Source organism: Astyanax mexicanus, chromosome 17, assembly GCF_023375975.1.
Source record: "Astyanax mexicanus isolate ESR-SI-001 chromosome 17, AstMex3_surface, whole genome shotgun sequence".
Classification (NCBI taxonomy): domain Eukaryota; kingdom Metazoa; phylum Chordata; class Actinopteri; order Characiformes; family Acestrorhamphidae; genus Astyanax; species Astyanax mexicanus.
This window is the reverse complement of record NC_064424.1, coordinates 9,790,034-9,931,027: the sequence shown is the minus strand read 5'-3', so window position 1 is coordinate 9,931,027 and position 140,994 is coordinate 9,790,034. Positions and strand designations below refer to the sequence as shown.

At 36.7% G+C, this 140,994-nt stretch overlaps 12 protein-coding genes, 1 long non-coding RNA gene and 1 other non-coding gene across 17 annotated transcripts; 9 read left to right on the top strand and 5 right to left on the bottom strand.

Moving 5' to 3' along the window:
- The first annotated feature begins 6,593 nt into the window (after positions 1 to 6,593).
- On the top strand, positions 6,594 to 13,371 carry cldn3c (claudin 3c). 2 transcript variants are annotated; one of them, XM_049466716.1, is made up of 2 exons: positions 6,594 to 7,084; positions 11,218 to 13,371. In XM_049466716.1, the coding sequence occupies exons 1-2, from the start codon at positions 6,594 to 6,596 to the stop codon at positions 11,861 to 11,863; spliced, it is 1,137 nt and encodes a 378-aa protein (XP_049322673.1). In that variant the 3' UTR covers positions 11,864 to 13,371. The 2 variants fall into 2 exon arrangements, with proteins under 2 accessions (XP_049322673.1, XP_007254238.1); XM_007254176.4 differs by lacking the exon at positions 6,594 to 7,084 and adding an exon at positions 10,989 to 11,094 and having other exon boundaries at positions 11,193 to 13,371.
- Positions 13,372 to 15,695: 2,324 nt separating this feature from the next.
- LOC111193877 (uncharacterized) lies at positions 15,696 to 21,454 on the bottom strand. The gene is made up of 3 exons (XR_002650762.2): positions 20,933 to 21,454; positions 20,742 to 20,799; positions 15,696 to 16,217 (listed from the first exon to the last, which is right to left on the bottom strand). It is a non-coding gene; the product is annotated as an uncharacterized LOC111193877 (long non-coding RNA).
- A 661-nt stretch (positions 21,455 to 22,115) lies between these two features.
- Positions 22,116 to 29,055, top strand: abhd11 (abhydrolase domain containing 11). Its single transcript, XM_007254182.4, has 6 exons — positions 22,116 to 22,397; positions 23,600 to 23,735; positions 25,228 to 25,401; positions 25,567 to 25,737; positions 26,081 to 26,262; positions 26,459 to 29,055. Exons 1-6 carry the CDS (start codon positions 22,249 to 22,251, stop codon positions 26,592 to 26,594), a joined length of 948 nt encoding a protein of 315 aa, XP_007254244.2. The 5' UTR covers positions 22,116 to 22,248; the 3' UTR covers positions 26,595 to 29,055.
- Positions 29,056 to 29,516: 461 nt separating this feature from the next.
- On the bottom strand, positions 29,517 to 37,447 carry bicdl2l (bicaudal-D-related protein 2-like). Its single transcript, XM_007254183.4, has 6 exons — positions 36,870 to 37,447; positions 34,866 to 34,988; positions 34,618 to 34,770; positions 33,733 to 33,815; positions 33,324 to 33,444; positions 29,517 to 30,740 (listed from the first exon to the last, which is right to left on the bottom strand). The coding sequence occupies exons 1-6, from the start codon at positions 37,296 to 37,298 to the stop codon at positions 30,402 to 30,404; spliced, it is 1,248 nt and encodes a 415-aa protein (XP_007254245.3). The 5' UTR covers positions 37,299 to 37,447; the 3' UTR covers positions 29,517 to 30,401.
- Positions 37,448 to 38,229: 782 nt separating this feature from the next.
- Positions 38,230 to 51,688, top strand: phkg1b (phosphorylase kinase, gamma 1b (muscle)). The gene is made up of 10 exons (XM_007254184.4): positions 38,230 to 39,523; positions 42,205 to 42,321; positions 42,449 to 42,627; positions 42,772 to 42,826; positions 44,814 to 44,879; positions 46,900 to 47,063; positions 47,168 to 47,258; positions 48,394 to 48,547; positions 48,687 to 48,812; positions 49,890 to 51,688. Exons 2-10 carry the CDS (start codon positions 42,239 to 42,241, stop codon positions 50,154 to 50,156), a joined length of 1,185 nt encoding a protein of 394 aa, XP_007254246.3. The 5' UTR covers positions 38,230 to 39,523; positions 42,205 to 42,238; the 3' UTR covers positions 50,157 to 51,688.
- On the top strand, positions 41,014 to 41,132 carry LOC125782513 (5S ribosomal RNA). The gene has a single exon (XR_007425220.1). It is a non-coding gene; the product is annotated as a 5S ribosomal RNA (ribosomal RNA).
- A 1,503-nt stretch (positions 51,689 to 53,191) lies between the features above and the next one.
- On the bottom strand, positions 53,192 to 62,153 carry sumf2 (sulfatase modifying factor 2). 2 transcript variants are annotated; one of them, XM_022676067.2, is made up of 9 exons: positions 62,029 to 62,153; positions 57,033 to 57,180; positions 56,346 to 56,460; positions 56,148 to 56,192; positions 55,633 to 55,783; positions 55,494 to 55,549; positions 54,614 to 54,698; positions 53,578 to 53,719; positions 53,192 to 53,436 (listed from the first exon to the last, which is right to left on the bottom strand). In XM_022676067.2, exons 2-9 carry the CDS (start codon positions 57,167 to 57,169, stop codon positions 53,334 to 53,336), a joined length of 834 nt encoding a protein of 277 aa, XP_022531788.1. In that variant the 5' UTR covers positions 57,170 to 57,180; positions 62,029 to 62,153; the 3' UTR covers positions 53,192 to 53,333. The 2 variants fall into 2 exon arrangements, with proteins under 2 accessions (XP_022531788.1, XP_007254248.3); XM_007254186.4 differs by lacking the exon at positions 62,029 to 62,153 and adding an exon at positions 58,031 to 58,357.
- Positions 60,094 to 65,976, top strand: tmem179bb (transmembrane protein 179Bb). Its single transcript, XM_007254185.4, has 5 exons — positions 60,094 to 60,623; positions 62,031 to 62,227; positions 63,080 to 63,217; positions 63,393 to 63,471; positions 64,528 to 65,976. The coding sequence occupies exons 1-5, from the start codon at positions 60,519 to 60,521 to the stop codon at positions 64,669 to 64,671; spliced, it is 663 nt and encodes a 220-aa protein (XP_007254247.3). The 5' UTR covers positions 60,094 to 60,518; the 3' UTR covers positions 64,672 to 65,976.
- A 5,651-nt stretch (positions 65,977 to 71,627) lies between these two features.
- LOC103025100 (transmembrane protein 151A) lies at positions 71,628 to 84,825 on the bottom strand. The gene is made up of 2 exons (XM_007254187.4): positions 84,691 to 84,825; positions 71,628 to 76,150 (listed from the first exon to the last, which is right to left on the bottom strand). The coding sequence occupies exons 1-2, from the start codon at positions 84,748 to 84,750 to the stop codon at positions 74,522 to 74,524; spliced, it is 1,689 nt and encodes a 562-aa protein (XP_007254249.2). The 5' UTR covers positions 84,751 to 84,825; the 3' UTR covers positions 71,628 to 74,521.
- Positions 84,826 to 89,003: 4,178 nt separating this feature from the next.
- Positions 89,004 to 93,210, bottom strand: ovol1b (ovo-like zinc finger 1b). Its single transcript, XM_015607098.3, has 4 exons — positions 92,294 to 93,210; positions 90,475 to 90,680; positions 89,439 to 89,679; positions 89,004 to 89,343 (listed from the first exon to the last, which is right to left on the bottom strand). Exons 1-4 carry the CDS (start codon positions 92,382 to 92,384, stop codon positions 89,024 to 89,026), a joined length of 858 nt encoding a protein of 285 aa, XP_015462584.2. The 5' UTR covers positions 92,385 to 93,210; the 3' UTR covers positions 89,004 to 89,023.
- A 777-nt stretch (positions 93,211 to 93,987) lies between these two features.
- Positions 93,988 to 96,275, top strand: tmem223 (transmembrane protein 223). The gene is made up of 2 exons (XM_007254188.4): positions 93,988 to 94,602; positions 95,909 to 96,275. Exons 1-2 carry the CDS (start codon positions 94,113 to 94,115, stop codon positions 96,205 to 96,207), a joined length of 789 nt encoding a protein of 262 aa, XP_007254250.2. The 5' UTR covers positions 93,988 to 94,112; the 3' UTR covers positions 96,208 to 96,275.
- A 2,328-nt stretch (positions 96,276 to 98,603) lies between these two features.
- fosl1b (FOS like 1, AP-1 transcription factor subunit b) lies at positions 98,604 to 103,646 on the top strand. Its single transcript, XM_015607101.3, has 4 exons — positions 98,604 to 99,992; positions 101,337 to 101,582; positions 102,084 to 102,191; positions 103,258 to 103,646. The coding sequence occupies exons 1-4, from the start codon at positions 99,909 to 99,911 to the stop codon at positions 103,393 to 103,395; spliced, it is 576 nt and encodes a 191-aa protein (XP_015462587.1). The 5' UTR covers positions 98,604 to 99,908; the 3' UTR covers positions 103,396 to 103,646.
- Positions 103,647 to 104,503: 857 nt separating this feature from the next.
- Positions 104,504 to 116,842, top strand: LOC103025715 (acidic fibroblast growth factor intracellular-binding protein B). Its single transcript, XM_007254189.4, has 11 exons — positions 104,504 to 104,818; positions 106,251 to 106,338; positions 106,455 to 106,653; positions 108,104 to 108,230; positions 108,570 to 108,670; positions 108,910 to 109,043; positions 111,177 to 111,285; positions 112,677 to 112,740; positions 114,711 to 114,797; positions 114,983 to 115,080; positions 115,905 to 116,842. The coding sequence occupies exons 2-11, from the start codon at positions 106,254 to 106,256 to the stop codon at positions 115,972 to 115,974; spliced, it is 1,074 nt and encodes a 357-aa protein (XP_007254251.3). The 5' UTR covers positions 104,504 to 104,818; positions 106,251 to 106,253; the 3' UTR covers positions 115,975 to 116,842.
- A 2,476-nt stretch (positions 116,843 to 119,318) lies between these two features.
- LOC103034398 (EGF-containing fibulin-like extracellular matrix protein 2) lies at positions 119,319 to 133,817 on the top strand. 2 transcript variants are annotated; one of them, XM_022676064.2, is made up of 11 exons: positions 119,320 to 119,553; positions 122,578 to 122,791; positions 123,710 to 123,758; positions 123,923 to 124,135; positions 126,040 to 126,162; positions 126,273 to 126,389; positions 127,724 to 127,843; positions 129,778 to 129,897; positions 130,110 to 130,236; positions 132,010 to 132,205; positions 132,889 to 133,817. In XM_022676064.2, exons 2-11 carry the CDS (start codon positions 122,699 to 122,701, stop codon positions 133,048 to 133,050), a joined length of 1,320 nt encoding a protein of 439 aa, XP_022531785.1. In that variant the 5' UTR covers positions 119,320 to 119,553; positions 122,578 to 122,698; the 3' UTR covers positions 133,051 to 133,817. The 2 variants fall into 2 exon arrangements, with proteins under 2 accessions (XP_049322482.1, XP_022531785.1); XM_049466525.1 differs by lacking the exons at positions 127,724 to 127,843; positions 129,778 to 129,897 and having other exon boundaries at positions 119,319 to 119,553.
- The last annotated feature ends 7,177 nt before the right edge of the window (positions 133,818 to 140,994 follow it).

Sequence of the window (140,994 nt, the reverse complement as noted above, 5' to 3'; positions counted from 1 at the left end):
ATAGTCACAGTTTTTATGTGTGTGCTTTATATAAATATATTCTCCATTATTCACTTCACCTCTCAGTGCATTTAACATTATACAACTATTTATCTAAACTATTTTGGCAGAATTATTGGTACACTACCTTATTTATGTTCTCGTATCAAGGATGTTTTGTTGAAGTAACTGTCTGTACTGTCTACTAGATTTTGAAGCATTGCCGTAAGGATCTGATTGCATTATTTATGTATTTATTTACTTATTTATTTATTGGGTTTGAGAAATATTTGATCACAATTTATATTTATTCTCTGGCTAAATAAGGCTTGTGCCAAATATATATATATTTGATTTTTCCAAATTGGAAACGTTTGGAATATAATTAAGAGGAAGATGGATGATCACAAGCCATCAAACCAAGCTGAACTGCTTGACTTTTTGCACCAGGAGTGGCATAAAGTTATTCAAAAGCAGTGTGTAAGACTGGTGGAGCAGTTTTCATGCAGCCCAGATGAAAACTGTGATATTTCACCAAATATTGATTTCTGAAAACTATTTGAATATGAACTTATTTCTTTGCATTATTTGAGGTCTGAAAGCTCTGCATTTGTTTTGTTATTTCAGCCATTTCTGATCTTCTGCAAATAAATGCACGGAATGAAATGAGAAATGTTGTCCATAGTTTATAAAATAAAACAACAATGTTCATTTTACTCAAACATAAACCTATAAAAAGCAGATTCAGAGAAACTGATTCAGAAACTGAATTTGTCTCTTAAATGTTCCAGAGCTGTATATAATTTATTTACATAATAAAATCTATTATATTTATTCTCTAATTTTTTATATCAGGTTTTACCAAACCACACCCAAACCCAAAAGATTGCTGCACTGTAGTAGTGAGATATCACAGAATCTTTTTCGCTCTGTCATTCAATGCCCCATAAAATTTATTGGGATTTACTGTAATGAAGGACTGATTAGATTAACTAGGTTAACTAGAACGGGAAAGGAAACTGTAAACACTTAGATAAGGAGAGCTCGGAAATTAAACTGTCACACACTTACATATATAAAATGTATTTCATTGCAGTGTTTTTAACAGATTTACATATCATTGTCTTTGATACCTACGATTTTTATACAGTGTGGTGCATAAAAAAATTATCTGAGGAAAATATTAAACTTAAAAGTGGAAGTAGGACAAAAAAATAATACTTCAGTAGATACAGATACAGTATTTTAGTCCTTAAGTACAATAGTGAAGTAGTTCTACTTCATTACTATAACATCTTTTTATATTATTTATAATTTATGTGAAAAACTAGTCAAACGTTTGGACACACCTCTTCTCATTCAATGTGTTTTCGTACATTGTAGATTTAATACTGAATACTATATTAAAGCTGTACAGGATCACATGAAGAATTATTCTGTAAAAAAATTGTTAAACAAACCAGAATATGTTACTTATGTTATACTTTAGAGACTACATTCATCTTAAGTACTACATTTTTCTTTGAGGACAGATCTGCACACTCTTGGTATTTTAATCTCAGTGTCTTTATGAGGCTTCATTAGGCTTCATGAGCATCTTAAAGGAGTTCCTGGAGGTGCAGAACTACAGAATAAAGTTTTTGTTAGAACTTTATTTTTGCCTGATTTGTGTGAGAGGCTAATTTTTCATAACATACATTCATAGAGATTGAATAGTGTTTGTGTCATCTAGCCTCAAAATAAAGTTTAAAAGTGCTATAAAGTTGTAGATGTGAAAGGAAAAAAATCACTTGGGATATTTTTTAAATAAATTGTTTTGTATTGAAGCACACCCTGTATAGTAACCGTAAAGCAAAAAAAAAATGTCTTTTTAAAATTTTATCTCATTATCACCTGATATGTTTAAGTATTATGTTGTTTCTATAATCAACCAGAATAAAGTATAAAGTTTTTGTTCGAACTTATTTTTGCCTGATTTGTTTGAGAGGCAAATAGCATACATTCAGAGAGATTTAATAGTGTTTGTGATATTTAGCCTCTGAGAACAGTTCAAAAGTGCTATGAAGTTGTCGATATGTTTTTATGAAAAGGAAAAAAACATTTTTGATATATTTTTTTTAAATAAATTGCTTTATAATGAAAAAAAAATGTATTTTTGATATTTTATCTTATAATCACCTGATATGTTTAAGTTTTATGTTGTTTCTATAATCTCCCAGAATTAAGAATAAAGTTTATTAGAACTTTATGTTTGCCTGATTTGTTTAAGAGGCAAATTTTTAATAGCATACATTCATAGAGATTTAATAGTGTTTGTGTCATCTAACCTCTGAGAACAGTTCAAAAGTGCTATAAAGTTGTCGATATATTTTTATGAAAGGGAAAAAACACTTAGGAAAAATATTTTTATATATATTTTAATAAATTGCTTAATATTGATGTACCCTGTATAGTAACAGTAAAACAAAAAATAAAAATGTCTTTTTGATATTTTATCTCATCACCTGACGTTTTATTTTGTTTCTACAATCTCCCCTAGTTTGTTGAAGGGTGGATTAGTACTGAAGGAAGGAGGTGGAACTGTTTGATTCGCATTTTCTGTATTGGAGCGCCAACTTGTGACTACAGGTGATCACAGACACACACCTCCAATTAAAATAAACCCTGAGGACAGACATATAGTCTAACATACTGTCATACTGTCGCCTTCCTGCACACACACACACGCGCGCCCTTCCTGAACCAGTATTGTGACAGATACCTGGTTCCGTGTAAAATCCGTGTGCTGCCTATTTGCGCTGCTGCGCACGCACGCACGCAGGTGAGTATCGAGCGGGTGCGCATGCGCAGAGTGACAAATGAGAATACCGTCTGTCCAAACAGAAACTCTGCGGCTCTGCTGGTCGCAATAGAAACTGAACACAAACATTCAGATCCAGAGAGAAGTGCCTCTATCAGAGGCTGATCTGAAGTTATTAGACAACGCCCAGTCAGTCTGTAGGTCTTCACTGACGGCAAACACCAACACTGGACCATGAAAACCCTACTGAAATAAAAGTAGATTAAAGTATTCTAAGCATTATTATGCTAAAGTGCACTGAAGTGTTCTTGTAGCCACATTATTAATCAGTATATTTAAACAGTGCTAAAATGGAACAACTTTTTGTTGTACTTATTATACTTTAAGTGTACAAAAATAGTACAATAGTACAAGTATTGCTTAAATTGTGTTAAGTGTGCATAACTGTACTAAAATGGAACTATTTTAAATATACTTAAGCAACACTTTATGTATGAAACCCCATATTTTAAATATGCTTACAGTAAAATTATAATACATATAATGAGTATTACAACTGTATCACTATTATACACAGAGTATGTTAAAAATGTATTAAAAATTGATGTTAAATATATTTTTACCTAAGAGTACAAATATGTTTCTTGTTCCACTTGTTGCACTTCTAGTATACTTCTTTGGGTATAAAAATATATATTTTATTATACTCTACTACAATGTTTAGCGTGTTACCAATTTACTTTACATTTTTTAAATGCAGTAATTTAATTTACTAATTAACTTTCTAAAAAGTTACATGATACATTGTACTTTAAGTGAACTACTGGAACAATTGTTTTTAACATGCTTTGCTAAAAATGAACAGAAATATATTTTTGTTAATAAGTATATTGAATTACATTAAGCAGTCTATTTTTTTAAATACACTATACTTTACTTTAAAAAAGTATACAAATGTAAACATTTGATGATAGCATAATATTAATTTCATTTTAATATATGTTAAAATAAAAGTACATACATCTGTTAGTATATTTACAGCATAAATTAAGAACAATTAAGTACAATTAAGCATATATTTTTTTCTCCAGGGAAGGCTAATTAATAGCTTCTTACTTGTTGTAAGATTGTGTGATTTAAAACAAACACAAATAGATTTACAATTTATTGTGCCCTGTGTATAAATTTATTTGTATATTTTGTATATTTTCGTTATGTATACATTGCTCCCATCCTGGAGCAACATGACAACACCGGTTATTTCTTTCAAACGGCCCGTTGTTATAATCCTGCTCTCAGTTTCCTTGAGTTCTGTGTAATCTATATTTACATTGGTACAATGAAAATTAATGGTACTCAATGAACAATACAAACAAATGATTTGATTACAATGACAATTGTATCAGGTCTCCAAGCAATTTAAACATGTTTGTACCCCATATAATCAGACTGTTATCAGGTTTTGTACATGTTTATTTGGTGCATAAGGAAGTGGCTACATTACAGATAAGATAATAAATAAGAAAGGAGAATTGCTCTTGTGTTTCTTCTTGAGTTCTTTCTTCAAAACTAAACAGAAGCAAAATGCCTGGGCTTCATTATGATGTTCTTGTGTAGGTTTGACTAAGGCTCAACTATACCAAATTCTGCTGTTTCATTATTAATCATCTTACCACTGTAACAGGAAGTTTTTGCCTGTACTTTGGTCAGTGCCACTCGTAAATTGTGGGCGTGTATCTTAATAAATTGACAGTGACAGTAATATCAGTAATTCCAAGAGGAAGCAACAGGTGGTTTCTACAAAACTTATGTATAATTGTTTCTTGGGTTTTTACAATTGTCAGCATATGCCAGAATATATGGATTTGTGAAGCTGGCCTTTTAAAGATTTGAGACCAGTTCTAATAGTGAAAATATTTATATTACTACATACACTTGTATTGTATTTCACAGTGTCTGTTACTGAAGAGACCACTTCAGTTTCTGAATCAGTTTCTCTGATTTTGCTATAGGTATAAGTTTGAGTAAAATGAACATTGTTGTTTTATTCTATAAACTGCAGACAACATTCCTCCCAAATTCCAAATAAAAATATTGTCATTTAGAGCATTTATTTGCATTTAAATAATGCAAAGAAAACAATTTCATATTCATAAAGTTTTAATAGTTCAGAAATAAATATTTGGTGGAATAACTCTGGTTTTTAATCACAGTTTTCATACATCTTGGCATGTTCTCCTCCACTAGTCTTACACACTGCTTTTGAATAACTTTATGCCACCCCTGGTGCAAAACTTCAAGCAGTTCAGTTTGATTGATTATATTCCAGGGGTTTTCAATTTAATCAGTTGATTAAATTGTCTGCTGAGGATCTTTCTGTGCCTGATTTTTACGTAGTTAAAAAGAATGTTCTTTATTAAGCAAAATACAAAGCAGCTTTAAAATAAACACAATGCACTCAGTCAGTCAGGAACATTCACTGGGAACTCAGATATATTCACACTCATTCACCAGGGCTATTTTTAAAGTAACCAATTCACTTATTCTCAATATTTTGGACATTCAGATCTAGATAGGGACTTGAACTCAAGAACATATGTTGCAGAGGGATAAACATGGTATCCACCAACCACCTTGTCACCATAACTATGAAAACATTTACTTGAGAATCCAAATTACAAAGTTGTGTTTAAAACTGTTAAAAAGGCCAGTGAAATGAAATGGGGAAAAAATGTCAGGTTTGTAAACAATTTTGAACCTGTGTAAATGATGGGACTATATATTTTAATCATAAATGGTTAATGCACTACTTTTTACACCAATTCATTTAAAGCTAAAAGCCTATATTTGAATTTTTATGTGGATTTCCTCATATCAGATCCATTGTGGTCGTGTGTACAAAAGCTAAATTATGAAAAATGCAAAAAACATGACAAATAAACACTAAATATAAAAATGCTTACCACTAACATGCTCAGTCCATTTCAAACCATGACTCAACCTATTCACTTAAAATAAGACTAACTTATAGAAACCTGTTCATTATATTGCTAGTTTCTATGATATATTATTAAATATTTACTTTCATTTCATTTCACTATTCTTCACAGTAGATTTATGGTCAGGTGTGGCTGTCCTCTTATTCATGCTGATTTACACATAAATGTAAAATGAAAACCTTGATCTAGATACTCAATCAAAACACAAACATGAAACTGTTATATGTCATAAAAGGATCTGTGTCATTGAAGTTGCACGCTAAACAACCTGGGATGGTCTCTCAGTGTTTATCCACTGTTAGAGTAGCTGCCAGTTATATCTCATATGCCCTGCATTTCAATACTATCGCCACCCCTTCAGCTGGGTAACCATTAACATCAAGTAACAAGCCCAGCCTTAGCTATTCATTATCCTTCAGCGAGTTTCAATAAACAAGTCATGTTGAAACTGTTCTATGGGCAAGAAAGTAAATGGGAGCCCAACGTTGTGTTTATGAGGAGGGCCAGCCAATGCTGAGATAGCTCCTTATCATCTGGTGTCAGATCATAGGTAGGTCAGCCTTCATTTCTCTGATATTATAAAGATTACGGAGGGCAGTTCCACTGAGCCAGAACACACTGCCTTCGCTTTGAATGCGACATGCATTGCGCTTCACTGCCTACCTCACGTACGGACCAGATCTACATTTGAGACTTGACATTTGAGATTGGATTCCAAGGTCTAGAACTTCTCAACATTGTGAAAAGATCTCAGGAGTGTTTTTGTTTTTGTATATTCTACGATTACCAATAACCAGGACACTACTAGGAAAGCTATGGCTGCAGCAGGTCTCGAAATTGTTGGGATAACGCTCGCAGTTCTCGGATGGCTCCTAACCATTGTGTGCTGTGTTCTTCCTATGTGGAGGGTCACTGCATTCATTGGAACCAACATCATCACAGCTCAGGTGTACTGGGAGGGCATCTGGATGAGCTGCGTGGTGCAGAGCACTGGACAGATGCAGTGCAAGGTGTACGATTCCTTGCTGGCCCTTCCTCAGGATCTCCAGGCAGCCCGGGCTTTGACAGTAATTGCCATTGTCTTGGGTATCCTGGCACTTCTGATCTCCATGGTGGGGGCCAAGTGCACCAATTGCATCGAGGACGAGGGGGCGAAAGCCCGTGTGATGATTGGTTCTGGTGTCACCTTCATTATCGCCTCCCTCACACAACTGATCCCAGTGTCTTGGTCAGCCAACACCATAGTTGTGGAATTCTACAGCGTACTGGTTCCCGAGTCCCAGAAGATGGAAATCGGAGCTTCGCTGTATCTGGGCTGGGCTGCTGCAGCCTTGCTGCTGGTAGGAGGCTCCATTTTGTGCTGCAGCTGTCCGCCAAGAGAGAGCGAACTGAAGTACATGCCACCGAATCGTGTGGCGTATTCAACCAACCGTTCAGTAGCCCCCAGCTCTTACAACAGGAGAGACTATGTCTGAGGACTATGATGAATGTATGTAACTGCATTTTTCAGGTTCTTTTTTCTTGAGTTTGCTGCTTTGGAGGATGAAGAACGTATCCACATGAGCTCAGGTGAACCAAAGTGCCGGGACTATTTCACCTGGACTATTACACACACTCATTCAGGCCAAAACAGTCCAATGCACAGACATTCTGAAGGACGCTCTGAAGTGAATATTTATTCCTGTTCTGTTCTGGACTTTCCTTTTGTTTTATACATAAACAAATCAAATCAGATGTTGCTACCACTCCAGTCTTTACGGAATGTTTCCGAGATCAATACCGAGATTTATACTGTTTAAGATGCAACCTCTGTGTGTAAATCGGCAAACACAGCAGGTCAGAGTAAAAAATCAAAACTGACCTTTTTGGATGGGTTTAGGTTTGTTCATGTTTGGGTGTTACTTTGCACAACTGTGCCCTTCAAACAAATCATATATCTATAAACCAAACCATACTATTTCTCACCTTTGAGAGAAATCAGTTATCAAGTGTTTAAACATAAAAAAAACTAAACTGCAATTTATTTAGGGTTTATTTATTTATTTAGAATAGATACTTCTTCCTTCATTTTTTAATTCACTTAACCCCTAAATAATAGTAAAGGAAATAACCAATTTCTCCCAAAAAGGAGAAATGTTTGATATATAGTGATTTGTTGGAAGGAAGGGCTGATAATCGAGTACCATGTTTTCACTCCAAATTGTTTGATCTGATAGTTGTATCATTGCTAATGTGATCTATTTTTTAAAAATAGTATCTTTTGATATTCGTTTTTGAATGTATTCATTATTTTGTTATACGTTGATGTTAGAAATGAAATATTCTGTTATATATACTAGCTGGTTTGTTTTGATTACTGAATAATCAATGTCCATATTTAAATTTTTATATTGTGCAAATAAAAAATATTTTTCAGAACATTCTGCAAAGTATTCTATCATGATGTCAATATCACAAGTTCTATCATGATTTCTATCAAAACTTCTCCATATTTATACTATTAATGCATGGGCAATGAAACACAGTCTAGTTCCAAATGTGTTTTTCATTTGTATTAGTTTGTTAGTGTGTGATATTATCGTCCGTCCCAAAACCAAACCGCAGTCTATTTCAGAGTAAACACAGGCTGATCAAAACATTTTACATTTAAGGGCGTTGTCCAACCTTTGTTCTAAGCCTCTGAAATTATTTTTTTATTATTTGACTCATTTTTCCTAACCACTGGTGAATTAATTACAGAACTGAACATATTTTTTGTACTAAATTAAAATATTAAAGTATTACAAATAAATGGGAGACATTTTACTTTAATTTAATTTTAAATTCACTGTATTATGCTGAATATATTATTTATGTGAACATAAAAAAAAAAGTTAAATATTCAAAGAGAAAGAAGCACAAAGGATACAGTACATGCCTAGTTTGGACATATAGTTCAATATTAGTGCATTTACAGTTTTTGGGGGTTTTATGGCTGCACAAATTGATGAAATTTATAGAATGTATTGGCACAGTAAAGTAAAGCAAAACTCATTAGTGAACCTAAGTTTAAAGTAAGTTTATTAAAACTTACTTTAAAGTTAAGTTTACTATAAACTTAAACCTGTAATTTGCAAGTTGCAAATAAATCTTAAAGCAAATTTATTTGTTTTCCTTCAGTGTTTTGTGTTTATGAACATTTTAATAGACATCGATATCTGACTAATTAATGATATTCTATTAAAGGATTGTTAAAACAAGAGTGACACTAAAAGTAACAGTCTTGTTGCAAAAAATAAAAATAGGACAGTAAAGCCATATAAAAAAAATCACAGTACTTTTACTTTCGATAGTTAAGTACATTCAGGGCAAATTCTTTGTACTTTTAGTTAAAGGTCTAAATGGAAGACTTCTACTTTTTCTAGGGGAATATTTTGACATATTTCTTTAACTCAAGTACATTGTTGGCATACTTCATCCACCACTGTTTCTAACTCTAAAATCAAGAGTTTAAAGAAATTAAAGTATGTGATAAATGTGATAAAATACTCTTTCAGACGCTTCCAAAAAAGAATGTGATTGATCAAAAGCTAATCTGTTTTATAATATCAAGGTATTTAACATCACATGTGCTACACGTGTCTCTCAGCATCGTCACCCACACTTTAGTCATTAACTTTGCAAATGAATTACTGCAAACAAAATCAATCAATTTGCTGATGTTTCAGTAAAAAGGTAAATGGGAAAGTTAACACAAGTGATCTATTGTGGGGATTACTTCACACGTTTTTCCCCAAATCTTTATCTCTGACTAGTTTAACAGAAAGAATGCCAGATAAGAGAAGAGAGTGTTATGGAAACAGGTGGTGACTACAGAAAAACCTGTCCCCCATGTGTGTGTGTGTGTGTACGTTGGGGGTTGGGGAGTGGGGGGTTGTAAGGGTGGGCTTGTTTTCCTTTGTTTAGATATCCCACAGAATGACAGTTGGAAACGTATGTATTGTCGTTAGACATCAAAACCCCCTTTTCTTTCAGTTTAAATGTGTAAATATTTCATGACCATGGTAAAAACTGGGATGATATAAAACAACTTTTTCAATTAATAAGTTAAATTTATCTACATTAAAATGTTACTGTCTTATGTAGACTTTTCATTTTGACAACAGTTTAGTTACAACAGCAACAGTGTCATGATTGTACAGAGTAAAATAATAATTAATTGTCACATACTTGCAAAGCAATGTAAACTGGTAATTACACAAAAATTACTTTTGTTATGCTGATAAATCTCTGTCAAATAAAATATACAAGAACATGAATGTAAAAAATAAAATCTGGCTGTAATTTTATTCTGTATTGTTCTTGGAGATGTTTTAATGAGATTGGCTGAATGCTTTAGGGTAGTTTTGAGTAAAGTCTTTTTGAACACACCTCCATTTAGAGCCCTTAATGAGAACAACCTGTTCTTTCAGTAAATGATCTGTTTTGTTTGGATCTTTGCTTTTATAAATCTTTGTAGTTAAGTAAATGTCTTTCTGAAATAAAATGTATTTATTTCTCTATTTATCTTTACTGTTAACATTGTTTAGAAGGCAAAATTGTGCTAATTTAATCTGATGAAAGTATTTTACTCTAATATTTTAGAGACATTAGTTTTTTTTTTTTTTTTTTAGTTTTTATGGCCAAAGAGCTCTATTTTGACTTCATCAGTTCACTGCACTTGTTTCCAAAACAGACCTGGCTCTTCTAGATGTTCCTAAGCAAACATTAAAAAAACATTAAAAAAAGTTTTCAGATAAAGTTGCAGGTTAAAATACAGTGAGACTAGTATCTCCTATCTATTATCTGTACATTGTCCAAACTTTTGTTATAGCTTTTCATTACTCTTACATGTTCCCTTCTCTGCACTGCACTGCAACATTACACGTCAGAACTGTTGAAGTATTCATTTCCATTTAAACAAATATTTGGGTATGGTTTTATCCAGTTCCTGGAATGTCTCTTTCCTTCAGGTCTGTGAGAAGCAGCTGATTCAGTTTGTCTTCATTCGGGGCACGAAGGACTAGTTAAGGTGAGCAATGTTTCCTCATTGTGTTTTTCGCTTTTAACAGAGAGTAGACAGGTGGTGCTTTATGGTGTATAGGAAATCTTTTCCAGCCTCCAGCTCTGCAGTGCTTCATGATGACAATGACATCACATATAGACCTCCCACTCCTGTGCTGTTGGGAATATAAAGCAAGGTTTCCAAGGCCACATCACCACATCACACGGCTACAGAAAGAGTGAAGATAATCTCCTGGTTCAAAAGACAAACCAAGAAAAGGAAGAAATATTCTGGTATAACGAAAAAAGAACGCTTCAGAGTCTTCAGAGAAACATCCCACTCTTTTAGGATTGGTTTCATAACTTTCATAACTTTGCTTTTGTATTTCCAGGGCCAGAACCACCAAAAGAAGACAGCACCATGTCGATGGGAATGGAGATTGGGGGCATCGCCCTGGGTCTCTTAGGGTGGATCATGGCTATCGTCGCCTGTGCCCTGCCAATGTGGAGGGTCTCTGCTTTTGTTGGGGCCAACATTGTCACAGCTCAAGTGGTGTGGGAGGGCATCTGGATGAACTGCGTGACGCAGAGTACTGGGCAGATGCAGTGCAAGATCTACGACTCCATGCTGGCTCTTTCTCAGGACCTGCAGGCCGCCCGAGCCATGACCGTCATCTCCATCATCCTGGGAGTGCTGGCTGTGTTGATTTCCATCATGGGCGCAAAGTGCACCAACTGCATCGAAGATGAAGCCTCCAAGGCCAAAGTCATGATCATCTCCGGGATCATCTTAATCATCTCCGGTGTGCTGCAGCTCATCCCCATGTCCTGGACCACCAACACCATTATTCAGGAGTTCTACAGCCCCATAACCATCTCATCACAGCGCAGAGAGATTGGAGCATCACTGTACTTAGGCTTCGCTGCCGCCGCCCTGCTTATCATTGGAGGAGCCCTGCTGTGCTGCACCTGCCCCCCGAAGGAGACGAGGTACAAGCCAGCCAAAATGGGCTACTCTGCTCCACGCTCCATCAGCGGCTACGATAAGAAGGACTATGTTTAAAACTGCATGGAAACAAGAATGTGGAGTTTGTGGTTACATTTGAAATGTGTGTGTGTGTGTGTGGTTGTATGATTTCAACAAATTTAAAGAAAGATGCTTCTGAGAAGACTCCGAGATGAAGGGCCTTGTTATGCTGTCAATATTTGCTTTGCGCTCTGTTTGCTGGGTGTGTTTGTGTTCAAGTTTGCCTTTAAGGGGGTTTGCTATTGGATTAGCAACGTGGAATGCAGAACTTGTTATGCATCTTTTAAAGATTTCTTTAAACAACTAGTGTATGTTTAAACATCTAAGGTAATCTAATGTTTTCTTATTATTACTATTACTAATATTATGCTGACTCAATGAAACATTCATTAGAATTTTCTGCACTTTTTCATACATTGTTAACATGTTATATGTACAAGTAGGAAGTGTAATTTTTGATCACTATCACTACATGTTTAGAGACATTAATTCATGAATTTGCTGTACAGGCATACATTAAATGCTGAACAATAATTGAATCTCTGATAAATGATATAGAATCAATAGTTTTGTTACTCTAGCTATGAAGCTTGTATAATATTTTACACTTCCTTTAACTTATGTTTTGGCTCATTGTGTAGTGTGACACATACAAAGAGCTTAAAGGAAGACGTCTCTTCTCTTTACATACATTTGGTTATGAAAATCTGAGCAGGGACAAAACTATGGATGAGCTAATCTGAACCACACTTTCCTCTTCCTCTCTATTTGTTTGAATGTCTCTATATAAGAGTGTGTGGGCTTGTGTTTCTATGTAGGGTAAATTAACTGTGATTGACAATTGAGGTTTTAAGATTTATTGTCATTAATGGGAAAACATAGCCAAATTATTTTATTATATATTTATTATTTATATTTCTGTGATACTAAATATGTGATTTTAAAGCTAGGGTAAGGATTGTATGGCTAAATTGTGCTGTTAGAGCCTATGTCCCAATTACTGTTAATTCACCCTATTTTATGTACTTTTTTCATTAGAATGTATTTGTATATTAGTGTCTGCAAATGTATGTATGTGTAACATTTTAAAACTTTTTTTTATTATTTAGTTCAGGTCTTCGTCCATTCTTTATTCTAAATTGGTGGCTTTAGCAGAAGTGGTTGAACTGTATGTTGAATTATAGTCTTTTATGTCTATATATTTCAAAAAGCTGAAATGCAAGAACTGTTGTAATTGCCAGTTTCACTGACTCTGTCCTTTTTAACAACAAAGAAGACAAAACGCTTGGTGGCAAACTGAACTAAACACATACAGGCCTGTTTAGTATACAGAGTTTCAAAAAGAAGGACTGTTTGCCATAGGTGGCGGCTGGCAAATTAGAGCAGGGCTCAGAAAAAGAGAGAGAGAGAAGCCAGTGTATCCTCAGGTCAACATCATATTCTATTGTAAATCCTTTGTTTTATGTATACTATTGCTGTATAATAGTACTTTACTGTATCGCTTTCATTTTTTTCTCATTTTTAATAAACTGTCAATTTTACAACTTTTGTATGTTTGTGTCTGCTGCATGTAATGTAACCTGTAATATCTGGATGTGTAATATCACATTCAGGCTTTATTTTCACATAATAAGTTGTGGCCAGTGAGTTAATGATGCAGGATGTGATGGACAGCTTGTGTTTGGTTGTACGTTAATGTAGGCTTTGTTCCTGTTGAGCATAGAAACAGAGGACACGCCTTCCTTAAGCAGAGTCACCATAGAGACAGTACACCTGGGACAGACACCTGTTTTTCCATTTCTTAAAGAGGGAAGACACACTCTACAGGTCTTGTGTATCTGTATGGTTTCATCTACAATATCTTCATAATTAATAGAGATCACATTAAACTGAATTCTTAATTTTAAAAGGACCTCAAATTTTCAATTAAGATATTTTGTAATGGAAAGCTACTCCCATTTGTTCCATCGTCAGTCAAATGCAATAATAAATACAGTGTAGGTCAGTATGGCTGTGGATTAGAGCCTAGATACTTGCTCTGATGGAGGACAAGAAGTTTAGTGGCTGTTGAGACACAGAGGGTCCTATTTTACATAGTACACAAAGTACGTCACAATGCTCATTACTATCTTACACCCTGTCAGTGACCTTGCACCTGCACTGTTAAAACAGCATCAGAGTTTTCGAATACATTTTTGCCGATGCCCATGGTGGTCTGGAAGTGAGGTGTGTTCAGGTAAATTTCTGGCATGTTGCTATCTTGACAATGAAAAACACAGGTGCACCACTGACTGATTAAATTCCTGACAACTGTCAACCATCAGACTTCCAGTACACAAGGCATACTTTTTCCGTCATTATGATAGCAAATGCACGTATATTTATACCCTAAATCAAGCTGCGCAGTGCAGTATAGGTGGCTCACCTACAGTTCGCTAATACAGGGCCCAAAAAGTCTATGATTTGATTATATGATTCTACTAAATACAATACTTAACACAATTTTTTTTAGTATAGTTGTATATGCTAATACCTGATTTTACCTTTTACCTTATTTATTTCGTATTACTGTTATTTTATATTGCTCCTATTTACAGTCAGGTTACCTTCATGCTTTGTATGTTTTTTTTTTTTTTTTTTTGTTTGTATTTATATATTCTTGTATATATCTTATAATAGTTTTAATTTTCTTACTGCACCCTTGCTTGCTTCTTTTTGATTATACTGCATCACCCCTATTATTGTTGTTTGTGCTTCTGTGTTGTATTCTGTAACTGCTGCTGGCTGCTAAATTTCCTGCGGGATCAATAAAGTATCTATCTATCTATCTAGATGAGCGTGGCTCAGTATGACTGGATTAGAGGTTGAGAACCTGTCCTGAATGAGAACATGCAGTTTGATGGCTGTTAAAACAGACCCTAGGCTGCTCAACAAGCTTAACCAGTTTTTTTCAGCAGGGCAGTCTGACCAAATAGGATTAAGCCACCTTTAACACATTATTTTCGTCAAAGTGAGAAAAGCCAAGGAGTGCTTCTCAGAAGCTAAATCTTAGAAACGTGAGAAAACTGTGCAACTCTGGAACTGATCTCTAACAGAACTGTGTCAGGGAGAGCTGAGTGAGATTAAGAGGAGAGCTGACAGCTGTGGTGGTGTGATGGTTTTAAATGAGTCAGGACAATAGGAAGAGAGTTCCTGAGGAAGAGAAGAAAAGGTCAGCTCTAGTCAGAGGAAGCAAGAAGAATACAAAAGCAGCATCATGAGTCAGTCTGCATCAGAACTGATACTATTATTTAGTTCCTGTCAGGCTCCAGTGTCATCAAAAGTGACATTTTGACTTCTTATTTATTTATTTATTTATTTATTTATTTTAGATACATTTTCTTCATGAAGAAACTGTAGTTTGTAGGTTTCCAGCCAAAGGGCAGGTAAATTAGAATTAAACTAGAATCTGACTTACTGTCAGAGTGGAACCTCAATTTTAAAATAATTTAAAACACCATTAAATAAAATAAACTGTGTGCAAATCACAGAGCATTGTGAGTACAAGGTACAGGACTTAAAACTATAATAACAGCATAATGTATGGCCACAGAAGTTTGTAGAGCTTAAAATGAATAAATATAAAGGGAAATCTCTAATTATCTACATCCAAAAATGTCAAAAATTTGATTTTTCATTTCATTAATCATTTCAGGACAGTGGATTTCAACTAATTCTAAATTAAATAAATAATCTCTTTAGATAAGATACAAGTATTGTAGATTAAACTGCTGTCTCTGTTTGCCTCTGTAATATTACTCAACACAAAAAAACTGCTCTTATATGAGACTGGACAGCTTACCTCCAGTACAGCTACGAGGCATTTGAAGGTGTCTACGTGTCTTTTCAGACCTGCTCACACTAGATTCTGTAAATAGGGCAATTAATGTCTTATCTTAAGATGAGCGCTGTAAAGCTTTAGTAGTGAATGGTGTAAGTCTAAACAATGATAACAATAATCTTCTGCTTCCCTCCTAGATTCTTGAAGATTAGATTATATAAATCTCGTCAAGGGTTACTCTGTAGTAATTTCAGAGGTAACTCATGTGCAAACTTATGTGGTGTTCAACAGGATTCTCGTTTTATGAGGTCTTTATTTGTAATTTGGTAATTTATGAGACTGTAAATGACCACCTAAAATGACAGCCCCCCATTAGAGACCCTTATCCACCCTGTAAACCAACAAAACAAAGGTGAAAAACACTCCCCCCATAAAACTGCTTATTTAAACCAACTTAAAAAAACATGATTTCTTCAAACAACACCCTCAAATAACCTCAACAGGCAGAAATGGGTGATGACCAAACTTGATGGGAGCTTACCTGTGAGCTCCTAAGCTGCCTCCTTATACCTACAAACAGAACAAATCTTTTATTTCATTAAATAAATAATATGTAATATGTATTTTCAGCTGCAGTAACTGGTTAAAAAGATGTTAGCCTAAAGTTCATAACTTCTTCCGAACCCACATCAAAACAAACTTACAAACAAATAGGATTAGGATGTACATAATGCAGGCTGACAAAAACAAAGTCAGCTGCTTCTCATTACCTGAATACAATCAACACTGACCTAAATTTTTTTCTACCTCACATTTCCGCCTGGTATTTTATAAGCCCAGATGACATTTTATAACCAACTAACTATTTTCCTTTTAGCCAAGCATTACAGAATACATTATTTTTTTATTTAGTGCAGAGACTTGATTATTAAACACAGTATAAAAAAACACCAAATTTGACTTGTCATCTTCTCATCTACCAAGAATTCACCTAATGCAACCATTAAGGTTATTTGTGTTTCCACTGTTTGTCATTATGATGTACAAATAATACTGTAGTGAACTAATTTGTGTCCTATATGATGACCTCACTGATAACATTTCACTTTAAGAAATGGTTAAAATCTTGTTCAGATTTATTCATAATGATAGTAAGTAGACATAGCAGAAGAACTACTGGATTACAAACACTTAGATTAACAACAATTGATAATAAAGGATAGTTTAGGGTCTTTGAGCCAGTCAAGGATCCTGGAACATGCCAGAATAGTTAGATTTTTGAGTATGATTTTATTATGGAACACATATTATAGATAGATTATAGATTAGGTACATTGGGCTGGCTTCTGACTGTAGTTAGATCAATTTAGGGATGACTAATAAAAAATTGTATTTTAGCCAGAGGTTTATTAATCTCTATCATTAATCAAGATACTTTAGTCCCGATTCGGGTGTAACTGCCTCACATGTCTTCATACAGATTTACTCCGTTTCTGCTGAAATGAGCAAAATGCATACCTCCTTGGCAATGTGCAACTAGTTAAGATGACTGCTAATAATTTTAAGAGTTTAACACCTACAAAAGTGGTACAAATAAATAATTACCTTACATACACTCAGGTCCTGTGTTATGTTTAGGTTTAATAAGTTTAAAAAATCTCTTGAATTTATTGTTTTGAATCATTTTTATGATGAGAATTTAGATGTGTATAGATCAAAGGCAGATTGAACATTATTACTTAACTGTAGCTTTAATTTATACCTGTTTTATGGGTTTGTATGGAGTACAAACTTTTTTTTTATTGTGATTACATCAGAAAATCTTTATGGGTATGGTTTCTTTCTGCTCCTCCAGGTTAAATACTGATGTTACAGTAAATATGTTAATGAATAATGCCCTGCTGATTATTAATCTCGTCAAGCCAAATGTCACATTACTTAATGTTTTTAATTGGAACAGTGACCACGAAAGCAACAAGACAAAGCACCAATAGCTTGCATTAAACCAAATCTGTGTTATTAAATACTGCATTCTGTACTTGTACTGTTCGTGTTATGCTGGTTTTATATTGTAAAAAATAGGATTTAAAGTTAATCTTATTTAATCTGTAATGTTAGTGCTATTTTTGCCGCTTTTGGAAAAGTCTTGAAACTATGTGTGGCTTTCTTTGAAATATGATAAAGAAAGTATGTTAATGCTGTAAATGAAGTGCTGTTCGTGTCCATTGTATTTGTTATGCCCTTATGCCCTTGGCCTGCATTTCACAAAGCATGATTTTTGGTAATCTGTTCTGTTGTTTTATCTTCAAAATCCTGGTTCCTGTTTATGAATTTTAACATGCTATTATTGTGATTTTCTATTTCTAAATTATGAAATTGGCATTGCTTCCAGTCAACTTGATAGGTTATTTTGACTTTAAGTGACTTTATACACTGAAATTCCTGAGATCATCACAGGACAGTGTGTGAATGTGTGATCATGTGACCTTATTTACAGAATGTAGGTGTGCTGGGTTTCTGCTGGAGAAAAAAAATAGCTTCTTTTAAAAGTGTATTACTAGCTTCTACAGTTCTTTCCAAACCATTTAACCATTAAAAACATAATGGATTTTACATTCCATATAAGCAGTTTACAAACAATACTTATAGTCATGTCCCTTCCTTTTGTTTTGTCTCTCTTTGTAAAACAAATAAAACTTTTACGTGCATTAAATGAAGAGGCCTGAATGAAACTCACATCATGTGACCGATACCACACTGCTGCCTCATTTGCCTAGTGAATTTTATGATGCCACAAGCTAGCTATCTGATAAAAAGCACTGTGCAACACAACATGGGTTTCCAATCAGAGAACACCATATTCCATCATTATGTAGGATACAGTAGAGGTAAAACACCTTAAATAACACACAACAGCACTTGTTGTAGTTTAGTGTTTCTTTAGTAGCTATTTTAAAAGCTGATAAAATAATTTAATAATCATAAATTAAATAGTAATTTTCCAGCTCAGTATAGTCTGAATAAAGTTATATAATTCAACATGTTTCATTCTATGCATATGACAGACACATTCTGTGTGAGTGATGGAAATTACACCTGTGCTTGAAAGAGCTTACATAATAAGCAGTGCTAAGTTCAGCTGGGAAAAGATGAGTCAGTAGTGATAAACCTGCCCTGATAGTGACAAGAAGACCACAGGTCTTAACTAGGTTACTGTGTCAGTTTGTGACACAGTTTTGGTAATAAACTGGATTGGCTTTTAAAAGTTATGTAAAATAAATTGCATGAGGGGCAGTGAATTTATTGTCTCTACAATTATATTATATTAGTAGCATGTGATGTTTTCATCCAGAACAGGTGAATGAAGTGTTCAGAGGCTTGCCCAATGACTACTGATACATCATTAACCCTTTTCCAGATATGTTCTGGATACTTCTGGCACATTTGGTCACCGTGAATTTTTAATATTTAAAGCTCAGCCAATTAAAACCGACCCAGTCATTAGTTCTCTCCCTCTATCACTTGCAATGCTTTCAGCACTCTGAGGGTAAATACAAGTGCATGCCTCCTCTGATACTTGTGATATCAGCCACCATCCCTTTTCACCTGTCGCCAATGCAGCATTAATAGGTAATCAACACACTGTGAGGAAAGTGCCAGATCCCAGCTCTAATATGTCAGCCAACAGAGACCTGTCCCAGATAGCATGGCAACAATGCCATCTACCCATTTAGAGAGACCTTGGCCAGTTGCTCCATCCAATACTGTAGATAAGTGGATCAGTGAGATGTCTGACAAGAATACTGATCAGATATGCATCAGAGCAGGGAATTTATATTTACTGACAATCAGTGAGTGCCTGTACTCAGAAGAATAAATAACCAATTTAAGGTGACAGAAGCAGAATACCATGTAAGGACATATTCCAGGAGTTGTGTAAGGTTATTGAGTTTACATAGAGTGCATAAAAAAAGACACTCTTTTAATTGCCCGTATGCATCGTGCGAATTTGAGAACTGTTGGTGCCTTGAAGGAGGTGCGCCAATCTATAGAGGCTTTACAAAGCTTTTGCTAGGATTTTTAGGTAGTATTATTTGCATGCTTTATTTTTAAATGGATCACCAAATGAAGATATATACAGTTATATAACGGCATTCAAGAGTAGTTTACAATCAGCTATACACAACCACACTCACACAGTACATTCAGCACTCAACCAACACACACCCAGGCTGCATTGAACCAGTATTAGCATGAACCTAGTTCATGCTAATACTGCCCAGTCAATTACAGCTGCTGCAAGCAGCCATACCTTTAATTGTGTTAACTGTGAATGTTTAAACCCCTGCCAGATAAACGCGGAAGGTGTGTGTTAATTATTTTATTTTACTTTTTTTCTACTTGCTTATAAGAAGTAATTATATATGTTCTACTCTCGTGAAAGTTGGGTTTTTCAAAAGTTGTATTAGGTCCACAAAATGTATTACAAAATTCAGTAATTATGTAAATGAATAAATAATTAATAATAATAAATTAATTAAATAACATGCTTGTGTGCTCTGTGGATGGAGTGCCCAAAGTAATAACACTTTAAAATCCCTAAAAGACTTCCTGGATAGAATACTTGAATGTCTCATCTGCTGAAAGAAGCTTCAGGCGTATTTTAGGTAGCTTCTTTGCAAAGCTTCTCCATTTAATGATGCCATTTAACAGTTTGTTAAATGGCATCACTGAATCCGTTTCTGAGCTAATGAGAAGATGAGGAGGATTGTTTAGAAAAATATTTTTGAACACAGCCCCAAGACAAATAAGGTGAAGGTGCAAACCACCAACCCATCGTGCTGTACACTTTTGTTTTTCCATATTTTTCTATATTTTTTAAATGAAAATGTGCACTAATATAATGTCCTTGTGTTTCTGTAGTAAGTACACATATAAATATAACTGGGGTTGTTCCAAACTTAATACAAATTACTTAATATTACAAAACATGATTACAGCTTACACAAAACATATTACATTGACAGAATGTTATTCTAGAGTTAAATCAGTGTGATACTATAGAAATGTGGAACAGATTTTTTTTTTTTTTACCTAGATACCTGAAGGACTCTCGATGCGTCTCGGTGGTCTGTGGCGCCGCTGTGTGGTGCTGTGAAGAGAGTATGAATGTGGGAAAATGTGTTTGTGAGAGAATATACGATTTATAATATCTTTCTTTATATATTTATATCTTTATATATTTCTAAAGTGTTGTTTGTGTCAATCACTGGTGTTTACGTTACCTTTTAGAGCAGTCTGCTGTGGTTTGGGTTTATTGTGTACTGTGTATAAGGAAAAATAATGTTTTTGGTCAACAGGCTGAATAACGTTAGCTGAAGCAGAGCTGTTTTATGGAGAGCCTGCCCACTTCCTATCTCCCCCGAAATATCAGAAAATGACTGCAAACCACTGGGAGGAGTCCGTGAGCGAGTCCAAAATGAATGAGGGAGAATGTAGCTAAACAGCTAAAACTCAAATAAAAATAGGAACAAACTACAGTGAGCCAACCGTGTAGTATGTGTGGTATTCAGCTAGCTAGAAAGCTAACAGTTTAGTCTGTGTGATATATAGCTAGCTATCTAGTTAGTGAGCTAACAGTGTAGTTGGTGTGAAATTTAGCTAGCTAGTTAGCTAACAGTGTAGACTGTGTGAAATATAGTTAGCTAGTGAGCTAACAGTGTGGTCTATATTTAGCTAGCTAGTGAGCTAACAGTGTAGCATGTGTGATATTTAGCTAGTGAGCTAACAGTGTCGTATGTGTAATGTTTAGCTAGTGAGTTAACAGTGGTTAGCCTGTGTGGAATTATTTTAGCTAACCTACCTAACTAGCTAGTGAGCTAACAATTTAGCCTGTGTGAAATTTAGTTAGTTAGCCTAACTACCTAGCTCGTGAGCTAACAGTTTAGCCTGTGTGAAATTTAGTTAGCTAGTATGCTAGTATGTAGTCTGTGTGATATTTAGCTAGCTAGTATGCTAACAGTGTAGTATGTGTGATATTTAGTTAGATGACTACCTAGCCAATGAACTAACAGTGTAACTGTTAGTCTGTATATTTAGCCAGCTATTTAGTTGCCAGTATCTACAGCATCAGCTTAACAACTAGCCAGCACACAGTAAGTTAGCAGTAATGCTAGCTCCTTTACTGCATTAGACCCCCCTTTTGTAGAACAGTGGAAATGCCAATGAGAGTTTTCTTTGCCTTTTTAGTAAAATACTTCATTATACTTTTAAGAATTCTAGGAATATTCTGGATAAGTATGCAGACGCTACTTTAAATTAGAGTTTTAGCCGTTTAGCTCCATTCGCTTTCATTCATTGAGTACTCCCTCGCGGGCTCCCCCTTGCGGGGTGCAGTCATTTCTGATATAACCAAAAAGTGTAGAAGCCTCTTTTTGTTGAAGCTGTTTTTACGCACGACGTCCTGACGTAGAGAGCAGCTGGACCTTAGCGTCGCCTCCTGTGTGTTAGCCGAGTATCTCTCGCGACCTCTGGAGCTGAACGCTGGGGCTCAGGTGAATGGTTCTCTGTAGCTTCGCTGCTCCATGTTTGTTGGGCCGCGATGAGTGTGCTGTGCCGCGTGTTTCTCAGGGGGCTGCTGGGCGGCCAGCCGCCGCAGTGGTGGTTTGCTGCGGGCGGGTCTCAGTGTTTCTGTAGCGGAGTGTCCAGACTCGACTCTGCTCGAACTGACAGCGCCGCTAACTCCACCAGGTACTGACCTCTCTGCTGCTACTACTGTTTATATAGCTAAATTCTGTATGATTTTTAATGTAATAGCTACATTTAAGATGACTAGCATGAGATAAGACTGTATCCATCTTATTTTACCGGGCTAATTCTGGTTTAGTAGCTGACTAGCTGTATGACAGCACGTCCAGCAGCATGTATTAGCTATAGGTGAGCTAGTTAGCTTACTAGCTAAGCTAGTGGGCTAACAGTGTTCGTAGTATGTGTATTTTTAGTTAACCAGCCAGCTAGCTGTTTAACAGGTTAATGCTACATCTAACCTAGGTTAGCTATATTGTAATAAGTTCCAGTATTAAAATGTTGGCTTGTCAACACCCTAATTCTGAGCTTATACTAGTGCAAATCATTAAAAATTACTTTTATTTCAGTAATTCAGTTAAAAACATGAAACTCATATATTATAAAGATGTATTACACACAAAGTGATTATTTAATGCGTGTATTATATATTTTTTATTGTTGATGATTATGGCTTACACCCAAAGCCCTGCTGGAAAATGAAATCCGCATCTTCATAAAAGTTGTCAGCAGAGGGAAGCATGAAGTGCTGTAAAATTTTCCAGCAAAACACTGCACTGTTTTTGGACTTGATATAACACAGTGTATCAACACCAGCTGATGATATGGCTCTCCAAACCATCACTGATCATCAGTAAATTTTGTCTAATGTGAAGTTTCCACAGCCAGTTATGGTTTAGAGAGTCATTTCATCTGCTGGTGTTGGTCCACTGTGTTATATCAAGTCCAAGGTCAGTGCAGTGTTTTCCCAGAAAATCTTAAAGCACTTCATGGTTTCCTCTGCTGACAACTTTTATGGAGATGTGGATTTCATTTTCCAGCAGGACTTGACACACTGCCCACACTGCCAAAAGTACCAGTTGGTCTTATATAATTTCAATTTTCTGAGATACTGATTTTTGGGTTTTCAAATTCACATTTTGTACTGAATTACTGAAATAAAGTAACCTTTCAATGATATTACTTTTTTGAGATGCACAAGTACATTTTACACATTTTAACATTAATCATACAGCTAATTTTAATTGAATAGTGTTTGTTACAGTCTTCCGTTCTGAAATAATCTATGTCAGTTTCAAATGTATGCAGAGCTGGTTTAATCCTCACACATTTAATCACGATACTGATGAGTGTTTATTCTCCCGCAGCCCTGTAAACCTGACATATGACGTGTTTGACGGGAAAGGGGACAGCACTCCTCTTGTATTTCTACATGGTTTATTTGGGAGCAAATCCAACTTCCACTCTATAGCCAAGTCTCTGGTACAGCGGACAGGCCGGAAGGTATGCAAGATTTGTGTACAGTACTGGTCTAAAGTTTGGACAAACCTCTTCTCATTTAATGTGTTTTCTTTCTTTTTAAGATTTTTTACATTGTAAATTTGATATTAAAAACATTACTATAAGCTATACAGGAACACATGCAGAATTGTTCCTTAAACAAAATGTGTTAAACAAACCAAAATATATTTTATACTTTAGAATTTACTAAGTACCACATTTAGCTTTGAGGACAGATATGCACACGCTTGATGTTTTATTCTTTGTGTCTTCATGAGGTAGAATCACCTGGAATAGTTTTCTCAGCATCTTAAAGGAGTTCATGAAGGTGCTGAACAATAGATGCTGCTTATTCCTTCACACTGTGAAGCTCCAGCTCATCACAAATCAAAATCTCAGCAGGGTTTAGGTCAGGTGATTGTGGAGGACACATTTTATGCTGTTTACCAAAAAAGTCCATATGTGTCGTTTAATTTTTTAAATGTATTTAATATTAATCTACAATTTTGAAAATAAAGAAAAACAATAAATGAGAAGGTGTGTCTTTTTAAAACTCTTTTACTTTTCCTGACTTACATGTGCTGCTCTTGAAGTTGGCACTGATAGATGTCATATTAACCAATATATACATAGTTACAGTATATATTGCGAGGGGCACTTAACACCCAGTTTTCAGATACGCTCAAACTGTCCTCTCAAATATGCTGATGTAAAAGTTCTAAATCAGATTATTCCACTCACTAGCTTTGCACAATGTTATGATTGGCCAGTGTTCTCCTTTGATGTTAATGGGGCACTTATTGTTGTAACACAATACCACAAAACTAGAACTCCACTTCAGCAAAGGCTGTAGCTAGAAAACCTCACTTACTTGCATAAAAAGTTAGGGTTATGCCAATAAATAATTTTGAATATGAAATAAACAATATTTGGTAAAAAAACGTAGTATGTGTAAGCGTAAAGGGGAGTTAAATATTTAGTGAACTCAGTGTACATGTTCTGTATCTTATGTTTTTAATGTAATCCAATTATTTCTAATAATTTTGAAAAGTTGCAAAATTGGCCTAGTCCATTTCTGGAATGTGGAAGGATATCATATTTTACAGTTTTCCCTCTGTTTTTTCTGTTATTCCAATGTGAGAAAAGTTATCTACTCTATGGCTGTATAATAAGTAATAGGAATAAGAAGTTAGCCTGTAAGTTATCCCCTCTCAACCCTTTTCCGGTTAATTTGGTACCAGCAAATGTTGAATTACTGGCTAGAAGTTTTATATTAACTAAAGGTTCAGCTGTTGATTTAACATGATTTTTTTATATAACACACATTACCAATCTCTCTACCATTTCAGAAGTTAACACTAAGATTTTTGTATTTATTTTATTAAATCGTTTAATTCTGTCATTTAATAATTATTAAGAAACGCAGAGTGGTTTCAGTTCAGTACAGCTCAGTTTGTATCTGTGCTAGTGTCCTAACTGTACTTTGTCTAGTCAGGTGCTGACAGTAGATGCTCGTAACCATGGCAAGAGCACACACAGTCCGGTTCTGACGTATGAAGCAATGACCACTGATCTGAAGCATCTGCTTAGCCAGCTACGCATTGGAAAGTGTATCCTAATTGGGCACAGCATGGGAGGGAAAGTCGCCATGGCCACAGCTTTGTCACAGGTATTGTTGTGCGTTTTATTAGGATTTTTTTCCACTATAATTCAGTGTAATTTTTCTGGGTTACATGGGCTTATGTGTTTATTTTTTATCTAAAAATAAAAGTTTGTGGGGGGACAAGAACTAGCTTGCATTCTCTGTTTAATTATAGTATTCTGTTAATGGCAGCCTAGTTTGGTGGAGCGTCTCATCGTGGTCGACATCAGCCCTGCACCTACGTCAGTCCGCACCAATTTCCGCTCCTATATTGAGGCTATGAAGGAGGTGAACGTAACCAGTGACATCCCACGCTCTACAGCACGCAGACTGGCTGAAGATCAGCTCCGAAAGCTAGTCAAGGTAAGCATCCTACACTGGGTTTGTTTTCGACACTTTTCTTAATATGTGTGTCTGCTAAATATGCAAAATTTAAGCACTAAATTTAGCACTAATGGGTGGCCTTTTGCATTCACACCTTTTCTTTAAAGTACAAAGTACATGCTTATACTTATACACCTATGTTTAAATGTAATTACCATGTCTGTAATCTATAACTGGTATAATTTGTGTTCTCAGTACAGTATGTATAATCTATATTCTCTATAACCTGTAATCATACTGCAGAGTTAGCCTCTGTGTGGATTATGTTTTAGAAAAATGAATAATTGCTAAACTTTGTGTCTTTCTCTGCATTTGCACACAGGAGCATTCAGTCCGGCAGTTCCTACTTACTAACCTTGTGGAGCAGAATGGACATTATGCATGGAGAGTGAATTTAGAAGCCATTTCAAATCACCTGGAAGACTTGATGGGTTTCCCTGAGTTTAACACCACATTCGATGGCCCCACCCTCTTCCTGGGCGGTAGTAGCTCAGCTTACATTAGGTAATAACAGCAGCACCATTCCACATAAAAGTTAATGTAATTAGTAAAATATATATATATAATGTTTATTTGCTAGATTGATTTAAATATTTAAAAATAACAGTTAAATAAAATGTCCTTGTGTTTATTTTTAGCATAACCCAGATATGTATTTTTTTTATGTTTTTGTACAACATCTTTCCTTCTTTCCCCACAGCTCTGAAGATTACCCTGAGATTCAGCGACTCTTTCCAAATGCAGATATTCAGTATATCCCTGATGCCAGTCACTGGATCCACGCTGACAAGCCTCTGGACTTCATCAGCTCTGTTATCACGTTCCTGCAGTCCTAGTAGCCTGAGCTTACTCGTACAGGTGGGCTAAGCACTGCACTATACAGACACTGGGGAGGTTCGAGGGCATGGACCAAACTAACCTTGTTTTTTATAATTAAGCCTTGTCCTTGACCTTCTAATGCACAACTTGACCTTTATATGGTTGTTTATAGTTACATATATGTTTTAATGATTTTTTTTTGCTGTTCAGTATGCACTGACTCAACATTCATTGACACTGAATAGTTTGATTTCACTCTAAAACAGTTCTCAGCCTAATGCATACATACAGATAGATCTTTGCTTTTAAGGGAATTTAAGAAACTAGATGACTTAAGTGATCCTCTATTTTTTCCCTTCTGTATTAGAATGAGTACTTGCATATTAGCATTTTCTCCAGAAGACATTCTTTCTCTAATCCTATAAAATGTCCAAAGATGCCTATACAATATGGGCCTGGGTTTTTGGCACTTTTTTCTTGAGCTTATGTGTTCTTTTTGTAGGATCAGGACATATTCACCACCCTGCAATAGACCAACATTTCCCATAATTATTACTGTTTTTATTTAGACACTAATGGTTCTCTTGTTCTTTGCCATCTGTATTTCAGCTCTAGAAGGGATCAAGGGATTTTTGTTGCCAGTGTTTCTAGATAGTATTTATTAATATTTATTCACATTTTAACTGCTGTCCTTAAAGTAGATATATACCACTTATATCCCAAATAATTGTGAGTAGCTTTTACAAAGATTTTATTGAGGATTTATGGAGGTGTTAGTTTTCTGTGTGTTTTCTTTGTTTATTTGTATACTCATGTAAACGGCATGTAATTGTAGTGTGGTAGGTGTTTAAACAAAACTGACATGTACAGTATAACTATAATACCTTATATGCTAAAAGCTATGCTGCCAGGTATTAAACTCTGAGAAACCTCTGTGCATCAGGTTAAATAGCCTTGTCTTTTATGTGGCCTCCTTTGTCAATCGTAGAAGTGTCTGTCTGTATTTTGTGACTGAATGGTATTTTGTATTATGTACTATATTGAACATATTCACAAATTACTATTATTGGATAATAAGAAGAGGAAATATTTATATTTTATGACTGTGGTGTCAATGTTCATAATGAATTTTAGGATGGTGATATATGCTGCAGAATTAAACTTCAATGCAAGTGATTTAACCAACTAAAGTGCTGCCCACTTGCATACTAACTGTATATTGTAGAACAAGCTGTGTGTATATGTTGGTGTAGATGTACTGCTATATTTATAGTGGTCTTTGTTGTAACAGCGTGGCTGGATTATTGATTATGAACGCGTGTTGGTATATGTGTGTTTATGTGTAAAAGCACAGGTAAATATTTTTCCTGAAAAGTTTCTTTTTTTTAAATGGAAGTTTACTTGTAAAATGATGCGAGAGCATTGTATATTGCCAGATACTTCTATCAGAAGGGTTTAATGACTTTGAGAAGCTCTAGATAAATGTACCGTATGAACAATCTTAATGGTTCTTTGGAAAAAGCAAATAGTTTGCCTTGGAGTCTGTGGACTTTTTCCACAAAGCAGGTTTAATGGAATGTATTCGTATGTCCTTTTACAATCTAATATCCAATCATATGTTTTCATTTCATAGTGATGTATAACATATGGGATAATTATTCAATAATTCTAGGACTGGTTTGTGAACTTTGTGAACTCTAATTAAAGCTAATGTTGGAATATACTGCCATTAAACTCTACTTCATGGTAGGTTTAGGGTTAATCTGGGTAAAAGAAGGGAAGTGGCCTTTCATTTTTGTGGGAAAAATAGAGCACAGTTTTTGCAGAGATTGATTGTTAAGGATTGGAACTTCCAATTTCCCCAGAATGGTGTCCCAGTGTAATTGCTTTTAATGTGTGGTAGTCAGTGTTATTAGTTTGATCTAGTTGGCTTATGTAGTTTTGTTGCTTTTTATTAGTAGTCTTGTAGGCATCAAATAATAAACAGGCAAAAACTTAGTACTTACTTAAAGTGTGTTTAGAACTTAATGGCATATCTATAAAAATGAAAAGTACATTAATACAAATTTGCACAAAAGTTATTTTCCTTATGACTGAGTGTAGCGAACACAGAATGTAAACTGATGCTATAGGATCAGTTTAACTTAAATAAGACCATAGACTTTTAACAACACCTGCTTTCTGGTTTTTGATACTTACGTACACAGTCAAACCAGCGTAGCTATTAGGTGGGATGTGATACGATGTGATTGCACAGAGAAAATACTGTTGCTGCAGAAACGGCAATACGTGGGGCCAAGCTCTAAACATGCACCAGTGCTCCTTCCAGTGGCTGAAGCATATCTGTTAGGGTTCCATGTGTTTCAAGTGTTCAAGCTCTTAAAACCTGACCAGTTTGTGTGGATGTATTCACAGTGCATGCCAGACCCTTTCTGTGTACACTTGTCCTACTAAATAAATGTACAAGTTTTCAGATCATTCAGGGTGTCGCTTCATTTGTACTTCATATAAGCATTGGAGAATGTCTATTTACACTTCATTATGGATTGTTGTGAGTATTTAAAAACAAATAAATCGTCCTGTTCTGATCCAAAAAGGAAAGTATACTACATTTTACAGAAAAGTATTTTTACATACTGGCGGTTATTTCTTATCAAAAGGTGTGAGTAGGAATAGACATAGTCCTTAAAAAAATATAGATGAATTGCACAGACCTAAAAGAACAACAGAAAATATGATTTGTCATCATATGTCATGATTTGTTAATCATGTGCTTTCCAGCGATTGACTCACCCATACTCTGCACACAAATGTGATTCTTTTAGAGCAGCTGTTGGATCAGTTTACAGAGTGTTGTAATTCTGTTTAATGTATTGTGAATTAGTAATGGGAGGGTTATTTTTATATATATATATATTTTTTTTTTTATATATTTATATCTTAACACAATTTAAGCCCTACTTTTTCAATTCAGTATATTGTGATATATTGCAATACTGTAAGCAAGATTTTAGAGTTATTTAAAATAATACATTTTAGGAAAACTGATGTTTTGTAAAAAAGAAAAAGTAAACTTTTTATCAAGTAAAAACAGTGGGATCTGAAGATACAGAAGGTATAACACTGCTATCTTACAGTCAAGGATTAAATACAACATAAAAAAAACACTGTCTGATGCTAATTCTTGCCCATAAACTGTTAAATAATGAAAAATACTGTGTTTTTGAGGATTGATACACTATTGCAAAACATAACATTACAATACTTTGATTTATTAGTTTTTTCTTACCTATGATATTTCCTCAGAATTAAAAAGCTCATTTACATTTGTGGTGGCCTTTATGAATAATTTGATGAGGTCATTCCTGATTGGCTGGTTTAGGGCAATGCCATGGCTCACACAGAAGCCTCACATATAGCCTAGCTTTTTTTTTTTTTTTTTTTTTTTTTTTTTTTTTTTTAGCATTGTGAGAACTGTAATTTATAATTTTTTTTAGAATTATTCCTGAACCTTCCAAGATGCTGTCCTCCTGGCATTGTGCAGTTACTTTGCTGAAGAGATGGCAAAGTCTTTCGCTTTGTTGTGTGCTTAAATATATATATAAAACTATCTATAAACTAACTATCTTACTAGCTTAGTGTTTTAAACTACAGCCTTAATCAACCTTATTTAGCAGCCTTAAACAATAATCTATTTATGACAAATATTATATAAGGTCTATATAATTTGATTAAATGGCATAGTTTTTCCAAAGTTGCTGCAAAAGAACACATTTGTGAACAGTGCGTGAATAGAATCATTGTGCACTTCATCTACTTTATCTTCAGTCCAGAGACACTGTTTGAAAGCTGTCCTCCCTGATTTTTCTGCTGCTGCTGATTCCTGGAGACTGAGGCTCTAAGAAACTGCTGTTAGTTTGCTGCTCAGCAGGACTGGAGGTGGTGCGTCTTCGCTGCAGGCGCTCTTTCCAGCGCTGGGCCACAGGCGTGTTGGGTAACTGGGAGATGGAGGTGGTGGTCGCTTGGCTTGGGGCTGGAGGCTGGACTGGGCTGGGCTGCGGTTTGGAGCGTCGCAGTCCTCCGAAGCCTTTGGACTTTTTCTGGGTCTGTTCTGCCAGCTGCTGCTGCTGGAGCTGGTGCTGGATGATGGCCTGCATATCATCCTGTTAGAAAGAGCAGTTACAGCACTATTACAACATGACCGTGAGTGTGTTTACATGCACTTTATTATTAATCAGTTTTTTTTAGAGAACATCAGAATTTGTCAGTAAACTGATCAATGTGTTTGAGTATAATCATATAATGAAAAAACAGGCAATAATAATTTTTTCCAACTCAAATTAAGATATGAGATTAATATAGTCACAATATGAACACAACAAGAAAAAAAATCCTTCAGTGATTATTATGTAACATGATATATGCATTCCACAAAAAAGTGGAATTACATTTAGTGTTGCTCTAAAAGTGTTTTGTCTTCATATCACAGGTGCTGTGTTTGTTAAACACTGCATGCTTATTTCTAGTACCATGATCTGTTTTTACTTATACACATTTGAGAAATTTGTAAATACTCAGATGAAGAGTTTTTTTGCACAATAAAAATACAATTATTGAGCTAAAAAAACAGCTATTTTATCAGATTTATCAGGCATCTAGACTTCTAATCAAATAACTCTCAGATAACTGTGGAAATCCTTTCAGAATCTATTTATAAAGTGCATGTAAGCGCACTTAGTGTTACCTTAACCTGTCCAGCATCAGATACTAGAACTGACCGTATTCCCTAAGACAGTAAAGTAAGAGAGAGGTGCACTCTTCCCTTCCAGTCCCAATTAGCAGAGAAGCAGAGCAGTATAATTAAACACAAGGCCTCTGCAGTTGAAATAAAAGTGTTGGAAGATGAGCTCTGTCCAGATGGCCATTCTGGCACCAGGCTCTAAAGTCCTGTAGAGACACAGCTAGTCCTACCAGCTGCTCCATACCCTTTAGCTACCACCATACTTTATTTTGTATTTTCGTTTGTAATTTCTGTAGAATAATTAAACTTTAATTCTATTCTAGTGTGCTTTATTGTTTTAACTCTGAAGTGCATATATCAGATTGTATAATAACCACTGTATTTTTTTAGGATAACAATAATCAATGTACATAAGTTTAACAGTATAACATAAACAGTTTATCCCAAGTTACTTTGGAACAGTTCTATTAGTATATTTCTCATTAAATGTTCACACAAAAGGACAGCTAATGTTGTCAAAACAAATGGTGTGAGGAAATTTCCAAATGTCACTCAGCTGGTGCATAATATTCAAATCTGACTAATCTGGTCACACTTGCTTGTAGTGATGTGAATATTAAAATGTGGCAGCTCTCTCTGACAGAATGTACCTCAAGTGTTACTTTATGGCTGCTGCCGTTTCTAAGCTTCAAAAGCTTCAGAAATCTGTGCAGTGCAGAGCAGTCTTGTGGTGGGCTTTAAATCGCATGAATCATCATGATTCAGACCTTCAGCTCATGATCTGGCAGCGTGCATTGGCATACACTGCTCATAACATTATGGTAGAGCGGGGCGATAATGGCCCAAAAAAAAAAAAAAATCTTCGATTTAAAAAAAAAAAAAAAAAAAAAATTCCAATTTAAATCGATTTTTTCCCCCTACTAAAATCTCCTAGAAGTTGCTAAATGACGTCATCGCCTAATTTGCATAATACATGTTTTTGAAGCTGTAAAGGATTAACATTGTGAGAGAGAAAAAAAGTGAGTAAAAACACTCTAAATATGTGAGAAATGCGCGCGGGAGAGAGGGGCGGGGCTAAACTCAGGGGAGCGTTGGTGGTGAAAATGAAAAATCAGAGAAAATAGATTTTCATAAAAACACATCGCCCTTAACTGTAAATTCGAATTAATCGAAAAAATTGATTAATCGCCCAGCTCTACATTATGGCAAAAGGGAAAATGTATTAAATCCATACAATGTTTGTTTAACTTTTTTCTATACTTTTTTACTTTTAAAGTCAAAGAGAATGTTTTTAATTATATGAGCCGAAAATGCTTGTTTAATGCATGAATTCTTCTGATTTTAATTGTATCTAGGGATAAGCAAAACACCTTGCCCAAAAAAAAAAAAAAAGTGTTCAAATATTTTACAATATTTGACAACCCCATTATGAGAAATTATATATGTGATATGTTTTATTTGCCAATATAGCATCTTTGGCTGTTTAATTATCACTTATTTCCTTTAATTTGTGCCACTGGCAGACTCCCCTTGTGCCCTCTGGTTGACATTGCTAAAGTGGCAAAATAAGGGCAAAATCCCCTATTGGTTGCATTTGTGGGGAATAAAGTGACCAAGTGCCCACTAAATTGCACCTTCTTTAAATTAATTATGATGCTGTGTCTTCTAGATAATATATATTGATAATTGATAATGTCCTAATCACTGTCCATCAATGGATCCCCTTCCAGTAAAAAAGGATGCCATTCTATGCACCTTCTATGCCACAATAATACAGTGTCCTAAAGAGTGATAAACAATTTTAAAAACCCATTCCCATTCATAAACCTGCATCCAATTTGCAACCATTTAATTGATCAGTTTTAGCCATTTTTTGTTTGGGTTTGTTTTTTGGCCCCTGCCCTTTAAACAGCCTGAATCTGCTCCTGATGGTTGGTCCCACACAAAGAGGGTCGGCTATTCCAGCCATTAGCAGCCATTGGCAGGTAAAGTAGTTCAGACCTACCTTCCAGGCCTCCAGCTCGATGGCCATCTCCAGCCGTCGCTGCACTGCCTCCAGCAGCTGATTATTCAGCATCATCAGTTCTGTCTTACTTTTCAGGAGTTCTGTCTCCATCGCTTTTTTCCTACAAAAAAAACAAAGCACTCATGCCTCAAACTGAAATGTACGCCAATCAAGAGACCCAAAACCAATGTAAACACTATATGGACAAAAGTACAGTATGAATGGGTAGGTGCTTGTTTTATACACTTGTGCCAATAGGACTGACTGAAACACCAGAATTCAATGATTAAGGGGTGTACTATTACTTTTGCCCAAATTGTGTATTTGTAAAGTCATACCACATGTCTGTAGTTCTGTATTAAAATGCATTTACTGACCACAAAAAAAACTAAACAAAATATGGACTCACTTTTCAAGGGCCTCATCTCGGTCTCGCAGGGCTTGTTGTAGTATGACTGCATCGTTGTTTGCCTTCCCATCTTTTGCCTTTTTCTGTAAATGAGTTTTATAAACATTTGTTTCACAATCTTTAACCCATCAGCTAATATTAACCATCCACATAAATCCCAATTAAGTTTAAAAAGATAAGATCAATTAAATGTAGAACTGTAAGTATAAAACTAGATGTTGATTAATCTGAAATCTTTAAAGTAATGTTTTAAAACAAATTAATAACATGACATCTCCCTCTGTCTCTCTCTTTCTCTCTCTCTCTCTCACTCTCTCTTTTACAACTAATTGACAACAATTCATTTCCTGGCATATTTTCTCTATCCAAGTTGTTGAAGGTGAAATATGGAGCTACACTTGTGTTTATTTCCTCAATTAAAGCTCTCCAGTTAGTAACTCAGATTTTTTAAATTAGAATTTATTTAGTGAGCTGAGATATTATAATAAATTAAAAATGGTTCTAGCCTGCTAGGCATTGTCTCCCTCTCCCTTTCAAAAGTACAGGGAAGTATCAGCATTTTAAAAATATAATTTATTATTTTAATTTATTTTATTTATCATTTTAATTCATCATTATGATTAATCACATAATATTTTTTTGTGATTAATACAAATTACACCCTTAATATAAATAAAATAAAATGTTGGCAATCTAACACTGATTCTTTTATTTACATTTGAACACCCAATTATAAAAAATAATAAATAAAAGTTTTAAAGAGAATAAAATTTGCGATGAGAATTATGAATTATGACACAGAATTATGCTCTAATACATTTTTTTATTGATTGACATGTTGAAATCCTGTTGCCCCTGCCGCTGGTGAGTATGATGAAGACTCACGTGATCCGTGTGGTTGAGAGCGAGTGTGCGGGCCACGTTCTGCAGCTGCAGCAGCGCAGTATCCAGAGTGCTGCCCTGAGAGAGGGAGGTGATGCTCTTCAGATCAGTCAGAGGCAGCAGCAGCTTCACTATGGACTGAATGTCTTCTGTCACCTGTAGGATTGATTTTAATTAATCTTAAAAATCTAATCTCTTTTTTTTTTTGTTAATAATTAATTAAATTATTTTTAGAGGCCATTAGGACTCACCCGTTCTTTCTGCTGACTCCAGGCCAGTCCGTCCTGACTCTGCTCCTGCAGTTTATCCACCTGAGCTTTTATCTTCAGACTTCTGCGCCGAGACAGCTCCACCTCCCTACGCACCTGCTTCAGCTACCAGCACACACAGAGAAATGTAATGACATGTTGTCACTGTTCATAGAAAAACACTTATCTGCAAAACAGCAACTTTACAGGAGAGAGAAAAAACCTTGTAAACTTTCAATGAAAGTCAATGTAAAAAGAGTTTATTTCAGGGCATTTAAAAGAGTTTCTATTGGTCCGTTCATCAATAAATTTTGGCACAGAGTAAGAGAAAGTTTGTCTGTTCAAATTATGTAGTAAACTAAAACTTTACAAAAATGTAGATAAGTGTTTTTCATAGGACTGCGACGATATACACATTCACACACACACACACACACAAATACTAATGCCTTCACTAATGCATAGCATAAAGGATAAGGATCATAATAGTCATCTAACTGGTATATTTTTGATTTCATTAAATATTTTTGGACTTTTTCCTCAAAATTGTTCATAAATGGAATTTTGCCTTTTTCTATTATTCTATACAACCCTTATGTGAAAACGGAAACACATTAATCAGATACAAACAACAAAGAACAATAGAAATGGTTAAAATTCTGATTCTCTAATTACAGTGGAGTTTGAACTAGTTAATCTTTGTCAACCCAGAAAGGGTTCTGCCCCACAAACGTCACCTAAAACCCAGTATCTCCAGATTCCATTAATGGAATCTCACTTTTCCAGCTGAACTTTCAGGAACTCAAACAAAGAAAATAAACGAATCCTTCAGATGTGTGAACAACATAGATTTACATACCGAGACGGAGATCACATGACCAAATACTATGGTTGTCAAGTAAAGCAAGTCTAAGAAAGAAACGAAGATTCTTTAAATTTGGATCCATTAGTGCTGAAATACTGATGAATTCTAAATGGAGATTCTTTATTATAAGAAAGTGAAGCTCAGGGCCATGCTTAATGTCTGTCCAAAATACTTACCCATAATGTATTATGGTACTTTAGTTAACTTTGAATTGCCCTTAAAAGAAGACAAAATCTTGTGGTTATACTCTTTTCTAATTCAGAGAATCTACACACATTTTGACTGCATATTTAACTTCAACTAAATGACTTAGACAAAAGTAAATTAGAGATGTGTTGAATTACCATTGGCGCTAGACAGAACTAATTAATGGAAATTATGGATATGTGCATCTGGACCATTTACAAGAATGAATTACAGTTACAGAGTCGTGATCATGTAATGATCTTACTTGGCGCCTATTTAACTAGTAAAAATTTAATTATATTAGATGCCAGATATTTATGGTCTTTTTAAATGACTTTAAGGACTTTAATTACAACATAATAATTAATATACAGTAACAAACTGCAAAGCAGTGCAAACTGGCTCAATTGTTTTGTTTTTCAATGTATCAGTGAAAGAAAAACAGCAAGATGATTATGTGGGGGTTAACATTAAATTTTTACTAGTAAAAAATATGAGTTATGTCTGGTATCAATGGTGCATTTGTTTTCTAGTGCGAAATGCAGTATTTTTTTAGCATTTCTGAATCTTGTGCTTATCATTTTGAGAAGAGCTCTGTGTTACATTTAGTTAGTTATAGTAGTTCATTATATGTATATCTGTATTGCTTAAGGCATTACTGATCATGAAATAACACATGAGGTAAAATATAAGCCGTAGTTTCCTGGTCAGAACAGGATGTAACAGCATAATTACAGACTAATTGTTTGTCTCTGAGCATGACCAGGTAATTTCCATGCACATTATGGTGAACAAATGTTCTCTATTGTTGCACACAAACAAATGAGCTATTATCTGATCTGCTTGCTCGCATGAGCAGTTCTATCTGATAAGTGGGTGAATGAATCAGTAGAGATTTATCATAACATATCATACAACAGTGAATATACTATACTTTGGTGAATCCTCTCACTCACTGTGTTCGACACTGGGCTAGACACTCGTCTGCGGAGGGGGCTCCCACTCCTCAGCAGGTCCGGTAATGTTTCGTCTAAGTACGATCGGATGGGCTTGTTTAGAGGAGGTTCTGAACCAGAGTCCAGGGTTAACTGCTCGAGCCCATCTGCTTCATCTGTCGTACTGAAACTGTCACTGTCCTTCACCACTTCTGACTGCTCCTTCTCTTCATTTACAGTGGACAGTTCTGGACCGAAGGACTCCTCATCATTGTTAAGGAATTCTTCTTTTTCCTCATAAGAACCACTGCTTGGATCCGGGTCTGGATCATCCTCGCTGGTTAACCGCAGGTGTATCTGCTCCATGGGCAGAGACGTCTGCAGCAGGTCTCTAAAAGTAGCCAGGGTGCCTGATCTGCTTTTGAAGGTAGAAGAATCAAGAGCCTCCATTGAGTAGGAGAAACTAAAGAAGCAAAACAGTCCAGAGCAAGCGCTTAAGCGAGATCTGCTCCAGAGGGAGGGAACGCAGCAGGAAATGCAGGCAAACCTGTTTCACCAGCTCTCAGATGGTCAGAGATAGCATGTGTGTTCTCAAAGCTCATCACTTTGTGATGTCACAAAAGAACGTCACCTGGTCCGTCAGGGTGAAAGCTCGGCTTGTTTTGGCTTTGTCCCTGACATGGATTACACTGTAGCTAACACACACACACACGCACACACACACACACACACACACACACACACACACAGATACTCATTTATGAGAGACAAACAGGCAGGCATGACGCGATGGAACACCTGCAACCCAACAGTTCCACAAATAACCTTGACACTTTGACGCTTAACACGTAGGCACATTATATTATACACTGTAAATATGTCATCCAGGTTTTTAATCTTTAGCTTGCCGTGAGAGAGACCTGCATTCTGATGTTATCAGCACAGGAAAAATATCAGTTTTGAAAATGCGAAGAAAAAAGAAAAAGATGATTTTTTTTATTGCAGACAGGATGAACCCATTATGTTTCTTGTTTTGTCTGCTCAACTGCTCAACTTCTACTTTATTTTATTTTTATTATTTTTTTAAAGTTTGGACACATCTTCTTATTCAATTAGTTTTTTTTCCCCTGCAATCTAAATTAATGCTAGGGTCATTTAGTCTATAAAGAAACACATAAGAAATCGTGTAGTAACTTACAAGTGTTAAACAAACCAAAATACTCTGTGACGCATTTAGATGGCTCTATTATCTGAGGTGCTGGTAACTTGCGGTTTCTGAGGATGGTAACACAGATGAACTTATCCTGTACAACAGAGGTAACTGATGAGAGCCAGTTAAGTTCATCAGTGTTACCAGCCTCAGAAACCGCAAGTTACCAGCACCTCAGATAATGGTCTTTGCAGCATTTTTGATGGTCAACAGTAGCAGATAGAACCACATGAGCAAACTTTTACAGGGACTTTTTTTTTTAAAGACAATGCAAAAGCACATGATGCTGCACACACTACAAAGGCACAGCTTGTTGTAAACCTTAAAGTGGAAGACCGTATTATTTTGTTTCTAAACTGAAAGCAGAAGCATTTCTAAGTGGAGAAGGGATAAAATATTGTGTTTAATGGTACCAGTGTGCTGGAACGACCGTCCCTGCTAACCCTAATATACTAATTCTAAAAACTGGGGTGTCAGGTTCCTTTTCGCAGGAGTTTTTTCGTCCAAAATCGCACATCTTTAGGTAGTTATGTCACATGTACTGCCTCTAAAAGAGGATCCGGCTCAGTTTAACTGAACGCGAGAGGCTGGTGGAGCAATGGAGACTTCAGAAGAGGAAACCCAGAGATCAGTAGCTTATTTACTCATAGTAAAACCAAAGTGAGTAGTTGAAGTGAAGTTTCTGACTGAGTGCTCTCTCTCTCTCTCTCTCTCTCTCTCTCTCAAAATGTCCTGGAATCGGATTCATCCGCTCTGAAAGGAGACCGCATCACACCCGCCCAGTTTAAAAGGATTCCTCTGCACGCTTGGTGCAATTACCTATTCTCACCAGAGAGGGCCCTTAACCCCCCAAATCCCAGAGGAGATGTTTGATGGAATAAGTTGACAAAATAACACTTACAACTTGTTAAAATGAAGTTAAGCAGACGAAACAAAAAAAAAACATCTTGGGTTCACACTGTCTGCAAAGCAAAAAAAGTCTAAGTAAATGTAAGAAACAGTGTATTTCTATTTGCATTTTTTTTTGCCTGATGTAAGTGTGAATTTTTAGATTTAAACAACAGCCTAAAAGTATTCTCAATTTCCTACAAACTTTTTATGCACATGGCTACTAAATCTACAACCTGCCTGCTTGCCTGCTTGTTCCCATGAAGGCCAGCCTTACACAAATAACTTTGCCAGCTTATTTATAGCAAATGCCCCACAACACCAGTCCAGCAACTGTGTGGCTCTGAAAAGCCGTGTGAAGAGACCAGGGAATGGTTTATAAACACAGACTCACTTTTATGCGTATTTGGGCAAAATTTCAATTACCAGGACAACCAAGAATGGGACCTTGCTGAGAGCCTCAGAAAGGACGCTGCCTTTACCCTGTTGGATGCCCTCAATATCTGCACAGCAATAATCAAAGCTCAGGCAAACTATTTAAGAACCAAGAGGTTTAAAGAAGATCCAGTAGATGCAGGTAAGTCATTTGTATTATGATGTTCTGTATATTATATTCTAATTTAGTTAATTTAAATAATATAAGGGGAATTCCATATTATTTTGCTATGAACACACAAGTCTCATTATGAGAAGTTGACATAAAAAAAATAAAATAGTTTGCAACTCCACTCGAGCTCTGAGTGGTAGAGCAGACTAAGGCGCTGCTACTATGTTTGGGAGATTGCTGGTTCGAATCCCGGGCATGCAGCTTGCAATCATCTGCTGGAGCATTGAGAGAGCACAATTGCTCTAGCTCTATCTGGGTGGGTAGATGGCGCTCTCTCTCCACATCACTCCAAAGTGTGATGGCGATCAGCACAAGGCATCTGTGAGCTGATGTATCAGAACTGAGTCGCTGCGCTTTCCTCCGAGTGAGCTGGCTACTCGGCAATGCTGCACCAGCATCAGTGTATTGAACATGTATCGGAGGAGGCATGTGTTAGTCTTCACCCTGCTGGTGTTGGGGCATTACTAGTAATAAGGGGAGTCCTAATGAGTGAGTTGGTTAATTGTAATTGTAAATTGAGGAGAAAATGGGATAGAAATTATGAATAAAATGAAAAACAGAGTAGTTTGCATTTCCATCATTTGTTAAAGGTATTTGTTAAAAACATTCATGAATATTTACATTAATATTGTATACACCTTCATAATTCATGCAACTATCTAATCAGTTCATTGTGTAGCAGCTGGGCAGGGCAAACTACCAGATAGCAGAACAAGACCAACTATCAGAATAGGGCATAAATGTGATCTCAGTTATTTGAGAGTAGCATGATTGTTGTTGTCTGATGGGTTGTCAGTACTTCTAAAACTGCTGATCTTCTGGAATGTTCACAGACAAATATACCATATAATCTGTCTGGTTTAATAAAAAAAAATAAAAAACAATGTCCAGGAATGGAGAGTTTATGCCTAGAAATGTCTATTTGATAAGGGACGACAACAGAGAAGGACCAGACAGGTCCAAGCTGGCAAGGAGATGATGGTCTACAACAGCAGAAAACCAAGTTTGGTTGCCAGACGTTAAAAGCTGGGTTTAGTTAGCACAGACTCTACAAATCTGGACAACTGCAGACAGTCTAGTCTGACCAATCTTGATTCCTGCTGAGACACACAGATGGAAGGGTCAGAATTTGGCACCAACAGCTTGAATTCGTAGACCAGTATGCATTATGTCAACAGTGCAGGCTGGTGGAGGGGGTGTAATGCTGTGCTAAATGTTTTCTAGGCACACTGTGGTCTCAATAATATTAAATGCCTCAGACTATTTGAGTGTAGTTGATGACCATGTGCATCCCTTCATGACTATGATTTAACAAACTATTTAATAATTGCTATTTTAAAAATGATTACATAAATGCTTGGTTATCATGATACCATGACAGACCAAAGTCATATCAGTGTGGTTCCAGGAAAATAACAATGACTTAAGTGTTCCTTAGTGGCCTTTCCAGTCCATAGAATGCTTACGGCCATACCACCCTGAGAACGCCCGATCTCATCTGATCTCGGAAGCTAAGCAGGGTCGGGCCTGGTTAGTACTTGGATGGGAGACCGCCTGGGAATACCAGGTGCTGTAAGCTTCAAGAATTTCCCCTCGGGGATCAATAAAGTATCAATCTATCTATCTATAGAAGTTCTCCTAGAAGCTTTAGTAACTGTGTGATCACGTGCAGTCATGTCAGCATGGACCACAATCTCAAGAAATGCTTTTGTCTGAAGCCTAACATCCTGTAAAATATGTTCCCTACAACTCTCATTATCACGATGAGATTTTATGAGCCTCTACCTCCCATCTCCTCCTTAAACTCTGGTTTATCTTTATTTATTTTCATGATTTTATTGTTAAATTACATTCTAAAAAGTTTACTGTGATATTATTTGGTACGACATTTCAATGTGTGAAAAACATATATTTTTAGGCTGAAATATGGATTAAATCTCTAAATCTAACTTTTAATACCCCCACACACACACTCACACACACACACACACACACACACACACACACACACACACTCACACATACACACACAGCTGCTCCTGTTGTATGCTAAAGCACTTTGTTAAACATTTACTCGGCACATTAAAATATTCTAATTTAAAAACATTTAAAAACGTTAAACCTACCATGAGATATTGTACAATAATACAAAAGGGCTCTGGTCTGCACACTTTACAATTCCCTTTTAAAAATACCGTAAAAAAAAAAAAATATATATATATATATATATATATATATATATATATATAACTAATATAAATATAATTGCATCTAAATCTCATTTTCATTCTTTTTTTTTACATTTAATTCTCCATAATTATATGTTGATGTTTTAGTACGTACAAAATCATGATTAATCTCAGAATATTGCTGTGATTAATTGGATTGACACCACTATATTTAACATAAGAACTATAAGTCCTGAACCTTGGCAAGAACACCCTTATTGAAACGCAAGCACCCCATATTTTAATCTTCCTGAACATCACACGGACAAATTGTACCCGACAAAAATCTGTCAGACAATAAGTGATTTTTTATTTTATGACTAATAGCCAGCTGCTTATAGTGAACTAAAGTACACCAGGGTACGGACGCACACTTTGGAAGTTCAAAGTGTGTTTATAATGTGTTTGTGCTTCCATCCGCAGCTAATTTAGCCTAGCCTCTCCTAGTGTCTTCAGGATGACTAAAGAGGAGGAGAACCCAGACTGGGTGGGTGGCCAAGAATTCTACAACAAATATGAGCCAAAAGAGATCCTGGGAAGGTGAGTGTTCTGGCACAGGGAGGCGAAGCCCCCACAGATAATCATCTACTGTAACTCCTGAACTGAGAAAGAACAAGTCAACACAGGGTGCTTCCTCACAGTACACACCGTCTGTCTTTTGTCTCAGAGGGGTGAGCAGCGTGGTCCGTCGCTGTGTGGACAAACGGACCAATCAGGAGTACGCTGTGAAGATCATAGACATCACGCCATCAGACAAAATGACCCCAGAGGAGATAAAAGAGATTCAGGAGGCAACAGTCAAGGAGATTGACATCCTCCAAAAAGTGTCCGGACAAAAGAACATAAGTATGACTGTTCTAGACTATCAGAACAAATTAAATCAAGCAAATAAATCAAGTTCACTACTGGCAGTCTGAATTTGTAATGTCAGATGTAATCTAGATTGATAAATGATTTGTACTGATAAATATTTGTTTTCGTTTATTACAGTCCAACTGAAAGACTGCTTTGAGTCGAAGGCCTTCTTCTTTTTAATTTTTGACTTGTGAGTATCTCTTTCCGTTCTCTCTGTGTTTATATGCACTCCAATCATATGGTTATAATTATATTTCTGAACTCACTGATTAATAACTGGATATGTAAACCAATTTAGAAACCCAATGGAGAGCAGGATATTAGATCAGTTATATAATGCAGTATAGTATAGTACAGTACAGTACATCATAGTCTGGTACAGTACAGCATTGTATAGGACAGTACTACATAGGATAGTATAGTACAGTACAATATGGTATGGTATGGCACAGTATAATATTGTATAGAACATTACAGCATATTGCAGTACAGTATAGTACAGTTCAATATAGTGCAGTACAGTACACTACATGAGAAGGTGTGTCTGCATGTACCCACAAACATATCCAGGTAAAACAGACACAATAATATTGAGACAGCTGTTGAAACATACTAAATATAAAATAAACAAAGATCCAAATTTTGGGGTAAAGTGGGTCGATTAAAAAAAAAAAAAAGCTGCAGGATGTTATTAAGTTTACATCACATGCCTCAGTATGATTATATTATTTTTTTTTTTTTTTTGCAAAGATTTTTCCCATTATCAGATTACCCATTTGCACAATGGCCTGATTACTTGACAAAATATTATATTTCTGCAGTTATACATTTTTTGTGAATGTAAAAACCCTCAATGTAAATGTACTGTATCAAAATCTCTCATTTAATATTTCAGTAAGGAGTATTAAAAGATATGTGCTCTTATTTCTAAACACTCTATCCACAAGGTTCTTTGAGTGATGCCTTGGAAAGTTTATTTTGGTTTCATAAAGCGCCATATGAGTGTGAAGAACCTTTGTATCAAGTGAAAGCTCTTAAAAACCTTTTAATGATATGTTCCAGCAGCATATATCTTTATGGAGCCAGAAGCATTTTATGGCAACAAATAACGATGTAAAGGAGCACCTTTGTCATTTTGCTTTTTTTTAATGTTTCTTTTATGTGTTTTTAACCATTTTTTGAGTATTATGTCTGATTCCCTAACACCAACACAACACACACTAATATACCCTCACCATGCTAGTTTTACAGCAGTGTTGAGAACAATGACCCACCACCCAAATAATAGCTGCTCTGTGGTGGTCTATTCTGTGGGGTCCTGACTATTGATGAACAGGGTGAAAGGAGGATAATAATTAAGTGTGCAGAGAAACAGATACAAAGCTACAGTCTGTAATTATATAATTACTCCTATAACTCCTAGAAATTGTTCTTATATTCTCAGTGGCGCTGATAACCTGTGAGTGTAAAAACAAGAAGGTGGTCATAATATTCTTATTGTGGATTATGTAATATTAATATTAATGTGTTTTAATATTAACATTTCATTTTTTTACAGTATATTTGTTTATTTTAAGCACAGTAAGCAAACATTAAGAAAAAATCTTATTCTGTAACAGTTTGAAGTCATTAAATTTATTCCAGACAAACAAATTGTATCAAAGATTAGGAAACGTTGGTTCAGTGTGAACTGGACTTTATTTATCATTTTTAGACCACCACAAGCTTTTAGACTAGGCTTTTTTTATGTTTTGCTATTCACATGTATTGTGTAATTGGACACTCTTAGGCATACTAATAGCAGCTTAGCTATTCATACTACTCCAAACACAGTCCTGGTGCCAAGCAGCCTGCAGGAGAACTGACACAGCCTTCATTTCCAAACAAAACATGTATACTGCATCCCACCCTCACCACTTCTCCCCTCCCTCACAACCACAGGGGACATGCCGTCCACAACTATCAGTTGTCCTCAGCCACGAATAGCTCAGATCTGGTTACACCTTCTCAGAAAAGGTACCCCCTTTCACACGTAATCACCCGGCCACTGGGAATCCCTTCACATGACTTCCTCCGTATGTTCTCCATGTGCACACGTGTAGAGTAAGATGATGCTGCCACACACCCTTTTCTCCTCACACTGACTGTGTGTTGTTTTCTACTGCTCTTTTTTACAGGATGAAGAAAGGAGAACTGTTCGATTACCTCACAGAGAAAGTGACTCTGAGCGAGAAAGAGACACGGTCAGATATGTCTGCTATTTCATGTCAAATTTATGCCATTTGTAAAAGTATAATAGCAATCAATAAAGATATTATAGACTACGTTCACATTACCAGGGTGAAGTGACTCAAATCAGATTTTCTTCATGGCTGTGTGAACGTGCCAAATCTGTTTTTTTTTTTTCTTCTTCAAATCAGATCTGAGCCACTTCATATGTGGTCCTAAATCAGATACATATCCGATCAATGGACATGCGAAATGAATATAAACGGTTTGAACGGAATGAATGCGTCTTTTTGCTTTTAAGCATGCGCTACGTGTTTCTGTCTCATATCCACACATCTCTTGGTGCAGCTGTGCTGCTATAGCTACAAAAACAGCAAAAGCAAACCGCCTGCCCTTTTTTTTCTCCTCCTCGAGCTGAGCATGAACTTCAGACCAGCTGTTTGCTGTTTCTCCACTACAGCAAAAGATGCTCCACATATGAGCTGCTAACAAACACATCCATTTCCCTTTATAAAGCTACAAGTCGTCTCTCAAATATGACGTCTTTTGTTGTTGGTGAAGATAACGACGTTTATGAAAGTATCAATGTGCGCATGTGAGGCGTTTCAGGGATTCGTTCACATTACACACAGATACAGATCACTTACATTTGTGAATGTGAATCGTCAAGACGTCAAGCCAAATCAGATCTGAGCAAAAAAAATGGATTTAAGCAATGTAGCTTGTAATGTAAACGTAGCCATAATCTATTCAGAAAAAAAATATTCACAGCTTTTCTATTCAGAATCTGACCACAAACAAAATTGGGCCTAGTTGTTTGGTATAGTGTCACTCGGCAGCGACTTCTATCAAGAACCACTGGCATTTTTATTAATATATATTTATGGCGTGTAGTGGCAGACTCTTACGCAGTAATAATAATATAATGTGTCAAAGTCATATAAGCAATTATAGTAACAAAAAAAAATAATAACCTTAAAGCTTCACAGTAAAATGCAAAACAAATACAAAACATGTTGTTTTCAAAACAAAATAACAATATGGAATTTTTTTATTTAAATTTTTTTTACTGATATTATCACACACCCCCAGTTCACGCATTTCTATCCCCGTGACATCACAATAGGCTGCCATTATGACATCAAATTGAGTCAACATCAGTGTTTGTCAGTAATCCTGATTCTTGCATGTAAAAAAATCAAAGGCTGTGAATCAAATAACCTTTCAAAGATTATCAGTCATTTTTAGAAAGAAACAAAACACCTTTTAGTTGGAAGTTGAAAGCAGATCTATAACTGAAATTTTGTGTCAAAATGTAATATATAATTTTGTGTCAAAAATTACAATATTTACTGTAGTTATTTACACACATACACATAGGTCAGTGTCTGTGGACAGTGCCATAATATGTCTACCTAATTCTTTTCTAGGATATCAGACAATGGCCATTATGGCAATACAATGGGGTGTCATCACAGTGGTCATAATGTCATCAAATGGTGTATCAACATCAGTGTTTGTCAGTAATTTGGATTGTTGAGTGCATGTAAAAACACTCAATATAGGGTTGTGTATTAGCAAGAACTTGGCCATATGTATCCCAATACAGGAGTTATAATACAACATATTGGAATATATTTCAATACTGTAAGTAAGGCGACATATTGTAACTGCCATTGCATGAATACATAATATTATATGCATAAAATCTGAGGAAAAGGAAAGTTAACAAAATGAACTACTTTCTGCCACCAATCTTTACCATGTAAATTATTCTTTAAAAGTCCATTCTGTGTTTTTGAGAATTGATACAGTATTGCAGGATATAACATTGTGATGCTTTGATATATTGCTATTTTCTCACACCCTAACTCAGCTAAAACCCTAAAACCCCAGCTATGCATGTGGGTTATCCACTACGCTTTACTACCTATCAAATTTCACAGTATCACACCAGCAGCTGTCATGTGTCAGAGGTTCGAGCATTACCCAAGGACACAGCCTTATGCTACCATTTTATTTCTTTTCTCATAGTAAGATCATGCGTGCTCTCCTGGACGTGGTGCAGTTCCTGCATTCCCACAACATCGTCCACAGAGACCTCAAGCCAGAGAACATCCTGCTGGATGATGATATGAACATTAAACTGACTGACTTCGGCTTCTCTGTTCAGATAGAGCGAGGACAGAAGCTGAATGGTGAGTCTTACTCATAACATCTCAGCAAGGAAAGTAAAATCTAATATGTTTTTAATTAGATTAAGAAGGACATAAATACTAATTTTACATTTGCCATTCCTCAGAGGTCTGTGGAACTCCTGGTTATCTGGCTCCAGAGATCATTGAGTGCTCTATGGACCCCAATCATCCAGGATATGGACCTGCTGTTGATCTGTACGTGTGTGAGGATTTTTTTAATGACTTTTTTACGTTATGTTTTGGATGTATTTAAACATACACTCTTATTAAGTAAGTTTCTTGATCATTAAAAAAATGCTGTTTAAAAGTTATCATTTTAAAAGAAACTAAACACCTTTTTATGGAAGTTAAAAGGAGATCTATGATGGAAATTTTGTAATTAGGGGAATTTAATATAACTCAGTATATATTGTAAATATTTACACATGTAAACATGAGTCAGTGTCTGTTGACAATCCTGTAATATGTCTATCATTCTAACCTGTTTCTTGTCTAGGATATCAGACAATAGCCATTATGACATCTTAATGCAATCCTAATGCCTTTACAAGGGCTGTTATGACTTTACATAGGAGTACCATTACAATGGCCATTATGACATCACACTGGGGTGCCATCACAATGGTGGTTACAACATCAAAATGAAGTGTCATCGCAATGGCCATTATGACATCACACTGGGGTGCTATCACAGTGGTGGTTACAACATCAAAATGAAGTGTCATCGCAATGGCCATTATGACACCACACTGGGGTGCCATCACAGTCGTGGTTACAATATCGCAATGGACTTTCATCGCAATGGCCATTTGACATCACAATGGCTGTTATGACACCACAATTGGGTGCCATCACAATGGCCAGTATAACATCACAATGGATACCATCACAGTGCCCATTATGACATCACACAGGAGTACATTACAACGGCCATTATAACATCACAATGCAGTATTGTCACAATTGCCATTATGACATCACAATTGGGTACAGGGTACAATCACATTGACAATTATACCATCACAATTGAATACTGTCAGAGTGCCCATTATGACATCACATAGAAGTACATCACAATGACCATGATGACATCACAGAGGCATACGTCGCATTTTTTAATGCATATTTCTAAAGCAGTGGATATACAGTACTCTTGTCCGGAAAGTTATCTATATTTTTGTTCATTTTTATAAAGTGTCACAGAGTGTCAGAATCCACATAATCACGCATCTCATACATATTTCCTAAACATCTACATGGTCAATTTGGGACATTTGGTAAATTTACACTATTAGTCTCTTGTTTCCCCCCCCCCCTCTCTCTCTTTCAGCTGGAGCTCTGGAGTGATCATGTACACTCTGCTGGCTGGATCTCCTCCATTCTGGCACAGGAAGCAGATGCTGATGCTGCGAATTATTCTGGCTGGGAAATACGACTTCAGCTCCCCGGAGTGGGACGACCGCTCAGACACCGTGAAAGACCTGGTACGCCTCAGCGCCCGAATGATCAATTTTGAATCAGCAGTGTAGTGCATGAGGTGGCACTTTTCCTGGCTAATAATAAAAGCCTAAGATAATGATACTGTCTGAGAGGAACAGATCTGGTCACACAGTGTTCTCACAGATTTCCAGGTTATTGGTTGTGGACCCTCAAAGCCGCTACACAGCCACAGAGGCCCTGAACCATCCGTTTTTCCAGCAGTATGAGGTCACAGAGGTCCGCCACTTCAGTCCGTACAGAAAATTTAAGGTAGAATTTCATAAATTTTATTTTTTATTAACATTATTTTGTCCACTGTACAGCTCAGGAAAAAATAAGAGACCACTTAGAAATGATGAGTTTCTTTTTTTTCTTTTCTATTTTACCAAATTGAAAAACTCTGGAATATAATCAAGAGGAAGATGGATGATCACAAGCCATAAAACCAAACTGAACTGCTTGAATTTTTGCTCCAGGAGTAAATGCACAAAGTTATCCAAAAGCAGTGTGTAAGACTGGTGGAGGAGAACATGCCAAGATGCATTGAAACTGTTATTTCAACAAATAATGATTTCTATGCTCTTAAAACTGTATGAATAGGAACTTGTTTTCTTTACATTATTTGAGGTCTGAAAGCTCAGTCATTTCTCATTTTCTGCTAATAAATGTTTTAAATTACATTGTTTTTATTTGAAATTTGGGAGAAATGTTGTCTGTAGTTTCAGGACTATCAGGACTATTCAAATGTTCATTTTACACAAACATATACCTATAAATAGCAATATCAGAGAAACTGTTTTAGAAAGCTCATTTTTTCAGAGCTGTAAATACATTACTAAATAGATAGACTAAGTAACAAAAAATAATGTATAATGAATGACTGTAAAACTCAACAAGCAGTTACATCACTGGGTCTTGCCATAAGAGGGCGTGAAAGTGCTTCCCCTTTGCTGCCTTATAAAAAAAGGCTCTTGGAGGCGAGTTTCTGTAGTGTACCTCCTAGTGAGTGATAGTTGGGAGGGGCACTGGGTGATGCATGGGTTTAGAGGCGGGGCAGGAGGGAGAGCTGCACCAGTGGCAGTTTGACATATCATCCTCCCCTATAGCACAGTAAAACCTGAGAGGACTCAACAGAGGCGGAAATGACCACAATAAAAGCGTTAAGAACAGATTAGGAACTGTTTATAAAAAATGTAAGCAGGATTGATGTGTGATGTGTAATGTTTCGTTACTTCAAAGGAACACATTTCAGCTATAATTTGAAAAATAAAAAAAAAGGTTTAGGGCTACTTAAATTGACTTTATATTCAAATAATCCATCTCTGAAAACTCTCTGTACTTTCACAGGTGATCTGTTTGACTGTTCTGGCCTCTATGCGGATCTACTGCAACTACCGTCGGGCCAAACCCGTCACTAAAGAAGTGATCCGCAGCGACCCGTACGCCATCAAACCACTTCGCAAGATGATTGATGCCTGTGCTTTTAAGATCTACGGCCACTGGGTGAAGAAAGGCCAGACTCAGAACAGAGCAGCCCTGTTTGAGAACACTCCCAAATTCATCCTGCTGTCTCTCGCTGCTGAGGAGAATGAGATGGCCCCGAGGACTTTATGATGCACCCAGTTACACCACTGACTGATTTATCTTATCAGGACTACTCAAAATGTAAAGTTATCGCAATACTATTTAAGGCAAAGTTTGGACACACCTTCTCGTTCATTTTTTTTTTCTTGCATAAAGAAAAAAATCTTTAAATGAATACTAAAGTCGTCCTGACTGTGACAGAACACATACAGAACCATGTAGTAACTTAAAAGTGTTTAAAAAAACCCAAAATTCTGTCAAGCTTTTAGGTAGCTCTTATTTGAGGTGCTCTTATCTTGTGGTTTCTGAGGCTGGTAACTCTGATTAACTTATCCTGTGCAACAGAGGAAACTCTTGGTCTTTTTTGGGGTGGTCCTGATGAGCGCCATTTTCATCATAAAAGTTTTGATGGTCTTTGTGACTGCACTTGAGGATACTTTCAAAGTTCTTGAAATGTTTCCAAATCTACCTCTTCACAACTTTACAACTGATGCTCTCAAACACATTTAGAGGCAAGAAACTCAAGTAATTAACTCTTGATGAGTTCAGCACAGCTGTTAACTGAAAGCCTGATTTCCAGGTGACTCTACCTCATAAACGGACTGAGAAAATCCAGCAGAGATGTGCAAATCTGTTATCTAAGCAAGAGATGCTTCTTTAAAACAAACTCTGGTTTATTTAATACTTTTCTTTTTACTAAATAATTCCATATATTTCACATAGTATGGAGGACTTTAGCATTTATCTACAATTCAGAAAATGTTAAAATGATAACAAAAAACACTGAATTTAAGATGTGTCCAAACTTTTCACTTGTAGAGATAAGCTAAAAATCAAAGCAATCTATGAATGATGAGAGTTTTATAGGAATTGTGTACAGAGTGAAGCTGTAGTGATAAATAGAGGTCCTGCATTTTTACTATATTAGATTATGTTTAGTTTAAATTGCACTCATAAAGTGCAGATATTTAAAACGTTAAATTACATACAATTTCTAAACCTGCTGTTAGGGCGACTCCTGTAGGTGTAAAAAAAATTGCTATATAGTAAACAATATTATGGACTGAAATCTATAAAGTTTCCACCTGTAATTTCCCTAACATTATGTGAGTTTGTGTTTAGTGATTTAAAGCTTCACTTCAGTCCTTCACTCTTAGAGCAGATTACAGTTTTATAATTATTAACATCAGTTTCATTGGTCCTACAGTAAAACCCTGTGAAACACCACAAGATCTGCTTTTGCAACCATCAGTCACCAACAGTTCACTACAGTTTCTGCATTACAGTTAATAGATAAATAAGGTAGTGAACATTGTAGTTCACTGATTGGCTCCTGTGGTTCTAAATTCTGATTCTGAGATTCTCAGAAGGATAAAATACTGTATTACCAGAAATAATAAATCAATCAAACATCTCACCATACTTATTTACAGACAGCAAAAGCAGGAAATCTCCACACAACAGAAGAGGGAAAAACAATTGCTTAAAAATATAAGGACGTGTATATGTGTGGATTACACATCCAGCTTACTTTGTATAAATAAACGTGTGTGGTACATGTGTTCCTGTGAAAAGGCTTGTGGGTGGTACATGGAAGTTTTAGTTTGGGCATTGGTGGTACTCGGTCTAAAAACTTGAGAATCTCTGGACTAGGGAATGATAAAACAACGAACAGTCTTTGTTTGTGCCGCTTTGGAAATATACATTGGAAACTCTAGTGTAGATCGTCTGTACACCACATTGTGCAATGGATTATGGGTATTTGATCGTGAACTATTTAGGGAATTAAATGTAATGGGGTGCATAAGTGAAATTACCTCTTAAACATCAGACAGCTTTATGTTGAAACCCTTTCTGTGCCTCTAGGGGGCACCAGATCACACAGAACTACTAATGATTATTTTAAAGAATCACTGCAGTTCAGTTCAGAGTTCAGTTAAAATAACTACATTAGCTCATAGTAGATGAGGTCACATTGCCTTGAACATGCATTAGTTTATGAATATGCCAAGCAGTGAGAGATAAAGGCTTCATAAAACACTGACATGTCCATTGGATGCTCATCATCCTTAATAAGAGCGAGGAGGAGCAATGTAGATCCACAGTGAACACACACCAGACTACCCCTTAGCCAAACAAAAACTTTAAGCTTAAATGAATTAATATATGATGTCTCACATTGATATTGGGTTATCTAACATATTTTTTTGTCTATAATGTATACTGCTAGATTGCACCATGATATTCTGGTGCCACGATCAACCTGTCACAGTTGTACCGGTTTTCCCTTCTTGGACCACGTTTAGCAGATTTAAACAACAGAATAACAGGAATGCTCTATAGGTCCGTGTGTTAATGTCCTTTTTTGACCCAGTTGTATAGCTTTCACAAATTTGCTCTAGTCCAGCTCACTTAGAATCTTATGCTTGCCCATTTTCCAGCTTTAACACATCAACATAAAGAGCTGACCATTCACTTAATGCCTAAAATATCCCACTCTCTAATCATGAAAGTTCCACTGTAATAAAATAATCACTGTGGCAGTCCATATTATATTGTTTCTAAACTGAAAGCAGAAGCATTTCTGAGGGGAAAATGGATAAAATATTGTGTTTAATGGTACCAGTGTGCAGGAACGACCATCCCTGCTAAGCCTAATATATTCATTCTAAAAACTAGGGAGTCGGGCCACTTTTCGCTGGAGTTCCTCTGGTCACATCTCGCGTCTTTACGTACTTACGTCATGTGTAGAGCCTCTAAAAGAGGATCCGGCTCAGTTTTACTGAACGCGAGCGGCTGGTGGAAACTCAGAGTTCAGTAGCTCATTCACCCAAAGTAAAACCAAAGAAATGAAGCAGGGAAGTTTCTGACAGAGCGCACTCTTTCTCTCTGATTTAACATAACCTGGAATCGGATTCATCCGCCCTGAAAGGAGACCGCATCACACCTGCCCAGTTTTAAATCATTCTACCGCATGCTCGGTGCAATTAACCATTCTCACCAGAGAGGCCCTTAAATGTAAAAAACGTACAAACATCAGCTTTAAGAAATGTTTTAAGAAACTATATGTTAAAAATGATTTTTATTTTTACAGTGTTAAGTAGAAATAATTCCTGTAAACATATATGTATAATCCTGGTCTCCACGGGAGAGATGCATTATTAAAGGCATGGCACATATCTGAAATCACATAGAATGATCTGATCCTCACAGCTCACTTTTCCCCTTGTTCTTCTTTTGTTTGGAGCCGTGGTCTGAAGCACAGCGAAAGCCCAGGTTGTCTGAAGCTGAATCTGGTGTGTTCCCCATTCTGGCGGAAAACAACGACAGACAATTATTCATCATAAACTCATCATCACACACTAAAAAAGGTAAACATAAGGAGGAAGTAGATCATCTATAATAAATAATACATATCATAAACAACAAGTAAGAGGAAGTTATGACTAACCGGGTGGTGACACGTGCCCTGTGATTGGCTGATCCATCAGCTGTATCTATCCAGGATGCACCACGCAGGACATACATGGTCTGAGCAGAAGGAAAAGGTGTGGAGGTCCACTCCCACACATTACCCAGCATGTCATACAATCCTGAAAAGATATGAGATAACAGAATATATTAAAAATACAACAGAGTCATAGAACGATAAAATAGATATAATGTCTTTGCCTAAAATGTAAGAAATGCTGACTATTTAGGCACATTCTAAAGATCAAAGTTCAGTTATCTAGCTTTTTATTTAAAACTGCAGTCCCAATCATTTTTATTCTAAATTAAAAGCAGCAGTAGTCCTAATTTGGGAGTGGACAGAATATTTAAACTATTCGTATAAGTGTCCTAATATATTAACTCCAGAATGGCTGGAAGGTTTGTTGGATGCATTTGCTCTCTATATTTTAACAGTATTTCACAAAATTTCTCACTAAATTTCACTAACCTACATTAAAAGTATTCTTTGGCTATGTTCACATTACCATGCGTCTTTTTGTTTTACGCATGTGCTACCTGCTTCTCTCTCGTACCCACACATCTCTTCAAAAACAGCCAAAGCAAACTGCCTGGCCTTTTTTCACCTCCTCGACCTGAGCATGAACTTCAGACCAGCTGTTTACTCTCCACTCCAGCAAAAGATGCTCCACATATGAGCTGATAACTCATCCATTTCCCTTAATAAAGCTACAAGTCATCTCTCAAATATGATTCACCAGAGAGGTCTCTGAATCCCCAAATCCCTAAAACTTACTGACGGTCATTTTAGTTTGAGTGAAAATGATAATAGCTAAAAACAACACAGCTAAGCTATCATATCTATTATTTTGTTGCCAGTACCATGGTAATGTGGTAATGTGTCAGTGGGTTTTGGTATTGCAGCCCAATTATTTAGTTACAGAGACCTTTATCACTACACAGTCTACTGAAACAACATGTACAGCAGGTTAGCCGGAGTCCTTATAGTGCTGTTTATTATATGCATGCTTGCATACCGTAATTATTCTGTGATGGAAACGCAGTTACAGGAGCTACGCCATGATATCCGTCCTCAGCTGTGTCACCATCTGGAAATGTCCCCTACAACAAACACAAACACATTCTCATTAGAGATCTATTGAGCAAATACAGCTCTGGAAAAAATAAGAGTTTCTGAATCAGTTTCTCTGATTTTGCTATTTATAGGTATATGTTTGAGTAAAATGAACATCGTTGTTTTATTTTATAAACTACGGACAACATTTCTTCTACATTTCAAATAAAATTATTGTCACTTATTTATTTACTCATTTATTTGCAGAAAATGAGAAATGGCTAAAATAACAAAACAAATGCAGAGCTTTTAGACCTCAAATAATGCAAAGAAAACAAGTTCATATTCATAAAGTTTTAGAACATCAGAAATTAATATTTGGTGGAATAACCCTGGTTTTTAATCACAGTTTCAATGCATCTTGGCATGTTCTCCTCCACCAGTCTTACACACTGCTATTGGATAACTTTATGCCACTCCTGCTGCAAAAATTTAAGCAGTTCAGCTTGGTTTGGTGACTTGAGGTTTTTCAACTTGGTAAAATCAAAGAAATAATTTTTAAGTGGTCTCTCATTTATTTCCAGCGCTATATTTCTTACACATTTTTAAGTAATGGACTTGCCTTTGAACTGCATAGAAATTCTAAATCAGTCTAAATCTTTCCCAACAAAAAACAAACAAACATGGGCTCCTTTAAGCAGCTGCCTAGCAAACAGAATAAAAAAATATGCCCACCAAGCTAAAGAAGGCTATAAATAGACAAAAATATATAATGTATATTAAATACTAATGTATTTAAGATATTAAGCAGTAAACACATAAAGCAGAAACAGATTACTGACCTGCCACAAGTTGGTGCGATTTGGCAGTAACTTGTTCCCCCATGGGTATGTCCTTCCTAAAACACACATTTATGTTATTAGCACTACTTAAAAAGTAAAGCACTCAATGGGGGCAATTGCTGAATAACACACAACTTACCGTCAAGTCCCCCACGAGCAGCTATTTCCCATTCTTCCTCTGTGGGCAGCCTCTTCTTCTTCCACTTACAATATGCCTGTGCATCATTCCAGCTTACCTGGACCACAGGGAAGTTAAGCCGATCTTTGATGCCAGAACCTGGCCCAGTGGGCTGCAGGGAAACAGAAATCATAGTGTCTTAAATCACTCGTTTTTTTTTTTCAATTTAACACACTGAATAGGGATGCACCAATGTGAGAATTCTGGGCCTGAGTCTACATCCAATATTACACATGTATATATCTGCCAATGCCGATATTCACAATTATGATTTATTGTGAAACTAGACACCCCAGTATAAGTTCAGAAACAAATGTAACTTTTTTTTACCTTACATTTTAGCTTTAAAACAATTGTATACAAACAATACAATTTCAGAAGTCTACTTTGCATCATTATGCATCCCTAATACTGCAGTTTATTCTAAGCAAATTAATTTGAAGATTTACAAAATGTGAAAAAAATGCAAAAACTACCTGTCTCCAAAACACCTTCTCAACTGGCAACCACCAGGGTGCGGACTAAGAGGAAGAAGAGAACATTTATTTATATGAAAACATATTAAAACAGTAAAAAACACGTGCACTAAAACTAAATTAACTCTATTAACTCTAAAACTATAAACATACTTTACACACTTATTTTTATGTTTAACAGTTGTTTGTTATTCATACCTCAATTTTCTGAGTGATCTTGCTTTTCAGATCATCCGATACAAAGTCCTGGAACACAAAACTCCAGCCGAATGTCTCAGCCTCTGTCTTATATTTATTCAACCTGACAAATTCCCTGGAGGCAAATGAATCAAATGATGAAACACAAGAGCATCTCATAATTCAACAATATGTGCTCTGATTCCCTTTGATCTTTCTGTGATTGGTAAACTCATATACACTCTGTGGCTAAATTGTCCAAAAGGTATCTAAACACACTTTCTAATTATTGAATTTGAACTTTTATTTGATAAAACTCCTGAGCATTGAGCTGAGGAACAGTAGAACAATACTTTTGATATGAGCTAAAGAGGAGCTAATCAAAAATTAACCATCCACAATTAATAGTAGGCCGCACTAATGCACTCATTAATGTGGTTGTTCTGGTCAAATGACTAGTCAGAATAGATTTATTAATCTGTAGATCTGATAGTAATACTACTAAACATACCTACTAGTGATCTATTTTAAGAGATATTGAATTTGGGACATCTACCACAGGTGTTATATTAGGCAAAAAAGGCTTGGCATACAGCACAACAAATCAAACAACAAAATTATTCTTTTAATCCAAAATATCAATAAAAAAATGCTGTGTCTTCCAGGACTAGGCTTAATGTTGCCCCTTTAAATCTGAAGGTTAATCACCTGAAATCAGAGTTAGTTACAGGATATTTGTCCATCTTAAACGAGGCAACTTTCACAGATCTTAAAGGCGATTCTCCGTCTCGGCCATCAGCAGCATTCGTGCCCATCTTCAAATTTCCACCCGGAATCAACACCATACTGTCATCAGCTGTGGAGACATTATTTTTTTTAGAATTGTTGACATTACATACAATGCACACAAATATATACATATTGTCATATAACAGGACATATTAATTAAGGGATCTAGAAAGATTTCGAAAAATGTATGACAACAATATGCAGTTAGACCACAAGGCAATTTTATGCTAAAGTAGTGCTTCTCAAATGGTTTGACTAATATCAACAAAGATTCCTAAAATAGGTTAATTATCTTTCTCAACAAATTTAAATATCATACTATAGAGGGCAGTAGTTTTTAACAGCAGGCTTGTAGTTATTTCTAAATAGACTTGATAAAACACAGTGGATCAACACCAGCAGATGACATGACTCTCCATAAAACCATCACTGATTGTAGAAACTTCCCACTAGACCACAAGCAGTTTGTACTGTGTGTCTCTCCACTCTTCCTCCAGACTCTGACCCCGTGATTTCCAAATGAAATGCAAAATGTACTGATTATCAGAGATGTTTGGAGAGTTATATCATATCAAAACAAGTGTGTTGATCTACTGTGTTATATTCATGTTGGCACACTGCCCACACAGCCAAAAGTACTAACTTAGTTATAGTATTTAAATTTTCTGAGATCAACAATCATCAACAATAAAATAAATAAACGATTAAAATAGATCACTCAGTGTGTAATACATCTATATAATATATCACATGTTTCACACTTTGAACTGAGTTACTGAAATAAAGTAACTTTACAATGATATTCTAATTTTTGAGATGCACTAGTATACTCTATACATCACTCTACAATACTGCAATCTCAATATGCCCTACTGTGGTGATGATAAACACAGTATCAGAGCTGTGTTAACTCTTACCTGTTGAACAGCAGCACAGAGTCCACAGACATGTAAAGATCACTGTGTTTAAAAACATCCCAGCCATTGTAAATAAATATAATGATCACAGCAGCCTTGAAAACCTGCAGCGCGATTTACTAACTGTGCCTTTCATCTGACTCCTCAAACGAGCTTAAACAATGTGAATAAAAAACATTTTAATCCTTAAATCACGTTTATAATCTGTAGATAAACGCTTCTGCAGCTCCTAGCGCCTGTAGTCTGTAAATCTGCCTGTGTAGAATGGAGCTTTTTGCCTTCCCAGCATCTTACTGCCATCTACTGGCCTGGAGACCAAAACAGTGATCTACTGAATGTCCTGCAGAGGAGGAGAGCCTGCTGCCTGGCCTGCAGACACCATCATCATCTCTCTCAGGACTCACTGTCTCACTGTCAGGTGAAGAAAAGTCAGGAGTGAGATAAGAGTATATAAAGGATGAACTCAACAGGTTTAAAAGTGCTTGAGAAGGTAGTAAGAGTTGGTTACCTGCCTGCCAGGTGTCCCCTTGTGAAAAAGTTGTATATAGGGCTTTTGTTTAACTCAAGTGGCGACTTTTTAATAAATATAAAAATAGTGCACTTGAACTACACTGCCTGGCCACAAAAAAGTCGCCACCTGGATAAAACTAAAGCCCTATCACACTTCTACTCAGTGATAAAACTCTTGCATCCGAACTGAAATTGAAAAAACGGAGGACCAGTGAGTTTTTTGGCTTTCTCAGTCACATCATGTTCAGTAACTCCTCCATTTCCACTTGCTGTTGTGTTAAGTGGATCTCCGTGGAAGCAAGCGCCCAAAGTGTAATTACGGTGCATGACAGTGGACAAATAGCTATTTTATTAAACGCAAGGTGGCGAAACTCGGATGGGACTAAAATTACCAGACGACCACACAGTGAAAATTACCCCAGGGCCCCCTGAGAAACTAATCCCTTCTGGATAAGGCTTATACAAATTATCTGTGGTTGCTGCAGTTGGTCAGGTCTAGGTTCAGCAACAGTATGTGCTGAAAGATTGAGGTCAGCTGACTACCTGAATATACTGAATATAGACCAGGTTATTCCATCAATGGATTTTTTTTCTTCCCTGATGGCACGACTATATTCTAAGATGACAATGTCAGGATTCATGGGCCTGGAATTGTGAAAGGGTGATTCAGGGAGCATGAGATCATCATTTTCACACATGGATTAAGAGAGTTCACCACAGAGTCCAGACCTTAACCTCATTGAGAATCTTTGGGATGTGCTGGATGGAGAAGAGCTGCTTTGTGCAGTGGTCAGACTCTACCATCATCAATGCTGCTGCAAGATCTTGGTGAAACATTACACAGCTAATGCTCACAATGAGATATCTTGCTTTTGTGTTTATCAGTTTATGTAAGTCGCTCCTCAAAATGAATGTGAAGTCAAATCTATACTTTAATCACACTTTTAACTTATTTTTACTGTTCAGTTGAACAGCTCACACAAATATACTTAAATTATTTTAAATAGTGGCAAAAATAACACATGACTAGTACACTCAGTATAGATTTAGTGTAAATTTATATAATTTTAATCACAAACAAGTTATATCAAATGACACTAAATAATTAATTAATTAATATGGTGGCCTGGTGCTTCAATCAGCAGTTTTTCAAACAGCAGGCACAACAGCTGGCACTTTACTTGGTTGTCTTTTTTGAAGCAACTGTCACACCTAAACACCGGCACACTCTTATTTTTTTTACTAGTTAACACTACACTATACTGGTAAATAGAATTGGGCCTTTTCTTCAAGCCTGGCTAAATGAAACAAAAACATTTCATACAGGTAACAGAAAAAAACTGAACGTACACATTTTCTTGTCCTTTTTAAAACTAAACCTAATCAGTCAGAAGAAACATGTTTGAGATATACTGCTATTTTCTTTCAATGCAAAGCTAAAGACTTTATCTAAAGACTAATCTTGTTTTAGCTGATCGACTACATCTGGGTTAAGCGGAAAATTAAGAAAATTCAATTTGTTATCTTGGGTTCTTCTAAACCCTTCAGGGGCTGTTTGCGTCCTGGGTGGGTGTGTTGGGTTTCTGTAATCTCTGTGAGCCTTGCCAGTTGCAGGGTCTTCAAATCATCCAAAACTGGTCTTCAGATTTACATGTGATAAGCAAGTTTAACCAGCAAAGGGTAAAAAAGATACAGATGGGACATCTGTGTCTGTGGTGTTTGTCACTCTGTTAAATGGGGTGATTTTTTTTCTCCACAGACAGGACAGTTGTTTCTCCTGGATCCTGTGCATTCTTTGGGTAATAGATATGCTGCTGCTGCATTTCTTTAACTGTGAAGCGTTTGTGAAAAGCAACATTGTTGCCGGAGACAGGGCAGGCATTAGAGGCCGTGTTGTGACAGTCACCGTGTGGCTGCTTTCCTCCGGAATGTGTGTCTTTCCTCCGTGCTCTGCCTGGTTCTACTCACTGAGAGGAGCATGGTCGTGATGGGGCTGCCATGGCTGCTGACGCTGGAGCTGGTGCTGCATGCGGGCTGCTTTATCTGTGGCATCATCGCTGCTGCCTCGCTCACCTTCACTCAGGTAGGACTGAACTTCCTCCTGTTTTTACTAACCCTATCTATTCAGCCTTAATCTGTTGAACAGAAGAACTAATAGTTACCTTAAAACACTCAAAAATTGCTTAAAATAACATTTGTTGTTATCTATTTTACAAATGACGGAGCACATTATGTCTCATAATGTTTTAACCCATTGTGTCAAAATTAACCCAAAATATATTATGTATATATAAATGTAAATATATGTCTTAGTTGTGACCATGTTTTAACTTATGTGTATAAAGTGTAAATGCACATATACAGCTTTGGAAAAAATAAGAGACCACTTAAAATGATCAGTTACTTTGATTTCACCAAGTTTCACAAAGTTATGCAAAAGCAGTGTGTAAGACTGGTGGAGGAGAACAATTTAATTAAAAACCAGGTTTATTCCACCAAATATTGATTTCTGAACTCTTAAAACTTTCAGAATATGAACTTGTTTTCTTTGCATTATTTGAGGTGTGAAAGCTCTGCACCCTTTTTTTATTTTAGCCATTTCTTATTTTCTGCAAATAAATGCTCTAAATGACAATATTTTTATGATGAAATGTTGTGCGTAGTTTATAGAATAAAACAGCAATGTTAATTTTACTCAAACATATATCTATGAATAGCAAAATCAGAGAAATGGATTTAGAAACTGAAGTGGTCTCTTAATTTTTTACAGAGCTGTATAAAATAATATTACATGATGAGAAATTTAACATGGACAATTCCTGTAGCTAAAACAATAAGAATTGCCTACATTCAATCATAGAATTAATTTCTTGTAGTAATCAAATCAATTTTACAGTTTCTTTAATAAAAGGATTTTAAAAATCATTATATTGTGGGTTAATTGTCTTTGTGTAATTGCAATATAATATAGACCACATTTATGGAGAGTTAATCTACTTTTAGATTAGGGGTTGATTCTTATCCATTGTTTTTTTGTTTGAATGAAGCAGTAATCAGTTTTGAACCATGTGACCAACATACGGTTCCATATTACGCTTCATTGGAGTCAGATGATGAGCCAATCTGGGAAAACTTCCCTCCCCCTTCTTCACAACAGCACACTTTCAAGGATGTTTTTGCCACACACACACACACACACACACACACACACACACACACACACACACACACACAGATTAAGCCCATGAGACATGAGTCAGTGCTTAATGGCAATGATGGCAGATCCTATAGAGTACTTTACATGATGTGTTAAATCGCAAACTCTGTATCATGATACCTATCACTTCAGCAAAATCTTACTACTGGTCAGACAAAAGGTTATGTTCATGATTGTCAAATGCACTAGAGAAAAAGCAAGAGAGAGAGAGAAAGAAAGAGAAAGAAAGCGAGAAAGAAAGAGAGTAATATAATGTACTGTGCTGTCTTACAGGGTCACTTTGCAGGACAGTGCATCCTCTATGGCAGTGTCCACTACAACTCATCTGGCCACTCCCTGATCCTGGAAAACTCCAGTTCTTCCTCGCTCTGCTATTTTGTCTCAGCCATCTCAGTGTGCATGGCTATTTACTGCATCTCCCTCATTCTCTACTGGGTCTACGCCAGCTGTGTGGAGGAAGAAGTGAGAAGGTGATTGTTCAACAACAAAAAATAGGCACCTTTACATTTTGACACAATTTAACAATAATGAATAGATTTGAATTACACTGACATGCCGCATGTCATGGGACAGAAACTGGTATCATGTCCTATGAATTTTGCTATATACGATGGATGTGAACAGCAAGTTATGTATATGAAGCCTTCTGTGTTGATTGTGGATGTGATTTCTGACAGTGTTGCTTGTCTGATGATTATTACCAGTCATTGATTACTGTTCACTGTGGGTGGCAGTTAAGGCCTTGTATTATGTATTCCTGTTATACATGTAACACTGTGTATCGAGAAATGTTAAATGACACACAACTATGGAAAAGATCCATCTGGCACCCACTATAAGGTCTCGCTCAAACTTCAGTAACACTTCAAACGTATCCAGGCGTGAGTGTTACTAAGCCATCTCCTAAGGTACCAGTTTGTGATCAAATTACATACTGCTATCCCATGACTTGTGTGGCATGTCAGTGTATGCCAAAGTGGCAAAAAATGTTCAGAAATCAATATTTGGTGGAATAACCCTGTTTTTTAATCACAGTTTTCATGCATCTTGGCATGTACTCCTCCACCAGTCTTACACACTGCTTTTGAATAACTTTATGCACTCCTGGTGCAAATAATGAAGCAGTTCAGCTTGGTTTGATGGCTTGGAATCATCCATCTTCCTCTTGATTAAATTTAGCATTTTAAGGGGCCTCTTATTTTTATTCCAGAGCTGTATAACATGTATAAATAATAAATATCACATTTTTAAAGTTTTATTTTTATCTTCTAACGTATGCAGCTGCTCTATATTTTTTGTCATGTCTGCATGTTTGTTTGTAGGGGAACTACACTGCTGAATTTGTCTATAGGGGCTTGTGGGCTCCTCTTGTTTTTCCTCTTGGTGTCAGGCTGTGTTCTCAAAATTGGCCGGGACACCCTGTGCCTCTCTGTTCTTCACAATGTCCCATCTATCAGCAAGTGAGTTTACCGACACCCTAAGCATTTCCTTTACCTTAGGAATAACCTCTATAATGCTTTACCCTTGCCAGGCACCTTTAGCTTTTTCTAATCTGATTAGAAACACAAAATGTGAAGTTATTCTGTGTCTGGTAATTCACAGTTTATATCACTGATGAGATTGTGCTCCTTTCAGCTGTGAAGAAGCACAGAACAGGACATGGGCCAGTCCCTACACGGGGAATCAGTTTTACACAGGACTCTACAGTGCTGAGGTATTACCACAAACACTCCATCAAACCTCATTAGACTCGTGTTAATTACGAACATTTATCTGGTTTATCTGGTATGGTTGACAGTAAAAAAGTTTTCTCATCATAAACAGAGAGCATTACATTAGGGGTGACACGTATTGTATAATTTTTGTAATACATTGATATGTTGCATCATGACATTTTTTCGCTCTGCCCTGTCATTCCCACCCCTAGTTACATGCAGTCAAAAATCTTTTAATAATTGGATTACTGCAATTATCTGATTATGTATGTATTCATGTGAACAGCATATATAACATTAGTTATAGATTAGATATAACATTAGTTAATAGCCGTATTTATTAGATGGGTAATAAATCAGGTTAAACTGCAAATAAACAGCCTACTAGCTCAAACAAGAGGAGTATATGCCATAGTTGGGTTAGATCAAGGTCACCTCATGTTCTTACCACAAACAAAATGCTCTGGAGTTTGTTTGGGAATTGGTCTGGATGTGGCTGTTTTGGTCTACACCTAAGTGCAATTAATCAGCACCAAGGAAGTAAACAAAAAAAAAGATTCTATTTTAACATGATCAAATAGTTCTGGTGTGAAAACACCCTAAACATCAAGAAGTCCAGTAAATGAGTGCTGAATTTTAGCTCAGCAATTATATGATTCACTCCATTTATCCTCCTAGTCAGAGTATTCTTCGATTTTTTATTCTGCAGATGAAAACAGGCTGTGGTATGTGACAAACTATGTTCTTCTGCAGTAATTATTAATTATATAGTGCATATAAACACACTAAAATAATACAGCAGCAGTCTAACACTCTAAGAATAAAAGACTCTCAGGCCTGCAGCCACAGCCTGAGAGAGAAACATTGGCCATGCTTTCTCTGGGTGAGTAGATGATGATCCTGGCTGGCATGGGCTGGCATGGGACTGATGCATCAGTGCTGGGGAAGGTATCAACCTTCGTTGTCTTTCGAGTTGGCTGCCTGATGATGCTGCAAGCTTGGCAGTTTAAAAAGATGGCTGGGACTGACCACATGTTGCAATTCTTTCTTTCCAGAGGTCTGTGTGGGTGAGCTTCTTCTTCTGGGTGCTGATCATGGCAGTGGTGGTGGTGCAGAGACGGAAGGCTTCAGGCGACGATGCTGAATGGAGTCGTGCAGAGACTGAACCGTTCTTCCATCGTCAGGCCCGCACCCTGTGAAACCTGTGAAAACCTCACATAGCTACACCTTGTGATCTGCCTCACATCATCACAGATCTGATAGTTGAGATGTATATCAGTGGCAGTGCAGTCAGTGAGGTGTTAGACTGCATGCTCACTGGAACATAAAGTGAGAATTTCCTAGGAAGTATTTATTACCTACAGTTAAATTTGCCTGTAGGAAATATGTCCTGTACAAGGAGGTTTCTATTATTTTGATTTAAAAATATATAATAATATTATAATACTGTGTGATTTAGTATGTTTAGTATGTAAGTATAGTAAGTGTACTATTTATTTTCAGTTATGATCCACACATGACTGTGAATGCAATGCCTTAATATAACAATGATACTTTTTGTAAAGATAAACAATAAGGTTATAAAGGATGAAGGCTTTGTTGCTTGTCAGCTTGATCAGAAAATTTAAATATGAGACAAATCAATAACTAAGGTACGTTAAAACATCCAACAATTTGTAAAGAATAATTAAGGTTAATAATGAGTTTGTTTTCTTTTTGCTGCAGTAACAGCCTCTTACTCTTACAGAAAAATGCTTTAAACTAGAATTTTTTTCATTTCTGTGTTAATTTGATGGCATTCACCCATGAGAGGTCATTAAAATGCCACTCAAACTAATTCCAGAGGTATTGGTTCCAGCAGTCTACAGAAGTCAGTTCCATTGCTCTGCTCCACAGTCCAGTGCTGCAGGGATTTATACCCCTCTATCTACTGAATGGCATTGGACATGGTGACTTGAGGTTCATGCATGGCTGCGCTAGAGCATCCTGCTCTGCATACCAAAGTAAATGCTTGTGTCAGTAATGGGTGAACCACACTGCAGCTGAATATGTTTATATTTAATGTGTAAAAATGGTTTTAAAAGTGGTCAGATGAGACACAAAAAACAGCGGTTTGGTTAAAAGCATCAGAGGAGGGATTGGTATGAAAAAATAATCTAGGTTGTGACCCTGTATTGTAGACTGTTTGACTTCCAAGCACTCTTCGAATTTTGTTAGCATACTTGGCATCACAGAATCGATCATAAAGTACCAGGAGAGTTTATGTTAACCTGATTTAGAGCCTGATTGCCTCTGCCAGGAAGCTAAGAATATGCTGTGGCTGGGCAGTGACCCAAAGCATACCTCTCTTGACCTGGAAAATCCACAAGAGAGAACCAAAGAATCAATACTTAAAAATCTGGATAGATTTTGTATTTTTGTAGGAAAGGTTCCCTCAAATCAACCTATGTCATAACTACCAGTATACAATTATTAAAATACCTCTGTTTTCCTTGACCATTTTGAATAAAAGGCTATATTTCTGTGAGTTCCTACAAGAAAAAACTGCAATATCCATAATGTGTCCAATCCCAAAGTCATAATGAAGGCACAGAGAGTTTAATATCTGGTTTTGACTAAAATAAAATTCCAAAAAATTATCCCATCCAGGAGGAGTTTACTTGGAAATCAAGCCATTCTACTTATAAAGTGTGATGTAACATGCCCATGACCGGATGGATTATTGTCTGTAGATTGCCATCTCTTCATTCTCTTAACTCAGAGTGTGTTCTTTTCAGTATGTTCTGCCATAATAATTCAATCATTGTTGCTGGTACTGTTTATTAGTAGCTGCGTTTTGAAGCCTAGGTAGACTGTCCTTTAAAGACACAAAAATGGAACAGTTTAATTGGGATATGTGGTGACGTAAAGGTCCTGTATCAATCATAGCATTCATGGCATAAATGCAGGCCAAATCAGCTATAACCTAGGCTTTTGGACACAGCTTCTATCTAATGTCTCAATGATGTCTGTATTACAGTGTTTCACAAAGCCTGACATGGTGATTTTAAGCCAAAATAAAACACAGGTTTTTGTTTTCTGGTGCTGAAGGTACCTTTGTTCTGATTTATTAAAATATGTTTCAATATAAAGTGGCTATGATCACAGAATAATCTTTATCTGCCGTATAAGCATTAACCACAAAGAGCTGTTTAATATGCTGTATTATATATTTTAGGAATTTTTAGAGCTTTGGATTGAAATAATTATCGAGAAATGGTATGATATATAACAAATTGAGGTTTAAGCTAGCCATCCCTGCTGAAAAACAGCCTGACAATCTCAAGCTGGCTGAACTGGTTGACACTATGCTGGTCAATAGATGGTTAACCAATAAGCTTACCTTCATAGTGATTGTTTTTGTACCTGAATGTCAAGCTTTTTAACTGGATTAACCATCTTAAACCATTCAAAACCACCTTCCAAGCAAAATCTGGCCTTGAGCTGGATTTTTCAGCAGGGATTACAGTGGTGATACAGGATGATAAACGATTCTCCCTCAATTGATACAGGGGTGTCTAATTCTATTCCTGACAATTTGAATCAGCTAAGTTTTAGCAGGATATTCCACAAACTGTGTTGGACACCCTTACTCTAGGACCAGAGCTGGACACCCCTGACTAATCTCAGTCATAGTTTTCCCATAAAAGATGCTAACTTTCCACAGTCCTGCTCAGAGCTGCTTGCTGAGCTTGCGGGCCTGCCTCTCTTTGGCCTCAAAGGCCACTTTAGTGTCCATCAGTTCCTCCAGGGTTTTGTGCATTTCAGCCATGTCCTGCTCAGCCAGGGAGCTCTGCTGTCGGAGGGTTTCAGACTCCTCCCTTAGCTGTGCAGTCAGAATTGCCAGCTGCACACTCTGCTCTCTACACTGTGCCTGCAGCTGCATAGCCACAGACAGCAGACTCTCCATATGGCTTGCCACTGAGTCCAGTTGGTCTTTAGACATTTTCACAGCTTCACTGCTGAGCTCTGTGAGGAGAACATAAACATATTTGGAGTGAGGAGATGGGAGAGATTCACGGGCCACGTGCCAGGCCAGGTGTTTCACAAACAACATACCCTCAAGGGGATTACCACAACAACAATATATTTTTACAGGTACTGCATGAGTAGGGTTACTGTAATGATGTATGTATTAAACTGTGTATGTGTAACCTGTGTCTGTACAGTTTAAAAGGCCATGCTCTTAACTGTAGCAGTTAAAATTTAAGGCATTACCGCTGTTACTAGGTAAACAAGCTCGGTACTGCCAGATACGATGTGACCTAATTCTCTGAAGGCACCGCTAGCCTGAATCACCAGAACAAGCAGCTTAATGCAAAGCTTATCTCGTCTTCGCTCTAATGAACTTCTCACACGCACACTTAGCAAACACCTGGGCTCTGTGCAACACTCATTCAGAAATACAAGGCTCCTTACTGTAAACTATGCAATAATTATTTACTTATGTAAAAAAATATTTTTTATTAATAATATTTATTTCTCAATGCAATACTGGACATGAAATTTCTTTATTTGCTGTCTTTGCCTTTGTGTTTGAATTTTTTATAATTTTATATCAAATATTTTATGATTATATCGTATTTAGAATTAATGCAGTCAGAGATTAATGGAGACTGCTGCTGACACTAATCATAAAGTACCCAACGTTTACTACGTTTACTACAAAATAAAAAGATGGCTTAAAATTCATCATTAGATTAACTTTTATCCACCACCTCTCAAAGAAAGATAAGATTCATCTATGGTTTATGGTGCTTAATTTGAAAGATTCATCCCAATATCCTAATGTTTTGTGGAAACAAAACTCCAGGTGAAACAGGATATGCACATGAGCATATGAGCTTAAAAGTAACACATGTTAAAGCAATTGTAAAAGCATACATAGGGAAATTTGGGTGGATGTTTTACATAAGTCCTCTGCTTTAAAAGGTGGTGAAAAAAAAATTTCATAGAACTTATTATCATAGAAAATAAAGTGAATATTGTAAGTACCTCTTGTCTTACAGTTGGCAAACTAACATAGCATTGATGTTTTTGATCTAAGAGTGGCTTTTTAAAATATTCAACTTGGCATTTGTATTAAAGCTCAATCATCATAAACATATATCTATAATAATTCAACATTAACTGTTTCCTTCATGGCTATCCAGTTTGTAACAGCATTTCTTCAAACGTGAGTGCAAGTATCTGAAGTCACTTACCAGATTAGTGAACTCTGCGTGCACTGTTGCTTTATTGCCTCAGTCTCGTGCCCTTGTCTGTCCTTTACACGTCCACTAATAATTTCCAGTGCGACTGAGCTGCTATTTCTCCCCAGTGTACAGCGTTCTCTCTCTCGCCATCTCTCTCTTTGCCTCTCTCTCTCCCTCTCTCTGTTTGATCTCATTTGTCATTAGGTCAGTGACTATCGCAGCTCTGCCCTTCATGCACAGATTATGAGCAAGGAGAGGGATAGGAGAGGGAGGGAGAAAAGCCTCTGGCAAACAGTCACATTTTCAGCCCTATCCTAACTTCTTAGGCAAAAGCAGATAAAAAGAGAGCCACTTTGGACTATATGTCTAAATGTCTGTATCGCATCTGTTGCTGATACAGATATGGAAATGTACACACAGCTTTTGTAGTACCTGTAGTTTAGTCCTGCCAAATGAAAATTACACCCTGGAGCAGATGAACATGAAGCTATTGGCACCATTATGAATTCCAGGCATGGACAAGAGGGATATAAAGCCCCCTGCATTAAGCTGTGGAGCAGTGAGACTGTGTTCTCTGGAATGATGGTGCTCCATCCAATATTTCTGGACTTCTTTGGGGAGTTGGAGATGCTGAGGTAGGGTAATGATTATCTTACTAATGCTTTTGTCACAGCATGCAATCAGATCCTCACAGCAATGCTCCAAAATATAACAGAAAGCCCTCATTGTTTAGTAAAGACAGTTACTCCAATAAAAGCAACACACTATATAATACTCTTGATTGTAAAAGAAAAAGAATCAATGGTGTCCCAGTACTGTACAGTATGTTTCAGTGTTTATGTGGATGTTCAAACAAATGACCGCTGGCATATTTTCTCCCTCAAGAGAGAATGTTTAATGTTTTAATCTCCTTTTATCCACAATCTATCATTTCCATCAATTCAGAGAAAAAATATGTCAAAATACTGGGCCTTTTCCAGTAAACAGTAATGAAATTCTGTGTATAAGTATTTCATAATCTCCTACAAATGAACACACAGCTGGTAGTCTGGCTCTAGCAAAAAACAGTGCAAGTGTTTTTCAGAGCTCGCCGCACACAAAGATCCAAACCTTAAAACAGCTCTAAACAAAATTAAGCTCTGCCTCACAAAAGCACCCAATTACTTCAGTTCATAAAGAAGCATAACTGCATAGCATTTTTGCAAAAATTACTAAAAAACAAAACAAAAAAAAAACATATTGTCTAAAAAACACTGTAACAAAAATTTCTGTTGAGTATACAAACTGATACAATAAAACCCGAGTATAATGATTTAACTGTTGACAGAAACAAATGAATGATTCACAAAGAAAACTAAATACCTTTTCAGGAAATGTAAAATGCCTTTTTCCAAATTATGTAATATGTAAACATAATAGCAATTTAATAATAGTAATAAAACACCATGCCATTTACTGGTTCTTCGGAAATCATTAACGTATTAATGAATGATTTATCCTGCTTTTGTTGGAGTAACTCTACTGTCCAGGGAAGGCTACTACATGTTTTAGCAATGCTGTGAGGATTTGTTTGCATTCAGAAACAAGAGGGTGAGTGAGGGGTCAGCTCCCCAAATCATGTAAAAAAAATTGGATGTAGCATCAACATTTTATTGAACACAATTCTACTGATCTACAGCTCAATGCAGTGGGCTTTATACCCCTCTAACCTATGTCTGGCATAAGTTAATGTTTTTCTTCTCAAATTGTTCTGTTTTACTGGCAAGTACAAGACAAGCTGTATGTCTGTGTGTGTGTATTTGCACATCTATTTCAGTAATGAAATTAGCGCAGCTTAAAGTGACCAAATGTATTCATTAGCATGGGTGTCCAACTTAAACTGGCATGTCACAGAAATTAGCATTGTGTCCCATGACTTTTGCCATGTCCTATGAAAGCTAAAGAAAACTGCCCTGATCTGTATGATACAGACTGTAAAAAAGATGGACGCCGTGTCGCTGTTCCCATTCACTCAATGAAAATGAAGCCAAAATCTTCCACCATGTTGGCGATCCTGATACTGAGTCTGCGCAGTAGAGACCAGAGGAGGGAGAAAGACTGTGGAGAGACAGCCTACTCATTTAAATAAACCCGCCCCTGAGAACTGCCTCGCGGTCACAGACTCCGGAGCGGAGCGGAGCTGACGGTCTGGTCCCGCCCATATCCAGCCCTTTTACAATAACCACACCTTTTTTGAATAAAGCTGAATAACGTTTTAAAAAACTATTTCTGTGGGGATATAAAAATTTGACAATATAAGCAGAGGTTACACTAGCTGTTACATTTAAATAATGGAGGTAGAATTACAGTATATTGGAAAAAAACGTGATTGAAAGTTGGCTGTTTTGCCATTGAAACCTATGGGGATGGGTGGGGTTACACAGCTTTCTGAAACCGAACAGTAGGGGGCGCCCGACCTGTGGTGGCTTCACTTTTGAGAGACGATGCTCTGTCCAGCTATACACAGTCTATGGTATGATATGTGTGTGGGGGCATCTGCATTAAATTTGGATGTTATTTCTGAGTTACTTGTCTGTTCGCACTGAAAACTCCAGCCAGACGTCACCAGTTACCATCATTGCCACGCACTGTGCTGTCCACTATGGGTGGTACTGCCTTCTATGACATGTCAGGGTAAACGACTAATACAGTATGACGATAAAAGCCTAGTTATACAGATATGGTTACAAAAAATACTCATTAAACACATGGCTGAAATGGTTTGACTTTATTTATGATCTTTATTTATGATCTCCATGATACCCAATTCCACTACCATTACATCCACCACCACCACCACCAACCACCTCCACCACCACCACAGAAAACTCAATGCTCAGTACTAGTTGAAACAGTAGCAATAACTAGGTAAGTAGCAGTCCTGCTGACAAAATAGAGATGCATTTGGTATGTGCTGTGTTTTTTTTTTTTTTTTTTTTACTTTTGCTGCCCCAGATTTTGCTGTAAAATAGATTTTTTTGCAGGATTCTACTGGTACATTCATTCACTCATTCTGTGATAAGCATCTCAGCGGTCATCCTGTGTTCTCACCGGTCCCTGCACTGTTTGTAAAGCAGATGACTTACTTGTTGTGCTTGTTAATGAGCCAACGTTCAGTAACCATGCTGAACTATGACTATGCAAGTAAGCATCAACTTGGGATTGGTAAGCTGGTCTGTATCTGTGTGGAAATGTTGTAGTTGTGGATCATGGCTTGTGTTTTAATAGGCAATCATGTGCTTTTCACTAGTGACAGTCATTAAACATTGTGGTATCCTGTATTTTTCAAGCTGAACCCCCAATTACATTAAAAAGGACAGCTTTAAACTTAAATGACAAAAGCTGCCAGTATTCAAGCAGTACAGGGAGCAGGTGATGTGATGAATGACAGACTGAGCATTTTTTAAAGTGGTCTTGTGATTTCAGTTATGTACCACTGTTATGAGCTTAACAAAATTTTGCATGGCTGTTACAGATGGTTAAGATGGTGCTAACATAATCCCTTATTTTATTTATTTGTTAAACATTCTTTACACTTCTTCTATAGACCACGTTTTCCAGGTCTATCTGTTCGACACTGAATTTAGATTTCTGCATTAAACAGTCATAACGTTACTGTAATGTAACATCACGTAAGACATATGGAGTGAAGACAACTGTATTAAAAAAACAGCAATTTACACTGCCATATCTTTACTGAACAAATGGTTTAAAGAAACAGAATCAAGGATAATGAGCTCTCAAGTAGAGGTTAATTGGTGTCACATTTTCCAATTAATTTTGTTGTGTGTTTGACCTGTCCTGCCTTATAAAAATAGACACATGTTTGGTCATCAGCTTTTTTTTAACAACAGAAACCTGTTTAAACACCACACATCCCAATCACATCATTTTAAAAGGCCTCAGAAGAAACATTCAACTATTTACTGGAAGTAAGCAGAGCCCTACCATATTCAAGGCCTTGAAAACCATGTCACAGACCGTGCAATAAGCTATTTTACTGTGTAATAAACAGAAGGTTTGAATTTATTGCTTATTGCTTTATGTGCTATTTTTCAGAATAGCATTTAAGCTTCATGTGAAGTTTCAATTTCATCTTCAGAAGCTAAGACATTTCAGTGGCTGACTGGGCTGGGTCCAAGATTGCTCTAAAAACTTGTTTATTTTTCTGTCACTTCAGCCTCCGTCATAGCCATGTTCAGAAACATGGAGTAATAGTGACAAAACTCTTCATAGAGACATCAACTTAAAAATGTATTAGGTTTAAGGTCTATTTTACTACTGAAAACCTCTATCTTTGCCACTGCACCGAGGTAAATCCAAGCGCTATTTTGTCTTATTCAGAAGATCCATCAGTATCAATTACTTTAAGTATTTTGTCACTAAAATAGCATAAAGCCTAGGCTTGGTCTAGGCTTAAATTGAAGCATTATGGTAAGCTATGCTATATATTGTAGCAACTATTCTCTCTGATTTACAAGGGTTTTGTAATGACTGATGTGAAACAATTATGTAAAACCTGTTTTTTTGTTTTGTTTAAAGAGGGTCTTGAATATAAGCACATTTCCCATAAATTAAGGCCTTAGATCTGAGTCCACATAATGACAATGAATTACCTTCTTTTTAAAGCATTTGTTCATGATATAGCAATGTAAAATTAGTTTATTGTTAAATAAGACTTTTCTTCTTTATTATTATCATTATTATGTGATATAATTAGATTAAGATCAGATCACATTTTAAGAACTGTTCGTGCAGATAATTCTAAAGAGTTCAAAAACTCACTGTGTATGTGTGTAATGCCGTATTATATCTATATGCGGTTGTGCTAGCATTACTCACATGGCGCTGAATAAAAATACCTTTAAGGCAAAGAACAGTGGAGTCATGAGCACCAAGCTTCTACAAGGCAATTAAAAGATTAAACGAAATCATGACACAATAAGGTGGGTTGAAGCATAAGTACAAACAGCAAGGGATTACAATTCATCAACCTACGCCCTCTTCTAATAAATCTCTACCATTTTTTATTCCCTATTAAAAATGGAGAGTCTCTTTTCCCCTGAGATCTTTTGGCTTTGTTTCGGTCTGCTCTCATGTCTTTAAAGAAATCAACTGAAGTCAGAGACCATCTGCTCTGCAGTACAACTACAGTTACACTTCTATTTAAATAATGGCATTAGGCTACAGACGGTTCAAAATGTAGCATGGACTACATTTTTTTTTAAGTTGCTAGGCCTGGAATGTCTTCACTACGTGATCAGGTACAGTGGTCCAGCTCTTCATGTAAACTACAATACTCCTAAAAGGACAGACAGGCTACATGGACTGATTGAGCATTTTTGTTTAATTATGGAGATGGTACTTCAAGGCATAGAATAATAGGATACTGATCTCTAATGATTCATGCCTATTAGAATTTTCTAAAGGGTCAGTTCATGTCAGCTTGCCGCCAATTGCCTCAGACATGAACTGACCCATTTATCGTATTTTCCTTTAAACCCTACAACTTTCAGTACATTCACTCATATTGCAGTTGTTCTTCAGTGCTAATCTCTTTCATAGGTCTTTTATAGGGTAACAGCACACATTTTCTCTGTCAAAACAATCTAAAATTCAGGATTCACCTTTTATGTAACTTCCCTGGGTTGTTTCTTTCTTCCGAGAGTGCCCAACAGTGTTCTGCATTTCTTTCTTTATTCTTTTTTACTTCAATTTGCTTACCTGTTTACCATTGCAAACATCCTAATATACATTCTTCACACCAGTCCCGCCATTATCCTGTGTCAATGTCCTGGCCACCATGGCAGCTCTCTTCTCCATGAATGATCAACACAGGAAAGTACAGAGCATCCTGATAGGCTGGTGGCCTGTCCCTCTCTTCTCCCCTCACCCCTCCGTTTTCTCTGTCATCTCCCTGTCCCTGGTCCTCGACCTCGCAGTTGTCTTCATCTTCCAGACCCTCGCTCTCCAGAACACCTCTCCTCTCCTCATCTGGTCTGCGGAACCCCAGACCCAGAAACCCCCCACCTCCCTCTTCCCCTCTGCTCCCTAGTCCTCCTCCAAGGCTCCTTGAGTGAAACAGGCAGGTGTGGCGGTTTCGGCTGGAGTGCAAGCGTCCCAGTGAGAGGCCACTGCGGCTCAGGACCAGCCTCCCTCCAGGCCTGACTGGGAATGAGCTTGCCCCCATAACCATGTTTCCTCGAACCCAGGAGGGCAAAGAGGAGCTGCTTGTTGACCTACGGCAACGAGGGCAGGTCTGGAGGAAGTAGCTGGAGTTGCGCCTCATTCGGGCTGCCACTGCAACGTTGAGCGGTGTGTTAGTGTTAATGTCCAGGTCCATGAGCAAGGCCTCAGAGTAGCTAGGCACAATCTGCTGATTGCAGCGAATGTGCCACTCCAGTTCAGTTATATCCACTGTGTTCACCCTGGAAATTACACGAAGAGTGGGACCTCCAGTGCCATGCTCAAATCCTGATCGATAGTTTTCACTGTTATCATTGTCACTGGCATCTTCATTCTCACCAAACAGCTTTTCCACATGGTAGTGGACGTAGGCCGTGCGGTATTCAACCACCACTCTGAGTGGCCAGGACAGAAGCAAAGCAGATGCCAACCAGTATACCCAGCGGCGTGTGTACCAGGGAGGCCGTGCAGGATCTGGGAATGCAAGCATGTGCTCTCGAAAGTCTACATTCTTGAGGTGCATGCCCTCCCTGGCCTCCATGTAGTCATCCAGGCCCTCATTGTCTCCAAAGAATCGTGCCCGCTGTGTAAGGTAAGCAGTCTCGGCACGGGCACTGGCAAAGCTGAAGCACTTAGTGAAGCGAAGCCGAGTGACAGGGTGGTCCAGCAAGCCTTGTAGCTCCTTGGAAACGTCCTTAACACCGTGCCGGGAGTAGTCAAACTCAGAGCTGGAGGTATGTGTGTTGACCCGTTCGTGGTATACTTGTGTGGTAGTGTAGGCATCACCGTTGCGGTAGCGTGTCACTTGCCTGGTTCGCCGCACGTAGTGATAGCTGATGGCCTTCCACCAGATGCAGGGTGTGGCTTGCTGCAGCCTCTGGATTCGGTCGTACACCTGATTGATCTCAACCTTTGCCAGGTTTGCTGTTTTGGAGTAGCAGTGCCAGCACTCCACCAGATAGACCACATAGAGCATAGCCAGGAAGGCCACTGGTATGTAGACATATCCATTAGAACAGGGGCTGTCATGAGAGAGGCCGACTCGTTCACCATAGTAAATGGCAGGACCTTGGTCATCGGATGCCATGACTGTGATGCGGTACAGGGAGCACCAGCCCAGCGTGCCAAAACAGCCATACATGAGTAAGGTCAACAGCAGGCACTTCCAATGGGATTCCCGGCACAAAGATCCACTTAAGGACTGCTTGAGGGGACGTTGCTGCGAGTGCAAAAGGGATTATGGTTGGGGTAGAATGGATGGAAGGATGGGAAGCAATAAATAAAGATTGGGAAATTGTTGGGAAAGTTACGGATCAGGTGTGGGTTTAAAGAATGGGTTAGGAGATTGTGGAAAAGGAATGGAAGGGAAGGAGAGAAACAAGAAAAGTATATTAACACTGGTTATGTAAGAAATAGTCACAACACACATTTTGCTGGCTAATTTTGCTGGGGAGTGGCATTCATTTTATTCGCAGCGGAAATACCACAGCTAAGTGGGAAACTGCCTCTAAATTTCCGACATATAGCTCAGAGAGCAGCTTGGTGAAATATACTTTTCAGTTATGGAGTAATTGACTTTTCTTCTCCAGTCTCTTGAGGGCTGCATACATTTCCTGCCTGCTCGTAACCCAACCCATGACTGCTTTTAACATGCTTTGTATCAGCACAGAGAGCCAGCACTGAATGCTTTTAGACATCAGTGCATCATTATAAGAAGATGTGGGCTGGCTCTCAGCTGCCATTTCTGAATCTAGTGGCAGCTTAAAGTCTAGCAGCCATATTCCCTCTGCATGCGCTATTTCTAACCACAATAAAAAAACAATTATCGACAGGACATAACGGCCTTGACAAAACGGGGATGCTAACAAACACTGCTAAAAAGAGTGGATTCCCTGTGTATTCAGAACCCTTACAGAAGCCCAACTATCATTTTACCACATGCTCTCACACTTCATCTCTTTCGCGACCACACATGCACTCCGGCACGCACACACCCACAATCCACTAATAGTCAAAGCAGTGCCCTTGCTGTGAGAGATTGCAGCACTAAAAGGCAGGCTGCAGTCCAAGCTGTGGTACAGAGACTGCGAGAGCCCAGCTCTTCTTGGCAGAGGTGCACAAGTTTAATTGTGCTGGTTTTACAAGGACAAGAGAGCAAATGATGACAGGAGAAACAATTAAAACCTGCAATGACCTTTACACCTCTGTTACACCCATGCTTTAGACATGATTTATGTATCATAGTCAATTATGAATGACTTCATAATTCAAATTATTTTCTGCCGCTATATTAATTAAGCATTGTCAATGCAATGTGGGCATTGACATCACAAGACATAAAAACATCATGCAAGCCAAAATATATAAAACAAATATTTTTTTGCTGCATGATACAAAAGGATCACTTCAGTATGTGCAGTAGTAACACCTACCAGATATAGATTTTATCAACACAATTATAACAACATTAATTCAAAATTAAGCTTCAACACACAGGGTGAATTAATAATATCATAACATTTGATTATTGAACTCTTAGGTATTGTATAAAACTGCTATATATATATTGCAAAAAAAAATATATATATATATATATATATTTTTTTTTTGTATCAATATTGTGCAGCCCTAATCTTGGCTGTACAAAATACAACTGATTTACAATGAATCACTGATTTTTGGTGAAAATCCCTGTATTTATTACTATCACAATATATATTGCAATATGTACTGCAATGCCAGTTTTTTTCTCTAATTTCTTGCTGCCCTGGATTATGTCTTATTTCTTAGTGAAAAGAACAAGTTCTGAACTAAAAAGAAGCATTATAACATGATCTCTGAGTGCAATGAAATAGGCTACATTTTCATTGATCAATTATTCATTGTGTAGATGCTCTATAATGACTGGCACAAGTAGCTCGTCATAGAGTAGAGTATGGTGGTGGGCGGTAGAGACAGTGAGAGGATGTGCCCTGTTTATGTTGTAAGAAAATGTCCTTAGAGACAAAGAAACAAGGATACCATTCTGGAAGCTTCCATGATTAACAGCATTTAAAAATGCTCTAACATACTGCACAGTGGCAGTAACATATGAATACTGTATAAAGTCCACCTGGTGTTTCAGCAGTCGGCACTCTATTTAACAGGCTAAATTATTTAGCTGCTGTAAGAATCTACATCTTGAGGAGATCATGTGTGTGTGAACACTTTCATATGAGAGGCACCAGAGAGCTGAGTGCTTGAGTGGAAGGGAGAGAATAAGTGAACATCAAAGTGCACTTGTGTGTGTGTGTTTCCAGAGTGCCCTGAGGTATGATTGGGCTCCTTGCTATACACAGACAATGAAGGAAAATGAAAAGAAAGGTGAGGGATTCCATTCAGTTTCACAACACTTGTTACTGTAAGAGTGAAACGTCTTAAGAGGAAGTCAAAACCTTCATAAAATATATAAGGATGACACTGATTCTTTTAGTAAATGTGTAATCTACTGTGTAAATTATTGATTAGCAGCCTAAACATAACTATTAAATGAACAATAATACCTTGGAATCAAATATTCTACAGAAAAAACTTAAACTTACTATCAGATTTAAGATATGCATCATTATCAAACTGTACAGATGTGACAAAACACCATATTGTATGCTATCATATTAAATTGCTGTTTCATAACATGTATGTTATTTTGTGGCAAGTGTATGAGTTTTGAGATAGCAAATTAGCTTGTAGCTAATCTCTTAGGATGCAGACACTATAAATAACCTTCTTTTTTAAATAAGGTACTCTTACAGTGACATACCACAACTAAAATCATAAGCTAAAGAACACTGCACTGACCTGCAGTACATAGGGCATCATATTACAGTGTTGTATCATGACTTGCTCAGCTTGTGGAGAGAGACATTACTAGTATATCATTTTTGGCAATTTGACATGCATTTAGGTACTATTTAACTTTTTTGGTAATACTTTGCAAAAAGGGTACATTATCTAACTGTACGTACATCAAAATGTCTCCACTAACTTTTAATTAACACTAGTTAAAACATAAATCAGTACAACTAATGGCTCATTCAATAATTTATTATTCATAAAAATATTATTTATATTAAATATTATTTAATATTATTAAGTTATTTATTAAGCCCAATAGTGCTACAAAAAACAAATATGTGAATACACAGTCATTATTTATTTTATCTTTTAAAAAGTTTTAACAAAATACTTTTTTTATCAGGTTTTAACAATATATTAGTACTCATAACTGTGATAATTTGGGCAATTATATATATTGTGTAACGTTACATTTTCATATCATTCATCGTAAAAAAAAAACATGTTATAAATTTACACCCATAGAAAGCTGCCAACTTATAATACAGATTAATAATAAATCCTTAAAATATCAATATAAAAAGAGGCTACCATGTTTTTTAGGGACATTTAAAGTCTCTTTTCAAAACACCACACATATAACTATCCACCAACTGGTCTAACCAGAAGAAGAAAAAAAGAGGAGGGAGGATAAAGTGATAATCATAAATATGAGTCTCTCTTAAACTCATGATCGCCTACTCAGCACATCCTCTATCTCTGTCTGCCCCAGAGAGAATCACTCAAGCAGTTGTATAAGCCCAACACACACACAGATGTAAGAATATCTCAGTGGGAGTAACATGCTTCAGCGCAAGCAGAGAAATAATGTCAGACAATGTAAGACAAGAGCTGCAGCTACATGGAAAATAGTTCCAGTCATCAGTGCTAGTATGGCTGTAAGTGTAAGTGTTACATAAACATTATAATAAACTCAATAACATATCCTAGTCCTTCCCTGCCCCCTGCCTGTCTCCCAGTCTATCGATCAGTCTGTAACATTATATGGGTAGTTAACTCAGCAACTGCGAGTGTGAGTGAAAGAGCCGCTCTCAAGGTTTTGATTGCCTTTGATGCAAAATGACATCAAAACTGCACCATTTGCTTGAAGGAAATCTATTTTTAAATGAGTATTTCTGATTTAGATTAGTTGAACTCTGATGCTTTTCAGGTATCAGTACTAAGAATGCTGACATTAGTGTTCTGAACCTCGGCAAATGCAATGTCATTAAATAATTACCCTCGCTGTCCCTCTGCTCTCTGTTTTTGTGTTTTACTACAATGCAAAGGCAATGTGTGTGAGCTAAATGTAACAGTCAAGGTGGCAAAAATGCAGCGCTCTAAAGAAGGTCAATGAGAGTGCAGATTCAGGTGAGAAGAGAAGGAGAGAGAGAGAGAGATAGTTAAAGAGAGAGAGAGAAAGCAAAACCTGCTGTTAAAAATGACCTTCTTGCTAAAATATAATCTCTTAAATGTCCCTCCCTGAAAGTATTGGCTTTTGAAGCTACATTCCGCTTTCCATAAAACACATTTGGGAAGAGATCTTGAGTGTGACTGTAATGATGTTATGAGCTCTGTCTTTGTCCTTCATTTTGGGGCACACTATGTAGAGCAGAGTGGCAGAGCTTTCGTGCATGACCCACTCACAAGCTCCAACACAGCAAGAGACTGACCACTCACAGTGCTCAGAAACAGCTCTCTCACTAACATTCTCATTAACTTGTCATAATATAATCTGATAAACTGACTGATGGTCCATTTGAATGAATTGTGAGAGCCAATGGCCCACTAATGGGGAAAACAACTGCATAGGTCCTGTTGGAACTGAAATAAGTTTGGGGAATGGTAGACTGTGGTGCTTCAATATTTGTTAACCCTTCAGAAATGTCTATATTGCTGCAACAGTTTAACCTAAACCTTCATCAGATTATCGTTATTCCTAAAAGTAGACAAAAACTATTACAATTGTTCTTTTATTTACTAAGAAAAGTATACAACATTCCAAATTTATCAGTGGCAAAGTATGTGAACCTTAGCTCTCAGTTTCTGGTGTGAACCACTTGTGCAGCAATAACTCCAAATAATCATCTCTGTAACTGTTGGTTAGATGTGTACAAAACAGCTTTAACACTTTTATGCTGGTGGATAAAATGCTGGTGGTCTTTAACTTTTATATTAGATTATGGTCAGGACTTTGCCATTTTAAAACATTACCTTTATTTTTCTTAAACCATTCTTTGGTAGGATGACTTGTTTGATTAGTGTCATTGTCTTGCTGCATGATCCATGTTCTCTCTAGATTCAATGCACAGACAGATGTCTTGCAGAATTTTATGCTGGAACGCAGTGTTTTTCTTTCTCCAAACATAACACCTTCATTTATAAAACGCTCTATCCATCAACAAATAAATGTTCCAGTAACCTTCTGGCTTGCCTGTGAGATCTTTATTAATAGCAGGCAGGCAGAAATGTTTTTTGGAGAGCAGCAGTTTTCTCCTTGCAGCCCTGCCATTCACTCCATTGCTGTTCAGTGTTCTCCTGACTGTGGACTCATGAACATTAACATTGTGAGAATTGGCAATAGTGGCTTAGAAGCTACCTTGGGTTTTCTGTGACCTCACAGAATATTACATGCCTTGCTCTCTGTGTGATCTTTCTTAGCAGACCACACCTGGGAAGGATAATAATTGATCTAAATTCCTCCGTGTGTACACCATCCGTTTGACTGTGGATTGATGGAGTGCAAACTTTTTAATAGTCTAATATTTAGCTTATTTCTTATTTGATTTGGTACTCTTTGTGTACTTATTACCTTAAATAAATAAAATCTAATATTGGTGTCTCTTTTGTGTGTTTGCTTTGGTTCTCCTTATGTACTTTTTTTTTTAATTTAGGTAGAAATATAGACAATTTGAAAGGGTTTACAAACTTTCAAGCACAATTGTACATTAAAATGAAAGACTGATCATCTGATCATCAGTGAGGACAAGCTTTTTGCCTCATTCCAAATAAGAGGGTGCTAAAGACTGTGCTAATATTTGGTAATGATAACTTCATTTTACACTCATCATCTAAAAAAGTTAACTAGACCTGAATAATCTAATACTCATCAATAAGTGAATAAAAGAGGTCTTTTGGACCATCCTTACATTTACACAGGAGCTTTCAACTGACCACCTATTAGAATCTGAATAAAGGCATTACCAATAGCTTCTGTTTTGAACAGTTAAGTGAGTAACTTCCATGCAATACACCTTTCTAGGAAAAGCACAGAACAATACACATGCTAACTGGGAAGTAATAAAATGATCATGTCTATTTTCTAAACCTTGAACAATGCATTACAATAATTACCCATTATTTCATTACGAAAATGACTCATAGGATCTCAAAGGGATTCCCTCACTGTCTGAGCACTTTATTGCTAGAGGTCAGTTCCACTGGCGTCGCCCTGTCATATCAGTGTCAGCAGACAATTGCATAAAATAGTAATCAGCTCAGATGTACAGATGCTTAGTTTAGATTGTTATTTAATTAAGTAATTCATATACTTTGGAACTGAAGAATACTAACTTTAAATGTTACTCTATTAATCCATAATAATAATACAGTTAGATAAACTCCTGACTTGTATGTTTTATTAATGTTGTTTATACACTGTGCAAGAAATTAGGCTAAATACAGTAATTTTCCAAGTGTGCCTGCCACCCGGTAAGATGTAAATTGCTGGATTTGCAAGATATTGTGGGAACTGTAGAAGGTTAGAGCATTGTTATGGTAAGTGTTATCTTGTTTGTTCCTAAAGCCCTTCATTCATCTCTCTCCCTTTTGCTGCTGCAGAGACTGAGAAACACTTTATTAAACTCTTTTATTCTTTATCCCTCACTGCTCTAATTGATAGATTTAGAAAGACTGAACAGTAACATGTATTTTAAATTTTTTTCTTCGTTTATCTGTCACTAATCATCCCCAGAATTAGTGTGATTAAATCAATATTATTTTAATCCAACATTTAGTAATGAAGTACCATGTGAGCCTTACAGAAACTTGCATGCTATAACTTGCATCTTCCCTGATTATATATTCACCATACAATTACAGACTAAATATAACCTAATTATATACATATATAATATCAACAACCATTTCTAATAATGTTTTGACATTATCATTGAAAATGATTCTGATATTATTCTGTATGATACAATTGGGCAAAATATGCAGTGTATAATATGTTGCTTTTATATAAAGTTATTGTATCAGTTTGAATCAGGGAAATAATGATCTGATTGTTGTGCACAAAACAGACTAAAACCCTGCATTAGAAGGGTAATTATTTAAAGGATATTATTGATCCAAGGCTGCATGCTATCCGGCTCAGTCTTTTGACATCATCAGGTACTTCAGGTAATAAACATCTGCTCTTGAGCATAAGGTCTGTATTAACCTTTTCAGTGTTAACAGCCAGTGGAAACAGCAGGATTTAGCCATTTGTTGAGAGAAATTGAGTTCTTGTGTCTGAATGGAGAGAGTGACTTGTGTACGCATCCAGGGTACCAAACAGACCTGTTTTCAAAGCATCCATCCAGTTTTATCTGTGTTTCTATGACGACTAAGAAGGCTCACAGATCCCACGTGGCCCCTCCTCCTTTTTAACAGGCTAGCCCAAAGCAAACAGGAAGGATGAGGAGCCACACTTAAGGGTGTTATAGCAGATCATGATACTGCCTTGTCATTTTGCAGGCTAAACTAACAGGTCAGATCATAGCTTTTTAGCTAGTTACCTGCTTCACACAGAATTTATCGCCCATGACAAGTAGCTAATCAGAATAACTAATCAAACTAATTGAAAATGAATAAAAATAAATTACAAAATTTTATTATGTGCCATATATAGGTTACTCTGCCACATTTGCATCACCTGCATCAGCTAATTAGGACTATCTGAACATAGTTAGTAGTGGTCTTTCATATTGTATGAAAATTTGCACAATGAATGGACCAATAGAAATGCTACAAAATGAAATTCTAGAATTAAGGTACATATACAGCTCTGGAAAAAATAAGAGACCACTTAAAATTTGTGAGTTTCTTCGATTTTACCGAATTGAAAACCTTTGGAATTTAATTAAGAGGAAGATGGATGTTCACAAGCCATCAAACCAAGCTGAACTGCTAGAATGTTTGCACCAGGAGTGGCATACATCTATCCAAAAGCAGTGTGTAAGACTGGTGGAGGAGAACATGCCAAGATGCATACAAACTGTGATTAAAATCCAGGGTTGTTCCACCAAATATTGATTTCTGAACTCTTTATAACTTAAAACTTTATAAATATAAACTTGTTTTCTTTGCATTATTATTTTTTTTCCAGAGCTGTATGTGCCAAGCATATATGAAACCTATTAAAAATTAGAACAGTTTCACAGATATACTGATACAATTTAAAACATATAGTTGACACATATAGATTAACTGGCCTACATGCATTTTTTGTATATAACTATAGAAATAAACATGCATGTACAACTTATATGCAACATTTAATAGCATAAATAACTTGTTTATAAGCTTGGGATTGCTAGCATTAACTGTCAACAGGAAAAAAATATATAGCTAACAACATTATTTCTAATTTCCAAGCAATTATGTGAATTATTATGTGAATGCACATGAAGGCTGGTAGGGAATGTTTGGTTTATTTCTGGAGATGTGTGGAAGAGTTTGGTGACCTCTGGGTTGCACTATTTATAATAAAGCTTAATAAAGTAAGCTTGGGTTATCAGCTAGACAATATATGGAGAAAATTTAATCACGTAGCTAGTTTACGTAGGTTAGTTAGCCATTAACCTTATCTAGTTAGCTAACTAGCACTAAAACTCTTACCTCCTCCCTTCCTCCCCCTGTCAGGGTGGGCGCCTCTCCGCTCACAGTCACCCCCTGCATCCTTCAGTCCTTTCCCTCTTCTCCACCTGCGTATATTAGAGCTGAAGACATGACCTGGCTCCAAACCGCCCCTGCGGTCCAGCAGCGACCTTTCAGCCCATCCGAAACTATCCTGTTAAGCCATGTTAGCCTCTGTTGTTTGTTTGTTAGTTGTTGTTGTTGGAGCTGTTGTTGTTTTTCTCGCCTATCCGTGGCGAACGTGCATCCTGTCTTCACCAAAAACGCTCCCGTCTTCCCCCTCCCCCTCCCCCCTCACCTCGCATCACTAACAGCGCCAGAGAGCAAAAACAACGCTTATTCTTTTGTAAAACGAGAAAAAAAAACAGCTCGCGGAGGCCAGAAATGGAGAGTAATGAAGGTGGTAACAGGTCACGCCGCTGCCTTCCCGTCTCCCTGGCTCCGTATGGCGGGAAGCGCGAGCTTTCCTGAGCGCTCGCGCTCATCCGGGACACGCAGCGGCGAGGGGGCTCGCGGCGGTCTGCTGTTAAAAAACGGGCAGCCGCTATTCATCTATTCAGCGCGTGCTCTCAAAACGCCCTTGACACACACAGGCGCGCGCGGTGTCTGCTGCCATCTCCGTCCTCTCAAACGGCGCGTGTGTGTATGTGTGTGTGTGTATAGGCTACCTGATCACCACATACACACATACTCTCAAACACACACACGCACGCACACACTGGCTGGCAGCTGACGTCACCCTCACGCCCACCTTTTCCAAATTTTAGACAGCTTTACATTTAGCACATTTAGGGCCCTATATAAGCGATCTACAGGCATATGTCAGTGTGTGATTGTCAGAGTTTCTTTGCTATCGTAACGACGGGAAAATCACGCCTTGCTCACAGTGAAACAGGCAAAAGGCATGTACTAATTGTCTTAAATAATTATGGGTGTGTTTTGGGCGTAACGTGCAAAAAACCAAGAGTGTCACTTCCAATCACAATTCCCTTCCAGGAAGCCAGGTGCGCTCTGACTTTGGCAGATTGCTGTGCAGCGCATCTGTGCTTCTCAGCAGAGGAAAGTGATCTCCACTTTTAACCTGTGAAGGTGTGGAACGTCATGTTATTTTATTTTGTATTGTGTTTTTTGTTGATGTAAAAGTTTGGTTTTGCTGGGTGTATGCAAGCTGAGCACGCACCAGTGCACCTGTATTGTCATAACAAACACATTGTGGAATGGCCCTGTCTACTGTTTATGATAGGTTTTTGTAAGCATCTTAGGGTGTATAAGTTCTAATGTGCCCTGGGCTTTATTCTTTGTGCTGTGTTCTACTCATGCAACACAAAAGTGTAAATTATTGTGTACTCATATTGTGCTGAAGTAGTGTGCATGATATGGTTAAAGGAAAGTGAGCCCAAACTAAGAAGGGTTTTCTAGTTGTTTTGAAGAACCAATTTTTTTGCATTTGATACTTGACAGCTAAGGCAATGGACCATAAACTCTTTTTTATTTCATAAAAAAACATTATGCAACATTTTTGATGATTTTTTTCTTGTTTTGATACACAGCAGTTGAGGAAGTGGACCATGAACAAAGTGTTTTGCTGTGCTTTTGGATCCTTGTCGAGCCACCATCGGATTGTTGTGGTTGTTGTTGTTTGTTGGGTAAATTATAACAGGCTACATATTTTCTGAACACTATGCATATCCCCAGATGTTAGGTGTATGATTGCTCATCTTCCTGTCCTATCATCACAATGTAAATGTTTCATAACAGCTGACAACAGACAACAGATTTTTTCTTATCACTACGACAGATTGTGTCCTCGACTGCTGTCCCTAATTATCTGTCACTGTCAGACAGACCCACCAGTTAAGGATGCAGTCGCTTAGGAGCTTCAGCAGGTACCGTGGATGCTCAAACACGTGCTCTAGTGCACCTAAAGATGGCGCCAAAGTCTCATTCAAGAACCCAGTCCGAAGGTTGGTCATTGATACCATCCCTCACCGTTTCTGGCACTGCAGGATGTTGCAGCACTCCAAGGCAACCTGACCCAGGAATGACAGTGCACAGAGACTACTGCTATCAGGACTCCAGATATAGAACCATTTCAGCACCATAACAGTGTGCTAATTTGCTTCTTCGTGGGGTATTTTGTTGTGCAAATGATTGTTAAGTTAAAAGATTATGTCAAATGTCTACATAAGATGTGAACAAAGTTATTCAGAAAGCTTTGAGATAAAATATGTACCGTTCTACAGGAATTTACAGTTTTTGGAAATAGTTAACTTCAACAATGCTTGAATTACACAAAATGGCAGGTTACATACAGAGCTTGGCTTGACCCCCAAGTTATTTTTGCCTTCAAGGCAAAGGAAAACAAGCTTCTAGATTTTCTCTGATCTGGCAGTGAGGCGGTAGAACAAATTTCCCCATGGGGTCCAGACAGCTGAGCTTTCTTTTCTGTCTTCACACGAAGACTGAAGGCTCATCTATTTTGAAGAGCACTTCATTTAAATCAGCACTAAACATGCACTTACTGAAGGCATGTGATTGCATTAAATGTCTTACTTTGATTGCTTTCGCATTCAGGCACAGTGTAGTATTTGTACGTATTTGTTGGGTACTGGGTTTTGTGCCTCTTTTGTATTGAGGTATCAGTGATTGCCTTACTGAGAATAATAAAACACATTTTGATAATTTCAGTTTTTATTGCTGTATACATTGTATACATTTCATAATATACACTGAATTGTCAAAAGCAAATATGCTTTTCTTTGAGTAATGCTTGGTACTGTCCAGGGAAAGCTTTCTACTAGATTTTGAAGCATTGCCAAGACTAGGCTTAATCCCTTAATCCATAATGTATATAGACACTTTAAACATAAGTCATCATATGTATGTTATAAACTGAACACGAAAAGCTTTAAAATGAATATAGCATCTACATGTCTAAAATTGCACTACAGAAAACTTAATGATTAAAAACACACAGACTTCTGCCCACTTACAGGCCTCTACCCACACACAGGCTTTTGCCCACTCACACACTTCTGCCCACTCACAGGCTTCTACCCACTCAGAGGCTTCCACCCACTCACAGGCTTCTGCCCACTCACAGGCTTCTGCCCACTCACAGGCCTCTACCCACTCAGAGGCTTCTGCCCACTCACAGGCTTCTGCCCGCTCACAGGCCTCTACCCACTCAGAGGCATCTGCCCACTCAAAGGATTCTGCCAAGTCACAGGCATCTGCCCACTCACAGGCCTCTACCCACTCAGAGGCTTCTGCCCACTCACAGGCTTCTGCCCACTCACAGGCATCTACCCACTCAGAGGCTTCTGCCCACTCAAAGGATTCTGCCCACTCACAGGCTTCTGCCCGCTCACAGGCCTCTACCCACTCAGAGGCGTCTGCCCACTCAAAGGATTCTGCCAAGTCACAGGCATCTGCCCACTCACAGGCCTCTACCCACTCAGAGGCTTCTGCCCACTCACAGGCTTCTGCCCACTCACAGGCATCTACCCACTCAGAGGCTTCTGCCCACTCAAAGGATTCTGCCCACTCACAGGCTTCTGCCCGCTCACAGGCCTCTACCCACTCAGAGGCGTCTGCCCACTCAAAGGATTCTGCCAAGTCACAGGCATCTGCCCACTCACAGGCCTCTACCCACTCAGAGGCTTCTGCCCCCTCACAGGCTTCTGCCCACTCACAGGCATCTACCCACTCAGAGGCTTCTGCCCACTCAAAGGATTCTGCCCACTCACAGGCTTCTGCCCGCTCACAGGCCTCTACCCATTTAGAGGCGTCTGCCCACTCAAAGGATTCTGCCAAGTCACAGGCATCTGCCCACTCACAGGCCTCTACCCACTCAGAGGCTTCTGCCCACTCACAGGCTTCTGCCCACTCACAGGCATCTACCCACTCAGAGGCTTCTGCCCACTCAAAGGATTCTGCCCACTCACAGGCTTCTGCCCACTCACAGGCATCTACCCACTCAGAGGCTTCTGCCCACTCAAAGGATTCTGCCCACTCACAGGCTTCTGCCCACTCACAGGCCTCTACCCACTCAGAGGCTTCTGCCCACTCACAGGCTTCTACAAAAGCACTTCTGCTCACTAACAGGCTTTTGCTCATTACCAGGCTTGTGCCCAGACAAGTTCAGTTCTTTAGATCTTCTTCTTGATGGTTACCTTGTTTGTTAGCTCTGTCGTGTCATCATCATTATGTAACCCTGACATACCAAAAATATGTGCTATTTGCTGCATCTTTATCATAAGCAATTTCCTTACTTTGCCAGGGTTTAAGTGAAAGCGCAATAATTTAACTCAATTTAATTTAACACATCAAAATCCCCTGTATTGTGGAAGTGAGGTGAGCTGGGAGATGCACTGCCTTCCCGGCCATGTGGAGGCTTTTTCCTTCTATTGGGTTTGGCAGTTCCGCTGCTGGGGTGTTTAGCCTGGAGGTGATTGAGTAGTCTCTCTTGTGTGGGAGCAGTCAGGCCACACTCTTCACACACATACAACTTGTCCCTGCGTTCCTTGAAAGCATACTGTTGAGAGACACCATGAATCTTTTTCAAGTGGGTCTCCAGAGAGCAGCGCTGAGTGAAGGCCTTATCACACGCACTGCACTTAAAGGGCCGCACACCTAGAAGAGAGAGTGCTGAGGTTAGTGCTTATGTATAGTATGGGGAGATAAAGAAGGAGAATCAAAAAGATTAGGACAGATGATGACAGTCATACCTGTATGGGTGCGCACATGCCTCTTGAGGTCGAAAGAGTCATTGAAGCCTTTGCCACAGTGCTCGCATGAGTACCTCTTAGAATCGTTGTGACTTCTCAGATGGCGTTTTACCAGTCGGGTGTTGCTGTAAGTCTTATGGCACACTGGACAGGATAGTGTAATAGGCGGTGTCTCTGTTGTATTTAGCTTTGTAGGTTGTGAGACATGTGATTGTTTATTTGGCGCCTCTCCCACGGTTATCTGCAGCAAAAAAGAATAGTGAGATGAAGATTTCTAACACCCTATTTAGCCATTAAACAGAAAAGTAAGTAAGCTTACACATTCAGTAGTTTCAATACTCTTAAAATTACAAATATTGCATATTAGTGTTGTATTAGTTAATAAATAATATCTAAAAAATAAGCAGGTCTATTTCTTGTGTTTGTTTAACTCTAGGTCTTGGAGAACCTGATATCTAGACTTTCAGTCCTTCGCTAGATTTTCCACACTACAAAATGCACCACTCTGGGGTTCTGTTTTTTTGTAGTGGTGTCCAAAAACATAGTGCTGAATTTCTGTGCACTGTAACAATCCCACAATGCACAGGGATAATGCATATGGTGCACAGATGACGTATGCCAGATAAAAATTGGTTTCAAGACTTGAGCACAGCTTCTCTGAGGAGGACCAATGTTCAGATTGTTTATGCAACACAATTTGCTGTAGTGCAGAATTGAGTTTGGAGGAAAGGAAGTCATTTACTATTTTGTGGATTTATGTTCCTGTAATATTGCAATTTATAGTAATCTGGATTTTTACATGTAGGGAATAGTGAATATGGACATAGCTTAGGTTTAATAGGCATGTTAGAGAAGGGAAATAGCCAAGCCATGCAGGATTTGTGGCCCTCTCGGAAGTTAATATATTGTAACTTTTATTGTTACTGTTATAAGCAGTATGTTGTTGTTATCTTGTAAAACTTGGTCAAAATTGTCTAGAGCAGGCCTGTCATTAAGACTCCCCCTAATGTTCTTGAAAATAGACTTGTTAACTGACCTTAATTTTGGTGCAAATGTAAGGGGGCCTGTGTGTCCTTAGATAGCTCTGTGAGCTGGACTCCTGCAGCTGAATGGCCAGGCCATCAGAGTGAGGCTGTGTGTGTGTGTCTCCTCTCTGTGCTGTGCAGGGAAGGAGGGGAAACTCTGCAGTGCTGGCCTCACACTCCTCCTGCCCATAACAGGAAAGAGGAGGAAAGAGAGAAGCTGAAAGTAAGAAGAAAACAACAAACGTTGAATTAACATTTTACATCAGCAGTTTAAACATACAACATTACACCCGTAGCTAAAAAAGTTCTATATAGTAATGGCTTTCCAACAGTGACCTTTTACATAGGCATGAGCATGCAGCACAATGTAGGGCAAATAAGGGGAGACACACATCCAGTCCCAAATGGCACACTTGCAGTCCTGTAGTTCTTATTAAGCATTTTGGAGAGGACTGTTATAAAGCTCACAAATACATACTTTTTGAGCTGTGTAAGCATTATAGCAAAATATATATATATATATTTCTTTTTACTTTTGAGTTAAAAACATTTCTTGAAAAACTCTTCAGAGATAATTGTTGTAAAAAATATATAAAAAAAAATAATAAAAAGGTTTGTCTGTTCCACTTGATATACCTGGTGCTGGTTGCTGCAACCATGCTTGAAAGTGCATAACTTTATAACATAAATATAAAGAGTGTGCTATAAATATATATATATATATATATATATATATATATATATATATATATATATATATATATATATATATATATATATATATATGGTGATGTTTTTCTCTGTTATTTATAATATCCAAAACCCAGCCACAATTGACTATAGAAATCAGAGTCAATTTATATTAAACATCTCTTGTAGTACAAAAATATATGTATATTCTTGCTTTTGTATTACAGAATGTCACTGTTCTACACAATCTAAAAGTTTGAGGATGTAGTGAAGAGTTTGGGATCTTCTGATATACAGCTCTAGAAAACATTAAGAGACCACTTCAATTTCTGAATCAGTTTCTCTGATTTTGCTATTTATAGATGTAATGAACATTGATGTTTTATTCTATAAAACATTCTCCAAAATTCCAAATAAACATATTGTCATTTAGAGCATTTATTTGCAGAAAATGAGAAATTATTAAAATAACAAAAAATATGCAGAGCTTTCAGACCTCAAATAATGCAAAGAAAACAAGTTCATATTCATAAAGTTTTAAGAGTTCAGAAATAAATATTTGGTGGAATAACTGTTTTTTTATTCACAGTTTTCATGCTTCTCGGCATGTTCTCCTCCACCAGTCTTACACACTGCTTTTGGAAAACTTTATGCCACTCTTGGTGCAAAATTCAAGCAGTTCAGTTTGGTTTGATGGCTTGTAATCATCCATTTTTCTCTTGATTATATTCCAGAGGTTTTCAATTTGGTAAAATCAAGGAAGAACATCATCATTAAGTGGTCTCTTATTTTTTTCCAGAGCTGTATAATAGTAAAAAGGTTTATTTGACTCCTAACAACAGTGTAAATCTTTTTTTTTTAAGTTTACATGTATAGCATTTATACAAGTCGAATTACGTATGTTACACAGGTAGGTGAATTTAGTGATAGGATGTAAAATCAGACAGTGTTTTTTTGTATTTAATAAACCATGTTTATAATAATAAGTAAATATGTAACTAAATATGTAATTTTTTCCTATGTCAGCTGAAATCCAACCATAAAATGAAATAAAAAAATCAGGAGACAAACAAAAATGGCCATGCAATCACATTAAAACATTATTACACTATTAAGCCTGTAAGATAAATGGTTACTCACTTGGTATGTATATATCCGCTTGCGCAGTAGCATCTGGGAGCAGACTCCAGTTTCTTTTCCTTACATTTTTCACCAGAAACACTCGTGGCATTTTAGTTTTTACTGCGGCCCACAATCCAATGCCAATATTTTAGCTGTTTCTCTAAATTCCCACTATGGATCACTCTACTGAATAGTTTTCCTATTCTTTCCTCTTTGCTATCTCCAAAGCACAAAAAAGAGCACTACTGACTCTTCAGGGTGTGTCTAGTCTTTAAGTACCCTTTAGATGTGGGTTTGACTGGAGGTCTTTGGGTGTGGGTTTATTTGGGCTAATTACCAACACAGAAGGCATTGTTCAGTGGCTAGTGTGTGCGTGTTGTGAGGGGTCCATTTAGTCCATTTTAGTGTAAATAAACAGCATTTTAATTATTTATTTCGTTTTTAATGTATAAATAGTTTTAGCTGTTTATTTACACTGAAGTGAATTGTAACAACTGAATCTGTGATTAACAAAAATGAAATTAACATAGCAGTAATACAGCCAACCATATTTCTTCTGATATATTTAAGTGTCAATATTTTTCCCTTTTTTAGTTTTTAGTTTTAAAACCCTCTTTACTTCTCTGTACTCTGTTCTACTGTATCTCAGGTCATGTTCAGATGGATTTCAATTGATTTTTAGCTCTGTTTTTACAGCCTTGCCTTCAACCCTGTATGCTAATATGGTCTTCAGTCAGATCAGATAACATTTATTCAGGTGAGAGACAATAGGCCCTGCCCTAAGCCTAACAATACACAACTACACAACCTCCCCCATCGGTGGGCACTTATGACTCAAGTGAACAGTAAATAAGGGGGATCTAAACCTGAGTTGGCATTAAAATATTTATCTGTCTCATATTGCTCTCTGTGGACTGTGGAGTCCAAGGTTGAAAATTAATAAAAACATTTTAACATTTGCTCCCTCCATTTATAATATTTAATTGTGTCACTTTGCTAAATAAAGCAAGCCCTCTAAACTGAGAAACACTTTATAAAATTAAGGAATGGATTATAAAATCAAGTAAATGATTGATTAAATTAAGGGAACTATTATTAAACTAGAGGGAGGGGTGGTCAATATGGCTCCAAAATAATATCACAATATTTCAAGGTATTTTTGCGATAGTGATATTAAATTGGGGGAATTAATTTGAAACAAATGATTCAATTGAGCGAACAAACTTTTAGTTTTAGGGAATGATTAAAATAATAAACTGAAGGAACAAATATTAAAATCAGAGAAAATAGAACATTTTAAATTAGGGAATGGTTTATTAAACTGGGGAAATTATTTATTAAATTGAAGGGACAAATATTATAATTAGAGGAAATATTTTTTTTAATTAAGGAACAGTTTATTAAACTGAGGAAATAATTTATTAAATTCAAGGAACAAATATTAAATATTGATTTCAGAGGAAATAGATTTTTTAATTCAGGGATCATTTATCAAATGGAGGAAATGGTTTAGAGGAAATATTTTTTTTATTAGGAAACGATTTATTAAACTGGGGGAATTATTAACCGCTATTGATTTCAGGGGATTCATATTTAAATTAATGAAAATGTTTATTACATTAAAAGGACCACTGATTAAATACAATTAAGATAACTGACTGAGAGATACCTGTTTTCTACACTGCGGGCTCTATAACGCAGTCCCTGCCTTTTTTGGACTAGTGCGGTATCCGTAGCGCTAGTAGAGGAGAGCATGGCGGCGCCCTGAGAGCGAGAGTGAATAACTCTATATAGTCTTATATAGGGTAAATATAATTACGGGGAACTGCAGGTGGAGATGGGCTTCCTCTGTCTGTTTTTAGCTGCCCGGGTCTGCGGTTTACGGAGCGCTGGGTCGCTGCTGTCTGTAAGGAGGACGGTCGTGCAGAATTTACGGGATTTTAGCGCAGTTTCTAAACGCTGTGTGCAGATTAGCGATAAAACAGCAGGTTTAAACCTGGTAACACCGCCAGTCAGACCCCCAGCGCTCTACACCGCAGCGATCAGCCCGCGGCTGTGGCGGGGCTGTCACTCGGCCGTGGTGAGGGACGTGCTGCTGTTTGAGCATGACCGAACCCGCTTCTTCAGGTTGCTGGCTCTGTTCTGTGGAGGTCAGTTTCTATTCTGGACCTACTTGGCCTACTTTGCGTTCACGGGCCTGAGAGACACCAGTAAAAGCGGCAAAGAGCCTCGGAAAGTCAGAACTGACCTGGGACTCTTCAGCTTTGACATGAACCTGGGATCTAATGCCTGGAGGTTTGGATTCACCCTTTCTTGTCTGGTGATTGGTAAGCCCAGATTTACTTAAACTTAATTGGTTTTATCAATATACTTAACACAATTCACAAAACCACCCAACACCCAAACTGCACAAATATCTCATATAAGAGACCACTTTAAAACGAAAACCTCTGGAATAGAATCAAGAGGAAGCTGGATTATCACAAGCCATCAAACCAAGCTGAACTGCTTGAATTTTTGCACCAGGAGTAAAGGCATTAAGTTACCCAAAAGCAGTGTGTAAGTCTGGTGGAGGAGAACATGCCAAGATGCATGAAAACTGATATTAAAAACCAGGGTTATTCTACCAAATATTGATTAATAAACTCTTAAAACTGTATGAATATAAACTTGTTTTCTTTGTGTGACTTCTAAAAAAATCTTTGGGAAAATTTGGGAGAAATGTTGTTGGTGGTTTAAATAGCAAAATCACGAAAAAGTGTTCTCAATTTTTTTCAGTGCTCCCAATTTTTTTCAGTGCTCCCAATTTTTTTCAGTGCTCCCATTTTGCCTTTCACTCTGAGAACATTCCACTGCTCTGTAATAACTACATAACACAGTACTGTACTTTTACTTTCAGTACTTCACTACTACCTTTTACAATAAACAATACTTGGGTACAGAAAATGTTGAATACTTTAGTACTTCCACTTAGTGGTGTTTAGAGAACACTTCAGCTTCTACTCAATTCAGTTTTTTGATGGAGCACTTGTACTTTTACTCAAGTCTGACTTGGTGTGTCATATCTTATTTTACTTTAATAAAGTCGCCAATATCATGAAATATTTTAAAATTTTAGGGACATACGAGTCATCGTGCAATTTTTTGAAGCAAACCATGACAGATTATATCTGTCCAGTATAAATTATTTTACTTCAGTCTTAGATATGTGGAGTACTTTTTTCATGTCACCGAGAACATTATCTCACAATTATCTCTGAAATACCATGATATTATTTTAGAGGCATATCGTCCAGCCTTAGTATACTGTGTATCACAGTGTTTGACATAGGAAGTACCTTCCCAGCCAACATTATCATGTTTGACTTACATGAGTAAAATGGGCAGATTGGTACATGTGGTGTTACAGGGACACACTTTTTATTTACTCAGATTTGATGCATATGATGGTATGTGTTTTTATATTATGACAGTATTCCTAAAAAATGATTCAAACATTTGTAATATATGGACTTTTTTACAATATGCAGTATATTGGATCATAACTGCTCTATTGTAATATCTGTGGTATAGCCATATCCTTTCAAATACACAGCACTGCTATTAAATATCTTTTCTCTTTCTCTTTTTCAGGAGGAGGCATTGTTGGACTGGGTTTGTTGTTCAGCCGCCGCTCTGTCAGTCGTGTTCTTCTACATAAGGGAGGTGGAAAGGTGACGGTGCAAACCCAGTCCCCCTTGGGAGCTAGTAATGCGTGGCACCTTACGGTGCCTTTGAATCAAGTGGCATGTCATGCACACAGGCAGGAATCCCCCTCCTTCATTCCTCTCAAAGTCAAAGATCACAAGTTCTACTTCCTTCTGGACAAGGAAGGGACGCTAAATAATCCCAAACTCTTTGATATCACAGTTGGTGCCTATAGACACCTGTAGATGCAATGTGCTTTCATACAAAAAACTAAAATAAAACCTCCAATAAATGTCTGCTTTGAGGAACTTTTTATGTGGAAGCTGGGATGTGTTATTTTGAAATCCATGTTGTTCTGCTTTTGTTCTGTATTGAACACCAGTAACATTTTTTAAGTCATTTACTTATTTTCACATTTCTTTACACTTTCTGTTTTAGAAACTTTATTATAATAATAGTTTAATTAATAGCATATAAAATAATATGGACATTCAATTATTTTTTTTTATATTGAGAGATTAAGGTAATATAACCAAACAAATAAAACTGAAGAAATGTCTAGCAAGTAGTAGATCTGAGCAACCATCACAGTGTATAACAAGAAGTCCTTATTGTTTCCCATGACTGTATAACAAACTTTACTCCCACTAATAAAGAAAAATAAAATACTTGTAATGTAGTAACAAATATAAGTACACATGAATTTTCCAGAGCTACTACGAACGTGTTTTAAAGTCCATTTGAATATGTCCATTAGGCGTATTTAACAACTAAGGAATTTTAGGAAAGTCTTCATACAGTTAGATGTGTTCTTAAACTGTGTACAGTAGCACAGAGAGCATTTTGCCTAGGCGTTCCCATTTGTGTGATTCATAGACAGCTGGTTGTACCGTCAGTGGATTTCACTTGCATTTGTCACTTATTTGACAATAGACTCCAATAATTATCAACATATGTGGAGAAATGGATGCATGGAATGTAATATAAGGGGGTTCTATTCAAGATTTCATGGGGTTGTGAAATATTGAATAGAATTATACAAAAACTACATGAAATCATTAAACAACCACAAACCATTTTTAAATAAAGCAGGCAGTGTATTACTTCGTAATACCACCTAGGGCCAGTTGGGGCGCTCCATGCCTGTAAAACAGCAGTGAGTGGCCCCAGTGAGTCAGAGCCGGGCCTCTGAGCAGCATTACTTTCTGTAATGGCTTTAAAAAAATCCCACCCACACACTTACCCACCCACGCTCAGTTTTTTGGGTAATATTTGTGGAAAATAAGCAACAAAAACAGCACGATTTAGCTGCAGCAAACAACCTGCTGCCATTTCTACAACTTTAAGGATGACCTAAATGACTAACAAAATGTTTTTAACACCTGTGTAACATTCAGATGCAGGTGTGACTAAGCTGGGGCAAATATTTTATATCCTCAAAACACAGAGACCACACCCTAAATAACAACAAATAGTAAGAACGTATACATACATACATACAAATATACTTCAGCAAGAAAATGAATTAATTTTAATTTATTAAAATAAACAAACTGCTTAAATTAGTCTAAATCCAATCCAGAGGAACACTATAAATAAAAGCTTTCTTTTTGAACTGTATGAATGTCCAGTGTTAAATAGCTACTGGAACTTTTTTTTTATGTTACCGGTGTTGAAACTTGAGTAACAAAGGATTACAAGACAACAAAGCAAAGGCTTGAATAACACCTTAGAGGGTCGGAAGAATTAAAAGGGTCAGATATTAATGTTAATAACCAGCGTCAGGTTGCAGATGTATCAGGTGTTAGACAACAAACAGGCATCAAAGGAGCAGGAGTAGAGTTTGGAGATAATACAGAAAAGAGCATTCATTTATTTTTAGTATTATATGTACATAACAGATACAGCATTTTAAAAGGTTTAAATAAAATCTTTTAACTAGCTGTATCTGTTGTCTATTGTGTTTTATGATACAATTCAAAATATTACTTTTATCATAAAGCACAATAAACTATGAATTAGTCTCATTAAAATACATTAAAATAATTCAATTGATTGTTTTTTGTTTTTTTTATAGAGCCTATTTATCTTTAGCTGTAATGTGATTTGTCCCAGTGAGAGGATGAGTCAAAAACAGAAGTAAACACAGAAATAAAGTGTTGTCTGTGTTTAAATGAATAATACACTGTGTGGTCTGTTTACTTTGTTGCCAATTATAATAACAACTGTTGGAATAATGACATGATAAAGAGAGGTCGCTGATAGTAAAGATAAAATATTAATTAAACATTCACTTTTGGTTGCATTAAATCTTTTAATGTTGATGTTGGGAAAATAACCTTTGACCTACCTTTATTTAACATTGTCTGATATGCATCTGATATGCATTTTGATGTTAAATCAACATTCTTTAAAGGCTTTCAATTGGTTGGGGCTCTGAATCTACACTCTCAGAGCTTATAGCTGAAACAAGCTCCCGTCAAATAATGATAATAATGATAATTATAAGATTAATGATAATTATTATTATGTAAATGTCTCTTTTTACTACGAGAACACAGCACATGCTGTAAGAATAGACAAGTAAGATATACATATTTAATGTACATAATGTTTAATACAATCAAAAACCATAACGTTGACAGTGATAAATGTTGTTTCAGTGCATTAGGGATGGGAAAATGAAGATTGATTCAACATACTTCTGCCAAACCAGAATATGTTTTATATTTTAGATTAGCACCTCTTGCTTACATGACAGATCTTGGCTGGATTTTCTCAGTCAGCTTTATCAAGTAGAGTCACCTGGAATCGCTTTCAGTTAACAGCTGTGCTTAAGTCGTCACAAGTTAATTACTTGAATTTCTTGGCTCCTAATGTGTTTGAGAGCATCAGTTGTAAAGTTTTGAAGAGGTAGAGCTGGTATACAGTAAAAACCCTACTTGAGTAATGTTCTGATGTCATGACAAGAAATTCTCAACTAAGTAAAGAAAAAAAAATCTATAAGAAATGAAGGTCAGTCAATCAAAAAAAAATGTCAATAATTTTGAAAGTATCCTTATGATGAAACTGGCTCTCATCAGGACCGCCCCAGGAAAGGAAGAGCAAGAGTCCCCTCTATAATGATAAATTCATCAGAGCCTCAGAAGCCTTATGTTAACAGCTCCCCAGATAAGGGCACTTAACAGGTATGTTTAACACTTTCTGTTTCTTATGTGTTTGGATGACTTCATTTTGAATGCAGGAAAATATGTATACAGCTTTGGAAAAAATATCAGACCACTTAAAATGACGAGTTTCTTTTATTTTAAACTGAACTGCTTGAATTGTTGCACCAGGAGTGGCATAAAGTTTCCAAAAGCAGTGTGTAAGACTGGTGGAGGAGAACAAGATTTCTAAACTCTTAAAACTTTATTAATATTAACTTGTTTTCTTTGCATTATTATCTGTTTTTGTTGTTATTTCAGCTATTTCTCATTTTCTACAAATAAATGCTCTAAATAATATTTTTATTGGATTTTTAAAAAATAATTGTGTCTGTATTTAAATGAGAAATACACTGCTCGGTCTGGTCGGTTGGTTTTATTCTGTTGGTGATTATAATAACTGCTGTAGGATAAAGACATGATGGAGAGAGGGTTTATTGAATGGATAGAGAGTGTCATTCTCCGGAGGAAGAAGGGAGGGACTGGAGCAGACTGGAGTAGTCTGAAAGATATTCAGTCACGTGCTTTTTTGGTTTTAGTTCCCGGGAGTGTGCGGTGCGGTCGTTTGAATCCTCCATGTGGCGCGAGGCTTTCAAATGCTGAACTTTATTTAAGTAATTAGCTAAAAGCGCGGGTTAAGATGGGAATCTGCGGGGTTTTCAGTAAAAACAGTGTAGAAACTTTACTCAGGTATTCTTAACTTTACTATGAAGTCCCTGAACAACCTCTGAGAGACCACCATGGAGATGTATCAGAGCAGAGCTGGAGCAGCTTTCAGTTATGGGCCTTACAGCGACCTGAACAGCAATGTCCACTTACACAGAGTGAGTACATTTATAACTAACATTTATTTTATTTATTTAATGAACCTGTTTTACATAAAACAGAATGTAGTCCATATACAAAAATAATACATCTATATATAATATTAAAATAATATATGTTTTTTTATAATATAATATTAATAATGTAAATAAATCTACATTTTGCCAGAAGTTTCTGGACACGCCTTGCTCAGCCAAACATATTTGCATTACATCAAATTTATCCAAATAATTTTGGACACCAAAATTTAGGCAAAAGTTTTTGAACACGCCTCTCAGCCACAAATATTTGTATTCCTCTGTGTAGCCAAACAGTTTTGGACAAATTGAGCCAAAAGCTTGTAGTTCTAGCTCTGTTGTATATATATATATATATATATATATATATATATATATATATATATATATATATATATATATATATATATATATATTGTATATTTGCATTCCACAATGTAGCCAACATTTTTTTTATCTCCCAATATTTAACCAGAAGTTTCTGGACACGCCTCTTTCAGCCACACAAACTCCAACATTGGACCAAATGTTTTTTTGCACAAGCTGTATACATGTTTTTAGCCAAATATACTGAATAATTTCATTCTACAATTTAACTAAATATTTTTGGCAACATTTAGGCAAAGGTTTCTGGACACGCCTTTCATGCATTTCACCATTTATCCAAATGTTTTTGTACACACAGCTCTATTACCTACAAATATTTGTATTCCACCATTCAGTCAAATGTTTTTGGACTTCAGCATTTAGCCAAAAGCTGGTGGTCGTAGCTCGTAGCCAAATATGTTGTATATTTGCATTCTACAATTTAACAAAATGTTTTTGGGCTCCAATATTTATGCAGACGTTTCTGGACACGCCTTTCTCACCCACACATATTTGCATTTCACCATTTAGACGAATGTTTCTGTAAACACAGCTCTATTAGATACACATATTTGTATTATATCATGTAACCAAAGGTTTTTGGTCTCCAAGATTTAGCCAAAAGCTGGTGGTCATAGCTCGTTTAGCCAAATACACTGTATATTTGCATTCTATAATTTAACAAAATGTTTTTGGACTCCAACGTATAGGCAGATTCTAGACACGCCTCACTCAGCCACACATATTTGTATTGCACTATTTAGCTGAAAGGTTTGGACTCTAAACCTCCAAATGGTTATGGTAAAAGCACAGTTAGACAAATATATAGGTGCATTTCACAATTTAGCCAAATATTTTTGCTATTTTTGTGTGTTTTTCTATTTTTCTTTCTTTTTTGAAGCTAAAGCCATGTAATTCATTTAATCTATTATTGTATTCCTCTGTTACTGTCTTTTGCAGAAACTCACAGATGCAGCCACATCCAACCCTAATCTTGATACTGTCACCTCCAGCCCAAATCTGCAGTGGCTGCTGGAGTCCTCTGTAGTTTCTGAAGCAGAGGCCGCCTGGGAGACGTTAGCCTCATTTTTGCCCTCCACACTGCCAGACTGCCCCTGTGTGTCCCAGTGTTCGAGTCCAGACCAGCTCCATTCTGGGAGAGGAGGGAGGCATCAGCACGCAGACCAAGGCCACATCAATGAAGTAGTAAGTTGGAGTTTGCCACGTGAGGGAGGTTAACAAGTAGTAGACCTTCACCTTGTGCAGATGAACACAAAAACAGTGAAAGCAGAGATGAGGCTTTTCATTTGACTCATCCAATTATGGTAAAAGGCTAATGTGATTCACACCTGAGTCACATAGGGGCCCATAGAATGAGTCACTATTGTAGCATTTGCGCGGGAGTCAGAAGGCACACACTCAGTGGGCGGACCAGCTTGTGAAAAGGGCCGTTGGTGAGTAAGAGGAGTAATATTTGGGAGGAATCTGGCCATGCTGCATTGCTGTCATCCACAAGATGGCAGTGTTATCATTTGATTGGCTCCTCACACTTCTACAGGTTATGTAAATGGGGGAAAAGGTTTGTGAGATTTAAAGGCTGCGATGATCTGGACTTTTCTCTCTATTTTTGTTTGCCATTTTGTTTTTTGGTGTGTTTGAGTTCTCACCGGAGATTGGCTGTTATTTTTCCCTCTGAATCACTTCTAGAAAGGCGTTGAGGAGTGTGAGAGGAGGCGAGCCCGCAGAGAAAGGAACAGAATAGCCGCTGCTAGATGTCGGGATCGTCGCCGCATCCTTACAGACACATTACAAAATGTGAGTCTAAAGCATTTGTGCATTTGCAAATTTGACTTGTACTTTGTGCTGCTACTTAAAATCATATGCCAGCTTGTCATATACTAGATTTGGTGATTCATGGTTTTTTCAATGTTTCATTCAGTTAAATTTTCATAGGCCCCTCCCTTTTATTTTGATTTAAAAATGTGGCTGAGCTAATGTGACTGCTAAACGTGCTTAAAAGGCAAAAGCAGCTTTTGTCTTGGAGGAGAGAGCTAATGAATCTGTGAACAGTTTGTTGTCATAGGTCGCACACCCAGAAGGCATAGTTTTATTAAGATCATCTTTGGTCCTAATTACAGACACTTTCACAGCCCAACTTTACATTAAAAGGTACTGCAAAGGTCATGCACTGTTCCAACAGGACAATCCTTGTACACATACTGCTGCCATCTCATACTGAGCTTGTCTTGAAGACAATGATACTAACTATGCCATGGCCAGCTGCATCACCAGACCTGTTGTATTTTGAGTGGAGGATGCTATAAAAAATCAGCAGGAACTGTGAATATTTAAGTTGCATGGGATGGATTAATGCAGGACATTATTTGTATATATATATATTTCTCTACAACTTCATACCAAGACATCAGGCATGTTGTGTTATACATGTATTACACAATTTCTGTAGCTCAATAAAAATGACAAAGAGTTGCCCATATCAGTCTAATTTGTAGTGACTTATTGTTTCTAGCATTTCAATCTAATACTTCCAAAGTCACTGTTTTTGCAACCAAATGTTTTAAGAGTTCAGAAATCAATATTTGGTGTAATAACCCTGGTTTTAATCACAGTTTTAATGCAATCTGGGCATGTTCTCCTCCACCAGTCTTACACACTGCTTTTGGATAACTTTATGCCACTCCTGGTGCAAAAATTAAAGCAGTTCAGCTTGCTTTGATGGCTTGTGATCATCCATCTTCCTCTTGATTATATTCCAGAGGTTTTCAATTAGGTAAAATCAAAAATCAAAGAAACTCATCATTTTTAAGTGGTCTCATTTATTTGCAGAGCTGTATGTCAAACTCTTGTATTTTACCTTTAGGAGACAGAACGGTTGGAGCATGTGAAATCTCAGCTGGAGGAGGAGATTGCTGGGCTTGAGAGGGAGCGAGAGAGGCTGGAATTAATCCTGGAGGCCCACAGGCCCGTCTGCAAGATGGAAGGATTCAGTCTTGAATAACTGCCAACCCTGAAGAAGCTCAGAACTGAGTCTGCAGGTTCAGACCAGTCCTTATAACCAATGTATTAGTTCAGGAAAACTAAAAGACAGTTGAGTTTCCTATAGTAACTGCATGTTTTTTTATAAATAGTATATGTTGTTCTGATAATTCATGCCATAAACACTTTACAACATTATCAGAATATATAATTGGAGCCTCCTTGCTGCATACGTGCTTGTAACACAGTACATGTTTGAAATAATAAAAAACAGAAACTTAATGACTCATTAGTTTGGGATCTAATTATTTCTTCTATATTTTTTTTGCAGGTGTAAAAATATGAATTGCTATTAGTTACCACACACATAGACTTTCAATTTTTTCAGACATTTCTTACAATTTTTCCAAGCTCTCATTATAAATCACGTGGTCATGATCAAAGTCAACACAATTCAAAATGTGAGTTAACACTTTTTTAAATATTAAAACATGAAGGTCAGTCAATCTGAAAGATTTCAAGGACTTTGAAAGTATCCTCAAATGCAGTCGCAAAAATTAAAAAGTGAATCTTTCTTTGATTTTTTGAATTTTTGGATCTTGTAACACAAATCTGATGGTATAATCCAATTTGCAAAATGCAAAAATTGAAAGTAAAGAAAAGCTTATTTTTTTCCATTTTTCCTGAAATTCCAATTGTGAGGGGCAGAGATGCACAAACTAAAATTTCTTGTACACTGCACTACATAAAAAAATAAAATGATGAGTTTTTATAATAAATTTTCTATTTCTGCATTTAGCCTAAAACGTAGCAATATATATTAATATATTAATTGTAATGTAATTAATACTTGTTACACTGACCACTAACCGGATTCAGATCAATTCAGATACATTTCTTCTTTACCAAAGTAAATGGAAAAATTGAGTCTTATATCCTGTTTATTTTTAATGTTCAAATTTATCCTGAAATAGTTAGAAAATTGAACTGATAGACATTATACTGATCCATGTGATCCCTTTGGAAAATTGATGTGTTGGAGTGGCAGCTCGGGCTCCTGCCACAGCAGTAGGTGGCAGCAATGTAGCGCAGTAAGGTGTTGAAAATGCGCTCAGAGAGTTTAGAGTGAAGGACGCGCTGTTTACTGAACTCCGGCTCCGTGTGTGAAGTGAAGACTAGCGGATATAAAAGTGTAGATTAGGAGTTTTATATATTTATTGTCAGCAGATTTAGCTCAGCTACAGCAGCGGGTTCAGTATCAGGCGGCGGGTTGTGGCGGTTCAGTACAGTTAGTTAGCGAATCTGCTAATTTCCCACAGTGTTCAGATGCCTCTGATTCAGCAGCACCGCGGTAACCGGCTTCCTGCGTTACAGTATTTACAGCTACATATCAGCTAACGACCACCGGCTGCTCCACGCACCCAGAGCGGGGCAGAAATAGCTCGGTAAGATCAAGCTTATAGGTGCTGAACAGATTATCTCCCACCTGTTTGTTTCAAAAGGCTTAAGAACAGTAGTTACATTTATATTACAACTCTTTCTGCCCATGTATTTTTCGTCTATGAACTAAAATTATTATTTACCTTTTATTTATATACAGCTTTATTTTTATATTTTATATAACACATCAGTTTCTGAATCAATTTCTCTGATTTTGCTGTTTATAGGTATATGTTTGAGTAAAATTAATACTGTTGTTTAACTCATAAACTATGGACAACATTTCTCCCAAATTACAAATAAAAAAAATGTGCAGAAAATGAGAAATGGCTGAAATAAAGAAAAAGGTGCAGAGCTTTCAGACCTCAAATAATGCAAAGAAAACAAGTTCATATTTATAAAGTTTTAAGAGTTCAGAAATCAATATTTGGTGGAATAACCCTGGTTTTTATCACAGTTTTCATGCATCTTGGCATGCTCTCCTCCACCAGTCTTGCACACTGCTTTTGGATATTTTTATGCCAAAAATTCAAGCAGTTCACGAAAAAAAGTAAATACGTTTTCAGGGTATTTAAACAGAATCAACAGATATAACAATCATTATTAGCCGCCTTTATATGCCATTTTAAAATTCATTTTTTATAGTTAAACAGCATAGAATATCATCTCTGTCCAATGGAAAATAAATATCTCCTTTTTTGTTGATTTTTAGTTTACTACATAATTTGAACACACAAACTCTCCCTTAAATATCTTTTTGAATGGACCAATAGAAATTCTCCAAAATTACCTGAAGTAGACTCATTTTTTTCATTGACTTCCTTTTAAAGTTAAGAAGGTTTTATCTCTCGCTTGTAAAGTTGCTATTTGGAAATATATGTTTTTCATTGGACAGCGACAATATGCACTCTGTTCTAATATGCACTAATATCTAAGTAAGAAATAAAACACAAGAGGGAGTGCTATAACATGTGATTTTGGCACTACAGTAGATCAGCTCAGCAGTGTCAATTTTACACGTTATACCATGAACCTCGAGTGTATTATTGCGATTATACCAAAGTTCTATTATTATCACTGTTTCTTGAAAGATTTTAAGTTAAAATAACGAGAAAATATGATCTGTTTGGTTGTAAACACTCCGCAAGTTAAAATAGTTCCATTGCTGCACTGTTTGTAGCTGTGCTGTTTGGCCTGTAAGCGCTGCATCGCGGAGAGCTTCGGTTACAGTGCATTACCGGCTGATAACGGCATGAACGCCTCTCAGCCAATCACATTGCAGGGTCGGAACTACCTGTGCTACAATATCCATTATATTTAGATAAAAATAATTGTAGAAAATTAAAAAGTAATGGAGACATGTTTTTTTGCATGACAGACGATTGCAACTAAGCAAAATAAACAATGCAATTTGTGAGCTGTTCTGTGCATTTTTAGACAATGACGATGGAACTGGATGTCTTTGTGGGAAACACCACCATCATCGATGAAGAGGTGTACCAGCTGTGGTTGGATGGATTCTCAGGTGTGGAATTAATCTTATTTCCTGAGGCCTGAATTTTAAGAGGATTGGTTACTATGGATAATATGCATTGATTTATTGCTATTATGTATAATCTCTGTTCACTTTCTGTGGTGCAGTGGCTGATGCGGTGAAGATGCGGCTGGAGAACGGTGCGTTGGGCGAGTGTGAGGTCAGTGGAGAGGTGTTGCATAGTGACACCATGGACCAGTACAGAACCTTCCAGATGTGTGAGCGACTACTGCACTGCCCATCTAAGCTGGCCAATCAGCTTCTCTTTCAGATACCTGCTCACCACCAGGCCATGCTCATTGAGAGGTATAGTGCAGGAAGCTGCTCTCATGGTAGATGCATCTATTTATTGTAACTGGGATCAGATTGATATAAATATATGAAACAGATTCAGATCAGATTTAGTTAATTATCTGTATGTAAGCATACACTTTGGGTTTTCACATTTATAAATATATGTATACAGTCATACAGTATTTGACATCATGAGGATAAGATGGGGTGATGATCATCCAGCATACTGATCTCACCAACACTTATATTACTTAATGCAATTAAATTCTTACAAAAATGGTCCAAGACAAAAGAAGTTACTTCTAATTCTCCTTAAATACCCTTAATTTCAGAAAAAACAATGAAAACATTGTATGCTTGCCCAAATGGTCATAATCACAGTTTTCTGCATTAAGATTAAAAACTGAATAATATGTCTAAGGTTCAAGGGTTTGTGCATTGCTTTTCAAATGTAAAGTATAAACACAATATTTTCTGCATTGTAGATTAATACGGAAGCAATCCAAACTATGAAGAAAAACATACGTTAATATGGTTAACAAAAAAGTGTTTAAAAAAAGCAGAATTGATAATTCTTGCTTAGATGACATCTTTGCACATCTTGGCTGGATTTTCTCAGTCAGCTTTATAAGGTAGAGCCACCTGGAATTAAGGTTTCAGTTAACAGCTGTGCTGAACTCGTCAAGAGTTAATAACTTGAATTTTTTACACTCTTAATGTGTTTAAGAGCATCAGTTGTAAAGTAGTGAAGAGGTAGAGTTGGTGTACAGCGAATAGCTCTATTTGAGTAATATTAAAATCCATATTATGACAAGAACTACTCAACTAAGTAAAGAAACAAATACTTTAAGTAATGAAGTTCAGTCAATCTAAAAAAAAAGTTCAGATCTTTGAAAGCTACCTCAAGTGCAGTTGCAAAGACCATAAAAAGTATGATGAAACTGGCTCTAATTAGCGTTATTAGCTTTAGAAACCACAAGTTAACAGCACCCCAGATAAGAACCACCTAAATGCTGCACAGAGTGTTTTTACACCTTTAATCTATGTGTTCCTTCATAGCCTGGATGACTTCAATATTCGTTTACAATGTAGGAAAAAAGCATTGAAAAACTTTGGACTGGTATTGTATAGTAGGGTTTATATTGGTATAACATCATGTTCCAGCATGTGTTGCTATCATGTAATAAAACAATGGACTGTTTTTGTTATATTATAGCAAATTTTAACAGAGATAAAAGGATTTAAAACCCTTAAAATGATCACTGAGCAGTTCTCTGCATGTAGATTTGTGATTAGTATAACACAAGACAAGCTTTAGGAGTGTCATTAAAGATGTTGTTTTGACGTTTCTATCAGCTGACTGTAATTTACTTAGCAGTTACACTGTAACACTGGATGCATTAGTCCACTGAACACTTTTATAGATTGCATTCATAGTATTAATGTGTTTGTTGATTTGTAGGTACTATGAGTTTGATCACATGTTTGCCAGAGAGGTTCTGGGAAAGAAACTTTCTAAAGGGACCAAGAAGGACTTGGATGACATCAGCTCAAAAACAGGGATTGCTCTCAAGAGCTGCCGTCGACAGGTGGGCCAGACACTGAGACTTTCACTACTCCGGGGCAGCACACAAGTTACCAACCAGCTGGTGCTGTCAGTTGACATTTGTTATTTATATCATCACAATATCAACACTTACTTATAAGTAATCTTATAAGTCTTATCTAAATGTTTAAGCATATATAGTCGATTGCATTTAGTTTTGGTTTACTAAATGTAAACAATTTCACATTTTCTTTACTTCTGCACATTCTAAATACAGTTTATTTGTTTAACATATAATATTGCAAACATGTTATAGATGTACACTAGTATAGATTTATGGCAGTTACGGTTTTACTGCTATTCCTTTTTACTTTTTCCTCAGTTTGATAATTTCAAGCGGGTGTTTAAAGTGGTGGAGGAGCTGAAGGGCCCCCTAGCGGAGAATGTTCAGCATCACTTCCTCCTGTCTGACCTACTGGCCAAGTAAGAATGGACATTAAGAGAAATTCATCTCACTTAGAATTGACACAAAAGAGTAAATACAAGAAATATAGCACTAAATTGTGATTGTTGATGAACACTTCGTTATTCCACTTCCTTTTTACTCACCACCCTGATCACTGTCCCTCTCTACCAGTCATTTTATATATAGTTGTATCATTTTAACCCCTTAAACCCCTTTAATCTCCTCTCCTCACTCACTCATCCCTCTCTGTCTGCAGGGACTATGCTGCTGTTGTATTTTTTGCAAACAGTCGCTTTGAGACAGGAAAGAAAAAGCTGCAGTATCTCTCTTTTCAGGATTTTGCCTTCTGTGCTTGTCAGCTCATCAGCTATTGGACCGTAGGAGCTGTTGGTAAGCTGAGTGCACACTAATGTTTATTAAATGAGATTATATACATTATATACCGGTAATTAAAATGTTAATTTTCTCACTATTTACAAAAAATAACATTTGATGATGGTAACCAATGTTTTTTAAAAAGACCATTTACTTGATGTAGATGTAGATAAGGTGCTAAAGAAATGATTTATTAAGGATGATTTGGTTTTCAAAGTGGAAGACACAGTGGACAAATTGTTCAAGGCTTATGTACAGTATGATTGTGTGGATAGAAGGGAGTAAACATTTCTAAAGTCTAACAATTTATTTTATAAAATGTATGTGATTTTGGCCACAGAAAACATTCAGATGTAAGTTTTCAAGTCTAATTACAACCCAGTTATTTCGTAGTTAGTAATCTGAAAAATCTCAAGAACTTTAAAAGTATCCTTAAGTGCAGTCGCGAAGACCATAAAACGTTATGATGAAACTGGCTCTCATCAGGAAATGTATTTTTTTATTTGTTTACCCTTTTTTAAGTAACCTGCCAGCATTTTTGTCAATTTTCTGCCCGATATTAAATAGCTGTATCTTGAAGATTTCTCTTTGAGTATCACATATAAAGCTTTCATGTTTAACAAGTAACATTCCTAAAATTCTTAATTGTAATTGTAATAAAAAATATATATATATTGAAGTAAATATGCAACTGTCAAAATGTAATGAATAAAAACCATAACATTCTTGACATTTTTACATTTTAAAATCATTCCTAAAATTCCTAAATACAAATTATTCATTTCATTGTCCTCCAAACCTTTTGTTTCTTTATGTTTTTCTAGTTTTTTCACTCATCAGTGATTCCTCTTAAAACTGATCTGAAATGATTAAGTGTATTAAGAGTACAATACAGCTACTCCAAGTGTTTTTTAGGAGTCCCCAAAGCTCTCAAACCTTTCAAAATGTGAAAAACTTATTTTACTGCAGAGATAAAAGGATTTGTATCACCTTTGCCTTTGGCCCATGGCCCATATACAGGCCAAGGAATGTTAAGGGGTTAATACATGATCCTTTATGTGTTTTTGTATAATTGGATGACTGCAGTATTCATTTACTATTTAGGAAAATTATAAGGTATGTCCAAACTTTTTACTGACTCTCAGCGTTTGTACAGTTTTGAAAAACCTGGAAAAATCATGACATTTGAATATAGCAATTTCCAGGCCTGGATAAGTTTAGGAAAAAAATACAAATACCCATAAAGTTTTGGAAAAGTCATAGAAATTTGGTTTATAAATCTTTGTGTTTCAGTTTATCAATGGAGAACATCTATTTTGATCTAACAAATACATCAGCTCAGAGTTAATTCAGTAATTTAGCCCTACACAATGGAGCTCTCAGCATCTAACACACATTTTATCATTAAAGATTGTGTGTCAACATTTTTATCTGATTCATTTTACTATAATCAGTTTAAATTATAGTTTTATTTGATTTTTGGTTTTATTGTCTATGTCTGCACTGAAGGCATGGAACCTTGAAAATATGGAAAAGTCATGAAAGGATAGGGAGTTTATTCCAATGTACAAAATTGCTGTGTAGGAATGCAGTGCAATTTAAGTGCACTATTCATATATGGGCTTTTCAAATGTCATCAGTCTGTGTTTGAAGACAGCAAAAGGCCCTTTAAGTCTATGCTGATGGTTTCTCTTAGCCATGCCCTTTTGGAATACCACTGGGCCCAATAAGAGTTTTGCATATTCTGGAGAAGTATGTGGAAAAGTATGCCCCCTGAGCTATTTACAAATAGCACATAATACCACAGTACTAAAATATGAGATCTTATCTCCCACAGTGCATAACGTCTGCTTAGTTACACGGTGGATTGAAAGATTGTTATATGTATCAACATAGTGTGCTTATGCCATGTCATTTACATCACCTCTAAAAATAGCAGCCAGTTCTGCACCGGCCAGCGCTCTGTCTGTGCCAGTGGAAAACCAAGCAGTGCTTATCGCCAAGCCAGTGCTTGCTTGGCTGGATCCAGACTGGAAAGTGGCAGTAATGGTCAACTGGGTGCCAAAGCTGGAACAGAATTATTTCACATAATGTCTTAGACATTAGCATGGTAGTATTTCCCCCTCATTGCCCCTCTCTGTTGGTTAGATAACATGATGGACGACATGGATGTAGATCTGGAGAAAGAGTTTCTGCATGATCTGAAAGACTTGAAGGTTCTGGTTAATGACAAGGACATGCTGGACCAACATAAAAGGTAGAGGAGCTTAATTTTAATTCATATCAAATTGATAAAAAAAAAAAAGTGATGGGTGCATCATAATTGCATACTTAAGCAATAATACAAGAGAAAGTGCTGTAGTACCGTAGATGAGCACAGCAGTGCAAATATTACAGATTATAGCACAAACCTCAAGTGTGTTATTGGAATTATACCACAGTTCTATTATCGCTGTTTATTAAAAGATTTTGAGTAAAAAAGAAGACCAGAAAATACGATCTGTTTGGTTATAAACATATATTTAGCTCCACCAGTTAAAATAGTTCCACTGCTGCTCTGTTTGTAGCTGCGCTCTTTGGCTTGTAAGCGCTGCATAGTTGCTAGGTTACCTGTATCTGGCGAAGTAATACATGAAGAGCTTCGGTTACAGTGCATTACCGGCTGATAATGGCACTCATAAAATGCCTCTCAGCCAATCAAATTGCAGGGTTTGAACTAGCTGTGGTATATTAATATATAATAAGGTAATGCTAACTTACTGCTTACTATTAATGTAGTCTGAGTGTGGTTTTAAGTATGATTAGGGGTGGAAATCATGATATGTGCCCTTGGTTGCCCTCAGTAACGATGTTATCATGATTAGGGCTGGAAAAAAAACACAATATGTTGCCCTTGGTAACGATGAAATCATGATACTGTGAGTCTGTGATGCTCAATGTATTGTGGGACAATTGTTTATGATACTTCACAGCACCTCTGTTACTGTTATAAATGTCAGTTGTACAGAATTTCACAACCAATATTCTTCACTGCAGGTTTACCCTGTTCATTTGATTAGCGCCAACATGTGGAGTAATGAAGCAGTAACTTAAATTTAAGTCATTTAAATCGAGGGGCGAGTCTTGGAGAGTTAAGAGCGTCTCAAGAGCGTGTTTTAAAAAATATCTATATTTGACAGCGTGTATCAATAAAGTATTGCCAACAAAAACAATAAGAAATGTTTTGATATTAATATATTGTCCCACCCCTACTTACTATGCACTCTAATATATAGCAAAACAGTGTGAGATAGAGAGAAGAGCTTTTCATTTCTGGAACTATTATGAAAAATGGTGGACAATGATGCAATTACAGTGGCAACAGCCCCTTTTAGTGTCACTTTTAATGACATATGTTGGAGTAAAAACACCTCATTACTTTCTGTTCATACAAATTTGCATTACACTATTTTGTGTAACCAAACCCATACTACAAATACTACTAAGATTAATATATAGTATATAATATACTTTTAATTATTTGTGTTGTATGCAATTGGGACAAATCGTAGTCTGTACCTTATAGTAATAATGAGCCATAGGGAATTGGGATGCAGCCCATGTTTGTTTTTTCTTCCTGTTCATGTGTTTTCTATGTTTTTGTCACAGCCTAGTGTGTTCCCAGCTCAGGGGAAGAATCAGAGTCTTCACTGAGATGGAGGCCAACTTTAAGGTGAGAAATGTGCTTTATATAGTTATTTAAGACACTTTTGGACCATTTAAACTTTTGGTTCCATAAAGAACCATGACTGAGTCTCCTAAAAGCCTCTAAGCACAGAAATGACTCTTAATTAGTCAAGCGAGCATCACACTGAGTACTCTCTCTAACATTTAAGGAGATCTTAACACTTCTCTGATGTTTCTCTGGTCTGGTCCTTGAAGTAATTTGCCTCTTGGTTTGGTTTGGCTTCTCAAGAGGAAAAGCACAAGTGCAATAAAATGGATTAGCATGTATCTCAGTGCAATTTAGCATGGAGCACCAGCAGAGATATAATTTGTTAGCAGCTGTAGTTATTAACTGAATGATAAATCAGGTTAAACTGCACCTGAACAGCCATTTAGCTCAAATATGAGAAGTATATTTGATAGTATATCTGCTTGAGGCTGGATCACAATCTCACCACAATCAAAATGCTCCACAGTTTGTTTGGTACTGGACAGAGACCCCCCGTTCATAGGTCTCAGTACGGTTGTTTTGGTCCACACCTAAATGTGATTTACTGTTTTTTCACCTGCTGAAACTACACTAAGGGTGCAGTTGAACCAGAATGTGTTTTAATCTGATTAAATTCTGTGCTGGTGTGAAAACACACTGAGATCCTTTTTAAACTGGACCTATATTTGTAGTATGGTTGAAAATGTAAAGAACCTAACAACTGGTAAAGTACATTAACATAAAGTGAAGGATATTTAGGCCTCTTTATACAAGCAAAATTGGTTATATTGTGCCACCATTCAATAATCGATCTTTTAGACCATAGCCATGTTTCTTGCTCTAGGGTTATACATGCAACTTTAAACAAATATAAATTTGCCTTAGTATATTTTTTATTAGAGATTGTATAAGCTTGCTGTTTGTTACACGACTGGCCAAATCTCATCATAGAGTCAGAGTTAGACTAACTCGCACACACTGCTATGAACTTTGGTTCATTTTAAATATGTAATCCAACACAGTGGTATGATGTTCCTATCTGTAGATTAAATTAATTTGTAGGTCCACCAACTTATCCTGGAAATTATGTTCCAGTTTTGTTATCTGAAAAAAAAAACTGTATGGGTAGTTTATTAAACCATACTGAAAAAAGAAAGAATTGCTCATATTCACACATAAATATGACTCTTTGGTGTCATAACGCAAATCTCACCCCTAGTGTGGGAGACTGGGGCTGATATTTGCAGTGTGTGAGAAAAATGACACTTGTCTGCAGATCCATACAATGTATTAAAATGTTTCAAGTCATATATCTAAAAAAGGCATTCATTTGTCTTAAATTGTCATAAATCCATCTCCCAAAGGTTTTAAAAATACCATAGACAGTAAAAATTGTTTTGTTTTTATTTTCCTGAAATCACATTTTGCAGTTTCTACATTCGATATAAACTAAGTAGAACCAACAGCTTTATTGATGGCTCTGAGGAGTGCTATTTTTACATACATTTATTACTTGCTGTAGATTAAGTATAGACACTATTGTCACATGGTGAAACTGTAGGCAGGGTTAGATAACCCTAATTTTGTTCTGTTTTGGTTTGTGCAAAACTTTTGATTTATTTTTGTAAGAACATTTTATTTTATTTTTAATCAAAAAATATAGAAATCATAAATTTACTAAAGTTATTGCATAAGTAGTCTTAATTTAGTCTTTGAGTGGTTTTATAAAAAATAAATAAAACATAAAACAATTCTCATACTTAACATACTTGATAATAAAAATAATAAATGAAAGCAGAAAGAATTCTTTTGTATTTTTGTATTTGAAGTTGTATTATGTTTTAAGTTTCTTTTTCTCTTTCTTTTTTAGGTTTTTATTTTTTTTTCTGAACAAAACTCACCTCACTATAATATTTACCACCAGTTTTACTGCTTATTTAAACAGAATGATATTTAGTCGTATTGATATTTCACGATTGATTGTACAGAACCTTTCCAGAGCCCTGATTAACATCGCCTCCAAACTCACCAACACCAAAGACGTGAGGGATTTGTTCATCGACCTGGTGGAGAAGGTACAGTCCTCCTCCTGTTGTTTAGAACATGTGGTTTGAGTTAAATGACATGACAGAACCAGAGTGTTTGTTTTTCCCCCCATTTGAAGCACTTCAGCCGATGCTCTCTTACTGTTTTTGCTGAGAACAAACAGCCCCTGCTGAGATGAGATAACATTGTCTGAAACGCTCCCCTCTGCCCTCAGTTCATTGAACCGTGCAGATCTGATAAATGGACAGCTGGAGATCTCACACTTTTCCTCACCCACTACACCAGTACTGCCAGCACTCTGGAGACATTCAGGTTAGGGTGTGTGTACTGTATACAGCTCTGGGGAAAAAAATAGAAGACCACTTAATGATGATGTTTTTCCTTGATTTTGCCCAATTGACATAAAGTGGCATAAAGTTATCCAAAAGCAGTGTGTAAGACTGGTGGAGGAGAACATGCCAAGATGCATGAAACAAACTGTGATTAAAAATCATGGTTATTCCACCAAATATTGATTTCTGAACTCATCTTTTTTGTTATTTTAGCCATTTCTCATTTTCTCATTTCTCATTTCCTGCAAATAAATGACAATATTTATATTTGAAATTTGGGAGAAATGTTGTCCGTAGTTTATAGAATAAAACAACAATGTTCATTTTACTCAAACATATACCTATAAATAGAAAAATCAGAGAAACTGATTCAGAAACTGAAGTGGTCTCTTAATTTTTTCCAGAGCTGTATATATATATATATATAAGTGCATGTGTGTGTGGTTTAAAGGATGTTCTTTGCCAATAAAGGTAGTTTGCTTTGCTTTTAAGACCATATTGTGCCATTAATATAATGGCAATATAATGATTATTATAATAATGCAAAATACCCTTTTAAAGTGAAAATGACTATTAAAATACAAGTTATTGTATTCTCTTCACCTTTAATTGAGTTTATGTTCTAATATTGTACAACAACTCGTTAATGTAATTATCGTGACAGGCCTAATAAAAGGTCTCTATACTCTATCCTAATCTGCTTATTTACATATACTACATCTGCATGATTTAATAATTCATTTCAAAAACACCGTAGTATTTCTGTTGGTTTTGTAATAAGAGCATATCTGTGTCTCTCTGCAGGTATCAAGTGATATGGGAAAGATACATGGGCGTTGTTAAAAGCTGCATCCTGAAAATGTACCATGATTAAAACAAAGCTGGTCTCTGCAGTGTTGTGTGTGTGTGTGTGTTTTCCTGTTTACACCTGGTCACATCATGTAAAACATGCATTTATACTTAGTCAAATGTGTCTCTGGATGCCTTGGTGTCGTAAGTCGTATAAGGAGAACTTTTGTTTTTTAAATGCATATTTTGTAGAGATGGATGTATTTACACTAGGCCTGCAATGATTAGTCGATATAATCGGCCATGTCCATTAATTACATTTGTCGACTACAAATTTCATTGTCGAATAATCGTTAATTTGTAACAGTACTGCATTATACAAAGTGCTGGGGACAGAAGCGCAATGGGAGATGGGTAATGGGCTCACTTAAACAGTTTACATTTAACTTAGTCTCCAAAAGTGCCCAAATATAACAGATTACTAATTTAAACACTATGCCTTTAAAATCTCATGTCCAGCTCTTTCTATTGTTTTTAGAGATGGAGAACATGGCAGAAATAATCGTTGACTAATCGACTAATCGGAAAAAAGAATCATCAGATTAGTCGACTACCAAAATAATCATTAGTTGCAGCCCTAGTTTACACTGCTATAACATGGCTCAAATATGTATCAGCCAACCTCCTGATGTGAATTGAGTGATTTGAATTTGTATCTAAAAATGCAAAGAATATTCGACAAATTATTTGTCTGGAAATAGCAAAAAAAAAAAGCTGGAAAGCTGTTGGAAAACCAGTAAAAGGACTTTATTTTAAGTCATATAGTTCTGGTATATGTTGGTATATATATATAACATATATATTAAGTCAGACATAATTAAGTAAATGTTGGTTATATAATTCAGGCATTTTTGGAAAAAATGAGACCTTACTCAAAGTACATGAAGCAACCAGTTGTAGGCTAGAGATGCACAGCGTTTCTAAAGCACTTTTTAGAATTTAGCAATCTTAACTTTTACTTAACTTTTTTTAGTTTATTTATGAGTCTGATTGATTGTACTTTCTTAAAAGTAATATTCTTACAACATGAACTGTTGTTCTCCGGTTAGAACTTGTTTAGCTACTTTAGCTGCGTTTGTTACAGATAAAAAGTCACAGAATTCTGTTCAGCTGAGTACATTTCAGCCACAGATGAATAGTTCAATTGTTTTATTTGGCTTCAGGGTTTTATAATACTAAATTTAGTATTGTTTTGAAGAAAGTTATATTGTTACAAATGTATAAACTCTATTAAATCAAATATTTGTTTTCTAATAATGCCTGAGTTTGTGTTTCTTCATCTTTCAAGCCACTTTTCACTCGCACATGTTTACTGAGGCAGATAAAGAGAGTTCACCCTGTTAGAGCGGAGTTAAAACAATGTTTTTACACCGTCAAAAACAACAACTGTGACAGTGTGTTTGTGTGCGAGAGTGTGTGAATGTGTGCCTCAAGGGGTACTTCATCAGCAGGGGGCTACGGTTGGAATGGCGGCTCTGCAGAAGGCCAATGGGGGGGTGCTGACGGGAAACTTTTACTGCCTTGTAAAAATCTGTGAACTGTGACAGCTGTCACCCCCATATCCGTCCCAAATGGCTGTGGAAAATTCCTCCCAATTTCAGCACAAAAGTTCTGGAGCCTCTTCAGGAGACCTTTCGCTTAAGCCGCATTGTGCCCAGCTGTGTCTCAGAAAACCTGACTACCTCAGCTGCCTAGCCGCCGTGCTAATGGTGCTCAAACCTTGGGATTAATGAAGAAATATGACATATTCCTGGCACTGGGTGGAATATGTTGGATGAGTGCGTTCCAGCAGCAGATACGGGGGCCTGTTCTCACTAATTTGTGCCCACATTCCTCAAGTCCTCTTACAGGCAGTAAATATGCACAATGACAGATTTGAGGGGGCAGATAGAAGATGCTGCAGATACGCTCTTAAAAATAAAGGTGCCAAAAAGAGTGCTTTGCAGCGAAGCCACTGAAGGAAAAGCTGTGAGTGAGTGAGTCCTTCTTTAAAGAGCCGTTTCTGTAAAAGATGCACAGGTGTGAAGATACTACACCATACTACATCCTCCCTCAAACCCAGTTGTAAGACTAAGCTGCAGAAGAAGAACTTAAATAGGAGTTCAACAGATTTACCAAAATGAATGCATGAGCAACAACAGTGTTATGCAGAGTATGCAGTATATATACAGCTCTGGAAAAAATGAGAGAATACTTAAAAATCAAGAGGAAGATGGATGATCACAAGCCATCAAAGCAAGCTGAGCTGCTTGAATTTTTGCACCAGGAGTGGCATAAAGTTATCCAAAAGCAGTGTGTAAGACTGTGATTAAAAACCAGGGTTATTCCACCAAATATTGATTTCTGAACTCGTAAAACTATAAATATGAACATGTTTTTTTTTTTTTTTTGCATTATTTGAGGTCTGAACGCTCTTCATCTTTTGTTATTTCATCTATTTCTCATTTTCTGCAAATAAATGCTCTAAATAACAATATTTTTATTTTTAATTTGGGAGAAATGTTGTCTGTAGTTTATAGAATAAAACAACAATGTTAATTTTACTCAAGCATATACCAGCCAGAAACATGCATGCATTGTTTTCATAATAGAGTCATTTCATGAAGCCCTGCCCACAAGTCAATAGAGGAAATCTCCCTTTTTGGAGAATGTTTTTAAAAAGCTTAGTTTTCAGTGACCAAAGCATTCTAGAACCATAAAAAACCTATGTGTAGACATAGCCGTAGTGGTCATAAATGGTTAGTACATAGTTCCTACACTGCAAACTTGGATAACCTGAATTTACTTAAATAATCTAAGAAAACTGGTAAGTTACTTTTAAGTAACTTTTACTGAAAGCCTGGGTAATGGTAAAAAAAAATGCAGATTTAAACCGATTTAATTTATTTAAGGTCACATTAACTGTGGAACAATTCTGAATCTGTACATTTCGTGAGAATAGAGCAATTTACATCAAAAAGTAATTTTTTTCACATATATTTTAAGTTCACAGTGATCACAGTTTACATCTTATCTCCCTTTAATTATGAAGGCTCGTTTGAATATTCTGTAAAAGATCCTTTTAATTTGATGATCCCGCTATCAGAAGCTCAGGTTGTAGAAGTTGTGTGAGTGTTGGTGTGTGAAAGGACGTGGCTCCTGAAGTTCAGGTGTATTGTTTTTCTCGGGAATTCAGGCAGGAGTGGGGCGACTGTACATGTTGCTTGTGTTTCTTGCCGCATGAGAGATGATTTTGGAATTTGGGCCTGAGACCAGGAATTTGAATCCTAGGGGGGTTAGAAGAGACAAGACGCGGGAGGGAGGGGGAAAAGGGGAAAGGGTGGCAGAAGGCGGGTAAGTGGGCCGTCTTAAGTGGGCTATCACACACATACACACACACACACACACAGGCAGTGCGGGCCCTGCACCCCTCCTCTGTACACTATAAACACACTTCTATTGAGCTGTTACTGGAAGCACACTGTCTGTGGTGGGACGACTTGGATGAAGGAAAAAGCTCCTGCATAGCACCTTCACAAAGAGAAGAATCAAAGAGCAGCAGATCCATACAGAGACTGGAAAAGGGGGCTTAACCCACCATACAGGAGCTGCAAACCTGCTGAGAGTGAGTGATCAAACTTTCTTATTACTGTTTCTCATTATCTTATTACTAATTCAATTGAAATACAGGTTTTGTGCTGTAAAAATTCTGTTATTATTCTTATGTCATGTTATGATTCTGTTATTATTCTTTATGCAGCTCTGGCAAAAATTAAGAGACCACTTTCTGAATCAGTTTCTCTGATTTTGCTATTTATAGGTATATGTTTGATTAAAATGAACATTGTTGTTTTATTCTCTAAACTACAGACAACAGTCCTTTCAAATTCCAAATACAAATCTGGTCAGTTGGAGTATTTATTTGCAGAAAATGAGAAATGGCTGAAATAACAAAAAAGAGGTTTCAGACTTCAAATAATGCAAAGAAAACAAGGTTATATTCATAAAGTTTTAAGAGATCAGAAATCAGTATTTGGTGGAATAACCCTGGTTTTTAATCACAGTTCTCATGCATTTTGCATGTTCTCCTCCACCAGTCTTACACACTGCTTTTTGATAACTTTATGCCTTTACTCCTGGTGCAAAATTCAAGCAGTTCAGCTTGGTTTGATGGCTTGTGATCATCCATCTTCCTCTTCATTATATTCCAGATGTTTTCAATTAGGTAAAACCAAAGAAACTTATCATTTTCATCATCAGCTGTATATATGTATATATAGTTCAAGAGAAGGCTATATGAAGATCCCTATTGTTGGTCTGCACCTCTCAGTTCATCAGCACACAATATATACACTTATGTGCTGCCTACTGTTTCTCAGGCACATTTCAGCTTTCATTTTGGACTACCATGGTCTCTGCATTCACATTTGGGACGTTTATCATTGTTATTACAGATAATTCTACAATAGTTGGTAAAAAAAATTGTTAACATTTTCTGCTGGAAAATAAAGATTGAGAGAAGCTGTTGCTGGTAACTGGTTTCAGGTCGTCTAAGCTTGTCTTTGATTGATGGTCAGGTTGGTTGAAAAGCTGGTTAACTGCCTGGTGGTTGTTTCATTTGATTTTGGTCATGCTTGCTCATGCTGGCTGCCCTGATTAGTCATGCATGATCCTGTTGGTCAGTCAGTTTGGGGATGCTGCTTTGTCATGCTGTTAGTCCAGTATGGCCAAACTTGATGATACTGGTTGTTTAGCTTGGTCAGATTAATCATGATTGTAGATCACCTGCACTATTAACTCAAGCAAAAGCAGACAGTACCCTATGCACTTGTCAGACATTATTTACTCATTACTTAACTGTGTAACAATGTTTATAACGGTTGTAAGTACTGTTATTTGTAACCCTTATTGTAAAGTGTTACCTCAACTATTTTTACCACCTTGACTAGCTTCAGGTTTATTTAGCAGGTTTAAAATTAAGCCCTATCCGGACGGGATTAGTTTCTCGGGACGTCTGTGAAAGATTTTTTTTTACTTCTACTCAGTGATAAAACTCTTGCATCCGGACTGTAAGTTTTTTGGCTTTCTCGGTCACGTGATATCGCGTTCAGTAGCTCCTCCATTTCCACTCGCTGTTGTGTTTACGTGGATCTCAGTAGAAACGCGTGCCAAAATTGTAATTATAGTGCGTGGAAGTGGACAAATAGCTATTTTATTAAACACGAGATGATGAAACTCATGTGCACATGTGGATCCGGACGGGACTAAAATTACTGGAGGACTACGGAGTGGTAAATCAACCTGTAATTTTCTCAGAGGACATCTGAGAAAAACACATACATGGTTGTTCTGGACAGGAATAAAATTACAGAGGCCCCACCATAAAAGAGAAAATTACCCCAGGACCCCCTGAGAAAGGAGTCACGTCCTGATAGTGCTTTAGAGTGCTATAAGCCTATGTTATTTTAAATGTAAAAAAAAAAAAAAGGAATTTGCCTCAGTATAATCACTGTTCAGTTTGTTTGGTTTTGACTGCTAATGTGAAATTGCTATTAAATTAAATACATGTTTTGTATTGTGCCTTTACTGACAATATTGAGGTCAGCAAAACTGATAATGTATAACGTGATTATCGTGACGGGCAAGGCCTTTTGTTTATTTCTAAAGGAAAATAGTTGTCCTGTAAACATGAATTATGTCTGCTTTAGATATAAACCCATGTCAGAGTCATAAGTGCACAAAATGCAGGATGTGAATCCTTTAAGTCTCAGTGATTTGGTTAAAGCTCAGTGTGGATATTCTTTCTCAGGGCAGGCCAGCACTCGTATTCCAACATCATTATCAGCAGCAGCACACACACACACACACACACACACACACACACACACACACACATCATGGGGCAAAAATGCCATTTTTCTTCCTCACACCTCCTTGTTCTCATGCACTGTCTAATTTGAACACAGACAGTCTCAGTGTTTTGATGGCTGATTCAGATGAATGCACTGCTTTATGTTCCAGCTCATGTTTCAGCAGAGCACAACTGATGAAAGCATAAACTAGTCATGTTTATTTTACAGCATGCATTACACCTTCTGCACGTCATTGGTGACTATGCTGCCCACTTAATTGCCATATCGCTTTGTACATAATAATATATATATTTTTTTACAGTATAAAATCCATACCATTATAATAGCAGTATTCTGTTGTGAATCTTTAAGACTAGTAATTGTAGAATTGTTTGTTTTTTGTTGAATAGTTGTAGTTTATATGCATGTATTTTACTGTTCTGGTAGATTTTTTTTATTCATTTTTTTAGGGCTGTCAAATTAAAGCATTAATGCATGTGATTAATTGGGAATCAGTAACGTGTTACTATTTTTAAAAATCAATTAATTGCTTATAATATAAATGATTCAGAAGAACAAGTGCAATTAATCACAGTTAATAATCCCAGAATATTGTTTATTGTTTCAGATGAGACACTGTATGTTTAGTAGTGGCTTTGACAAGTTGCTCATTTGGCTTTGACTGTTTCTTTCTCTCTCTCTGTCTCTCTTTCTCTCTCTCTCTCTCTCTCTCTCTCTCTCTCTCTCTCTCTCTCTCTCTCTCTCTCTCTCTCTCTCTCTCTCTCTCTCTCTCTCAGGACAGCCACCATAAGTGAACAGGCCCTTCTCCACCTGTTTGACGGCTGGTCTTCACATCTGCTCCTGCATTCAGTTGCACACTTGTGTGTGTGTGTGTGTGTGTGTGTAGTTTATGTAAATATGAAGGGAGCCTGTGTCCTGCTGTGTGTTGGCCTGGCGCTCCTTCCTGCCGTAAAGTGTCAGGCACCTGCTGCTGAGAGTGACACTTACACGGTAAGATCCACCAGCATTTTTCTTTCATATTTTTTTCTTAAGCATTGAAATTTACTAACGATTAATATAGTTTTAAAATGTTTTAACTAATAATTAGTTGAGATATTGCTTAACCATTTGACCATTCGATGAAATTTGATGAAAACCCATTCATTTTTCATCAAATTATACTAAAAAATATTTTTTCTAACTCAAACTCATTGGCATTGGCCCATTTTTTGTGAAAAACATATATCAAACCCCCCCCTCCCCCCCTCCACACACACACACATTTATATTACATACAATATGTTTGGCCATGGGGTTAATAAACATTGCTTCATTTGTAAATTTGAAACTAAACAAATTTTCTACTCATATCTTGAGTTTAATTCATTTTCTTTCACATTTTATTAAAAAATGAATAAAAAAAGAGTAGCACTTTTTGAAAGAAATGTAACATAAGAAAGGTAAAGGGCAAATATTAACCATATAAGCTGTTTATATTGCTTGCAATTTAGGTGAAGCAAGCATGTGTAAAGCATTTAAATGTAAAATTGCTTAATTTTGCTGAATTAAATACAAGTAACAAAGTAAACGAGTAACAAAAATATGAACACCACACAAGGGTTAATAATGTTTGGTACTGGTGTAAGTGGTGTAATGTTATTTGTGACCCTTATTGTAAAGGGTTACCATGATGCTTATTATAAATCACTGTAAACTTTAAACTTTGTGTGTCGAAAACACAGTTTTTAATATTTTTATCTGCACATCTTAGTGGCTGTGTGTCATACTCCCAGTGAAGACTCTTGGCAGAAGAGCTGTTTCGGTGTAACTGCCAGTCCTTGCACATGCAGTGTCTCAGAAGTCACAGTGCATTTGTGAAAATGTGTGTCCATATCTTTCTCTCTGTCTGTGTGTGTGTGTGTGTGTCAGGAGTGCACAGATGGCTATGAGTGGGATGCGCAGACCCAGCACTGTAAAGGTGGGTGGCAGGTCATGAGAGACAGAGAGAGGAGATGTGTTGAGATGATACTCAAATCTGCTAATTGATTCCTTGAGCTGAGGTGTGAAAATGTCACTCACCCAGACTCAGTCTCATCCTCACCTGTTTCCGCTGTCTGTTCCCTCATCACTCTCTCTTCTCAGACATAAACGAGTGTGAGATGATTGTAGGGGCGTGTCAGGGGGAGATGAAGTGCTTTAACCATTATGGAGGTTACCTGTGTCTGCCCCGCTCCGCCTCTGTCATCACCGCCCCGGAGCCCTCCAGCCAATCAGAGACCAGTCTGCCTGTGGAGACCAATGAGGCCTTCAGCCCCTGTCCTGTGGGCTATGAGGCTCAGGGGGAGGTCTGCGTAGGTAAGAAATAGATGAGTAGATGTTTATGATTATGATAACCTTGTTTTATTAATTTACCCACAGTGTGTTTCACATTCAAATCTCTGTTACAAAATGAGATTTTATGGATCCAAACACGATTCGTTGATGAGATAACTGCATAACTCACGTTAGCATATGTAGCACCTTTATTTTTAAGATAATACCTCATACAAGACAAAAGGTCAAATCTAGAGATTTTTATTGCCCTTCCATTTGTGTACAACGTTCAATTCCATTTCTGAAAGAGAAAAAACATTTAAACCAGGGATCTGCAATTAAGTTTGGCCACGGTCCAGATATTTTTCAAGCCATTAAATGGCGGGCCACAAAAAAAAAATCTGTTTTGGAAAATGAAGTGTAATGGGATGGAGCGCTACAGACTAGTAGCTCTCCAGCCCAGAGGGTTGTTGAACCCAGTTGCAGAACAGTTGATCTCAAAGCAGGTAAACCCAAGAAGAAAGGAAAAATAAATAAATAAACACACCAGTCCTTAAGTGGGATCAAACCTGTGTCGTCAGGGTTGTTGTCCAGTACACTACCGCTGCCTTGGCTAGTGAATTGGGACACAGCCAGAAAAAAATGCCCTTATAAGGAGATAGGGAGCCCAAGAACGGACGGAAAAACGAGAATGGGCATAAAACTAAAGTCACGCCGACCGTGGCAGAGAGAGACAGGAGAGGAATGCAAACAAAAGCTCATCAGAGAAGCATTTTATTTTTACTTTTTTCATTATCGTTCATTATCGTTCATTATAGTTCATTATAGTTCGAACAACCTCACTGGCCAGATTTTCGCCTATTGCTGACCCCTGATTTAAAGGTTAAAAGAAGCGAATGTAAAGGTTCTTTACCAATTCAAAGGTTCCTCACACACATTTATTTTACAAAATTGTCTCTTTATGCAAACAAACATGTTTTACTAGATCTAAAAAAACAATTGGTACAGTATAAGGGAAAAGGCTTTTAAATGGTATAAATAATAAATACTGTATAAAGGTTATTTACTAATTTAAAGGTTGTTCACACTCATCTCTTTTTTATAACAATAGTTTGTTTTTTTTTAACAAAAGTGCTTCTTTATGAAAGCACACGTGGTTATTTTATAGAATAACTGCATAACTCTTTGTACAATTTGTAGCAGCTTTATTTTTAAGACTGTACCTCACACAAGAGGTTCAAGAGATGTAATAAAGAAGCTATTTCTGATTGCAGAAGAAACTGTGTTTGTAAAAGAGAGATGAGAGATAACATGAAGAACATTTTAAAAGTTTAAATATGCATTTTTATTTCTCTTTGCTATTTGGGCTAATTGATGCCTAATTGGTCTAAAAACAAAAAAAAAGAATGATATTTTTACATGATAAAGTTTCTGAGAAAAATGATGTCCACATATGAGGACTTTAGTTTTATACAATGAAGTCGGATTTAGTAATGATGTGCAAAACATTTATTTTGTGCTTGAATACAGTCTGCAAAACAAAAGTAGAAACAAAAATTGTGCCCTTTTGAGCATTATGGCTTCATTTGAAGTGCTGCTTCAACAGGAAGACATAAAAACAAAGTAAAAAACATAAAGATTTACTGTATTTACTGTTTATTTAAATTTCTGAACAGAATCGAAACTGTAACATGTTAAACTCTTTGGCCACAACTAGGTGACAATATAATGGTCATATAAAAGGACACCAACATTTTGTGTTGTTGTCTAGACAACCCAAAATGTGATGTCCACACATGTGGACGCCAGGTCTTAGGAGGTTAAAGGAACCAAAAGTGCTTTTTCTACAGCATTACATAAAGATTTCATTATAGCATCTTTTATTTTTGAAATACCAATCTCTCTCTCTGTGTACTGTATGTGGGTGTGTATCACATTTCATATAGATGTGGATGAGTGTGTTCTGGGCCTGCATGACTGTCAGCCAAGTCAGGACTGTATCAACACACAGGGCACCTTCACCTGCCAGTGCCCTGAGGGCTACAGCAAGATTGGCATGGAGTGTGTGGGTAAGAAATCTGTATAAACATCATGTGTGTCATGTGACCTTATGACCTAATCACAGCATGGTTTCAGTTACAGCATGTCAGTGTGTGTTAACACTCCTCTCTGCTGGTAGATATCGATGAGTGCAGGTACCGCTACTGCCAGCATCGCTGTGTGAACGTACCCGGATCTTTCTCCTGCCAGTGTGAGCCGGGCTTCCAGCTGGCAGGGAACAACCGCTCCTGTGTGGGTGAGTCAACAAACCTCCATACCCCCATTTTTATTGTCAAAATGCCATTTCTACAATGCCTGTATTGGAAATGAATGATGTGCTGTATTGTATTTTCTATTTCTCAACTGTCTCTTTTGCACTGACATGCCAAAAGTCATGGCATAGCAATATGTCAGTGGATGCTGAAGTGTTACCTGTATAGGTTGCGAGGTGATACATTGTGAGTGAGGTTGAACACCGGCCAGCATGCTCATGGCAAGGTCACGTGAACCATTGATAAGATAGAGTGAGGCCAGATAGGACAGTGTGGGAGTTGAGTGTGAATTTAACATTCCTCAATTCACACAGTCAAATGTGTGTTCTTGAATACATCACAAAAGGTATTACCACCCACAGTGGACAGTGCAGTGAGTGGTACGGATCATGACTGGTCACATCTGGCAAGAATCGTCCATGTGAACAGATAAACACACCAACATTTAATGCAGAAAGCCCCTCATGCATTTTCCAATATCCCACAGGTCATTGCAGCATTCTTTAACATCAATAGGGCACAGCAAAAGTCATAATACAGACAGTTTCTGAATCAGTTTCTCTGATTTTGGTATTTATAGGTATATGTTTGAGTAAAATAAACAGTGTTGTTTTATTATATAAACTACAGACAATATTTCTCGCAAATTCAAATTCAAAATGTTCTAATTTAAAGCATTTATTTGCGAAAAATGAGAAATGGCTGAAATAACAAAAAAGATGCAGAGCTGAGACCTCAAATAATACAAAGAAAAATGTTCATATTCATAAAGTTTTAAGAGTTCATAAATCAATATTTGGTGGAATAACTCTGTTTTAATCACAGTTTTCATGCATCTTGTCATGTTCTCCTCCACCAGTCTTACACATTGCTTTTGTTCCTGTCCCATGACTTTTGGCATGTGAGTGTATAATCATGTTTCTATTTGTGGATATTGAAGGATTGATTTTATATCTGTTTAGAGGGAACTTCAAAGGAACGGTTGGGAAAGTAAAAAAAAAAAAAAAACTAAATTAATTGTCAATTAATCAGAGTTGTACATACAATGACATGGCAAAAGCAATGGGACAAGAAATAGCAGAAAAAACAATAAAATTAATAAACAATAGTAATTTAAAAAACACTGCACTGACCTGGAGCATATGTGTTTTCCTAATTGCTAATGTTAAAGATGAGTCCAAGCAGTGAGTTTTAACCAGGTTGTGTATGTTTTCAATACTGAGCAGATCTTATTCTGCCTCTCTGTGCTAGAATTTGGTTTATCTTGTATCAGTTTTGGATGAAGAGTGATCGGTCTGTGTTGTCTCTGTCACTCCAGATGTGAATGAGTGTGAAATGGGAGCTCCATGCCAGCAGAGGTGCTACAACACGTACGGGACGTTCCTGTGTCGCTGTGAGCAGGGCTATGACCTCAGCCCTGACGGCTTTACATGTAACGGTATGAGATTTACAGCTTTTCTTCATTCCTTAATATGAACTTGGAGCGTTGAAAGTATTGACAGTAATGATTGTAAATTTTTTTACGTATACTGTAGGCTTTCAAAATTGTCTTATTTTCTTAATGTTAAAATGTGGCTGGTGTGACGCAGCAAATAACAGTACTACTTTCCACCTGGCTTGGGACTGGTTTAATTCCCACTGTGTGTAAATGTAAAATGTAAAAAGTGCTCAAATTTCAGTCAAGACATGAAGTTTGTGATTAATCTATTATTCATAAAAAGCTCCAAAAACAATAATATTGGTGTATTAGTGTATCATATTTAGTGGAGTACCACAGGGCTCAATTGTGAGACCTAAAAAAATGATGTAAATTATAAGAGTAATTAATTGTGGGTGTACAAACAGTAGTTAAAGGGTTTAAGGGGTTAAATGGGCTTGTATAGAACTCTTTTGTTCCCTGATTATACTACACCCTATTCATTATTAATTGTCAGTAACTACATGCAAACAATCCAAACAGGCTGAGTTACATCAGAAGCAGAAAAATCACCAAGGAAACACCAAATATTTTAGATGTGTTTATATAACAACAAGTAATCAACACTGCAAACTGTGAATTCAAGGCCTGAACCACTTAAAGCCCCCATTTGGAACTTAAAAAGTCTACCAAGGTTAACTCCTTAACAGGCTATGTAAACATATTAAAGTAAATCTGCTAATGACAAAATATAATGAATAAAATAAATTTGGCTCTTTGCTAAACTTCATTTTCAAACCAATATTTTACTGAATTCAAATCAAGCAGTTCATGTCTTCCAAACCTTTAATTTCTTTATGTTTGTGTAGATTTTACATCTATTTTCAAACATGCAAAATTTGGGTTGATTCCTGTTACTGATCTGGAATTATTAAGTGGAGCAGAGAGAAAGTAAACAGACAGCCTCTCCAAGTGTCCAGTAGGAGATTTTAAAGCGCTCAAATTTTCAGAATGGAAAAAAAGGTTTTTGTATCACCTTCACCTGTAGCCTGTATACGGGCATGTTAAGAGGTTGAGGCAAATGTGTGGGTTATAAATATATACTGCTAAACTCATTTCCTGTCCCTCATCCTCTTTTCCTCCTATATTCCACTATTCCCATTGCCTTGGACTTCTACTGTATGTCCTCTATTGCTAATGTACATCATTATTTGTACAGTAAGTCGCTTTGGATAAAAGAATTCTCTAAATGTAAAGTTATTAAGTGTATTGTACTAAATACTTTGTCTTAAAGTTTAATAGTAAATAAGAATGAACTACACTTGTAACAAAGGTGTTTGGCTGACTATCATTTTAAGTACGGTATTGTGCAAAACATTTAGGCACCTGTGGGAATTTCAGTAAAGAAAAAGCTTCTTATCTGTGAAGTAAGTGTTTATTAGCTCAGTAAAACACAGTATAGCATTACAATAAATACAAACAGCAATTTTTCAAATAGCAGAGCTTTTACAGCCCTGTTCTCCTTAAAACATCTCCTAATCTCTCCTCCTCATCTGAGTTTAATAGAGTTATTTCTAGTTCTCATCAAATGAATCAACACCTGGTTTGGTAAATTGTTGAATTTGGTAAATCAGGTGAGCTGCTGATGGAACTGAACATAATACACACATGCTGGCTGAGGGAAATAATCCACACGGACACATCTGGAACTACACTTTGTTCTTCAGCTTGCCTCACAGGATATAACATTTCTAGTTAGAAATGAGAATTCCCTGTTACTTTTTGCTGTATGTATGTTTATTTGCATCTGTTCAAATCATATGTGGTGCTTTTTTCAGGTAAAAACACTCATATTGCTGAGATAAATGGATTAGTGTAATTGGCTTTGGTGCCTAAAAACTTTGCACAGTACTGTATGTCTCCCTGTTTGATCCCATCATTTTCCACACCTGCAGACATTGACGAGTGCAGCTACTCCAGTTACCTGTGCCAGTTCCAGTGCGTGAACGAACCAGGCAAGTTCTCCTGCGTGTGTCCGGAGGGTTATCAGCTCCTGGGTACACGACTCTGCCAAGGTAAGGTTTCATTATCATCATGTGTCAAATAACACCTACTGCTCTCACTTCCTGCATAATCCATACTTCACACTGTATCAGGAGAGGCACATTTTTGTCAATGGGAGAAGTGACTCACCCGGATGAAAATTCACCCTTTCTTATGCAATCCGCCAGAATCCGCCCATTCACACTTTGTTATCTCTTTTTTGCGATGTTCCTGCCTGTGCTAGATGTGAATGAGTGTGACTCAGGCAGTTATCAGTGTGCGGAAGGACAGAAATGTGTGAATGTCCATGGAGGATATCACTGTGTGGACTCCAATGGCTGCCAGGATCCCTACGTCCAAGTCTCAGAGAAGTGAGTAACACACACACACATAAACACACACACACACACAGGTTGGTGCATAGAAGTGACAACAGATAATGCAGTGTATTTTAATATGATCTAAAGATTTTCTTTGGTTTGATTTTCCAATAATAAGTATTTCGACACCAGATCTCATGAGTCACCAGTTCAGTTTTTTTGTGATGCACTAATATCTGACACAGGCATTCAATTACACACACACATACAGCTCTGGAAAAAAATAAGAGACCACTTAGAAATGATGAGTTTCTTTGATTTTACCAAATTGAAAACCTCTGGAATATAATCAAGAGGAAGATGGATGATCACAAGCCATCAAACCAAACTGAACTGCTTGAATTATTGCACCAGGAGTAAAGGCATTAAGTTATTCAAAAGCAGTGTGTAAGACTGGTGGAGAAGAAACATGATGCCAAGATACATGAAAACTGTGATTAAAAGTTATTTCACCAAATATTGATTTCTGAACTGAATGAATATGAACTTGTTTTCTTTTCATTATTTGAGGTCTGAAAGCTCTGCATCTTTTTTGTTATTTCAGCCATTTCTCATTTTCTGTAAATAAATGCTCTAAATGACAATATTTTTATTTGGGAGAAATGTTGTCCGTAGTTCATAGAATAAATCAACAATGTTTATTTTACTCAAACATAAACCTATAAATAGCAAAATCAGAGAAACCGATTTAGAAACTGAGCTTTTTTTCAGAGCTGTATTCCTTAAAGTCAGTTTATTTGAGGAGCATCTTTGTAGTACAGTCGGGCAGTTATTTCCACTCATGCAAGACCAACCTCCTATCTGTTTTAGTTGGGAAAGACTGAAATACTGGAAGCAACATCATATTTTATATCACTGAATTAAAGTGATAGAAACCTAGAAACCTAGAACCTACACTCTAAGAAAAGTAAGTACAGATTTGTACTTAAAAGAGTACAAAGCTTGTCGCTGGGGCTGTACCTTATATTGAGGTACAAAAAAGTACCTTTCCATGAAAGTCCTTTTTTGTACCCATGGTTTTTGTGCCAGTAAAGATTATAAAGATTATAAACATTATCATCAACTAAATATGGCTCAAAAACTTGATGATGCAAAATTGTCTGGCTTTCAAATAAAAAATGTGCAATTAAAATATATATTGTTTATTAGTACAGTGATGCAGAACACTGAATGTACCTTTTGTCTAGTCAAATGGTACAAATTTGTACTTATTGCTGTTAAAAATTACTTTGTACTTCAGAGGGAACAAATCTGACCCTGTAAAGACCAATATTGTACCTTTAAGGGTACAATTATGAAGAGTGTACCTTTGAGTACAAAAAAGTACTCATATCGTACCTCTGTTTTTTAGAGTGTAGAAACCTAGTATTTGACTCATAAATACACAAAAATGATTATTTTCTTTCTTGTTCTGACTAGTGCATATGCACTAATCTCCAAATCTTTATTAAAATTGTAAAATAAAATTATAAAATAAGAACTTATAATTGTTTGTAATTACGAAATAAATTATTTATGAATAAAAACAAAATCTGCAACTAAATTGAAAACATTGATTCCAAACCTTCATACAGTAGTTGGTTGAAGTGATCACTGGCTTCAAATCTGAGGAACTTCTTACTGGTTTTAATGTCTGACTAAGATATCCTGTCTTCATGTGGGACTATAGAAAATGTGTGAAAAGAAAGGTTATCTTACCTCCCTCTCTCTCTCTCTCTCTCTCTCTCTCTCTCTCTCTCTCTCTCTCTCTCTCTCTGTCTCCAGTCGCTGTGTGTGCTCGTCGGTGAAGCCGGAGTGTCGTGACCTGCCCTTCTCCATTGTTTTCCGGTACATGAGCATCACCTCAGAGCGTTCTGTACCCTCTGACATTTTCCAAATCCAGGCCACCAGCATTTATCCTGGAGCGTACAACACCTTCCGCATCCGCTCAGGAGACGATGCTGGAGACTTTTATATCAGAGTGAGTGATTGGAATTATACTTTTGCATCTCAAAAAATTTGAATATCATTAAAAAAAGTTACTTTATTTTTGTAATTCAATTCAAAATGTGAAACTCATATAATATAGATTTATTACACACAGAGAGATCTATTTTAAGCGTTTATTTATTTTATTGTTGATGATTATGGCTTATAGCAAAAAAAATAATAACAAAAATCAGTGTGTCAGAAAATTTGAATATTATAAGACCAATTGGTGCTTTTTTGCAATGTGGGCAGTGTGCAAAATCCTGCTGGAAAATGAAATCTGCATCTCCATAAAAGTTGTCAGCAGAGGGAAGAATGAAGTGCTGTAAGATTTTCTGGGAGAACACTGCACTGACTTTAAACTTCATAATAAAACACAGTGGATCAACACCAGCAGATGACATGTCTCTCCAAACCATCACTGACCATCAGTAAATTTCATTTGTAAATCAAGGGATCAGAGTCTGGAGGAAGAGTAAAGAGACACACAGTCCAAACTGCTTGAGGTTTAGTGTGAAGTTTCCACCAATCAGTGATGGTTTGGAGAGACAAGTCATCTGCTGGTGTTGGTCCACTATGTTTTATTATCAAGTCCAAAGTCATGCTATTTTTTTTACCTTGTTTAACATAATTATAAGCACTGTTATATTAAGTCATTATTTTCTGTGTTTTTAGCAAATTAACAATGTCAGTGCCATGCTGGTTCTGGCTCGGGCAGTGACTGGACCCAAAGAGTACGTTCTGGACCTGGAGATGGTGTCCATCAACCCCCTGATGAGCTACCAGAGCAGCTCAGCCCTGCGCCTCTTTATCTATGTGGGACCTTACGCTTTCTAGAGAGCAAGCAAGCAAGCGAGAGGGAGGGAGTGAAAGAGAGAAAGATAGAAAGGAGTCAGGGAAATGAGCTGTGTGGTAAGATGCTAGAAGAAGTCAGGATGAGTAATGGTGGTGAGAGAAAGGGGTAAATTTGGCGCTGAAATTGGTGCTGAAAATTGACACACTTACATGGACTCGCAAACCTGTGAAATGTTTTATTTTTGTCCCTGTGTGACTTACTTTAGCCTGTGAATGTGGGCTTATTCTGGAAGGTGCTAAATCATTGGTACACTCATTTCTCTCACTTCTTCACCATAGAGTCACACATAAAAATACACTCACTTATACACACACTAAAAATCTCAGGTGTTAATGAACTCCATTTAAAATTGGGAATTAACTTTGTGGGAGTAAATTGAACTTTTTTTTAAAGATTATTTCTCTCTAATCAGTTTCCTTTTCAGATTTCTACATTTCTACAAGTTATTAACACTATATAAGAAGTTTAGCAAAGTTGAGAATTCTTGATAGCCAGGTACTATCAATATAGGAACATATTCATTTTCACTGTTGTGGTGTTTATGGAAAGACCTGCACACTCCTTTATATTGTTTATTATTAAATCATTAAAGATCATTTTTATAGTTTTATGTATGCAGTTTCATCTCGGTTATGCTATGCAAAAAAAAAAACACATTTAAAATATATTTCTTTTTATTTTATTAAGACTGAAATTACTGTCATGTTTTTGAATTTTTTATGAAAATAAAAATGTTTTTGTAATTGTTTACCAGAGTCTACCAGAATGCATTTCTCTTCTCTAAATTGCCTACATATATTTAAGCTTTTTGTCTGCATTTTCTATTTCTCTTCTTCTCCCTTTTTGTGTATATTGTTATGTATATGTTATCTTAAGAAGTGGGCAGAAACTGAGGTTTAATATAGGTAAAATATGTATCATTAACCCAGGCCATTCTTTGTGGTACTTTTTGCTACAATAAACAGTCTTGTATCTCCTTTACTGAAAATAATATACAAAACAAAAACATTTTTAAAAATACTATATGGGTTGAAGAGGACATATTATGCAAAACTCAGTTTTTGCATGCTTTTGTATTTCCACTAAACACTCCAAGCTCGAATAAAATCCATCCATATGTCTGTTTTCTTTGAATCAGCTGGAAGAGTTTGGTGTCAGTAATCACATTCATTGAAACTGGCCCCTTATTGTGACATCACAGTCAGGAAACCTGGCACCACCCCTTACACATCAAGATTAGTTAAATATCCACCATTTCCGTCATTTAGTTTGAGAACCACAGCAGTACACAGCAGGATTAGCCAGCAGACTTTGTCTGATGGAGGAATCTGTAGGACGTCAGGGTGGATCTGTGGTAAGTCAGCAGATGAGGAAGTTGTAAATAATTTCAAATAACAAGTTTTGGGTTTCTATCACAGTTAAGCATGAACTAGCTATTAACGCGTAGTAAACGCTTAGCATAAACATGGGGCGTGGCCAGCAACAGCTTATTTGCATAAAAGTAACAGAGACTTAAACGGGTCATTCTGAAAGGGACTAAAACTGGCAAAAATAGAACTGGTGAAATCTCTTTATATGAGAATGATTGTGTGAAACATGTTTTGTATAGCCCATAGACCTTCAGTATACTAACTTGTGTACAAAAATGTTATAATATGTCCCCTTTAAAATATAAACATTACACAGTGAGACAGCATTAAGCAAATTGATTATGAAGAGTTACTTCAGGGGATATATCAAAGAAGGCAATACTCTGCACAATGACAATGCAATAGTGCAGTGATAATGATCGTGACCGGCAGCATCTGGCTAGAATTGTCCATGCAAGCAGACAGCAAAGTGACCTCTTGCCGAAATCACATCCACATTTAATACAAGAGGATCGAAACATATCCCACAGGTTTTTACAGTTTTCATAAGCCTTCATTTGACATAGCAAAAGTCATGGGACACAGGACACTAGTTCTTGTCCCATGACTTTTGGTATGTCAGTGTTATGTACTGTCCTTTACTGCTTGAGTTTTGTGGCTTGTGCACCAGTGGGCTGGTCTACCCTAGTTACCTGTGTGTGTACAGTATATTAGTGGTGACCAAATGTAGTGATTGCATTAATCACATACCTCCACAGGGTGACAGTGTAACACAAACACTCAGACTGAAGGAGACAAGTGTGAGATTTTCAAAAAGATGATACAGGAATATTGCAAACAGCACATCTGGATTGATCACTGTCTAAATACTTGTGAACATGTGATTTTTAAGGAGAATTAAACCCACCAATTTTTCCCTTGATTTGTGAGTGTTTGTATAACTGTGTGTTTTGAAGGAACATGAGACAAGAACTAGTATCATGTCTCGTGACTTTTGCCCTGTATCATGGAAGCTAAAAAAAACGAATGCACTAACATGTGAAATATGAGTGCGAGACCTTGTGCATTGACTGTGGGTGTGATTTCTGCCTTGTATGTTTATATGGACAAATCTAGCCAAACACATCTGGTCACAATCATTACCACTGTATCACTGAGTTTCCCTCTGTCGGTGTTAATATCAGTCTTCTATGATGTATTTCCCCTACAAACGTGATGCTGTGGATTAAAGAATGTTAAATTCACAGCCGCATAACTTCAGAAATTAAGCTCCGTCTGGCACTCACCATCAGGCTTCGCTCCAACTCAGATAATTCACATTGCCTTGCCATGAGCATGCTGACCAGCATCCAGCTTCACTCACAAGAAAACTCCTCACAACTTATACAGGTGTGCAGGTGTGGGTGTTCCAAACTAATCCTCGAAGGTGACACTTCATGATCAATTTATGTACTGCTATCCCATCACTTTTGGCATGTTAGGGTTTAACAGCAGTTTTTAGTACCACACTGCTACAAGTTAATGGAGACATCTTCAGCTCTTTGTGGAAACCAATGTATGAAAAAAAAATCCAATGTAAGGGAAACAATATGCTGGTTACAGTATGCAGTGTGCATATGTGCAAGTGTGTGTGCAAGTGTGTGTGTCTGGTTGCATGTATGAGTGTGTGTACTATTACGCTTCTGCTTATGGTCATGGGACATGATACTAGTTCTTGCCTCATGTTCCTGCAAAACACAAAATTATACGAAAACTCAAAGAAATGTATGGAATTTTTTATTCTGCTTACTTGCCTCTAAATTCCTATTTCTACAAGTATTTGGACAGTGACACATCTGTGAACCTCCTCAGTAGATCTGAAATGAAGCAATCCAGATATTACTGAATCCACCCTTTTAGCTTTATTCAGATAGACAGACATACAGACAGACAGACAGATAGATAGTGCAGTAATCCAGTACAAATTAAGTATAAGAGATAGCAGGTATCAGCAGATACAACAAATACTAAATATAAACCTGTGCAAGTATTTAAGTTAAGTATAAGTAGTGTAAATGCGTCCAGTAGTGCGAATGGACAGGATGTAATATAAAGAGTCAATTGTGCCCAGGAGTGCAAATCTCACATTTGTCTGTTTGTGTTACACTGTCACCCTGTGGGGGCATGTGATTAATGCATTGCCTTGCCATGAGCACTCTTACAGGATAACACCTTACAACTTATACAGGTGTACAGGTGTGGGCTTTTCCAAGTATTTTCCTGAGGTGACACTTCATGATAAATGTATGTACTGCTGTCCCATGACTTTTGGCATGTCATTGTATAACAGCGGTTTTTTAGTACTACGCTGCTATAAGTTAATGGGGACATTTTCGGCTCTTTGTGGGGACCGTTGTGTGGAAATGTAATAAAAATAAGAAAACGTGCTTCTTTACTGGTTACAGTATGCACTATGCAGTGTGCATATGTGCAAGTGTGTGTGTGTGTACTATTACATTTCTGCTTATGGTCATGGGACATAGCAAAAGTCATGGGACATGATACCAGTTCTTTTCTCATGTTCCTGCAAAACAGACAATTATACAACAAGATGTGCTGTTTGAAGTATTTCTTTGCCATCTTTGTCTTCAAAAGCCTGAGTGTTACACTGTCACCCTGTGGGGGCATGCGATCGCCTTGCCATGAGCACACTTGCCATCACCTTGCCATGAGCACTCTTACAGTATAACACCTCACAACTTATACAGGTGAGTAGGTGTGTATGGGGACATCTTCAGCTCTTTGTGTGGACCAATGTATGGAAATGTAATGAAAATAGAAAAAAAAAAATACTGGTTACAGTATGCAGTGTGCATGTGCTTGTGTGTATGCGTGTATGCATGTGTGAATGAGTGAGTGAGTGTGTGTGTGTGTACTATTACACTTCTGCTTATGGTCCGCTGTGTGGATGTCCAGCAGGGTGTAGATGAGCTCATTGACGGAAGGCACAGAGGGCTTGTGGGTAGAGCAGCAGATGGGAGTAGGCGGGACGTAGTGAAGAGTAAGGCTCGGGCCATCGCAGCCGATTGGACATGTGACTTCTGGGGTGAAAAGCACATCCTCAGACTGTGTCCCTATCTGACCTTTCACTTTCAACATTATGATAAAGATTTACTGTATATATTAATTTTTGACTGGCGTACACTGTGTTTAAACTCTGTGTTTAAACAGCTGTTGGTTGTTATTAGGAGAATCCCGACATTCACTTGTCTAATAATGGCAGCATGTAGACAGTAAAAGCCAGTCGAGGCTAATTTAGGCTCAGTGTAGTTTAGTGTAACAGTGATTATGTAAAAAAATATATATAAATATAAAAAAATTAAAAACAATCAGCCCACGGTCACGGGTAGATTTGTTGTTATTTATCATCAAAAACAATAACAAGAAAAATAAACAAACCGCACACAAGCATACCAGGCTTAGGAAATGTCCCGTTCGACTAAATTTAGAAGAAAGGCCTCGTTATTTTTACCAGTTAAATGTTAAATAAAGGTCTCTGTGTTTATTTTGGTGGGAGTAGAAGGGTAAAGCCGAGCTGGGTCAGGGATGCACTAATTTCCTCTCTGCATCCTCCTCCTCACACACGTCACAATCAGGCTTTTAGCCACATTATCAACAAATTACCACTCACAGACATGAATGAGCCAATCAGTACATGAACAAAAGCCCCCCTCCCGTGACTGTCAGTGAGGAATTGCAGCGCGGCTGAAGAAAAAAAAAGTCACAAATGACTGATTTTCTGCTGAATCTTTCTGTAAAATAACTTTTTTTCAATTGTTTGTTCCTGTTATTAATCCCAGAACAACCAGTGCAGTAACTTCCAGGAGTTCCAGCACCTTTAAAAATAAAGTATAAAATAAAGTGAAAAGTGTGCCACTTTAAAATAAGAAGCATTTATAAAAAGTTTATAAACAGTTCATATAGGAGTTTATTAATGGTTATAAATTAAGTTGTAAATACTTTAAAAACATTAATAAGCACTTACAACACAAATAGAAATAACAACAGTGACAATGACTTTTTAACATATTTAATAAATCATATAGAAAGTCAGTTTAGTCATTTAATATGTTATTATAGATAAATTAATACAATTATTAACAGAAATGTTAATGATGACTGATGGAAAAGACAAAGTAAAATAAGCATCTAGTAAGATCTGAGGTTTAACAGTAAAAACGAATGTGGAACCACTATTTGGTACAATACTGTTGCCCTTACACTGTAGACCCAGAAGTTGTTTGAACTCAAATAAAAAGATTTCTAAACAATACTCAACTATTTTGAGTTAGATGAACATTTGTGGGCACATATACTGTACTATTCAAACTGAGATCTTTGAGTTGAACCAACTTATAATAACTGAGTTTAGTCCGTTGCCATTGGCAGCCTCTTTTCCATTGGCTTCTGTCACAATCGATTTGCATACTGGGTGTCCCCCCCAGTTTGTAGCACTCACCATCAGTGTGTAGTGGTTCCTCCCAGGCTAGGTTAGGTAAACTTGTAGATCACCTTTTATAATAAAATGCTTGGTCTTTGTGTTGTGGGCTGTAGAACAAGCATCATTTACTGAGCTGCAGAAACTTTGTCCTTCTTTAATGTTTTCTTTCATCTACTTTTCTATGAGTATTTAAAAAATAGTTGAATGAAACCAAAAGAAGACTAAAAACAAGTTCAGGAAAATATTAATTTGAAGTATATATGTATATGTTTTTGTTAAGTTCACTGTACTTAAAAATTATATTACATGAACTTTAAATTTATTAGGTAATCAGTTACAACAAAAGTTTTGAATATAGTTTATCGGGTTTTACACACTTAAAAAAAACAACTTGCATTTACAGGCTATTTAAAGTAGAAACAACTCAAGTAAACTGTGTAGATTTAACTATGATTTGAGTACACTTAAATTAAATAAAGTGAACTTAACTTGAAAATAACAGTTATAACTGCCTAACATTTTCAAGGCAACCAGTTTCCTCATTTTTTTTAGTAAGATCAACTTATCACATTTTACAGTGTACTATTACTCCTTTCTAAACTATTTATAAACCCTTATAAAGGAGCCTTATTTTAAAGTGGTACCGTAAAAAAGTTTTTTGGTGTTGTCTCCGATTAGCTGTGGAAAATATTAAAACCAAATAATGCAAATAGCTAAACATAAAAATTCACATAAGAATTAAAGAAAAAAAGGACAGTATATGCATACAACCTCATATATTTAACATATGAACAAGTTAAACTTGATTTAGTATAACATACCCCTCCATACGTTTTATTGTAAAAGGAATCGTGTCTTGTTCACCATTGCATTATTTATTATTAATTATTAACTGGATGGAAATCATTATCTACCCACAAACAACAGCATTGGTACTGTATATTTGTATCTATAAATCGATATTGAGTAAACTTCAGTTAATCTTTGCATTCTTCTCTGTTTCAGCTGGGCTAGTTATTATGGAGTAGCTATCGTCATTGTCTAAAGAAAAATAAGTTCATGCAAAACAGTGACTTTACAAGAGAAGGCAAAATGCTCTAAATTTTTTATGAAATTTAATGTGAAGGTGTTAGGGTTCTTCTGTTAACCCATAGCTATTTACAAAGAGTGATGAGCAGGGTTCAAATTATTGAGAAAACTAAAGATGGATTTGATTGAACAGCAGCACTATGCTCTTTGGATATGGATACACTTACACTATATTGCCAAAAGTATTAATTCATCCGTACAAATGATTTAACTCAGGTTCCAATCACTTCCACGAACACAGATGTATAAAACCAAGGACCTAGACATGCAGACTGCTTCTATAAACATTAGTGAAAGAATGGGTCGCTCTCACAAGCTCAGGAGCTCAGTCATGAAATTTAAGATAGCAATAAGCATCATGATGAGTGTGTCTGATCTGAATCTAAATCAGAATCGCCACTGAAAGTTCTACAGTTCTATAGCACCAAGACAGAGTAGGCCAAGGTGAGAAGGAGACAATCTTTAAGGTATACAGTACAAACACACAAACACACACGACTCAAATGTCTGATCCTTAAATAAGAACAGTAAGAAATCTCATCCACCTTCAAACTCATCTTTTTTAAAACACTCTTGATGCCACAAAGTCACATTCCACTGCATCATTAATAAAATGGTGAAATATTGCTGAAGATATTTGTTTTTGTTCCCAGGCTTCGTGCAGCATCATTGTAAAGAAACTTGCCTCACATCGCTCACAATGAATGAATTTTGTTACTAAGATACTGCAGTTCAGTTGCCATGGTGGCACAGACAGTCAAGTATCAGCTTGAAGTGTACACTAACAAAGAAACTAATGGAGGGGAAAAACAAGAGTTTTAAAGTTTTTAACATGATAAATTGCATTTTTCTGTCACTAATTGTTTAATTATAATCAATGTTGGTGTTTTTTGTAAGCAGCAATTGTTACAGACCTTCAGAAAACAAGCAGTCATCTCAATCAATCAGCCAATCAGCATTAGCATTCAGGACGCCGTGAGGCTTGA

Bases quoted from the DNA above. Each gene is read 5' to 3' on its own strand.
- cldn3c (XM_049466716.1), top strand. From the start codon at position 6,594: ATGGCTGCAGCAGGTCTCGAAATTGTTGGGATAACGCTCGCAGTTCTC. The intron at 7,085-11,217 runs GTATCTGGGCTG...AAAAGAAGACAG, and splicing joins ATGGAAATCGGAGCTTCGCT to CACCATGTCGATGGGAATGG.
- LOC103025715 (XM_007254189.4), top strand. From the start codon at position 106,254: ATGACGATGGAACTGGATGTCTTTGTGGGAAACACCACCATCATCGAT. The intron at 108,231-108,569 runs GTGGGCCAGACA...CTTTTTCCTCAG, and splicing joins TCAAGAGCTGCCGTCGACAG to TTTGATAATTTCAAGCGGGT. The intron at 115,081-115,904 runs GTTAGGGTGTGT...GTCTCTCTGCAG, and splicing joins AGCACTCTGGAGACATTCAG to GTATCAAGTGATATGGGAAA.
- tmem223 (XM_007254188.4), top strand. From the start codon at position 94,113: ATGGGCTTCCTCTGTCTGTTTTTAGCTGCCCGGGTCTGCGGTTTACGG. The intron at 94,603-95,908 runs GTAAGCCCAGAT...TCTCTTTTTCAG, and splicing joins CCTTTCTTGTCTGGTGATTG to GAGGAGGCATTGTTGGACTG.
- tmem179bb (XM_007254185.4), top strand. From the start codon at position 60,519: ATGGTCGTGATGGGGCTGCCATGGCTGCTGACGCTGGAGCTGGTGCTG. The intron at 63,218-63,392 runs GTGAGTTTACCG...TGCTCCTTTCAG, and splicing joins AATGTCCCATCTATCAGCAA to CTGTGAAGAAGCACAGAACA. The intron at 63,472-64,527 runs GTATTACCACAA...CTTTCTTTCCAG, and splicing joins CAGGACTCTACAGTGCTGAG to AGGTCTGTGTGGGTGAGCTT.
- LOC103025100 (XM_007254187.4), bottom strand. From the start codon at position 84,750: ATGCAGGGGGTGACTGTGAGCGGAGAGGCGCCCACCCTGACAGGGGGA. The intron at 76,151-84,690 runs GTAAGAGTTTTA...TTGCACTCGCAG, and splicing joins CAGGGGGAGGAAGGGAGGAG to CAACGTCCCCTCAAGCAGTC.
- bicdl2l (XM_007254183.4), bottom strand. From the start codon at position 37,298: ATGGAGGCTCTTGATTCTTCTACCTTCAAAAGCAGATCAGGCACCCTG. The intron at 34,771-34,865 runs GTGAGTCCTAAT...TCAATCCTACAG, and splicing joins GGAGTCAGCAGAAAGAACGG to GTGACAGAAGACATTCAGTC. The intron at 33,445-33,732 runs GTGAGTCCATAT...TTTTTTTTGTAG, and splicing joins CGAGATGAGGCCCTTGAAAA to GAAAAAAGCGATGGAGACAG.
- phkg1b (XM_007254184.4), top strand. From the start codon at position 42,239: ATGACTAAAGAGGAGGAGAACCCAGACTGGGTGGGTGGCCAAGAATTC. The intron at 42,322-42,448 runs GTGAGTGTTCTG...CTTTTGTCTCAG, and splicing joins CCAAAAGAGATCCTGGGAAG to AGGGGTGAGCAGCGTGGTCC. The intron at 48,548-48,686 runs GTACGCCTCAGC...GTGTTCTCACAG, and splicing joins CAGACACCGTGAAAGACCTG to ATTTCCAGGTTATTGGTTGT.
- abhd11 (XM_007254182.4), top strand. From the start codon at position 22,249: ATGAGTGTGCTGTGCCGCGTGTTTCTCAGGGGGCTGCTGGGCGGCCAG. The intron at 22,398-23,599 runs GTACTGACCTCT...ATTCTCCCGCAG, and splicing joins AGCGCCGCTAACTCCACCAG to CCCTGTAAACCTGACATATG. The intron at 26,263-26,458 runs GTAATAACAGCA...CTTTCCCCACAG, and splicing joins AGTAGCTCAGCTTACATTAG to CTCTGAAGATTACCCTGAGA.
- fosl1b (XM_015607101.3), top strand. From the start codon at position 99,909: ATGGAGATGTATCAGAGCAGAGCTGGAGCAGCTTTCAGTTATGGGCCT. The intron at 99,993-101,336 runs GTGAGTACATTT...TGTCTTTTGCAG, and splicing joins GCAATGTCCACTTACACAGA to AAACTCACAGATGCAGCCAC. The intron at 101,583-102,083 runs GTAAGTTGGAGT...AATCACTTCTAG, and splicing joins AAGGCCACATCAATGAAGTA to AAAGGCGTTGAGGAGTGTGA.
- ovol1b (XM_015607098.3), bottom strand. From the start codon at position 92,384: ATGCCACGAGTGTTTCTGGTGAAAAATGTAAGGAAAAGAAACTGGAGT. The intron at 89,680-90,474 runs GTCAGTTAACAA...TTTTTGCTGCAG, and splicing joins ACATTTGCACCAAAATTAAG to ATAACCGTGGGAGAGGCGCC. The intron at 89,344-89,438 runs GTATGACTGTCA...TCTCTCTTCTAG, and splicing joins GCATGTGCGCACCCATACAG to GTGTGCGGCCCTTTAAGTGC.
- LOC103034398 (XM_022676064.2), top strand. From the start codon at position 122,699: ATGAAGGGAGCCTGTGTCCTGCTGTGTGTTGGCCTGGCGCTCCTTCCT. The intron at 122,792-123,709 runs GTAAGATCCACC...TGTGTGTGTCAG, and splicing joins CTGAGAGTGACACTTACACG to GAGTGCACAGATGGCTATGA. The intron at 129,898-130,109 runs GTAAGGTTTCAT...TGCCTGTGCTAG, and splicing joins GGGTACACGACTCTGCCAAG to ATGTGAATGAGTGTGACTCA.
- sumf2 (XM_007254186.4), bottom strand. From the start codon at position 58,097: ATGGCTGGGATGTTTTTAAACACAGTGATCTTTACATGTCTGTGGACT. The intron at 54,699-55,493 runs GTCAGTAATCTG...TGTTTGTTGTAG, and splicing joins ATCGCACCAACTTGTGGCAG to GGGACATTTCCAGATGGTGA. The intron at 53,720-54,613 runs GTATGCAAGCAT...ATATCTTTTCAG, and splicing joins TCCATCACAGAATAATTACG to GATTGTATGACATGCTGGGT.